This window comes from Castor canadensis, chromosome 4, assembly GCF_047511655.1.
Source record: "Castor canadensis chromosome 4, mCasCan1.hap1v2, whole genome shotgun sequence".
Taxonomy (NCBI): Eukaryota; Metazoa; Chordata; class Mammalia; order Rodentia; family Castoridae; genus Castor; species Castor canadensis.
Window position 1 is genome coordinate 156530798 of NC_133389.1, and position 144179 is coordinate 156674976.

General features: G+C 40.2%; 1 protein-coding gene across 5 annotated transcripts; it reads right to left on the reverse strand.

The window, feature by feature from the left end:
• Positions 1-27291: 27291 nt before the first annotated feature.
• On the reverse strand, positions 27292-112325 carry Klf7 (KLF transcription factor 7). Of its 5 annotated transcripts, none has more exons than XM_074071567.1 (5): positions 112187-112325; positions 110531-110770; positions 69441-70074; positions 36129-36252; positions 27292-29470 (listed from the first exon to the last, which is right to left on the reverse strand). In XM_074071567.1, exons 2-5 carry the CDS (start codon positions 110630-110632, stop codon positions 29419-29421), a joined length of 912 nt encoding a protein of 303 aa, XP_073927668.1. In that variant the 5' UTR covers positions 110633-110770; positions 112187-112325; the 3' UTR covers positions 27292-29418. The 5 variants fall into 5 exon arrangements, with proteins under 5 accessions (XP_073927668.1, XP_073927667.1, XP_020027822.1 ...); XM_074071566.1 differs by lacking the exon at positions 112187-112325 and adding an exon at positions 110976-111100; XM_020172233.2 differs by lacking the exon at positions 112187-112325 and having other exon boundaries at positions 69646-70074; positions 110531-111104.
• Positions 112326-144179: the final 31854 nt, after the last annotated feature.

Sequence of the window (144179 nt, forward strand, 5' to 3'; positions counted from 1 at the left end):
TTTCTTCAGACTTAAGGGTGGCAGTAGCTTCCTGCTGTTGTTTATTTCTCAGTTGCTTCACTACTTCCTGTGTGGCTTCTCAACTCTTCCTCCACCCACTTGGACAGTTCTTATATTAAATCCCCATTTTATGAAGGGCTTAGACTTCTGATTTCCAATTTGACCCTGTCACAGCCCAGCCTGTTCATTTCTGGGAACCTTTATTTGACACAGAAACAGATTAAATCTTTAATTAGATTTCAAGTCATCTTATCAATAATTAAAAATAATAATAAGAGCAATACAATTGTAACAGCATCTCTCACTACTGAGGCACAATGTGCAGCATCCTTACATGCAGCCAGCTCACATTCATGCATCGAATTCTCTCAAAATTTTCTCTGCTATGTCTTACTGTTATCATCTCCATTTTACAGATGAGGAGACTGAATCAAAGAACCTTTAAGTAACTTGTAATGGACATGACAGGTAATCAGTGTCAACACATTGCTTTGAAAGTATGTTCATTTCAAACTTTTAACTCCATGTCACACTGGCTCTGAAGTTTATGATGATATCCCACAACTATGTTGGGAAGGCACAGAAAGTGAAGAGAGGAATCATTAAGGATTCCAAAGAGTATGTTTTTGAATAACACCATCTACTCTTTACCCTAACCTTCTGAGGTTATTCCCCCCAGCTTAGAGGCATTAAAATGGATATTTTCTATGTCTCAAGGATATAGGGAAAGAGCAAATACTAAAAGCTGAGGACTACTATTAATCTCCCTCCGGATGCGAGAAAACTGCCTTCTGTCCAGGGAGGGTACCCTGGGCACCTGTGGAAGCCGGCTGGTCTCTGGGTGCCTAAGCTTGCTGCAGGCTTAGGCTACAGAGCAGAGGCAGCCTCTAGAGCAAGTGGAGGCTTTTTCCTTACCTAAGACTGAGATTAAACCGTAGGAAATTAATAAGAGTGAAGGATGGAACGGCCGCAAGAGGAATAGGGGAGTTTTCTGCAAACAAAGGGAGAATGTCCCAACACAAGGTATATTCCTTCTGCTGGTTCCCACTCCCTTTCTCTCTCCATTTTTTCCCTTGCTTTGTTCACAGACTGATTTGCCTAAACATTCCTTTCTTAGCCTTTCTCCTTCCATGTCTATATATGGGGGGGTCGGGAATAAAAACCAAATGAGCCAAGCATTTTACCTTTGGGACTGCAAGATAAAAATAACAGCCCAGTCTCAGCTCTGTGGATCATTTCACTAATGTTGGAAGCACGCAGTGCAGCGCCATAGGAGGGGGAGCTGGGAAGAGAGGGGTGAAGACTCTCACCCTGCGTTAGACTTGATTTATGGCCTGGATCAAGTTCATGTTCCTCTCAGGGTCTGGTTTTGAGTAAAAGAAATGACAATCTGCCAGGTTTGAAGTCCAAAATGGTCACACAATGTATTAACATGCCACCTTAGCCTCCCAGAAATAAGTGGAAGTGTGAACCTACCTGCAAGCTTCAAGCTTGCTTGGAAGGGTACAAAATGTCTTTGGTCCTTCAGTCCTAGGGTGTGCCAGAAAGAAAGAAGAATGGTTGAGGGTTTTGAAAAATTTTTTATTATCCAGAGGTTGCTTATCCAGTTTGTGATTGAGAAAAATGCTCTGAATTTCTTGTGTTATTTCTTTTTTTTTCCCGTTTGTTATTTGCCTTCAGTGTCTTCCAAAGATGTGGGCAATGGGAAAGAATTCAGAATGTAGCAGACTGACCAGCTACTGGTGTTGCTTGCTTAGCTGCCATTTTATTTTAAATGCACAAAAAGTAATTTTTGACTATCCAAAAAATCAGATTTGGTGATCCTTCCAACTACATTTCAGTTTAGACCTGTGTGTAACAGATACTACATTGCAATTTGAAAGGGGAAAAAAGGAAGATCTTGTTTACCTTCCTGTAAAAACTGGTGAATGGTCTGTGTGCCGAGCAGCCACAGGCACACGCATCTTTTTACACCCAAAGCCAGCAAACACTGCAAGGATGTAACAGTGCCATCGTAAGAGCATGCAAGAATGCAGGTTCTGTGAAAAGAGGGCTTGTGCATCGATGGAAAGGAATGAGAAAAAGCAAAACATCCAAAGAAGCGTTCTATGAAAGATATGCCTGCTATTTTAATTATTACTAAAAAGAAAGATAGCAGATGGAGAAAACAGAAGGCACCTAAGTGTGGTCTGGAAGACAAAGGAAAGGGGAATAAATGATGTCTTAGCATCGAGAGCTTCACCTCAGCAGCAATTATCGCTGGCATATTCTGCCCTGACAAGAGAAGACATGGGTTGAATAAAAGGGCTTTTTTCATTTTTGCTTCTTAGAGTTTGTGACTAACTGGCTTCCCAGGTGACAATTACTGTGCTTCCTCCAAACACAATTCTCTTCTCCCTGCCCCTCGACCCTCACAGCACAAGCATTTAAGAAATAAGAACCCCACTGGGTCCTCTGGAGCTCTTCTTTCTCTGCCTTGCGAGTCTGGCCTTGGTGGTCTGAGTTTGGAAGTTCAAAATAGGAAAAGAGAGGTGGCAGATAAGAGAAAAATCTCCTCTTTGGAATTGGGCATCCCTCCAAACTCACCTGGAATTAAAATATAGTCCCTTGTCACCTCACTCTGTGAACTTGTCAATCAAAGACCCAGACAAAGAACCATGTGCTATCTTAAGCCACTTCAGACCTGCTGGAGTACATGACTGTCAGTCCGTGAGTGTCCTTGAGGTGAGAGGGAGCTACTGGCCCACAGAAATGAGGGGTGCTAACTTCTGTAGGGTGCCAGCATCTCTTTTCACTTAAAACTCTCTCCCCAAGGGAGCCAGAAATCCCATCAATAGTAGTTTGTCATATTGAGGCACAGCAATGGGCCATATTTGTTGAACAGCTCAAGGAGATATGATTTCATAAAGACTGGACTAAACCTTTCTCTTTCCCCAAAGAACTTTCTTCTCTTTTAAGATTCCAATAGCATACAGAAAGCTATCATAATCAGTGACAAAACCCTGCTATGAATTAGTGGGTTCAAATTATGCTTCTAGAAGCATATTTTTATGAAATAAGTTACATAGGTCACTTTTGTAGTTTCTAGAAATTGGAGGAAGGTTGGGGATGAAGGTAAAAGTTACAGAAAATAACACCCATGCCAAATGGATTATTTAAATATGATAGTCTTCAATGATTCAGAGCAGGAGTACATCATGGAAAGCCTCCAGCTGGAGGTAGAACTTGATTTAGAAAGGTAGATAAAATACCATTGGAGAAATGTAGTGATCATCCAACTGCTTGCAATGCTCACCATTTGGAGATTTTTCTTTGAGTGGTAATACTCACACATTTGAATACTTAATCTGGAATACACTGGATATGCTACCAGGATCTCTCTCTTATGTTCTCACATGCCACCTAGCACTCGATCATGTCCTCTTTGCATCTATTCTAGAAAGAGCAGCAAAAAGATCTAAAGTTCAACTTGGATCCTCGTGTGATTTCTCATCAGTTTTAGGAGAAACCAACCCTATATAGTTTACAGGTTCAGCTCCAACTTTCTCCTGCTTCTCCAATACTGAACTTCAATCATATTCTCCTCCTAGCTTAGAACAATAACTTGTTCCCCTCCAGATTTCCTTCCCCCCACCACAAATCTGGTCACATCCTCTGCATTTTTCCAGCCTCAACCTAAAGATTATTTGTTCCAGGAACCTAATCTGACCTACAGACTGGATTCTTCCTGTTCTGTTCTGGACCCTGCTGGTAAATGAGTCATGGTTCTCACCCTTGTGAAGCTCTTAGTGTGGTGGAGCCAGATACAAAATCAGCAAACACATACATATATGTGATCATTTCAGAGGTGTGAGGGACTGTGATGAAAATAAAGCCAGAGAACACAGGAGGCAGTGAGGAAGCCAATGAGAAGGGCAGGGGTGTACCCAGCTTAAGTAGACTCATCAGGGAGTTTGAGGCCCTTTCCACATATTTATCTTGTACCCCACACTTCTCCATCATAAATAATCAATGTGATAAGAGTCACTTATGCATCTGTATTCCCCATGATGTTATAAATGCAGAGCCAAGGTCTATCCATTTTCTCATTTCTCTCTATTTGCTACCATGATGCTTGGAATACAGTGCTTGATAAATATTTGTTGAATAAATGAGAGAGTAGAAGGGGGAAAGGCTTGAGTTAGAAGTCCTTAATAGTCATCTACTTAGAGTTGATGAGGGCCTGAGCTAAGATAATGGTGCTAGGGATGAAAAAGAGAGGCTGGCTATGGTGAGTGGTATTGCAAAGGAGATTATCAGCAAGAGTTGATGACTGACTGGGAAAGGGAAGGAGATCAGAAATAAGGAATATCTCCTGCAAGGTCTTGAATACAGATTATAGGAAGAATAGGAGACCACTACCACTAAAATCCTCCTTGGCACACATCTCTTGCAATTAGACCACCTGACCAAATCCTAGCCAATGAAATGTGAAGAAAATGATGTGTACGACTTCCTAGCCTGGCCTGTATATATCTCTACTCAAGAATTTTTTTTTAAATACATGTATGTTTTATTTTATTTATTTATTTATTATATTCATATGTGCATACAATGTTTAGGTCATTTCTCCCCCCTTTCCCCCACATCCTTCCTTACTCCCCCCTTCCCCCCCAACCCCCCAACCCCTTGCTACCAGGCAGAAACTATTTTGCCCTTATCTCTAATTTTGTTGAAGAGAGAGTATAAGCAGTAATAGGAAGGACCAAGGGTTTTTGCTGGTTGAGATAAGGATCCACTCAAGACTTTTAGTCCTCTTTCTCCTCTTGCCGTCTGGATGTCGACTCCTGAGACTTCTTTGGAAGCCATGTATGGAAGATGGTAGAATCTCCATCCATTGGCCCCTGAGTGGCTCAGAGCAGAACCTACCCTTAGTCATTCCTGCCCATCTGAAAGTACCTTGAGCTGTTTCTAGATCAAGAAATATTTCTAGATCCAGAAGAGATTGGGACTAGGGACATTAAGGGAAAAAGATAGATTGTGTTTGGGTATAGGAAACAATGATCAATTTCACTTTAGAAAGGAGAGGGTGAAGCGTCAAAGAAGAATTCAATTGAATACATCAGAAGGAGTTGGAAAAACTAGCCCAGAGTGGAGATGCAATGGGTAAGTAAATGGGTGGGAAAAGGGATAGGAGTGGATATGATTCACAAGAGGGAGAGGATAAAGAGAACAAGTAAGAAGAACCTTTAAAATTCACTACATTTAGGGATATGAAGAAGAATGGACTCCGAAAGGAACCATGGACTGGTCAGAGAAGCAAGTGGCAATCACTGAGGGACCAGACACTGAGTGTCCCAAATCCTGTGGGAAAGCCAAGAGAACTTTTTGCACTGGAGCTGAAACCCAGGACTCTCATGGTGAGAATACTTGGGGTTAAGGGGTGGGAAGAGGACACAAGACCACCATTGGGCTTAGTTTTTCCATTAATGAAGAGAGTTAGATTTATACTTTAATCATTTCAGCAAATGAGGTGGTATTTTCAGTCTCAAGATAACTGACAAGACTCAAAGAAGCCATTTATCATACAACCTTAAACTCGTGTTCCATTTTTGGATCATACTGCCTATGGTTTTTAAGAATTATTATTTTTCATAAATCTTTTAATTATCTTGTAAGATGAAATCACATTGCAATCTTACATTAAGTATTATTAGGTTAAATGTAGGCAGCAGTTACAGGATTCAAAATATGCTTACCTATTTGAGTGATTTTTAAGACTCATTTGGACGTTTCATTTTTTAATTATGTAAAGCCCCTCTACATCAGAAATGATGCTCTTGGCCCACTTTTGACTGATGAGAGTTCCAGGCCAGAGATTAACTGGCATAGTGATTCTTAGCCACAAGAGCATATCTGAATCATCAGTGGAATTTCTTGGAAAACAATGCCCAGCCCAGCTAATTCAGGAAGCCTGGGCTGGAGCTAGGACCTGTGTCTGTTCTGAAATGCCATGGGGTATTCTAGTGCCCAGTTCTGATTAAGATCCTCTGATGTGACCAAGTTGTCTGCCCTGTACTCCATCTGGGGCTCCACCTCCAGATTTACAGCATGCATGTCATTTACAAACATGTGCCCTGACTTGAAAGGCCAGGGGCAGGTGCATTTGTACTCTTTCAATATCAGCAAGTGAGTCATTTGTTTCTTGCCATCTTTATTAAACCTGAGCCCTGAAGCAGGACCACAATGTGGTACCTCCTAAAAGCCATGTGCTCTTAGCTTCAGAAACTATCTTTTTTTTTTTTTTTCAAGAGCGTCCCCCCCTCTCAGTGCGAATCCCCAAACTTGAATTGTTGATTAGTGGATCTCCCCATAGCCTGGGTTGTGTGCTCCTTGTCTCCTAGAACTGTATGCCTCGCCCTCAGGGCACTCCTCTTGAAAAGGATCTGGAGTCAAGTGGTCTGCTCTCCCCTGCAGGACACACAGGACACTGGTACAGCTGTGCCGCTGATATTCCAGGAAAAGACTGAGCATTTGTTGATGTACACTCCTGAAGGATGTTTCAGGGCACAAATGCTCCCCATAAAGGAACTGACCATGTGTCATCTTTATGCTTCCAGAGGGTCACGGCACATTAACGATGGTCTTGGTGCCTCTCAAAGGGACAGGCTATTCTGTCTCCAGATTACATTCAAAATCTGGACTTAAAGTCTGCATATTTGACACTAAATCACCTCCTGCATCATGAAATCGATTATCTTGTCTTTCTGTTGGTCTATAACTTTATATATGAGTGCATTTTATCTCCCCCATTGGATTGTAGATTCTTTGGGCAGAATTGTCCGTTTTCCCATCTTTGTGTCTCCACAGCCTAGTATCTAGGGTGAGTTCAGTGACTTCAGATCGAGTGAACAAAAGAATTCAGGAATATACCCCAAGCCTAGTTACTGGCATCATATCGTCAAATCCAAAGGCTCACAATATTCAGGCCTTGTCCTTAATTGTCAGAAAGGAAAGGATGATAAAGTTGACGATTGAATACATTTCTATTATTAAAGGTAGTTCTCTGCAAATGACTAGATCTTGACTTTATGCATTATCAGGGAATCACTATTTCAAATTCCTGAAGTTTTTTGGATATTGGAAATGCCAAGACAAAAGACAAAAATCATAGCGAATAGTATTATGAGGCCTTTGAGTTTTTCTTATCTGAGGTTCAGATTAGGCTATGATAGATAATATATCAGTTTCTGAGAGTCCAAGGAGCTATGCATGCTAAACACAACTGGTGAAAGTATAAACAGGATTAACCTATTTAATCCATCCATCCTTTAAATAATTAATACATTTTTAAAATCAGCAAAAATTGTCTATATTTATCATGTGCAGCCTGTTGTTTTGAAATATGTATGCATTGTGGAATGGCCAAATCATGCTAATTAACATATGGAATCCATCAATTCTATGTCTAAGAATTTAGCCCAAGGAAGTAATATGACAGTGTGCAAAGATATGTTAAGAAATTCATGAAAATATTGGGACCAACACAAGTGTCCGCTGATGGGAGAAACTATTTTATCATTTGGAAGATGCTTTTTTAGTAATATAAGTTCTCTGAAAAATGACTGCTAGTATCTTATAGTCAAAGGAGTTTGCCAGTTATAATCATCAGCAATTTTTCCTCTTTACAGGCAAGTAATCTTAAAATTATGTACAACTTTGATTCAATGAAGTATGGCATTTTAGTGTAGAACTAGAGCTACCAAACATTAGGTTAAAAAAAGGATCCTACAGAACAGTCTGTAGATAAGATACCACTTACATTAATATGTCTGTTAATTTATGAACACAGATGTATCAAATTCAGGATTGTGACTGCCTCTGGGTAGGATTCTAAGGGCTTTAACTTTCTCCATATTTAAAAAAAAGTTACAACACTCATGCATCATCAGAAAAAAATAAAGATATCTTCAAATAAATCAGGCGTTTTGTGTTTTCTTTTCCCTCACTACAAGGCTATTACTCAGAGTGAGAATTTTGGGTCTGCCCATGAAGAAAGGAGGTAGATGAGCAAAATGCTTCCTTTCTCACCTCCAGCCTCAGGTGACAACATGACCATGGCCATAAGTCCATGGCTCTTTTCTCTCATTTCTGCAATCCAGACAGCTCTCTTTGAAGTGCAATTGCATGACTGAGCTCCTGTGTGACCCTTGGTAGGATTATGGTGAGGAAGAGGAGGTCTTGTCAGGGAAGCTGCTTGGTGGGGGGGATCAAAGGGCAAGGACAAAATGGATATCCAAGGAGAGAAGCTAGCTGATCTGATCATGGAAGAATAAGGGATGAAGGAAAAATTCAAAGAACATGTCAAAGCTAAGTTTGCCATTTGTCTTCGTCTGACCCAACAATTGCACCTTTTAGTACAGGTGTGACCATGGGGGGCATCCTCCACCCATGACTGTGGAATTGATTGCCATACATTTAAAAAGGAGAATTCAGCACACAAGAGTGCTCGCTTAAAAGTATCAGGGCTTTTTTTGCATTTAATTATATTACATTATTTAAACAACCATAATTGGATGATAACTGGAGTCATTTAAGTTTATTTAATGTGTGATTTTTAAATTCATAAGCATTGTGTTAAGTATAATGTTATTATCAATTAAATTAGCATTCTTACTGTTTTGCTCTCAGTAACTTAGCAGCTCATCAGTAAAGGCTCACTACAGCTGCCTGTCTGTTCCATTAATAATTTCTTAATTAAATGAGGTGATTGCTGTCCCTCCTTGTTCACACTACCTTGTCACTATCTTTCTTTCCAAAGTAATTCTGTTCTTGTCTTTCTCGTTTTTGCTCCTTAGTCTTCCCTCCCCGCCACCCCCCAACAGATAAGCTTAGCTCCGGGTGTCTTTCACAAATGGATCTGGAATTTCTTCTCTGGTGCTCACCCCGCCCACCCCAATCTGTTCTCTGTCTTCTTGGTTTCAGCTCTATATTCATGTTCCCCTTCAAAGGCTGTTCTCACATTTTACCATTTCTGCCTCTTGTCCTTTCAACTGTGTTGAGTTCTCTTTGCAGAGCTCTCATCATCCCCCATTCAATCATGTTACCTTCACTTTCTGTCAGTTTCTCTATAAATTTTGCCTTCTAGTCTTAACATCCAGCCATAGGAACAAAACTCTCATACAAAGAGACAAAAGTTAGCACCAGCTTCATCATGGAAGTCCTTGTGATGTCAAGACCGTCAGCATCATAAAGCAGTCCCCACTGTAGGCATTCCTTTATTATTCAGCAACAAGTATTTCCTCCCTAGCTAGTTTTCTTAATGAGAAGGGGAGAATGCTAACTTTGGAACAAGTGGACTACTCCATACCCAAATATAACTCCCAGAAGAATGTATTTCTTAAATAGTTTATCTTCCAGGGCTGCTTTTTGCTTGAGACTGTTATTGTTGTTTTGAAGTCTTTCCTTTTGTTGATACATAAACCAAGTATGAACTTAAAAAAAAAAAAAGCATGTCTAGAATTACATTTGACTCAAGAATTTTTTAAGAAGCGGCTCAGCATCCAGCCCTTCTTGTATCTGAACTGGCTTACCTGTGCTTGAGTTATCTAAGAAGTTCTAATATTACATATTAGAACTGTAAAGACCTTCATGTTTCCATGCTTCATCAAGGAGTGCCCTGAAAAAGTAAGCTTTTGGACTTGTGCTGATTATTCAGTGGTTACTGTATACAGTAGGTGTGTATGATGATTTGTATTTAAACTAATTAAAAGTAAAAAAATAGTATGTTGGGGGTGGGGGGGAGGGGGGAGAAAGGAACCAAACATTGTATGTACATATGAGTAAAAGAAATAAAAAAAAATTTTAAAGTTTGCATTAAAAAAATAGTATGTAGTGTTTCTTAGTCACATTAACCACATTTCAAGTGCACAATAGCTACAGTGGCTAGTGGCTACCATATTGTATAGTTCAAATATATAACATTTCCAGTTCAGCAGAAATATCTATTGGACTGTACTGGTTTGAACCCTTCCAGGCTGAGGTTCAAGAATCTGGGACTCCTGCAAGCTAAAGATCTCAGTGCATTATAAAAAATTTTATTTTGCAATGTCCTCTTATAGTATAGGAACCTGAAAGGTCATATACAGAGGAAACTGAATTAAATAAAATTTCATATATCTAATTGCTCATGAAAAAAATGCTTTTCTGCTTATAAAGTATTTTCATATCCATCAACACATTTGGAGCCCACACAGTATGAAGTATTCAGCACCTTCATACACAAGGGAGCAACTTCATTCCTGTGTATGAAGGAATCCAGAATCCATGACTCAAAAAGTTAGGGTTTGTCCAAAGTCACAAGTGTTTTAAACGAGGATATAAACTCAAGTCTCCTACTCCAAATCCTTTGATCTTTTTATCACATTGAAATGTACCAGGGGGATGGAAATTATTTAAAACAAATAAGACATGTGTATTAAGAACATCTGAGAAGCCAAGTGTGCTGAGAGTTTTATGTGTTATTTTGTGCAACCCTCAGCCTGAGTTTTTTTTTTTAAATGTTAACCACCAATTGAACTCTTCCTTGAAAATTTCGTAAGATGTAAGGTAGCCTTTCAACAGCCTAGACAAAAAATGGCAGCTTCAGTGAAAGTAGAGAGAAATTAAGATGATTGGGGGTATATTTTAGAGAACAAGTTCCCTGGATTTGTTGACTAGATGGGAGAAGGAAACTGAGGAACTAGGAAGGACTCAGGTTTTCCACATAAGGAACTGGATGCATGACGATGCTCTTACCAAGCAGAGTGCTTATTTTCTAATGGAAATCAGATAAGGTATTCTCTGCTTAAATCCCCCAGTGGCTCCCCATCGTTCTTAGAGCAACCCTTTACCTTGCCCTACAAAGCACTCATGACCTGGCTACTCTCCAGCCTCTCTTCTACCAAGAAAGTACCCTTTTGCTCCCCCTGGGCCACAGGTACCTCCTCCCTGTTCCCTAGTTCTGTACTCTTGTCTCCTCCCTGGAGGATGCTGGAAGAAAGCTCTTCTTTCACTCTTCCTGTGGATCCTCATTCTCTTCTTGTATTGGTTTGCTTTTGATTGTTAACTAAATGGGATTCAGGAGTGCCTAGGAGATTGGTGAAGCATGCCGCCGAATGTGTCTGTGAGGGTGTGTCCAGAGAGGATCACTGAGGGCAAGACGTGTCCCGAATGCGGGTGGCACCATCCCATAGGTAGGCAAGCTGGATGGAATAAAAGGGGAAAAGGAGAACACCCGTCCCCTCAGTACCAGCATTCCTCTTTCCTCTGCTTCCTGGCCACCATGAAGTGAACAGTTCTCTGTCACAAGCTCCCACTGCTATGATGTTCCTCTGAAACCATGAACCAAAATAAATCCTTCCTCCTTTTAAGTTGTTTATGGCAGGCATTCTATTGTTGAGATAAGAAAGTAACTAATACTTCTCCTCAAGTCTTAGTTCAAATGTCATCTCCATAGAGAGGCCTTTTCTGACATTCTAAAGTACATTTCAAGTGCACTACCCTGTTTCTTTTGTAGCACTGCATCAGAATTTTAATTAACTTATTCATTTATTGTTTTCCTCTTTTATTGTCTAGGGACCCTGTCACCTTTGCTTTCTGACATATTCCTGCAATCTTGAACAATGCTGAGCATATAAGCATAGTAGATTCTATGTGAGGAGTTTCCAGCATCCCAGGTCCTCATTTGCTTCTCAGAGGATGGGGAAGGTGAGTAGGTCATAGGTACAGAGGAATACAGACTGTTATTCCCTTTCTCAACCATTCCTTTTTACTCCTCTGTGATGTGTTTCCAGACCTCTGAGCCACCAGTCACACTGTTCCATCTGCCTGAAATGTCTTTTCTTCACTGATAATTTTATTTTCAGATTTCAAGACTCACTTTGAACCGAACTTTCTCTACACAACCTCCCTAAGCAGAGAAGTTTCTGCTTGTAAATCTGTGCACTTTGAGCAATGCAATAGTCTGTAAAGGAGTTCAAGTTAAAATTACAGTGTTGTGATCTGTTTAGAGATCGCTAGATTGAATGCTTCATGGCTGTATAGACTGCCCAACATTCTTTGGGTTGTCTTCCTCTTGCCCCTTTCCAGTAACAGCTCCTTTACGCCAACATTCACAACTACCGTAGTAGTCTTTGTAATCCCATTCTTGCCCCTGCTGACTGGTTGAGGATGGGCATCTGACTGAAGCTGAGAATACCAAATCAGCAAGAGTCAGTTGATACAGAGTGAGCTCCTGATACAAACACAGCCAATCAGTGGGAACCAAGAAAAGAAACTAATTCTCTTTAGAGCTACTGGCAACCATGCTTTTTGACCTGGGGGCAAAATCAGTGGAAGTTTGTAGAAGAGAACAATGAACTAAATCAACTGAGGGGACAGAACTGAGATGGAAGGTCCCGAGCACTCAAGTCTCCAGTTCCAATGGTCCTAGATATTGTGCTCCACTCCTGAGGCTTCTACAAAGATCTTCCACAAGATTAGATCCTTATAATGAATTAATTCCCCTTTGTGAGTGAGTATACCACTTCAAGTTGAGTTTGTGTCACCACCAAAAATAAATGAGTAAATACAAATGTGCAGTTCTAGCTAATATAAATTGCCTTGTGTACCTTTGAATCCCTGATGTTTAACAGTGTTTAACTCATTGCATACTTACTCATTAGCTAAATTAGTGCATTAATTAATTCTGTCCCAATTCCTATTTCATACAATACCAACCAAAAATGTCTCATCTTGTAAAAGACCAATTACAACAGTGTAATTCTGTTTTAATTTTTAGCATTGGACTACTGGCTTTAATATAAATTCAGTATCACTCACCTTTTGTGCAAACTTCCAGACTATTATAACTCAAGTATAGACACAAGCATGCATTAAGGAAACCATATCTTTGGATATCCCATCACAGTAGGGTAAAGTTTGCTTAATGACGTGCTGGCCAGCACACAGATGAGAAAGAATAATAGAGGAGTGATGTTTTCACCTTAGGCCTTTGTAACTAAACCTTTCTGTACTTCAGCGTCCTTATTAAAAAAACAAAGTGGGGTGGGAGCTGGACTTAGGTGACATCTCTTTTCCTACCTCACAGGTTTGTTGTGAATATTAAATGAGATAATAAAAGACCCTGGCGAGCTGTTACAACAATAATTAAAAGATATAACTTTCACTACTATCTTGTTACATCACTAGTGAATACTTGAACAGTTTTCCTTTTATGCCTATGAGAACTGTTATTTAAAATCCAGATAATCAAATCAAATTAATAAAAATCTGCTTTACTAGCATAGTAATACAAGTACTGCCACCTGTGATTGGTTTGTGACAACCAATACAAAGTTCCTCTTAGCACTTCTAAGAAGGGCAAAAGATGGCTAAGGAGGGGCAAAGAATGGCCCAGAATGTTCTGAAATTCTCTTGATACCTTTGCCTTTTCTTGGCTTCTCTCTCTTTTCGTCACCTCGTATTGAATGCCACTTGGTCAGGCAGAAGTCTCTTATGATAACAGTACATTAGACTTGCCTGGCATTTTATTTTGAAGGAAATCTAAATCATTGAGCAAACAAGCATTGTCTGTACCAGCCAGGGAACCTGCCCTAGTAAGACGATGCTTGCAGAAAGCCACACTGCAGGTATATGACAGAAGCAAAGGGAAGTTGCTGAATCGTCTGCTCAAATCGTCTAAAACGCACTGTCCTTGCCACCCAGAAAGAGGCCCACGCGGGGCCTGGCAAAGCTGTACTGCCCTGGGGGGGGGAAGGGAAGAAGCAGAAGTGAGCGGATGCTTAATCACGGCCCCCTCCGGGGCCGGTTTCCTCAGCCTCTTCCTCCCAGTGCTCTCCAAGAATTGCAGGAAATCAGACATCCAATATGGAAAAAGCAACACTTAGCAAAAAAAATGACAAACATCCCCAGTGGGATTTTGTTCTCTGAGAACACGTTGATTAGTTTTGGGGGAAGGGAGTCATGGGAGAAAAGACAGGAAGGAACCTGAGAAAAGCATGATTCAGGTGTGAAGAATCCCACCACTAACGGATGTCTTGGCTTAGCCAGAAGTGAGGAGCCACTGTAATTGGGGTCCCCAGGACAGCAGGAAAAAGAGAGGGACCCTGTGCCACTACGGGAGCTTCCCAGTCTTTCCAGTACAGAGCAGAGGTCACCAGACCAAGACTGGAGGTAAGGGAGAGCAGTGTGTCTTATTTCCCAAGGATTATGATTAGATTCAGGTCCAAGAAGTCCTCCCCAAATGATTAAAATTTCTGTTTGTACCGGTAGTGACGGGCAGCACTTACCCAGCATGTAACATGACTCCCACCGTTTCCCTTGTATGAACTCGGTAATTCTCAACCATTTTTGAGTAGCTAATAGAGAGTGATTGTAAACATGGCTGGTAATTCATAATTAGTGTCTGACTGAGTTTCCGCAATGTTTTAAATATTTCTAGTGGAATATATTTGGAATTTATTCCAAACTGAAAGAGGAAGTCCTTTTTAAAAGACCTAATATAGAAAGAGAGGGAGAAGTGACCCAATGTCTCTCTCTAGCCATGTCCTACTTTCTCTAAAGCAGTAGAAGCGCAGTTGAAAGAACAAGGCCCAGAAAGGCTATGCAATCTGCCTCAGGCCACACAGTTCACCAGAAGAAGACTAGAGCCAGGAAAAGACTCCTGACTGATTACTGACCATCCTTTCTGTCTATATACCATGTTGCCTCACATACAAACAAACGCATCGTATCTTTGCCCTTACTATAATGGAACTGTGTGTTTTTCCCCATTGTACAGCTTTTCTCTTGGTTCTCATGGGGCTATCTTGAAAGTGCTTTTGTATTTTTTCTCCTAAATCTTTTGCCAAGGGTTGTAGCAGAAGTGTGGATAAGGAGGAAATTGGTGGATCTGCTGAGGTGAGTAAGTGAATGCAAATGCTAGAATAAACTATAGACCATTCATATAAACAGTGCAGCTATTTGTAGGAAGGCTCTATGGAATATTCTGAGCTAGCTGACCCAAAGACGAAGGAGAACCGACCCCCCCACCCCGCCCTGCCCCACTGAGCTGCATTTCCTTTGGCCCTTTTTTATGGCTCACCCTGGCTCTGGAAGGATGAACACATGTGCCTTACTTCTACTCTGGGGTAACAGCTGACTCAGCCAGGGATGAGCCATAGACCCAAACCTGGCCAATCAAATTCTTCCTCATGGGAAATTGGAATAGCAATCCAGGGGCTGTGTCAGTTTCTGTGGGGGTTCCAGGTGGCACATCTTGCCAGGAGTGGAACTGAGGGACTTATTTGGAGTAACTGTGGTGGAAGCTACACTGTACCCACCATATGCAATGGATGACAAAGAAAGTAAAGACAGAACAAATATACAACAAAAACAGACATGAAACAGAGAGAGAGAGAAAGAAAAAAAAGAGAGAGACCCTGATTACTCTCAAATTCCCACAGGGACTATTTTTCCCACAGTAGGGTTTCCTGAAATCCCTCTGCATCTTTTTCTTAATCCTTTTATCTTGATATAATTAGAGTACACCTTTGTTCTTTGTAAGGAGATGTTGACTTCTGATTTAAGGCAAACCAATAGAACAGAGGATAGATTTTGCTTTGAAGGGTCAGGTAAGCTGGTGCTAGAAAAGGAATGTCCCTTTGAGAATATAGAAACAAGAGAGCCTGCAGAAGCAGGAAAGGGCAGCACAGACTATGAGGCGTTGGGAATATTACCCGAGCCAGCCTGGTGAGGCTGAGGGGTGGGGGAAGATGGCTGCCTTCCAGACACCCATTGACTCCTTGCCCAGCCAGTTGCATTTTCCATCCCCCAGAGCCAATCAGCTGCTCATCACTGCTGCACAGGGAGAGCATCAAAGGGATTTAATAATGGTTGGCAAATGTCAAATTACATTGAATCTAAACCAAATTCCAGACATTTAGGGCTGCGCAGTCATTAACAATCAATTAGTGCGCTCACTTTCAGTCAAAGCGTTTTTATGCCCTCTCCTCTCCATCACAAGGAACCACATGCTTTCCCTCTTTCGCCCTCAGCAGCACGAGGCAGTGCGTCACTCTAACTTAGTTGGTGGAGGAACAATTGAGTCCCTGTTCTCACTGTGGTTTCGTTTCCTTGTTTGTGCTCTTGGCAGCATTTTCAGGAGTAGAAGGAAACGCTGGATGCCGTTTGTACATCCCATCCTGCAAACATGGGCTAAGGAAAGAGAAATCAGTCCTTTTTCTCTTTCTTGGGAATCACAGAGAAATAAGAGGTAAAGGCGATGTCATCTAAAACCTTTTCTTCAGTTGCAAATGAGGGAGTTTGGACATAGGTACATTATGGAGCTCTGCATACCAACCATACAAGGAGGACATTTTGTGAACTCATGTCACCTCTAATGGCCTGGTTCAGGCGCAGCAGGATCACATTCCAGCAACAGAGCCAATAAACATTTACCACAAAACAAGACATCATCTATTGATTGCTGCGTATCTGCTTCATCCTTCCCTTTCCAAATTAGCTCAGATTTATGGCAATTCCCTTCCTGTTCCCTGTGTCAACCACATCATCTCTGGGGTCCTTCAGGTCAGAGGAAGGAGATAAGCAGGACTCTGTAACTGAACGTTTTCAGGAAGAGCTCTCATAATCATTTTGAAAATTCCTCTCTGCTCATGCTTTTCCCTGCTAGGTCTTCCAGAGAGGTTATTTTTAGAATAACTTTCTCACAATATAGAAAGCCCACATTCTCCAACTGTGACATGTTTTCCTTCCTCTAGAGTAGTTGATAAAATCTGGGCATAAAACTAGGCTTAGCTCAAAATGCTTTGTTGACAGACACACACATAGGTCCTCCAGCTCTTTCTGTCTCATATGGGTCTTCCAAGCTCTCAGTCCTAGGAGGTCATTTTTGCGGGAAAGATGAACTTCAATGTCACCAAGGTGGCAGTGAGGAGAGAGGCAAAGGTTTAAAAAGAACAAATAGGACTTGATATAGAGTCAATGGCTCCTCAGAAGCCTGGGGTGGGGCCCACGTTGTGGTCTTATACCCCAAAGATGGATAGTCCTTTGGTTTTAGTTATAGAGTGGTGTTTCTGTACCCAGGTTAGGGCTCTACCAGAGAGCATCGTGGTGTAGTGCACCAGCCATTAAGTTCAAAGATGAGAATTGAATCAAAACCAACAAAAATGAAACTCATATCCAAAGAGTTATCACCATAGAGGTCTGTGCTCAGGAAAAACCCAGGGAAGGAGCATTTCAGCCTACTCTCCAAAACAAGTGCTGCCCAGCTACATCCTTGGAAGTCACTTGAGGGTAGGTGGGGGTAAGATTGGTCCTCACTGTGACAGGCCCTAAACAAACTCAGCTGGGGACAGAGGCACCAAACTTGGGCAAATCACCACTTCAGATGTTTGTAAATCCATATTTTCATAGACTAAAACTAGGAAATACTTGTTTTATACAAATATTGCTTTGCTTTATAAAACAATCCCCTCTACATGAGTGTTTCTTAGACTCCAAGGTGCTCTGGAATGACTCTGAAAGAGCCAATTAAAATACTTTTGTCCAATCCACCATCCCTCTTCCCTCCACTCTAGAGCATCTGATTCAAGTCTGGGGTGAAACTCGGAAAATTGCATTTTAAAAAAGAATGCTGATGGTTCTTTGTTCTGATTGAGGTGATTATTGGCCCATTCCAATAGAGACTCTGTACACAGTAGGCTCATGCATTTATTTAAACAGAGGTTGATTTTGACTTGAGGGGTAATTATGTTGTATAAATCAAAGACTACCAACACAATAATGGAAAAGACTATAAACTAAGGGAAGAGGTTTAAAATTATGTTACAATTCTGACTCTCTAAGACTCATAAGATAGCTATTTTATTGTTATTGATATGTTTATTTTTTGTGATGTTAACAAACATTGAAATCATGTGGCTGGTACATCTTATATAACACACACCCCAAATGTCTGTCTCACCACTTGGCCGATCACAGTGTTTAACATATGAAGAGGTGTTGGGATCCTTCCTGTCATCCTTCATTTCTCTCTCTGACTGTACCTCAGGAAACCAGGAGAGCAACCAAACTCATGCTCTTAGTTATCACCATTCTAAATTGTGCTGGACAATGGGTGCCCTCCAACTGGGAGATAGTGAGTGGTCCAGAGGAGGAAGAGGGGAGGAAAAAACAACCCCTGTGGAAGATGGGTTCAGTGGTGTTGAGAAGGAAGTCTAGTGTGGGTTTTGGAGCCACTTTCTTATGATGACTTTTCAGGTATGAAGAGGAGGGAAAAGGAAAGCCAGGAAAAGACAATAAATGGGAATAAAAATAAAAATAAAATAAAAACCAAGACTGGGAAGAGAAAGGTGTTAAAAGTTCTCAGAACCAAAGACAAGATTTAAGTTTTGGTCATTCTTTAATATTGTCATCAGAGACCATGTACTTTACAGTATAGTGAGAGATTTCCAAGAAAACATGGAAAACAATTTTTTTTTTTTTATAAATTTGACGTTGAGTCAATTCATTTAAGGTTCTGAGTGGCAAATCTATTGGCCTATGTTTCCTGCTATGAGTTCACCAGAGCATGTAAATAATATCCAGGCATTTTATTTCTTGTAGTGGGGTTCTTCAAACAGAAATTCTATAATCCTAGCTCATGTTCTTCTCAGAATGGTCTGCAGACCTAATCCCAAGAACCCAGTATATGGTTGAGCTACAGAAAATACATCATCATTGCTTTAGTTCTGATGTTATTTAGAGTCCACAGATGATGATCCTTTAAATATACTGCAAGTGGCTCAAATAAATTTCTTCTTTATAAGGGGACTATTGACTTTCTGCTCACAAGACCAAGATGCTGGAAGTTGCTGCTTCAAAGAACATAATCAAGCCCAGTAACTAGGGATACATAATTACAATTATTATTCAACTACAGGTGATCCATTTGCTGATAGCTGTTTCCTATAAGTTCTGCAGACCTGGGTTCTTGTAGACTCTTCATTTTGGCCATATGGAAGACATACTGGCAACAAAATACTGCTTTAGTTCCTTTATCAAGTCACTTAATTGTCCCATGGCTCCAGCAAACGACCTGCCTCACTGCTTAACAACCCCACTCCCCACCAAAGTTGGCCACTTACTTCTGTAAATTTTTTTGTGTCTATAATTTCCTTATCTTTCATCCTCTTTGCTCCTGAAACCTTTCTTTTCATGCTTATTCCATGTGGAAGGAATGGAATAAACTCAATCACATTAAGGTGTATAGATGGATAAGGGATAGAGTTACCTCTTCTTGGTTAGTTGTAGTTTAAAAATAGGGAACACTTTGGGCAAATTATAAATGGTTAATGGTTGAATATCAAGTATCTTGAAGTTTGCTGGAAAAATATTTGGGGGACTGGGTTGTGTATTTGTGTAGTGGTGGCCTAAATGCCCAAGAACCACCATGAAGGTGAGCACATTTTGAAAGTGGGCCTTGCAATATGCTTTAGTTTCCAGGCATTGACTGTTGAATGGGGGGCATGAGCAAAAGTTACATGTTCTTTGGTACAGTCAATACCTTGTGGTCAGGGGCATTATCCCAGAATAATGACATCACCTAGGCATGAGATAACCTACTGAGAGTGCCTTTCCCTAAGCGAAGACGGGTTCCAAGAAGGAGAAAGTGAGGCAGAGAATTCACATTCATTTCACTCTTAAGCCACTGAGGCTGAAAGACTTCTGTGTCCTTAAGTAACTTCCTAGTCATCAAATCAGTCTTTATTAAATTTTCACATGCACTTACTTTTAGATTCAATTTGAAATGTGCTCCAAGGAGCATCATATGGACTAAATAATTAGCTAAAGAGAAATGGTATGGCATAGATTTTAGAGAATGGCACAGAACAGTGTCTCTCAAGTACCACCAGTAGTAATTGAGCATTTTAATGTAATATAAACATGAGTTATTTTCATTTATATTTAAAGGGAGATGAGTTTACCAAGGCAGTAGTTAAGGGAATAATTTTGCTTAGAATAAAGCTAAAATCTGTATTTAGGGCTTAATAAAGTATATCAACTATATCAACCTAAAGAGAAATACCAAGGAAATAATTAATGATACAAGGATATCACAAGGCTCTTGGAAATCACACTCTGGAGGCCTAAGTTTAAGAAACACTGCCAACCAAGACCAGTTGAGCATTAATGCCTGTCAACACCCCTGAGCTAACCCCTGTTCTGCAAAGCACATGCTGGATGACCTTGGGCAAGCTGTAATTCTCTGACTTCAGTTGACTCAAATAGTACAGTGACAATGAAGGACACAGCCCAAGATCCATTTTAACTCTAGCATATGACAATTCTATCTCTATTACAGGTTACCTTCCGTGGCAAGTGGGGAGGGAGCAAGATTAAGTCAGTGCTACCAGATGTGATTTGAGGCTGGAGACATGTAAGTGCTAAGTAAGCAACTCATGTCCCTGAAGCAGGGAAGGATAGAGGAAATTCTGTTGGATTGGGAGACAGGTGATCTAGAGGCCAGCTCTGCCACTTGCCATATGACCTTGATCAAGTTATGTACTCTCTTTTAACCCCAGTTCTTCTATGTATTTTTTAATTAATTATTTTAACTGACAAATAAAAGTTACATAACTATTGTTACGTTTTGTAGAATAGCTCAGTCAAGCTAATTGATGTATGCATTACCCAATAGACTTATTTTTCAAGGTGAGAACACTTCAATTATATTCTGTTAAAAATTTTAAGAATACAACATATTGTTATTAACTATAGTTATCCAATACAGCTCTTAAAATTATTGATCCTGTCTAACTGAAATGCCGAGTCCTTTGGCCAACATCTTCCCAACCTATCCCCCACCTAGGCCCTGGTGTTCACCATTCTGCTCTTTGCTTCTATAAGTTCAACATTTTAAAATCCTATATATAAAATGACATTGTACAGTATTTGTCTATGCTCCCAGTTTCTCTATTTAAGAGGGAAAATTGTGAATAATACATATTCAATCTATTTAGCATTGAAGGACAACTCAGTGTATGTGAAATGAAATATTCTATACAACCATAAATATTGTCCTCTCATTCCTTATAGCTTTCTTTGTCATCATTATTTCATTATAGTGTGCTTGTATATATAGGTATATTATAATCAGGTGGAATTTTAAAAAATAGATTAAATTCAAGCCAGTTAATATTAATAGTTTTAAAAGTTCTGATAAAATATTTAATGTTGGAGAAGAAAACATGAATTGGCTGATCATGGATTAAACCAGAAAACCATCACCTACAGGCAACCTCAAAATCTCATTTCATTTGAAAGTTTTAACCATCTCTTAACTTATCAGCAGAAGCTAAGCTAGAAATGCTAAATTATTTTTCAGATCTGCTGAACTCTGCTTTTTATGAGGCTCCTTTCCATTAGCCCAACATTCCCAACTTGATACACAACTTCAGATTATAGCTGTCACAAGGTTCACACTCTTTACTCTCTGGGGACACCCAGGTTACATTTTTAGACTACTGTCTGTTGAATTCCAATTACACTTTTTCACTTAAGAAGTTCCCAATCTTGCATATTTGATCTGCTAGTTGACAAGGTGATAAATACTGCTGGAAGTTGACACACAAAAAACCTTCAACTTCAAAATAGGGCAAATACCACAAAGAAAGTAGAAGCACCCAATATAAAGCATAGAGTCAATTAGTGCCAGGCAAGCAACCCCAGTCTGGAGTCATCTCTGAATTTACATTACATTGCAAAAAATGGATGTTTCAAAAGGTTGTAGTGGGTAATGTATATGTCAACCTACTTTAAGCAAAAATTATGTCTCTAAATAAGGAAACTTCAGTCTTCTAGAATATTCACTTATGTAAACCACTCATGTCCTTATCCCACATAGATGAACTGCTCTCTTCTCTTAATGTTTCAGCACAGTGAAGGTTGTCAGTCACCTAAAATGTACCATCTGATATCCTTTCCTAAGTCTGGAAAGCAAGCAGCATCATAAGTCTTGTTCTAGGTCACACTACAAACCTACCTTATCCCTCCTTGATGGAGGAAGTTTCTAGGCAAATGATTTTGGTGATGAGAATTAAGTCACTCATCTGATCCTAGAACCACTGAAAGGGAGGTACTGTGGGGCAGGTACTCAGACTCTCAGTGCTATGCTTTTCCCACTGAATAACATGGTTTCTTGTCCGTCAGCCTTGATATGCTATATGTCCAGCTTGCTTTCCTGCTCAGATATGGCAGCTGGTATTCACAGTTTTCAAAACCATTTTTTTTCTGGCCCCTGAAGCAGCTGTTTTCTTTACTGTTTTATTAGGCTGAAGACATGATCACTTCACCCTCTTCCTCCTCTCCCCAGGCCCCTACTCATTCCTTACACTCATTGCTCAGGTAGCTATGTCTGTAGCAAGTTCAATCCTGGTAGCCACAGTTTCTAATGTAGATCGTTAACGGCAAAGTTTCTTGTCAGATTCATGTGATCAAGGACACAGGTTTTCACTATCATTTCCATTTCTGTAAGTCCAAAGAATGAAAAGAAAGCTGTGTAGTACCATGCCCCTGGGGACTGATGTGTGTATTATTGTTTTCAGTTAACAATACCACTTCCCCTAGAGGAATGGCTGGGCAAGGAATGCTGGGACCACCCCACCAATAGGTTCTCCACCTTCCTCCCTACTTTGATGTTCCTTCCTGGAAGCCATGTGCAGAAGAGAAGACTTCAACAATAGTCTTTTTAGTTCTGAGACTTTTCCCCAGGCCTTTCATCACCTTCTTGTGTTGGTCTCTGGGGCTGCTTTATTTGCATCTGCCTTTTTGTACTCTGACTTTCTCTGTGCCTGGTAAGTCCTTTCCCTCCCATGTTGTTACCAACCATCTCCTTCTAAAGGTACATCCCCCATTCCCACCTTAATTCTTCCCTCTTCCACAAACTGCTTCAAATGATCCTTTCCAAATATGCTCTTATTTACCATTGTCCCAAAAGCAAACTGCCCCTTAAACTGCATTCAATAAGCCTTTCCCAACCCACTAAACAAATAACAGTCCATAATCTACCTCTTTCTAAAATATTGCTTTTCATAACCTTCAACCACTTGCTATTTCTCCTCTCAAAGAAATAAACTGCCTTCAGTGTCTCTTCTTATTTGGGCACTGAACTACCTCACTGAAACCACAAATTACACACATGCACACACACACACACACACACACACACAGAACCAACAACCGCCCAAAGAAAAATGACCTAATACATTTTGTCTTCTCTTTCTCTGAAAAAGGAAACTTTTGTGAGGTATATAAGGACCCATTTGTGTCTCTTCGAGGATTTTCTTTTTCCAGTGAAATAAGCTAAGGAGAAATACAGTAAGGCATTCCAAGGCCAAACACATTCTACTGTTTATTACACATTACATTCTTAAATAAAAATGCGTCACATAACATTTTTTGCATAGATATCTTACAATATACCAATTTAAAAAAGAATTATGAAACAGACCAGTAACAAAAATAAATTTTTTCTTCATTAATAATTTTGTAACATTAACATACCACCATCATATAATACAAATAATAGTTTTAAATCTTAAGACTTTTGTACAGCAAAAAAACTTGACAAAGTAATATATTTATATATATATATATATAAAAAGCTTAAAAAAAATAAAATGTCAAAAAAAGGCATAACCGAGGGCTATAAGACTGGGTACTTCTGTGATATAGTATAAATACCAGAGAAGGCCTGAGAGAATGTGACCGGGGAGGCGGGGGAGGGGGGGCTGGGAGCAGGTCTTTCCAAACACACTTGTTAGACACATCTGGCAAAAGGAAAATGTATAGTGCAAAAATAAATTTCCTCAAGAAACTGTTAAGAGGATAATAGAGATTTGAGGGAAAAGTTGTGGTGGCTGGGAAGTCTGGGGAGAATAGGAAGGGGGAAGAGGGAGTGTGGGGGGATGGTCGTGGAAGGGAAGGGGAGGCTTCAAAAACATTAAACATTTATTTTTGCCTCTGTGTTAGCAAGGAGATCTTGGTCATAACAGGTGTATTTTTCCTCCCTGGAATGAAGCAGAAGTGAAAAATAGGAAAGGAAACTAAGTCTGGGTTTGGACAGGAAAAAAAGCATGCTGGGATGCTAAAACATAAAGGTTGAGAACCAGCCAATGAGCCCCAAAGCCTGCAGGAGCTGGATTTGCAGAAATCACTCTGCCTCCAGTCCAAAGGCCTAGGATTAAAATGTACCCTATCCCCACCCGCAGCCCCTCCCCTCTATGTGGAACTAACTCCCAGTGTAGTTTTGATATACTGGCAATTGTAAGCATTCGTCCCCCGCAAAAGATATTAGGCACTGGTGGCTACTCCTCTTAAACGTCAGTAGCCTGTTTTCCTTCTGCGAAGGTACAATCGGTACATACGCACACGTCTAGGAGTGTGCATACACACCACCCTCATTTTTCTGACGTGGGGTCCTTTTTATGGCAGTAGACAGAAGCTGGAGTCAAAACAATTTACGATTCCAAAGCTCACAGTTGAAAAAAAATTGTATAAACAGTCCCCAACCAAGAACGGATCAACCTTCCCTCATGACCACGGAGAGAGAGCCCTGTTTGAAAAGAGTATATTGTTCGGGGTATTTGTGAAGTGATGGCCTAGGATTTCTCTCTCATTTTGGATACCTGTTTCCAGAGGACTTAGACGTAAATCCAGAACACCTGAAGGATACAGTACTATATTGGAAGGATGCGCATAAGAAAGTTAATTGCAGCTTTTTCCCCTTTCTGGGATCTATTATATGAGCTAAGAGATTTAAGAGTGTTAAAAGGAAGAGAAAACCCTGAAGCCTCAGGCAGTTGGTCATGAGATATCACATTATTTACAAGCAGTCTTTGCTTTCTTTGACACACTTCTGTTATCCCATCTCAAGTATTTCCAAAGATCCTCAAAAGAGGAAAGCAGGCCATCAGAAAGGCATTGATGTGCATTCAGGCCAGGCCCTCCAGTTTCAAACTGAGCTATCACCATGTTTACCGAAATTTAATCCAGACACCCAGAATTTGAGTCCTCCCTTCCCACCCCCACTCCTTTCACTTCCAGAAAATGCAGAGGAAAGCTTCCATGAAAAAATTTCAACTAGGTTCTGCTTAATGAATTTTGACTTTGGCAATAGTCTTGAGTGCAAAATTGCAGCTCAAAAATGCTTCTGTGATTTTCTGTTAAGGAAGAAAGAGTCTGATTTTTGTTGTCAAATGGGTTGCATTTCTGACTGCCCCTACTTTCTTCCTTCTAAAAACAGCTCAAGCAAATGAGAAGACAAAAGCACTTGCCACTATATTTTACATCATAAGAGGTAACTTTCAGAGAGGAAATCATTAAGAATCATCAAAATGAATCATTGGGTTTTGTTCTTGCAATTTCTTTCTTTTGGCTTTCCCAAAGAATGCAGGAGTGGTGGCTATAGGCAGAATGTTCTGCACACACTGGACGAGCCATTTGAATACCCCGTTTATATCCCTTTTGATGCAAATAGACATGGATAATCTGGAAGCTTATCCCAAACTAAACTCCTTAAAAAAAATCTTCTCTGGCTTCAAAGATTTTTTAAAACTAGGAATTCGTTCCGCTCATCGTGCATGAGGTTGGCTGTCTTTTTACCCTGTTATAATCAGGCAATCAAAGATGTAAAAGGGCACAGGAGGTGCAGGTGGGGAGGAGATGGCATTGAGAGAAAGGGGCATTTGAAGGGCTTCTAGAAGGAATGGTCAGCATGGAGGTCATTTGGGGGTCTCCAATATTTTTACAAAATGCAGCTTTGTCATGGAATCCAAACGTCTCTTTTTCTGGACACAAGACTCATTACCACCAGGCATTAAGCTGGGCCAGTGAACCAACAGTCAGGAGGCCAGTAGCTAGGAGCAGCGCTACCAATTCAGGTTTCCACGTCTCTGATTTATAGCCATGTGGTAGGAGAAAGAAGCATACCTTGAAATAAAGAAAATTATCAGTGGCTTAGAAACACTTCTTCTACCCATCAAACTCTGAACCCTGGGTAAAATGTGCTGGAGAGGACTATCACAAGGAATACCGTGCCAGGTTTTTCCTTTCAAATTTGGGTTGCCCTGGAATGTTAGGAGGTAACGATTTGAATGAGAAAAGGGTTTACTAGGTTTCCAATGTTCATCACAGCACTGGTTGAGATAACTAGTCTTGGAGCAAAATGCACATCCAGGTCATTTCTGGAAAAATCTGTTCACTCTATCAGTAATTGGCAACCATCTCTGCCATTTTGGAGATGGACAATTTATGACAAATCCATTTCAAAAATGATCAGAGCTATGCTCACCCCATGGTTAGGACTGGTTATCATTCTCAGGTGTCAATCTAGGTAGAAGAACAGTTTCCAAGCCATGCACTTAGCACCCACCGAATTCTCAGGCCAATTCTCACAGTCAACAAATGACTCTGAAGCAAACAAGCACCATCGTGGCATCTCACTGCACCCTGCTCTGAGAAAGATCAGGAGCAGATTACAAAGGACCTCACTGATACAAAAGAGAGAGAAATTACCAAACATTTCAGACACTGAGGACCAAAGGGCCTTTGTTCTGCCACATTCAAATGAGACCACAGATGACAACAGGGAGCAAACATCAATGATTAGTCTTTTGCGTTTTTTTTAATCTAAAAAAACTTTCTTTTTAATAGAGCCTTGCATTGGTCAGTTCAAAAATTAAATTAAGTATTATAAACCCTTAATAATAGCATTTTGAGAGGCAAAGCAGCTCCAGCTGGGAGAGAACATTTGTAAATAGTGGTAGCCATGGCTCAATGCCATCACTGGTGTGTGCGTGCATTCACGCTGGAGGCTGCTACAGAAAGGGAAAAGAAAATGACCAACAAAAGTTAGGGTGTCTAAAGTTTCATCTAGTGCACTGACTGGAGGTGCTACAGTTTAATACAGCTGAGGTTCAAGGTTCCTCACACATCCTTCATCCAGAAAGGATGCACCACACATTCAAATATAATCCCATGGTATGCCCTGATGGACTGGCCACAAAATGCACTCAAATGCAGTCGAGAACGAGATTGTCAGCAAGCAGTGCTCCAGAAATTGTTTCTAAGTCATGTCTAGTTTTAAATCTTTGGAATAAAACTGATTTTTTTTCCTTTAATACCCTCCAACTAACATATACATAATTGCCTCCGGCAAATGGACAGATTTTGTATGTGTGTGTGTGCACATGCATGTGTGTGTGTGTGTGTCTGTGTGTGTGCATGTGTGTATGTTTAGGGTTTTTTCTTTTTTTTTTTTGTTTTGTTTTTTTCTTTTTGGTCTAAATTGAAAAAAAAAAAAATGGAGAAAGAAAACTCTAAGGGGCAGATCTCGAAATGCCCCAAGTGTCCAGATGGCAGCGACAGCATTTGTGATAAAGAGGTTCCTTTACCCTCAGACGAGTAGTTTCAACATTTCAGTGAAAACAAAGGTTGTAGAAAGCTGAGAACCCAAATGCCAAGGATCTTGAAAGTTGCTGTCATATATGTGTTTGTGTCTTTTATATTGTAATTTCCTTTTAAAGACTTCGGTTTTGCATCCCAAATACGGATGGGGTGGCATTTTAACAGTCAAATGAGTCAAACAGTCAAAGGAGGACAGGAGGGGCGCCAGCTGGTATGAAGGAGCAGCAACCATGTGTGGACCAAATGCCACTTTTGTATTTTAGACGTGTCTTGAAGGGATGGTCCCAGAATATACAAAATATACAATCTGTCCTAATAACCACCCCACTTGCTTGCATAGGCCATTTAATGGTCCTAAAGGCAGTCTTTGGAGTTGAGGCCAGTGCCAGCTAGCTAACAATGTGGGTAGAGAGACCAGTATCGGATGTGTGTGGGGGATGACAAGTGAGGAGTGTAACCCCCCCTGGAGACAGCCTGCAGAGTAAATGTGAGGCCTCTGTTGATCCTGGGTGCTCTAGCCAACAAAACCTACAAACACTGCAAGAGAAACACCTCTGCCCTTTCCTTAACGGTCAACCCTTCATTCCCACAATGGCATTTTGAACTGTGTATTTTAACAAGTGGGTAACTGAGCTCAGTGGGCATGAGAAGAGGACAGGCTGATATTTGTGAAGCCACTAGACTTGGGAGGCATCCTCAGTTTCCCCACTCCTGGAAAGAGTGCTATTTTTGGCTTTTTGTCAGGTCATAACCCAGAGTTAGATTAAATACGCAGCTGCCCTTTGAGACCTAGCGACATCTATGCTGCAAATGGTTATAGGGTAGCAATGACTCACAGCACAGTGGCTGATCACTACGAGCTGAGGTCACCATGCCTTAAGGAGGATGAGAGAACTGTGGTGTCCCATCTGATTGGCTGCTTCGAGAGCTGGACATCCAGGTGCCGGGAGAGTCCTGGAGAGGTTTAGTCCATGGAGAAAAGATAAAACATTTAAGCTTCCAAATAAGCTTTTCAAGTTTTCATTAGCAAAAACAGAGAGATTAAAAAGAAAAAATCTAGCACTGGCAATAAGGTGAGGCTCAAGGGATATACTGTGATTTATCATCAAGGACTTTATTCTCTTGGCCACTTTGCAGTCAGGCTAGAAGTTTCCAGAATCCCTAGTGCATATGGTGTGCAAGAGTCAAAAAAGTAAGAAAAGAAAACTCCTCCCTTGAGAGTGAAGTCTAGAGAAATGCAGGCCAGAAAGGTGTAAGGTGTGATTCCAGAGTCTGCCGCCGCTAAGGCCGTTGGTACCGACTGGAAAGATCTCAATGGTACTAAGAAGAACCAAACCCAATCAACAGTTCTGTGAGGAAGTCTGACGCACGGGATAGTAGGACTTTTCACACACAAAAGACAAATAAACCAAGAGTTAATTTTGGCTACCAAACTGCAATTTGGTTTTCTAGGTCATTTTCCCCCAACTATTGAAAAAGAAACATTAGTGCTACACATATGCAACTGTAAGACGATGTATTCTCGTATCAAGTTGCACCAAGAAGCGAGTTAAGTAAAGCCCCTCGTACTGCCGTCCACCCGCGGAGACGTCACATCCATTTGCTTTGATTTCCATTGGCAACAGCAGAAAGTAATTCCAATAGTGCTGAAGTAAGCTGAGTGCTGAGTTCACCTGGGTTCCTTCTTCGTCTTCTACCATCTGGCTAGGGCAAGGCATAAGGAATAGACGTATATATTTTAAATATAGTTGAGTGCATGACAGTGGGTCTGTGTGTGTGTCTGTGTGTGAGAGGGCGTGTGGATGTGTGTGTGCAAGTGTGTACACAGAGGTTTATAAGTGAGAACTTTCTTCTGCGAGGCAGTGGGTCCCCGCCTGAAGTCCAGCCCTCTGCCTCACGGCATTTCCTTCGGACATCAGCCGACGCCATGGCAACTCTGGCCTTTATGTTTTTTTAGATATGTCTCTTCATATGGAGGGCAAGATGGTCAGACCTGGAAAAACACCTAGAATATATAAACAACAAGGATATCAGAGTGGTCCAAGGAAACAATGTTACTTCCATCACCCCCTCAGGAAATGATCAGGCTTACTTTGAAGAGACAGTTCATGTGAACTGAGAAACAGGAAAGTCTGCTGGGTTTGAATCTTAGTTCTTCAATGGCTGTGGCACTGAGCTCATTAACCACCCTGTGCCTTAATTTCTCATTAGTCAGATGGGGGTTACCATAGCACTATTCTCATAGGTTGGTTGTGAGGATTAACTAAGATGATCTATGTAAAGTACTTAGAACACTGCTCTGCACGTTGTAAGCTATCCACACACGTCAACTCTTGTAACTGCAATTGTACATCTTGAAGAAGAAACAAATGTGTAAGTACTTTGAAAACGTATCACAGTCATATACTGCAAATACAGTGAAGAAGAGTAATTGGCCTGTGTCATCGGATAGTGGAACACTGATAGTTTATCACTCAGATTTCAGACCCGAGCTTTATAATGAAAGTCCAAGAACGCCTCCTGTGATGCCTAAAGGCTTGAGCAGGCACTCTATATTTAAGTCAAAGAAAATAAAGGAAAATATGTAGGCACTGTGCTGGGGAGTGGGGGCGTCTCCCCTGTTCCCCAGTAACAGCAGCAGCCCCTCATGGTGCATGTGTGTTCTCCATGTGTGTGTGTGTGCATGTGTGTGGTAAGAAGCTGAGCTGAGGTCATATAGATGGGTAATGGCAGACTTGGGGTTGCTCTAAGCCTACTCTTTTGGACTGTGACTTGGTCCCTCAGGTCCATAACTAAGTGCCCTCCTCAGCATCAGAGCAGACACAGTGGTTGTCTTCCTTCCTCTTTCATCTGACACCAGACACTTGATTCTCTCTTAGACAGCAATCCTTCTGTTTTCAGTGGTATGGGGCTGACTGTCCTTTTAAGGGTGAAGCTGTGATCACAGTGATCTGCTAAATGACAGTCACATGACCCACAGAGGCAGACCCTACAGCTGCTAGAATTATTGGAAGAGAGAGGCTCCTTCTCCACTGGGGCTGCTAAACTGCTAAGTATAAGCCTGGGGCTGCTGGTGTCCATACTACCATTGTGGGAAAGAGCCTGCTGGAGAACAAAGTCAACAGAGAAATAGGGGACTGGGGATGGAAAAAATGAGTCCCAGAGACAGTATCTGAGAACATGGATCTGCACAAACCTAAAGACAAACTGAATTCTGTTCTTGATAGTCACCTGAGCTAATAAACACCCTTTGGCACTAACACTAGTCTGAATTTTACAACTAATAGTGTGGGCATTTCCATGCCCAATAGCCTATGAATGCAGTATTCTGGCCTGAATCCTAGCAGAGTGAGCATGTAAGACAACAGTTACTCTTGGCTCTGGCTTGTGCTCTCCCTCTCCATCCCTCTCCTGAAACTGTCCACTTCCTGACCTTAAGAACATTCCCAGGCTCCCCTGAACATGGGACACTCCACCATCTAAAACTCTTGTTAGAATGTTAGCAAGAGCCCTGCTCAGGTTAGCGGGGTTTCCTGTTCAGAGCAGGATTTCCCTGTGTTTGTTCATTCTCAAAACAAACAAACTAAAAATCCACCCTATCCTTTGACCCCAACACTGTCCACACCCTCTGTTTGTGTCTATTCCTTAAATAAGTACACGTGCAGGATAGAACCTGAAGGAAATGAAGCAAAACAGGACAGGGGTACAATGAAAAACACCTAAGAATGTGAAAATTGCAGTAGAAAATAACATAACCCAACAACACACTGAATAATAACAACACTGCCATTTGCACCCACTTATGTTGGGCCCCAATTTGGTATGAGCAAACTATTTGGAAAATCTCTTAGAAATAGCTCCAAAAGAGATTTGATGTTAAGTTTCCTTGGTATACAGAAAAGGCTATATAGGCTGCAGAAAAACTGGCATTTAATTTGCACAACTCTGTCCTGTTGTGGGGCATAGGTCACATGGCTCACTGCCTGTAGAAGGAGGCCTCCTTCCTCCCTTCATTTCTTCTTTTTTCTTTCTCCTTTTTTTTTTCCTAGTCCCAACAAACTAGGAAAAGAAGATATAAATTGGGAAGTTCTCTTTATAGGTATTTCTTTTTAAAAGTTAACATGCTCACAAAAACCTTGAAAGAAGATACCATATTTATCCCAAGTACATTCTTCAAAGCATGGCAAAGTCAGGATTTGAACACAGGTAGTCTGACTCCAGAGCCCTTGCTCTTAGCCACATCTGCCTTTTAACCTGAGACACAGAGAGGTAAACTTTCAATGTAAGGAGTCTGTGGTGGGGCAGAATAATGTACCCATTGCCCAAATATCTACACAGGTAAATGGCAAAGGGGAACAGAGGTTGGGGATGGAATTAATTTACCAATCAGCTGAAGGGAGAGTATCCTGGATTATCTAGGTGGGCTCAGTGCTACCAGAAGGGTCCTTAAAAATGGAAGAGGGAATTGAACAAAAGCCTGAAACACATGAGAAGGACTGAGTAGCCTTGATGATGGAGAAATGGGTCATAAGTAGAGAATGTGGGCAGCCTCCAGAAGCTAGAAAACCTAAGAAAAAGGCTCTTCTCTAGAGCCTCCAGAAAAGAACATAGCCCTGCCAATACCTTGATTTTAGCCCAGTGAGACCCATGCTGGACTTTAAGTCTACAGAATGGTAAGATAATAAATTTGTAAAGTAAATAAGCTTAATACTAAGTTTGATGCTATTGGTTACAGCAGCAACTAGATCATTAATCTAGAGTTTCAGTGGCCAGCCCACAGCAATAAGGACCTGTAATAAAGCAGCAGAGCAGGCACAGGAATCCTGCTGGTCCAAAGGGAATGTGGACATTTGAGTTGTGAGAAGACAAGAGAGGCCCTGGCAGTGGGTCAAACCCCTTTGCTTTCCTTTCTGTGTCCTGATAACTTCTAGGAAAGTAATACTCCTTCTATTAAACTTCATTTGAAAGAACCATTCAGTACATGTTCAACTTTTATAGTGCCTTTATCAATTGCTTGGTATCTGGCAATGTATATTCAAACATCAGCTTTTACTCTTCAATCTTCTAAAGAAAAAAAGTGGGAAAAAACCAAATCTTTAACATGGTATGAAATGTAATTGTACCTGTATGAAATAAAATTAGCACTGTTATTTTAAATTCTGGAAAGTACACAAAGCTTACAATTAGACCTCACTATTGAGATTTTTATTTAAATTCAATATACAAGATACTTAATCATGATTAATTTAGATTTATTAATTTCTTCTTCCTGATAGAAATAGTGAAAGGCAATAGATAAACTTGGCATCTAGAAATGCAGAGTCAAATAATTTTAGGGGTAATATACCCCCTAGAGGGTATTTATAACTACATAGCAGCCAGATGACTTTAAATAAAATCCTTAACAACTGAAATTTGTACAGTACAGAGGACGAGTCAAAGCCCGTAGTTATTTCTTTTGCTCATGAAAAAGGCACACTGAAGTCACATGGGTATGAAGCTAACAGCAATCCTCTAGGGTACTATAGGACTAAGATACTTGTTGGCATTTCTTACCCCACATAAGTACACTTCCATAAAAGTCAAAATGCCCCCTATAAACTGCCCGAGGGCTTGGATGTACTACCCAAGCAGCAGTCCCCCTAGATTTTAACTGCTGAGTTGGGAGAATGACATTTTGCATTTTCCATCAGAAGACTCATGCTCCAAGAGCTGTGAAAGGACTCATCCTTCTAGCAACTGATTAGTCAGTAGGTTTCCTGGTTCAGTCTGATGGTAAGAAAATGGCACACGCACCCCACTGGTTCTCCCCCAAACCCAAACCTGAAGCTAAGGGTCACAAACCTCAGCGCCTCCAGGGTCCAGGCAGATAAAACACATAGCACTCTGAACTATCTCTTTCCACTGCTGATAAAGCATGCATATGAAGAAATACTGCTCTTTGCAGAAGAGGAATAAGGATAATACTTGGCAACCAATGGTTTACTTTCATGTTGGGAAGGCAATAGGGAGTGGTCGGGAGACTGGAAAAAATACTCATCACTTGGCCATCACAAATGGATAGTGATGGCTATTCAGCTTCAGCCAATGATGGTCATGTGGTAATGTAAGTCCATTATGGATAGATCTGATTTTTCCACGCAAAGCCAGAAATATGGAATTTGTGTGTATGTGCATGCACAAGTGTGACATTTAACAACATGAGACACTGGCAAAGAAAATAAATAAAGACACCTTATGTATTTTTAAAACTACCCTACAGACCAAATGAAAGAATAAGTTAGACTTGGTTACATGCTTAAGGAAAGGAAGATCATATCCTGTTTAGTTTCTAAATAGGACAGACTGAATGCTCAGATTCTAAGAGGAGGCAGTAGTGCTCTCACACATGCTGTGGTGCTATCTGGGTGCAGTGTCCTGCTAAGGACTACAGATAACCTCTGTTTCCTAAGGTAAAAGTCTCCTAAGGAATACCAGCCTGGATCACTCCAGGCATTCTTTAATTCTTCTCTGGAGCCACTCCAATTCCTCACACCAAGTCCCAGACCTGTCTATTCTTAGCACACTCATTGCAGTTGAAATGCAAGATGCTGCCTGTCACGAGACACTAGTAAGAGTCCAACCCTTCTTTCTGACATTGTTGAAAATGCATTACTGGCCTATGCCACAGGACCCTGGTGCATCCCCTCCCTCAAACCATGCCACAGAATTTGCACCATCGGTATAGCAAATTCCAGCTCCAGAGCATTTTCATGAAGAAAATAAAGCAAAAGACTAACCAAATTACTCATCACAGAAACCTCCTTCACCGCAATATCCAATAGGCTTGGAATATTTCTCCACATAAATCACCTAAGTGGGCAGTTTGAATGCTAATGTATAAACTGCTGGGAAGTTGGAAATTCCTCAGTCAGCTGATTTAAAGAGAGGATTCCTAACTTTATCCTTACAAATACATGCTGTTTACTTCCAAGGACTACAACAACTCATAATGCTCAGAATTTGCAAGTAACAGCCTGAACACTCTTCAGAGATGGGCAGCTTGAGTGTGTACCTACTGCCATCATGCTGTGACAACTCACAAAGAAGTCATCTTCATCTCAGTGGATACAATGGAATGCTCTCTCTCAAAGGCCTGCAACCAGAGTCACCACCTGCAGGCTTCTTATTTAGCCAGGAAGAGAGAGGAAAGAGCCAGGGACACTTGAGATAGGAGTTGAGGAGAACATCAAAGAAGGGGACACTTCACTGGGACATATTCTGAAGAAGAACAGCTGCTGATTCCTATATACTCAAGAGGCCTGTTAGGGTGTGGGATCGAAATTAAACAATGGTTGTATTCCTGGGTAGCAGAACAGAGTTTCAAGGCAGTGGGAGACAATAGTTACATGGAGTGTACTTCCTTAGCCCTGGGTGGGAGGTTATCTCTAGGTTCCAGGAGGCATGGGGTCCTTATTTAGTTCTTAGAGGATGAAGATAAGAGGAAAATAGCCTCCTCAGGAAGAAGGAAAAAAAGGAGGAAAAATATAATTGCTCATTTATAAGCATCTGAAAGCAGCACTAAGCTAACTTGGCCAACATGAGACTTGGCCATCCCTGGCTTGCTGTCCAAACAAGCAAACTACAGAGGAAGGCCTGGACAGCGGGAGGTGCAAGGCAAAAGGACTGGGGGAGGCAGGATGCACAGTGATCCTATTTCCTCCCAAGGACTGCCAGGCCTCTGAGGACATCCTGTTCACTCACTCCTCCTGCCATCCTGCAAGCTGCTGCCCATGCTGGGGAACCCTGAGGCTTTCAGGGGCTTTTATCATATTAGAAGCATTTTTCTCATCATAACCGAGACCTTTAGTATTGCATTAAAAAGATGGTTAATTTTCTTAAGCTTCCTTTTAAACACAGAAATAGGATTAGAAGGATAACACACTCAGATGCAAGCCCATTATTTGATTATGTCTAAACCTAATCCTGCCTTCACCTTGGCCTGCAGAATCTCCATTTTGGGGTTTATTGGTTGATAATGCCAGGGCTGTCAGATAATATTACTTGGGTAGTATCTGTTGCTGCGTGATCCTTCTTCCACTCTCAAATGCTGAAGGTTTGAAATTGAATTACAGGGTGAGTTCTCAAAGCTTTTGGACCCTTGTGCCTATCTTTATGGAGAAAAGAATGGTCCAGGCCTCCAAAGAATGAGAACTTTCCTAAGTAAATTCATTTCTGATAACACTTCAGAGAAAAACTTTATAAACTAACTTTCCTTCCATTAAGCAAACTTTCCATTTTTTCTTATTACCAGGGATGAGGGAAAGCAATATTGATACTAATAAAAAGATCAGAAGAGAGCAGCTACAGGTGAGCATCTTCTACCCTATTACTTTTCCTATTAAGGTATCTGCTGCATCATCTCCCTGAGGGTAGGAAGTATGTCTTATTGATACCCAGTGACTAACACTGGGAAACAGCTATTATTCAGTAAATGCTTGTGTAACTGAACCACAAATTCATACCACCTCTTGCATACTTTCACACTGGTTTTCCTAGTGGAGAAGTAAAAGGCATTCCCAGGCCCAAGTATCTGTAAGACAGGCTTGTGACAAATCCAAGAGCACATCCAACCCATGTCACCATTTCCCCTCCCTAGCCCAGCAGCTTCTAAATCCCCTTACCTGTCGCAGTGGTTGCATTTAAAGGGCTTTGCACCTGTGTGTTTCCTGTAGTGCCTTGTGAGCTCATCACTCCGTGCAAAACGCCACTCACATCCTTCCCATGAGCACTTATAAGGCTTCTCACCTGCAGGAGACATGAAAGAACCAAGGTCAACAACAAAATATCTCACATCTGATCAAGTTCTGCTGCCTGGTGGTTGGTCTCAGAAAAGGGCTGCTTAAATCATTCTTAAGACCAGATTTCCTAACACAGTATGACACTTTTAAAAGACTTCTAGTGTTTTGTTTTGTTTTTTTTAACCTTCAAATATGGCTTCACAAGATCCTCAACTCTGGAGCTGTCATTTTAGTTTCCAGAGTCAGAGCATTTCCCTGTTAAGGGATCAATTTTTATTTATTTTCTATTCCCCAGAGTACTTTGACCCCCACAGTCCAAGCAGAAAGGAAATGTGCTATTTTCATCTGAACCACAAATGCTTCTAATTCTATTTTTCTCAAGAACCTACAGTAATTTACCATTTCAGGCTTTTTAGTCTCCTCCCTCCCTGACCCCCTTCTACCACAAACCTTAGGCAAGTAGCTGACTGACAAGAGAAATAGCTCAGGTCTCTCTCCTGAAGGAGAAGGAACCACTGTTCCTTCCAGTAAATGTGAGTGGATGGACAGTCAAGGAGAAGGGCTACAACTTGAAGTAAAATGAAAATTATTTGCCAATTCCTGGCACTTAGGGAAAAACTCGTAGAAGTCCTAATTAGGAAGGCCATAACTTAATGACTAGAACATTCATGTTAGCAACATACATTATTCCAAAATATATTAGAAGTCAATTTGAAGAGCAAGTTTTAGCCACAGGGAAACTGCTTAGAAGCATTAAATTCGAGCGCTGTGCTCAAGTGACCTTTTCATAGAGTAAATTCAGATGGAGGAATATATAAGAGAAACTTCATGACTTTGTCTTATACCTTTTTTTTTCCTTTTAACTCATCACATCTGTCACCAAACATAACAAATATTTACCTTTTCAATTGTATGGTGGGCTGGTCTTAATTAAGAAGAAAAATAATCTGTAAAACCTCACAAAGTCAGGAAATTTAGCTCTAGTCACTGAAAGGAAGGTTAGCACAGTGGTCAAGAGCTCTGAAGCCAACCTTTCTGGGCTCAGCTTCTACTTCCATCCCAAATGTCTAACTGTGAGCAAGGTTGGATGACCTTGGCCAAGTGTCTAACCCTGGGCAAGTTAACAAACCTCTCTGTGCCTCTATTTTCTCAGAGACAGCAATACTATGTTGAAACATTTAGACAAATCAATATACATACAAATTACATATTAACAGTGGCTGGTACATATGACAGTCATGTAACTGGCAAATGTTATGAAGTATCTAACTTTAGGATACAGACATGCAATGGATGTACCATTATTTCTCCATTTTCAATGGCTAAATCTTCACTATGCAGCCCTTAAGAAAATATTACCCAGTTACTGTACATGACCTACTTTTTCTTTTTGCCTTTCCCTTCCCTTTAAACTTGACTACAAAGCATTCACAATTCTCTATTTGTATCACCGAGAATCAAGCCAAACATGCGTGAAATTTTTTTATTTCATTAAATCAGTGCCCTAGTGAGCTACTGCTCTGTAAGACCTATAAGAGAAGGGAATGAGACACACAGGAATTTCTTTTTTTAAGGAAACCAAGAGACCATGAAGGAGGGTTGGAAGCCCAGGAGGAAACCCATTCATTTTTGGAAGTCAGAGAATAGAATGAAACACTGGACAGTGTTAAAAGTTCACCTTCTGGCTAATTAAAGCCAAAAGTACAGAAAAGATGCACCCGCTACAGAGAAGGCAGCTGAGTGGAGGTGTCCCATAAACTTGGGAATCAGCACACTTGGAACTTTGCTGAATTCATTATAGATGCTAGACCTCATTGGCTTTATCTGTGAAATGGGGGTGAGCTTATTAATAAACATATTTATTATGATTTTGAAATGAGTTGTCATTCATAAGTCCTATTTCTTGATCCTGGCACCCAGAAGATATTCAATGAATTACAATTACCTTTCCTCCACGTGTTTGCAGGGGCTGCTATGGTGAAAGGTCTAATTAGCTGTCAAATAAAAACTTTCAGAGTTCATAGCTCTACACATCCAAGTCTGGAGCCACTCTGGTCAGCTTAAACATTGGGAAACAGGGAGCCATTTTAAGTTTTTAATATTTTCTCAGTATATGGGAGAATAATAGACCTGAAAAATGAAGTGTTCTTTAGGTCTATTCTGAAAGAGAAGCAAGAGACTCCAAAGCCCTCTTTAAGAGATACATCTGACATCATTTGCTCAATGCCACTGATCATTACAAGGCATTGTAATGATCACTGTTCTTTCAAGTGAGATCTAGCACATCAAATGAATTAATAAGTGAATGAATGAATGCATAAATAAATAAGGAAAATGGGGTGCCTATGTTTTCAGAAATTCAAAATGTCCTCCACACCCAAAAGGACCTTCAAAGAAAGTAAAAGTAGAGTTTTCTGGCACCCAGGGATCAAACATACACAAAATGCAACAAGGCACGTAGAAAATCCCATGAAATTCAACAGCCACAAGTCAAGATATTCAGTCCCCCAAATCAATCCCACAATCAAACTGACCCATCCATCAAAGGTAGCCACATTCTGAAGGGCAAGGGAAGGACAGAAGCATAAAGAAGACGGAACTGGATGTCTCTGAGCATTTTTTCCCTCATTCCATGCTATCTGTCTTCCCTTTTGCTAAATTCTTTTAACTAGTTTTTCTTTCACAAATAGCATCAAGGTTTTAGTTACTTCCCAGAAAATTGTGCAGATGCTCACCATTAGCTGGCACAGCACACCTCAACTATCCTACCCAGAAACAATTTCAGTGTCCTCCTAGTGGCTGTGTCCCTGCGACCACTGTGTAGAGAAACTGCAGGTAGCCAGATGTGGTTCGGAATGTTATATACCAGCACTGCTTTCTGCTGTGGTCAGGTGCTATATAGAATAATGTAAAGGACAGGTCCCTCTGTGCCCTGATACTTAAGTTATATTACAGTGATTTATCAAGCTCTTTTTTCAATATCTAATCAGTTTATCTTCAGGTTACCATTTCTGCAAATACCCACTAATTAAGAAATTTAAATAGTCAAACAAGAACTCAGCCAAATGAAGGAGCAGTGCCTGAAACAGAGTTCAGAGATCAGAGAACAGAAAAAGCCACAGAGTTGTGAGTATGCTGACATATTTAGGGTTCTGGATGCGGGGCCACAGTTCCAGGTCTGTATTCAATTTCATTACTACTTTCTACTGGTGAGGCAGATATGTGAAATTCTTTCAGCATGGCCAAGATAGCCTCTCCCAAGACCCCAATGCCGCCAGGCTTGATTTGAGGACTGGACTCACCTCTAGCCACAAGGCACTGGTTTCATCTTAATAGCCTACCTGAAGGCTGTTTTGCTCATTTCATAAGAAGTTTGAGTTTCTTCCTTTATAAAAGAATTTCTTTAGTTAGAGAAGAAAAGGAAGAAATACTTTCTGTATGGTGGTCAGGGGAATGGTGGCAGTTCTGCTGTAACTGAAGTAGGTTTCCTGCAAAATCAACTCTTCTTCTTCACCCTCCCTTTCTTCCTCCTTCACTCCAGACACTCTTTCTGGGTATAAAACAGAAAATGTCACACCCCTGCATAGCACTATGCTGTGTGTTGCACCTGGAGTGTCCATACCACTAGGCTCACTGCCCCTCAAGAGTGAAGGAAAATGTCCAGGAGAGTTTTGTCTGAGACAGGCAGGTAAGAGACACTTAAAACATTAGGACCCTAGTCTGGAATGGATGCATGCATTAGACGAAGGTGAGCACATCACAGAGGGCAGTAAGGCCCAAGGTGGCACACTCAGCTCACAGTGCTAAAAAGGGCTTTCTTCAGAATCCCCAGGATTTTAGGGTGAATATCAAGAGCCACTTTTCCCACCTGGCAACAACCTCAGGAAACTTATTCCTTGAGGAGTACATGCCACCTCAGAGGTGACAGTAAGTCTAATCAGGTGTAAATAGATTTACAGCCAGATGAGGGCTCTTAAGAAGAGGTAAGGGTGCTTGAGAAACACAGCTGACATTAGTGAGGCTGAATCATGGCAAGAATTCAGCACCCCCATAAAATGGTCCTGAAATGGAGTGTGGTCTAAACCAATGTGACATTTTTGCAGTTTTTTTACAGGGACACTCTCTAAGTTGTGATCATCAGATTCAATGGATCAAACAACACCACCATAAATACTTTCTGAGCAAGCACCTCCAATATATGTAGATTTATTCATGAATTATATAAATGTACTAAAGTCCTAACATATTAGGATATTGTAAAACATGCATTCAACAGAGCAATGGAAAAGAATGAGAGCAAATTAAATATGAATAGAAGTTATACATCGTCTTGCATTCACAGAGATCACAAATTGAACGTAAATAGAAGTTATACACTTTTCTTCTTGTACTCAAAAAGACTGTTGCACAAGCCTGCCTCTAAGGCCAGTGCCTCACAGGATAAATAGAAACAGCTTTGCTCCCAGCCCCAGCTCACTGAGCTGGGCACTTCCATTCTTGGTGCCCACCGTCTACTCTCCCCAGAACAATCAGAGAAGACTTTGAAAATGGAAATCACAGCATGTGTGTCCCTTTCAGGGGACCTTCATATATTATATATCCATACAGTTGGTTTCTTTGACATTCCGTAGATTTTATTTTATGCATTTGAAACATTACTCTGTAAAAGGTTCCAGAAGGTCCCACCAGACTGCCAAAAAATTCACAACCCAAAAAGATTAAGATGAAAAAAAAAGTGTAAGTGGTTTCCTTTCGCTCTCCACAGCATGGTCTGCATGGCCTGGCTTCTGGCTACCTTTCCAATCTCATCTACTTCCCCTCCCCTCCCGGAGTCATCACACTGCTGTGCCCTACATCACATGCTGCCACCTCAGGGCCTTGATACTTACTCCTCCTCTGTCTGGACCACTCTTGCTGCTTCATATCATTCTGTGTCTCGGTCTCTACCTAAACGTCTCCTCCTTAGAGAATCCTACCCTCACTATCACTTATAAAAGCAGATTCTGCCTGGGTGTGCTGATACACACCTGCAATCCCAGCATTTGGAAAGCTGAGGCTGGGGAATCTTGAGTTCAAGGCCCCACATGGGCTACATAGACAGACCCTGTCTGAAAAAACAAAACAAAACAAAAATCAGATGGTGTCACTTTGTCACTTTGAGGTTAGCCTGCATTGTTGAGTGTATTGTTGTCAGCTTCCTCCAGACCATCAGCTTCAGGCAGGCATCCATTTTGTTCACAGTGATACCAACAGCTCCAAAGCAGTGGCTGTATTAGTCCTGTTGATTACATGGAATTAATTTAAAAACCCATCCTGATTTTCAAGAAAAACTAGAGTCCACACAGAGGGACAGGATGGCCTGTGTGATTCTGACTCTCTTTCTGTCAATTGATCGAACTGGCTTAAAGAGTAGAAATATTTGCTTGGTTATTTAAATCTGACATTCCTCTTCTATAGGAACTAAAATGTGGTCTTCTATAAGGAAATATTTCTTCACTATCAAAGATAGCTTCCAGTTTTCCCTATCTCTCAGTGTCTAAAAAAGGGAGATCTTGAAAGCCTTTCTCGTGGACCTCACCCCTAGGACCTCAGCCTCCTAAGTAAAATTCCCTCTGGAAGTAAAGTGCGTCATTTTATGAAACTCATTTGTAAAGGTTCTCTCCGAAGCTGCACTGGAGAACACCAGTGATAAGTCAAATGTACTGTGCTATAAAATTACCTTTAAGATACAGTCTGTGGCATAAAATATGGGCACATGGCAGAATCTTGCATTAGAGGTTTAAAGGTCCTTGGAAACAAATGTTGTAAATGCAAATTCTCTACATGCATTTCCCAAGCTGCAAAATTTCAAAATAATTCAAGTCCTAAAAAGACTAGGACTCTGACATGCCTAGATTTCTGTTAAAACTAATTTTACCTTTTTTTTTTTTTAACTATAGTTAGTAGATATCTGGGATGTCCATATTCTAGTCTCTTCAGGACTTGTTTTAAGGTCTGGGAAATTTCTCAGCTCAGAAAATAGAAATGCAAACTGGAAAGAAGGAGGAAGAAGGAGAAGAAGGAGGAAGGAACCTCTTACTTCATAAGAGGTTCATATGGCCCCCACTACATCCAGAGAAAATCAGCAATGACCCACCAATTGCTTTCACATCACAGCAGCACTAGAGAATTTAAGCCACCTGGGGGAATAAGCCATTGTAAAGAGAAAATGTCACTAAGCTTTCTTAACACTGGAAACAGAGTAACCAGTACGCATCACTTGTAGCCTGGTAATTGTAGGTGCTACAACTAAAAAATCCCAATACCAAGTTATTAACTGGCTCTGTTCAGGAAAATTGCCTGAGTTTCTCTTGGATTCCACCTGAATCTTAAAAATTTTCTTTTTTCTTAAGTTTTTGACTTAGCTGACTGATGGAAAATCAGACAAAGGTTTTACTTTCCAGAACTGCAAAACCATTTGTGGTAGCTACTACATAAAATAAAATGTGTAAGCATTAACTTATGTCCATGTTGATTTTTCATTCATCCATTACTTGCTCACTCAAGGCTTCCTAGAGCTACTGCATTTACACAGAGCATCAGTCATTTTTCAGGGCAGACAAACACCCCATTTTTAACAGTATTCTTAAAACAACTATAAAGCAATGGCTGGCCCAGGTTAGCTTAATACCAGACAGCTGGCTCATGACCTTAGAATGGTTCTTCAAAAATCTATAATCCAAAATTTAAACCATATCCTCAATGAGGTGCAGTTTCTACTCCAGAATATGGAGAAGTGAGAGAAGATTTGAGTAAATCCATGGCTACCGATAACTGTGCTGTCCAATTCAGTAGGCACAAGGCCTATGTGGCTATGAGCTCTTGAAATGTTGCTATGAGAACTGCAGAATTGAACTTTTAATTAAAATTTAAAAAACTGAAGCAGTGTAAACATAATCTGTACTCTTGGTAGGATTGCTTTTAACTTTCACCACTGAAAATTTAGCATGTTGAAATGACCATATTTTGCATATGTTGGTTTAGGTAAATATTAAAAGTAAAAAAATTAAAATTACATGTGTGGCTAGCATATATTTCTGTTCTGGACAGCATCAGGTTAAAATGCATTTCTTTGCAAAAGTTGTGAGTCAAGTTCGACTTATCTTCCCCATGGTTTCACCCATGACCAGTATCTAGTATTCCCATGTCCACATTCCCACCCATGGGAAAAGCAGTCTCCCATACTCAGAATCTCAGAGCAATTCTTCACAGTGAGAGGCTAGGGGAGAAAACACTGAGTAACCAAATCCATTAGCTCCACCTTTGCAGGCTCTCTACTCTCCACCCCTTCCCTTTTGTTGTCAGCACTCTAGCCTGACTATCTGCAGGGCCCCGGCTGTTCCACTGAACATCAGCCCATCACAGTTATGAGGACTTCTCTCCTTGTTGCTGCATCCAGATGACCTGAGGCACCTGCTAAAGTGCAGATTCTTGGCTCCCATCTCTTCCAGATGTCAAAATCCATCTGTACACTCTCTGTGCATGAGATCAGGAACCTGTGGAAGTGGTGCTCATGCTGAGTTAGGAAGGAGAAGGTAGCAACTAGGTGCAGAGAGAAGAAAACTTTGCAAGTTTAAAGAGTAGCATGTGCAAACACCCTGAAAGCAGAAGAGCTTGGACATTTAGGAAGTGGTCATTAAGCTAAAAAGCTCAAAGAGGACTCTGATCTCCGCATCCCACCCCCAGAGATGGTTGGAAACTCTCTCCCTTGTAATAGTATAAATTTCATGAGGTAAGAAGCCACCTTTGACCTGTTCTCCATTTTATCCACAGAGAATACTACATTTCTACATAGTATGCTCCTATAGTACTCTAAGTTATACCTACATATACATATATACACATATATACACATATATCTTCATATATATACATATATATGCATACATATGAAAACCAAAGTAATTTCTCTATATAAATAGTTTGTATTTCCTATAGCCACCTTTCTTGCCATATGCAGTCTCCTAGGATGGTGGTTCTCACACTGCAGCTTGCCTTAAAACCTCTGAAAGGTTTAGAACAAACGGGACTCACCCTGCATAACTATTCACTAGCTCTGCTTCACTGCATTTCTAGCAAATCCCCACATGATGCTGATGCTGCTGGCCCAGAGACCACACTTCAAGAACCATTGCTCCAGTGGAGGAAAAAATGGACTAGTCATTGAAACAGAATATTCTAGCTCTGGCTTTCCCACATAATAGCAATGTAGCCTCGTAGAGTCAGCTGCCTTCTTTAAGACTTATGGTTCTTAATTGTGTGGAGAAAAATTTTAAAAAAAGATCTGTCCTGCTTCCCTTGTGGTCATGAAGATTGGAAGGAGCCCAGTATGTGAGAGTGACAGTCAGTTATGTGTCAAGTGCTAGCATAATGATAGGCGCTGATATGATGGCAGCAATATCAAAAGGTCAGAGAGTGTGGTGTGTGCAGACTCCTTGTCATCTGTTCGTGCAGGGCAAGGGCACAAGGGCTTCTCCATGTGACTTAAACTAGAACCTGAGCAGTACACCAAGTCACATCTTAGGTCCACCCTGCCTGGCACAGTGTAGCCAGGGAAATACACAGAATGAAATAAATCCTTTGGGGCCACGTTCCATTTTTAACAGCTGAATTTTTTCTAAATGTCTGGGGACAAAGTATTAGAGTCTTGGTGAATATACTTGAAATGCTGGAGGAAAACTGGGTTGGTCATGAAAATTAGTAACCAACCCATATGTGGAAATAAGTTCAGTTGCTGAAAAATAAAAAGCCTTTGCAATGTATACAACCTGTGGTTCTGATACATGTGCTTTTAGAAACCATACCATGCTTCCATAAGCCAAAGATTGCCATAGATTTCTCAGTCAAATTTCTTCTTTGTTTAGTTAAAATGTATGCAGGTATTTTAATATTTTCCAGTGTGGCTGAGCAAAGCCCAACCAATTAATACAATACCCTCCAGCAAAACAAAACAAAACCTTACACTTCTTTACATATTACTGTTATTCTGACAATACTGTAAACTCATGAATTTTGACTTTTGACAACACTCACACCTGAAGCTATAGGTTTTCAACTTTTTAAATAGGTAAGCACAACATTTGAGGATAGTTACATTTCTTTTTAGCATTAGGCTATTTTTAAAGTGTTTTTCTTGTTTTGTTTTTATTCTCTTTATTGTGGATTCAAGTTCACTTAAAAAAATTTAAATTATTTTTATCATTTTTTTTGGCAATTAACCCAATGAAAGTTTAATGTTGCTTGGAAATTAAATTGGTGATCATCAGTTACAGTAAAATTACAAGCCAGGTACATGTAAAATTTGAAGCAAAAGTCATTAAGACATTCATCTATTTTCTTTTGAATTGACAACTTTACCATGAAAACTTATTTGAAATTAATTTTCAGGTTGTTCCTAAAGCCACTTAGTACTCAAAGTTAATATTCTATAAGTCAAGTTCCCACAATTCAATTTGATAGATTTAGGTAGGAATTTGATTGGTAAAAATATGAATTTTAAACTCACCTTTGATCAATCTTTGGTTTTGCTTTCAAATGTAAAAATATCCTTAATGCAAAGGACTGTAGCACAGGTTTTTACTACAACAAAGGCCAAACTATTAATTTTTAAGTCATTTAAAAATACCATTCTCAAAGCATGGTTACATGAAAGGCATCACCAAGCCTGCCTGGAAATGACCAAATCACTATGGTACGCACGCTTTAGAAGTAAACCAACACAGAAAAAGAACTTTTCCCTAATAAGCCAATCAAGTTCATAGGCTGGCAACTTAGATGTGTAAATTCAATGAGTATAGCAAGGGTTTATTTGTCTTATATGAAGGTTGGTAGTAATAAAAAGAATAATGGAGCACACAGCTTTGAGGCAGGGTAGGCTTATGGGATACCCTCCTGGAGAGGTCTTTGGGTCTTTGAGAAGACTGGGTACCTGGAAATCATGCAAAATGGAAGGATGAGGAGGACAAGTACAGGGAGAGGGGAGGGGGGAGTAAAACAAGTCTCATCAGATCAAGGACCCATGGTTGTCATGAACTAGCACGTTTAGCTGATAATGGCACCTTGTCTAATTTATTGTCATGGATATACTGAATGTTTTCTAACTAAAAGTTAAATAATGGAAGTCTGAACCATTGACTATTAAGATGAAAAGTGAGCTTTCTGTTGCATATGTGATATGTATGAAAAGAGACTGAGGATATAAAAAAACCCTCAGGGGAGGATAAACCAAAACCCACCTAAGATCTGCTTTTGGAAGCTGTAAAATGACTGCCTTCAGCACCTGAGTTTGTTTTCATTGAGCTCATGAAAACATAAATTGTTGTTCCCCGATTCTACAAATGCATATGGTGGGGAAGAAGCCTAAGCATATCAGTGGTTCATAAGACAATGTGTCCTAAAATAAAAAAAATCAAAAACGGTGATTCTATCAGTTTGAAGAGGCCCCAATTGGACAATCTATATCCAGATAATGGAGGGCAGATTCCTTCTGTGGATGAGCTGCTACCCAAGTTGAATAGGTGTGGATCCAGGTCCCTAGTCATTTTTAGAGGCAAATATAAAATTAGTGAAGGTTTAAAACATCAATAGTCTGCAAAATTCTCTTCTAAGAAAATCGAACATTTTTCTTCCCAGAGATTGAATTTCCCCATTGACTAAAGCAACCCAAATGTGTACCTTATCCAAGTATAAAGTCTGAGAAAAGTAACCCAAAAAGAAATCTTAATTTCTTAATTTTTTTTTGAAACAGGGTTTTGCTACGTACCTAGGCTGACCTCAAACTCATGATCATCTGCCTCAGCCTCTCAAGGGCCTGGATTATAGACATGCACTACCAGACTCAGTGAAAATCTTAAATTTCTTACTTTGACAAATGATAATGTAGAACAGATATTCTCTACATACCAGTGCCTGTGTACTGAGGAAAAGATGTCCATGAAGCCATGTCACTAAATTCTCTACGCTGTCACCCACTGCACCTTATGCAAGCCCTCTACTCTCCACCATCCCTAAACATCTCTCACCAACCTTTCCCATGTACCCGGCTATCATCTACTCATAGGGTGACTGTCTTCCACGTCACCCCCTCCCAAATATTTTTATCTTCTCAGAAAACCATAGCTTTATCTACCTTTCACTCTTTGGTTACATATGTACTACTTCTTATAGATATTTATCTTTTGGTGCCTTGATTTCCTGCTCTGATTTCCCCCATCCACAGATAGAAAGTGCATTGATAACGGGACACTTATACCTACAACTCAATAAATACTAAGTAAGCACCTGATGTGTGTCTAGGCACTGGGCTACATGTTTCTTTATCTGCCTCTGTAACCACACAGAGTCTAGCATAGGCCCAGCACACTCTATGTACTCAGTGTGACATCTGCAAATAGATCAGTGATCAATCAAAATCCAATAGTACAGAAAGCTTTGTTATCGTCTTGACTCCAGATTCATAAACCCTAGCAGTCATCATCTCCAGAAAAGTTCTCTCTGTCCATGCAGAGCATGCCAAGTCCAACACATGGACTTCTAGTCTCATTCAGTGACAGGGAAAGTAGTCTCTTCAGTGTGACACAACCTGTCTACCAGCATTACCTGTCGGCTCTACTATGTACCAACCAGTGGCACTGCTAAAGATAAAACAAAAAGCAAAGGGCCACTGCATTAAAGACACTCCAGGTGGGAAAGCACCGGGCTTGCACATAATCCACACAGGGTCCAATGTGTAATAAATGTGTGCATGCACACATGAGGGAAAGAATCCCTAAACTTAGTGGAACCATCAGGGCAGGTGTCCCAGGGAAGCTCAGACTCTCCCTGATTCTTGAAGGATGTCCAGGACAAGGGCAGTGTATGTTTCAGGGAGAAGGACCAGCATGTGAAAAGGCCAAGGGAGGGGCTAGGCATGGTGGCTCACCTGTATAATCCCAGCTACATGCAATGCAAAGATAGGAGGATCGTGGTTGAAGGCCTGCCCGGGCAAAAGGTTAGTGAGACCTGCATCTCAACAAATAAGCTAGACTTGGTGGTACACACAATGATCTTAGCTATGCTCAAGGCATAAGTAGAAGGATCGCAGTCCAAACCAGCCCAGGCAAAAAGTGAGAGACCCTACCTGAAAAATAATTAAAGCCAAAAAAGGCTGGGGCATGGCTCAAATGGTAGAGTACCTTGCCTAGCAAGCACAAGGCCTTAAATTCAATCCCCAGTACTGCAAAAAAAAAAAAAAAATGAAAGGAAGGGAGGGAGAGAAGGAGGGAGGAAGGAAGGAAGGAAAGAGGGAAATTTTAAAAAAGAAAATAGTAAGGACCCAGGGACGAGAGGCAGTGGTTTACTGTCATGGAGTTGAAGGGTGAATCTAAGAATGGATAGAGGAGTGGTAACGGCCAGACCAAGGGGCCTCTATGACAAACTCTCCCCTTGAGAGACTCACTGCCTTGGAGCCAGAGACCAGGTCTGCCTACATCTGTGTATCTGGGTCCTAGTGCTTCCTGAAGTGACTGCCTTCTGCTCGGGTGACTTGGTCTGCAGCAGACTTATTCAGAGGAATTGTTTACATGCGACAGTGGAACCAAACCAAACCAACACTGCAAGGGCAAAAGGGTGGGCTTTACTCACTTCATGTTCCCAAGACTTAGAAGGCTGGAGAACTCCCAAAGGCCCTCTACTAACCTCGCTGAAGGAACATGCATGCAGACTGGGCTTCTTGTGCCCTTTCTTCAAGCACTGTCCCCTAAATCTGTACACGTCTCTAATTGCTGCTTTCTACAGGAGTCATCAGGAAGGAAGCAGGATGATCAGAGCCACCCCCCGGCATCTACATTAATATACATGGACTTCCTCTTCTCTGAAAATCTGCAAACAACTCAGAACAAAAAGAGTGACACCCACATATGTAGAAAGACCCTCAGTCTGCCAGACCATGTAGCCCTAAACTCAACCAGCCTGAATTTTGTCTGTGCTAAACCCACAATGATGCAAATGCAAAACTTGTATTAGGTTTCTATTCAGAACTTCTGCCATTCCACAGGAACCTTGCTTTCATGCACTTATTAATTCTGCAATGCACCACAACCTAGAATGTACTAGAATGTTCCCCTCGCCATGTCAACCAAAGCATTTTACATTAAGAAGTCTGCGTATCAGGGTACAAAGGAATGATTATGAAGACCAAAAGCCTACTGCCAACTGCCAGTTGTTGCCTGTGCTGTTTTCTGCAGGAAGAGTGCCCCTACATTTAGTTGCGCTCATGATAACCCAGACTAAAGACTGAATTTCTCAGCTCCTTTGCAGTTGCTTGACATATGACTAAGTTGTGGCTGATGAGATATGAGTGGAAGTGACAAGTGCAATTTCAAGCTGTACTTTTTAAAGGTTGGGGCATCCCCTCCCCTTCCCACTTTCAAATCAGCTGCATGAAAAGTAGGTTCCTAGAAAGCAGGACTGGTGGAAGCCATCTTGAAATGTACAGACACGGACGGGCCATTTCTAGGGATGGAAACCCTAGGGATAGAGAACAACAGGAGAAAGAGGAGACTGAGCTTCTGACAGCTCATCGGAGCAGAGCTATCTAAGGGCCTAGACTTCATATAAAAGAGAAAAGAATATCTTACATCTTTAGGCTTCTGTTAGTTTGGGTTTCTCACACAAACGCTGCAATTATGATTTAATGAATTCAAAGGTCAGTCTAATGTCCCAATGATCATACTTGCAACATAAAAATTATTTCACATCTCAACCCCTTATTTTCTTTAGAAAGGTTACCAGGGCTCCCATAAATGATATCTTGTATGCAAGTCAAGTTTAGTGGAACACACACATACACCTTCATCAGGAGGCTTGGGTTCTAGCACAGCTTTGACAATTACTACATGCTTTTAGGAGAGTTGCACACTCTGAATCTCAGTCCATTTTTCTTCCTCATCAAAATAGAGCTAATCCCTTCCTTGGCATCAGCCCTGCAAACCTATTGTGAAGTGTGAAAAGAGATAATTTCTGTGTAAGTGCTTAATATATTACAAAGTACTATAAAGGCAAGATGATCATTAAAATTCTCCACATGAGAACCCTTCTTTATGCAGCATGGCTAACATCAGCACTCAGTACCCAGGACACCTTCCTGGGGAATGAAAGACCTACAATCATGTGCTTCAGGTTAAGATGGCTAGAGACCAGCAGGAAGGTGGTGTTTCATTTAACAATCAGAGGTTAAACTCATGCCTCAACTCCAAAATTTTCCATGTATTACTGATTAAAAAGCCAAAGGATTTGAACCAAATAGTTCAACCTCCACAGGCATGTACAAAAATAACCCAAAATACCACTAAAATATGGTGTGTGTGTCTCTCCACAGCATGTATCTCATCCACTGAAATGGGACTGGCTTTTACTTTATTTTTTCCTTCCTTCCTTTCTTCCACCCTCCATTCCTCCCTCCCTCCCTCCCTTCCTCCTGTTCTTTTGAGACAGAGTCTTAGTATGTAGCCCAAGCTGGCCTTAAACTCACTATATAGCCCAGGCTGGCCTCAAACTTGAGATCCTCCGGCTTCTGGGATTAGAGGTATGTACCACCATGCCCTACTGCACTTACCTTTTTCTATAGCATGCATGGGTGGCAGAATTGAACTCTGATGAGATGTCTATATTTTTTCCTCCTCACATAGATATACATACAATAAGAAACTACGTGTGGGAGAGAGGTACAAAATGTTATACATAAAAAAGCTTGATAACAAATGTATTTCTGCAAACAAAACAACTTGAATGATCACCCAGACCTAAAACTCATGCCCAATCCCAAGCCTTTCCAATGGATGGAATTGGAAAATGGAAGGTAGGGTGATCTTTATTAGCACTTACTACATGCAGGACACTATAGACATTAGATATACTCTGTCCTTTCATCCTCTCAATAGCCCCACGAGACACAGGCTGTCCCCGTCCCTCTGTCTTCTAGATGAGAAAACTGGGGGTCAGAGAAATTAAACCACTCACATTTTTTTAAACCAAGGCAATCTCACCTTTAGAGTCCTCATGCTTAACTCAAAATACCACTAAAATATGGTGTGTGTACCTCACAGCCTCTTTCTCAAGTGCCAAAAATTAATATAGAATACATGCTTACATTTCCTTTGGAAATATGTTCTGATAAAACAAATGTTACAGTGGAACTATTTAGATTTACCATATAATAGCTGCTGTAATTTTTAAAACATGAATAAGTGAAGAGATGTAACCTCCAGAGACTAGGAGCCCCACCTCCAGGGTCTGAGATCCATCTTTAGCTTAAGGAACAGTACTGCTTGCTATAGGACAGTAGTGTGGGTAGGCAGCCCATTTTTCTCAGATAAGACTTAATCAGTGTTTCCCATTTCTGCCTTCTCAAAAAATGTCTGTGTCACCTGACACAGTTCCAGATAAACCAAAAATGGAACCCCCCCCCCCAAGGCCACTGGCAAAGCAGGGCCTCATTCTTCACCCACACCTGGGATGCCTGGACGCCCTGCAGAAGGCAGAGTGACAATGGCTCTGCACTGGGATATTTACTCCAACTCTTCAGCAGGTATGAGATCTGGCTCCCATCCTCTCCCAGCTCTGGCCCAGAAGCTGGGCAAAAAGCAAGCTCAGACTGTGTGCCCTGCAGGGAGACAAAGACATAATGCAACTGGAGAATAGGCAGGGGCCAGTCTGTGCCAGACAAACAGACCTGCACCATCCAGTCTGAGAGCCACTAGCACAGGTGGCTCCTGAGCAATTGAAATATGAGCCATCTGAATTGAGATGTGTTCTCAGCGTATTAACATCCAGGATTTCAAAGTCTGCAAAATGGAAAGAAAAGAGAGCAAAGGGGAAAGAACATTAAATAGCTCATTAATAATTGTTCATTTCACTACACAATGAAATGATATTTTGGATATATTGGGTTAAATAAAATATAGTATTAGAATTAATTAATAAGTGCAATTAATTGCTTTTTAATTGTGACTGGTAGGAAATTTAAAATTTTCTATCAGAAAGCACTCTTACAGGTCATGCTTAAAATTTTGAACTTCACTGGCTGGGTGTGGTGGCAAACACCTATAATTCCAGCTACCTGGGAGATGGGAAGTAGAGTAGTCAGAGACAAGTGGATTGTAGTTTGAGGTCAACCTGGGCAAAAGTTGGAAAGACTGTCTCTTAACAATAAGCCAGTTGTGGTAGTACATGCCAGTAATCCCAGCTACTTGGGAAGTGCAGATAGGAGAATCATGGTCTAAAGCCATCCAGGGCAAAAGGCATGAGACCCTATTTGAAAAAAAAGCAAAAAAACTAAAACCTGGGGGGCAGGACTCAAATTGTAGAGTGTTTGCCTAAACCCTGGGAAGCAGGAGGAGATTTTAAGCAGAGGCATAACATGATCAGAATTGAGCTTTGAAAACATCACCAGATGCAGAATGGACAAGGAGCAGAAGATGGCAAGGAGTAGATGTACCACAGACTTGAGCGCTCATAGCAGCAGAGGTGGAGGGAAGTGGATAGACATAAAACTTGTAGAAAGCAGTACCCAGCATCTATGGCAATCGATTGGAATGCTGTGCATCAGGGCTGCCTCCCAGCTTCTGCTACATGCAGGGGCATGGGGCATTCAGCATCTGACTCCAGTATTTATGGTTCATCAAGTATCCTGGGGTCGCAGTAGTCTGTTTGCATGAAGTTGCCCTGCAAGGGGCATGAATCATAGATGCCCTAGGGACAATGGAATTAGTGCATGTTGTTCCTAAGTGCTTTCCTTCTGAAAGCTCCCAGAGCAAGTACCTCAAGATTCTGCCAAGTCAAGAAACACTCTGGAATGCTGCCGGAAATGATGATGGTAACTGATGCTAAAACCAGGAAATAGGTTGAAAGCACAGCAAATGGGGCCCATGGGGGGAGAAGGGGAGGAGTCTCTGCTCTAGTGCTACTTTTTTTCTTGGTTTCCTCCCTAAGAAATTCTAGCCCAATATTCTAGAACAGACTTTGGGGTCACATCTACACTTGGGAGTCAGCTCCACATGACCAATTTACTGGGTGGGTATCCCCATACACTTCTAGACTCCATTTTCCCATAATCCCTGCCTACCTTGTACAGATTTGGTGAAATGACTCAAGTCGGACCATGGGGCTGCCTAAGAATTCTTCTGTAAACAACATTCCAGAAATGGAGGCTGTAATTGGCCATTTTTCCTCCCTTTCAGTCCAGTCAATATGGGTTCCCCAGAGAGGGCAGTGGGTGTAAATGAAACTCCAGCTCTTCTCACCTCTCACAGGTGAAAGCATGACAGACCTCACGCAGAGCAAGGCAAGCTGTCTTAGTGCTGACCACACAGAGAACCAAACATCACCTGATGGCTGCTATGAAGTTGGAGGCCTGTGCCTTCCATTCCAGGGCGAGCATTATCATGAATAATTAAAGTGAAGCTCTGCTTATCACAGTAAATGAACAAAGGAAGCCTCTGACATACCCGTCCCCGCCCCCACCTTCCTTGAGTTGCTTTAGGAGACCATGCTCCCCAGTTCTGGCTCCTTCAAATCTGAGCATCTTCAGAGGCCTCCCTATCAATCTGGGTAAATTAGCAAGCTTCTCCTCCATATGGACTGCAGCCATAAATCACAAATATGAGTGTGTGTAAAATTATATAGCATGGGCCCAGTGTAATAATAAACACATTTATATTTTATAACTGCTGTCCTCTCCACATCCAAGCTGCCTCGTTGCCTGGCCCCCAGAGGGTCCCAAGTGTTCCCAATGGCCCCTGCATGCAGCAGCCTCGCTTCATTTGTCACACACTGCTATCTACCAAACACCAGCCAGCTCTTCTTTGTGCTGTGGCATTGGGCAGAGAAACACACAGCTCCTGGCCCTCTGCAGCAGAGCGTAGACACAGATGAGCAGGTGACCTTTCAAACCCAGTCAAAACGGGCCCTTGACCCAGAGACCTCAAAACTTCAGTGGCTTCCCTGTGTAAATCAGCCATCTGAAAAGATCTATGTTGGTACAATGTGATTGAGTTTACACAAAGATTTAACGCCTCAATAGAGCAAAAGCTGTTCCATTAATTTTAATTATTGCTTTATTCTTCTCACAACAGATTTTTTAAAAATGGTGAACAGTGAGTTTGTGGTAACTGATCCCATAAGCTTTGTGCCTATGGTCCTTCTAGTTCATGTGATGACACTCGTGGGAAAGACTCATACAAAGTTCTCCTTGGCCAAAAAGGATTCTTTCCTGTCCCTGGCTTTGCTCATTGAACATTCTTTTTGTAAAAGAAGAGCACCAAAAAAAGCCACAGAAAAACTTCAAGATCTGACAGCAGGAATGGGGAAGAAAAGATATACAAGTGAGTTAGAAAGATTTAATCTAAAGGCTTAGCAGCAAATTCAAAGCAGACAAAAGATTAATATCAAATGAGATAGGCCCTAACAATTGTAATGACTTATTATGGTTGTTTCCTTGGCCAGTAAAATAAAAAAGGGGCAGTATGTTCAGAACTACAAAGATGCCCAGGAATACAGAACCACGCAAAGAAAAATCCCCCTAAGGGCTGAGCCCTGGGGTGATGTGTGCTATCCTTCCACCTTTGAGGAATTTGCCTTCTGGTATTAATGCTTTTCCTTTCTTCAGATCTCAAGAAGACAATGCAAGTATGCCCATCCTTCTGAGGTTCTTGCTAAGTACTTCTGGCAAAAGACTGGAAAGCAGCTATTCTTCAATGTATGCATTTCTGAATACAGAGGAGAGCCCACCATACATGGCAGAGTCACACCTTAAGTTGGAGTTTCTGTCCATTACTGGACTTAGAGTTCCTGTATCTACAAAGGGTTCTTCTTAAGACATTCAACTCATCCATAACTATCCTCAAAAAAAAAAAAGTGGGTAGAGAGGATAAACTAGAACAAAGAGAATCATCTCTAACTCCATGTTTAGCAACAGAAATAAAGGCATGGAAATAATGTGTTTGAATTCACCTAGCACAGATGTGACGCAAGGGAGAATGGAACATACAACTTATATGCCAAGATCCATCCGTCCACAAAGTCCTTCAACTTCTTTTGAATTTTCCAGCTTTGTAATAAAAGAGGACAGTAAGGCACATTCTTTTAGGGGGTCAGGGAAAAGTTTCTATTTACGATTTCTTGCCGCAAATTCTCTACAATATGCAAATACAATAACTCAGATATCATTTCAATAATCAATACCTTCCATTCGTCTGCATCTTTCACACCAGCTTTCTTTTTTAAAAGAGGGAAACACCAACTAAGGCCAAGGATTCCTAAGTTCAACCAAAACAGACAGAATATATAAGACATTCATTTAGTTTTCTTAGCTATTCTGAAGTTGTAGTCATATTAGACAAATAAGGTAATACCTCATGTGTTAGCATATGTGTGAGTTAAGTAGGATGATAAATATTAAGCCATTTATTTTCCTGAACCATAAATACAACCAAACTAACTCACAGTCTGTGTTGTCAGTCCCCCCCCCAAATAACTAATCTTTAAAGGAAAAACAGAGAGGAATAAGTTCTGCTATAGTTCATCAGTGATCACTCTGAACACCCTTTGAGCCTCAGCTCCCTCATCTGTAAAACAGATATAATGAGAATATTTATCCCATAGGCAAATGAGGGTTAAATGAAATGCTATATGTGAAAGCCCTTAGTAAGCCATAAAAGTTGATATAAGTGATATTATTGCTTACTTGGGTAACACAATAAAGTGGAGACAGCCATTCTCAGGCTTGGGATCAAAGCCAGTTGAGTAGCAATGTCTCAGTCTACCCTTTCCTTAGCACATCTGCTCTGGGGAACTAGCTAAATAACCATTGTATCTTCAGGTCATCAAGATAAATATTACTAATTCCCTACAGGCTCTAAAACTAAGGTCCGATAACAACTGTGATCCAAAACATGGCACTTACCATGACCCCAGAGGCCAGCTCACTAATGGCAAGTGGCAAGGGATAAGCTGATCTGTGTGAAAGCCACAGATGTCACGTCCTCCCTACAGCCACATTCACATGGATGAGAGGAATAATGTCAGCAGTATTATCTCCGAACAGCAAGGACAATGCCATACAATTATAATAGCATGTTGTCCATCGTATCTGGGGGAGGCACGGCTGACAATGTTATTTCTATGCATGTGAGTGCAGCTAAAGGGGCCAATGCATAATTCACATCTTTTGACAAAATGAGGGCATAAAAGATGTGTCCGTTAGATAATGCCACTTAAATCCTTTTACCTGAAATAGCACCTTTCTCCCTAAGAACTCAAAATGCTTCCAGTACTTCCCTCATGGTGTTGGTGCGAACCAGAACAGTGACTAACAGAAAATGACTGAGGTAGCAAACACCAGTATGATATACATTTTTTCTAACAGAAGTTCTATTTTCTCACTGAAAACACATCCCTCTTATTTCTGCCCTAAGAACTAATCTTCATTTTGATTAACAAGAAAACAAGTGCTATAAATCAGTGTGGCTGCTGTACATGAGAGGACAGGTAGAGAATGATGATACCACATGGTGAAGCAGATCCTTAGGGCCTGGTCAGCTAGGCCTATTTCCTGGCAAAACGCCTCCCTCCCACATACCAGCCTAGTGGCTCATCTGATTCAAATCCCTGTTTCAGCAAAATCTCAAATTATTACAGGTCAGGAACCTTTAGCGAAAGGGGAGGGAGGGTACTTGAGAAAGTTAAATCTAGAAAGCTAAGCATCTGGGAGACGTGGGGTGATTTCCTTCACATCCTACAAGAAAGACTGCACATCTTCTAAGTCGTGACAGAAATAAATTATACAATATTCCTATTTGCCGATATTGCTGAAGAACATAAAACACAAGGCAAAACCCAGCTGGTAGTCTTAAACAAATAAGGGAATATTTTACAAGTTGTCCAGAGTAACTCAGAGAGAAGACGAGGCCAGATGAGGTTGTGTCAGGCCAGGGTCACTGCACCTTGGCACTGTCAACACTTGAGGCCATGATTCTTTGTTGTGGCGCTGGCTGCCATGTGCACTGTGGGATACTTAGCAACATCTTGCACTCCATTCACCAGATGCTGGTGACACTCCTGCCCCCAGATATGACAGTGAATTAGGCCTCCAGACTTGGCCAAATGTCCCCTAGGAGCCAAAATCTCCCCTGGTTGAGAACCACTGTATTAAATAACTAATGACCTCACATTTTGAGGGAATGACTACATTACAAGGTTTGACCCACATGTAATAGCCTTTTTTTTTTTTTTTAGTCATGGAAAGGAGACCCTAGTACTGCAGCTACCCCCCTAACCATTGTGTGACATTCAACTCAGCTCTTTAGGGTTAGGGAAGGTGTGTGCATGACTTGATCACTGCCCTAGTGGGCAGGCAGTCGTGTGAGTGTGAACACAGAGTACAGCTAAAGGGCCAACATGGGAAGAATCCAGCTCTGTTTCTAAGCACAGGGCTGCATCGGCCCCATGCCAGGGGCACTTTTTCTGATTCCCACAGAGCCATACTATGCTAGCAGCAGATTCTTCTTTTCAGATTTGTCAACTGAGTCACCTGAGTTGACAATAGGTAATAGCTTTGTGTGTCGTGACATTTTGCAAGTCTGGTTTGGGGAATGAGGAGAAGGCATAGTTGAAGCAGCCACAGCGAATATCTCCTTTCCTTGTCCTCCAAAACATGCTTGTTTGGATGTCTGTATTCTCGTTATGGCTTTAAACATGGAGACTTCCAAAGGAAAAAAAAAATCTGTTCTCCAAGAGGGTATGAAGAGAGGGAGCTCAGAAGCATGTGCTGATGTTTAATTGTCACTGGTATTAATTGTGACCACGCCAGCCTTCAAAGACTCCCACCTTAAGTTTCCTGGATCTTGCCAGAGTCATAATGAGGATACATAACCACATCCAACCAACAGGTAAAGGAAGAGTGAAGCTGGGCCAGACAAATACCCAGGACTAATTTGAACTTTTCAATCCACATCCTGCTTAAATCAAATAGGGAAAATTTATGACTCACCCAAAATTTTGTTATTCTGGCCATTTCCTGTCAACAAAGACTAAACCTTCTAACAATAAAAACCACAACCCCAAGTCAGATTATAAAACTTGTCAAGTGATAAAGGAACATTCTAATTTCTGGTGATTCCCCATAATGAAGTGACTAGGTCTGTTAGTAGACAAATACTTATGAGTGATTAACCACTGGTTCTTTTACAGAAAGACAGCTGAACTATCACTATATCTATTCTGTACTTACCCTCTCATCATAGCATTTTTCTCTCGCTCTTTGAATGCTACTAATGGCTAGTTGATTTCCTTAAAAATCTATGGAACACTGCAATCTTTTCTCCATCAACCTTGCACCAATTTTAAAGATATATTAAACAGAAGTGATTCCACAGAGCCTGGTCTTATCTTACAGTGGAAAGGCTTGTAGCTCAGAATAGGGCTCTTCCTGCTTCACTTTCAAAGGGGAATGGTAGATCTCATTAGTATGGGAAACCAGCACCAGCCATTAGTGTCAAATAAGAGTTGCCTTTGCTAACTATTTCTGTGCACAGTCACACAACATGCTCTGAGTTTTCTCAATAAAACAGCTCCTTCCCAGGGGAATGGAGTTGTCTGTTCAAGAGGCCCCAATCTACATTCACTTTCTCAAACCATTTAAAGTGAAATCTCCTTGGAGCATGACTTCACTTCTGAAGAATCTTCCTCCTCACACTTCCAGTGAGAATTTCAATGATGATGAAATGGAAACTTCTCCTTAAAACAGAAAATAACAACTATTTGGAAAGTAACTGCTTTTTTGAACTGTTTTTTTTAATTACAAAATTAATTTCACATTTATTTTGCCCAACATTTGGTCATTTGCTGTAGAAAGCCAAGGTGTGCAAAACATGCATTAATTCCATGTAAATGCACCGGATTATCTGAAAGCATGGGTACATATGCTATGCACATTGGGCAAATAAAGCCCACAATGGAAAGTCGGAATGATCTAGAAGCTTCCTTTGACTCTTTCATTGTGAATAAAACAGTAGGAAAATCCCATGATGTTTTTAGTACATTTTATTTTGTACTATGTATATGAAGAAGAAGCACTATAAAAGAATTTGATCCATGTAAGAGATAAAGTAGTACTATTCTTAAGACATTAAAACTGCTTTTTTGTTATTAAATTAGTAATTTTAGGGTTTGTGCAAATTCTACTACTGCCCAAATCAAATACAGGTGTTTAATGCTCTGCCAGTTTTTTCTTATGAAGACCAAATCTATCCTTTATGTGATAAATCTTCAAATGGCTTATTTCTTTTAAACTACATTCATAAGGCAAGCAGAGAAAAGAAAGACTTCAAGAGTCTAATGTGTTTTCATAGCAAAAGGATTTAGTTGAGAAAGCAGGACAAGGGGACGCAGGTGCCAGACATTGTGTAGAATTTGCACTTATGCTCCATTAATTGCCAGCATATCTTCCTCTCCCTCTTCCTCCCCTCCCCCCATTAAATCCCTCAGGAAAACAGCAGAGCAGCAGGCCCAGACTGGTACCCAGCAGCAACACCAGGAGCAGAAGTAGCCAATTACCCTCCAGAATACAAAGCGGGAGGGGGAATGATGCAGTTACCTAGCAACCAGAAAGAGCAGAAACAGCTGTGTAGCAGGCCCAGGCTGGTACCCAGGCAGAAACAGGATAGCCAATTAGCACACTGTATTTAATGCTGATGTGGTTTCTTAGTAACAAGCTGAACAAGTCTGTCTGTTGCATTTTCTCCCCCCTCCTCACATTTTCCTCAATCATGCACAGTATTACTATTTGCCCTAATTACTGTTTCTCCACTGCTTCAAGCAACCATTATTTTGTCCCCAGAGAAATTGGAAGAACTCAGAAAAAAATCTTCTGTAATGACAGTATTTAGTTTCAAATTCAGTTTAGTTGTAAGCCTCGAGATACTAAACAACAACAAAGAATGTAAAAACAAAAAAGCCAGCAATCACCATCTGCCTAAATGTATCAGAAACCTAGGATACCTTTTCTATATACACCTATATTTATATGTGAGTGAAACAAAGAATATTTAATAATACATACTATCATTTTGCCATCTGCTACATTTTCAAATGGGTTGAATCCTCTGTGTACTTGAATTTATTCATATTGATTTTCTGATACCCTCTCCTGAACACCAGGATCATAAAATGTCTTATTATCTACATCAGAGAAGGGAGATGTATCTTTTGTTGCTCTTTCTAAAATACCAATACTAGTTTCAACAGGCTTATGATCAATTGAGAATTCAATGTGAAGAATCATTATTTCTTTCTACAAGTTGAGCACAAGTGAAGAATGTTGAGGTATTAAAGGGATTCAAAACATCGTGTTATAGGTTCACCATCAAGCAATGAATTCCACTGAGGTGACATTAAACTACCAGAATACACAAAATGAAGATAGAAAACTTAAAGATGATGACTATGGTTATTCTAAAATCTATTCCCTATCACATTTTGTTGTTTATATACAGTAGAATATGTACCAGAGCCAACCTTTTTCTTGTTCTATTCATTAGCAAACACAGTATATAATTCTACACTTCTTAAAGCATCCAACAGACTCCTAGGATCTCCCTCATTTAACACTGGCTTCAATGCTGGAACAATCTACAGTGTTTCTTTCAGCCATCTGTGATATGAATACAGCAAGGGCTCCAAAGGAAGATGTCAGATACACTAACACACCTAATTGGGCAATTCTCTACATAGAGGTAGGACATTCTCAACTGAGAATGGTTTCTACCTCCCTACCTGCAAACAAAAGGATTACATGTTTTTATTATCTTTAGCTCATCCAGGAAAACAGGTAAAACTATTCCATCCCAATACACTTGGGTATTTTACAAACTTTTATATTGTTTGCCTGAGAACATTATTGCACCATTTTACTGAATTCCATAGGTTCAATGTTAATTATGGTAATGACAAGAGGATACATTCCAAAGATAGAAACAACAAAAGAAGCCTAAGTGTATGTTTTATGATACAAGATGCATGGTTTATAACATAAAAGAGTTTTAAGTTACAAATATATTTATTTTGTAAGCAAGAATAAAAGAGATCTTACCTGAATGGAAGAAAAGATACAAGAGTCAAAAAAGAAGGGGATCTGCCAAGGAGGCTTGACATAATACAAAGTGGGACCCAGCCTTTGTAAGAAGATGACAATGGGGCACACCCTACCCATCCATTCCCTGAAAGGTTATAGAGTCCAATCCTGGGTCAATCCCTGATTTAACCTACCTCCATAAGCATAAATGGTGAAGGAAAAATTAAGGGAAAGAGAAATATGGGACACACCATGATAAGCTTATTGTCACTGCAGTCATTCCTAAATTACTTAAGCTAGTAAGGTCCTTTACTGGTGCCTGAGTATGAGACCACAGGAATGGGGAATAACTCCAGCCTTGATTGGCCAAATAACCAGCACATTAAAATGTGACCACCTTTTGATTACTTTGAATGGTCTTCTCTATATCGACATTTAGCTTGGTAACTGTCATGTCAATATATTACTTGAACAAATTGTTGGAAAGAAGTTACTCAAAAAACCCAGTAGGGAGAGAAGGGGAACAGGCTGGGGATGGGGAGCTTCTAATGCTCCCATCATGGCTCCCATTTGAAGACTCTTGAAATTCTAGTCTCTCAGAGAATTAAGAAAATAATAAAAAGAAACTAACGTGTTTCTTTGGTTAACAGATATGTAATCTACCAATCAACAGTGTGTTGCTACCAGATCCAGATGTAAAGGAGAGTAAAGAAAGGCCACAACGACAGGAACAGAGGAATATGGGAGGGTATCATGTTAAGTGCTTATGTGGAGAAGGCAGAAGAAATGAACTGATCTTTTAGGAACTAGCTTTCCCATGGTCACCCAGTTTGCCTCCATTAGGGTAGGGACAAATAGAATTTGCCTGATTGGGGAGGATTAAGCTGTTCCCATTTGGTACCCACATAGCATAGCAGAGCCCATGATAGGCTGGATCCCAAACAGTCCCATTGGCTTATCTGAAGGAACTTCCTTATGTGAAAAGTTTGTTTCCCTATGATCCATTACCAAGGTTTCAACTGTAATTGCAACTAAATTCAAACAGAATAATTTTCAAAGAAAGACATATAATTTTATAAATATCTTTTATTTTAACATTTTTTTAAAAAAGGAGGTTCATTCCCAAGCTTAACAATAAAAGGGTTTTGTAAATTACATGTCTTTCTTCAGCTCTACTTTTTTCCTAATTCAAACAGCATCACTCCATTATTGTTTCAACTTCAAGAGACATATGAAAATTATTGCCTACTACCTGTAAGTTCTTATAACATCTTCTTAGCCTTCTTTTCTTACAAAGCTCTATTTAACTTCACTCAAACCTCCCAATATAATTTGCTCAGAACAGCCATCATCACTGTGTTATCATCAACACTTTCACTATAACAAAGACAACTTCTCACCCTCATCATTCTATCTTCTCTCTAGAGAGCACATTCCAAATACAAAGACTTCATGAAACTATCAAAAAGTCTAAAAGATGGGAGAGGGAATAGTGTCTAGTATAGTTAGTGTTAAAAACTATTAATTGTTTATATTGAAGCCCTCATTAATTTCATGGTTTTTCTTCTTTCTTGATTATTATCCTAACATACTTATTTACTGTATGACTACTAATCATCCATTAAAAGGACATCTGGAATTGGCGTCCCATAAAGCCTATATTTATTACCATAGTAAAATGATAAAATTAATGTGTTTATTGTGTATATTCTGGGTTTAAGCCATTGTACTAAATATGTATTTACATAAATTTATCTTCAGAAATGTCAAGAGCTATCATATTACTAAATTATCTTGTGGTGAAGTTCTAAGAATTTCCTAAATCATAAAATCCAACCATCGGTTATTTTCCATGACCTCATTTCACAGCCCTTCTTTTCAAACTCCTGTTAAGTTCCTGAATATGCTAAATTCAAACTATCAGACTGGCCCATTAAACTCTCTCCACCTTGTGAACTGAGCATTTAACCCTTATTCTAGTTTCCATCCCATAATAGAGGTTTAATGAGTTTCTGCCTCAATACATGGATAAACTTCATTAGCAGCTATGTGTCTCAGCATCTTAAAGGCCCTTTAATGTCTTAAAATTGCCCCATTTCAGTTGCTATTGTATAAATTCAAAGAATTCTTATCTATGGGGAGGAGGACCATTGGCCCCCTGCAGTGTGACACTGGGGTATTTAATTTTATCCTGCTGATATGCCTGACCTTGGACTAGGTCTTCTATTCATATAAATTACTGTATTATCTCATTGGCATCATATAAAAGATGAACAGCCTCCATAAGCACCCTGTCCAGGAAGAGAAAAGTGACTTTTTACTCCTGAGTCTTTCATGCTGCCTCCTACTACTGATATAAGCCTTTGCTCTCATTCTATGCCCAGCCTCCCTTCAGACTCCTCAGAACAGCCTGCCTTATTCTCCTTTGACAGCTACTCTATGGCACAGTGTCCCACACCTATGGTCACTTTATACCTGTTTGTGGAATGAATGAAGAACAAATACAGAAAATAAGAAGCAAGATGACCTATTAAATAGGATACACACCTAAGGGACAGGAAACATGGGCCAAGTTTCAATTCTGCAAATGGGAGTGTGCCTAGCATTTTTACATTTCTAGTCCTCAGTTTCTTCTCTATGTGCCTTTGTATTTCACAGGGATAGAGATTAATGCTTGTCACTTTAATGAGTGAACAGGGACTTTTACAAAAAAAGGTCTCTCCTTAATCTTATGGCTAAAAGAATGGTAATAGTGATGACCATAATTATGGTAGCTACAACAGCCACCACAATGGATAGACCTGGAAATGGACAACCACAGCTTTGTAATTTCCTTGTTCCTGTTCTAGTCACCTGGTGAGACAATGCACTTGAGAACTCTCTTAACTCTTATCTATTTATTTAAGTTAGTTTTCATTGTCTATTTGTATTTAAGCTATATTTTTTCATTTCCTCTTAGGAATGGAATATGAAAAAAATCCATTTTACTTTCCCTCCATCATTAGCATGAAAATTAAGAGATCAGATGTGAGCAATACTGTTTGGTTCAAAGCCGTGTCTAACCACCTATGAGCTGTGTGACTGAACAAATCAGTTGACCTCTCTGGGTCATTTCATCTTCCTCATCTGTAAAACAAGGTAAGATAAGACTTATATTATTTAAGATGAGAATTGAAAGGATTAACATTTATAAAAGAAGTAAAACAATGCCTGGCATAAAGCAAGTGCTTTAATAGTATTGGGTGACCAAGTAAAATAAAAGATATTTCAAATTTTAAATAATTTTGTTATGTATATAATATAAACACTTCAGTTTGCCTCCTAAACACTGCACTTGTCCTTTTGTTTGAAATATTTTAGCCCCTTATATCAATCCAGATTAAACTGAGAGATTATGCCACCTCTTGATTCAATTACACTTGCTCTAAAGCAGATGTAAAATGCTAAGCAAACTACACAATTATATTAACATTACCTGAAAAGCATCCTGTTTATGCCCTCCAAAGCAAAATCTATCATCAGTGCACATTAGGTTCCAGCAACTCTGGCCTAAAGAAAGAATGTGCCAGTAGCAGCCAAGAGAGCCTGGTGTCTTTACCTCTCCCTCCCCAGTGACCAAGACCCCAAAATTTAGTTGCTGGCCTTTGTCCTGACTTTAACCAACCTGACTCACTCTTCGTAATATAAATGTGGCCAGGCTTTTATGTGAATTTCCAAGTTAGACAAGTCTTCTCAGCACAAAGCACCATTTCCTTTCAGGTTTTCCCTTCTTCTGAGAAGTAATCAAGAAGAAACATGGAAAACAGTTCTTTCTCTTTTTGTAAAGAAACTACTGATGCTTTAACAAATTATGTTTTGCTGAAAATTAGCAAAATAAAGAGATTTTTTTTTAAATATTGGAGGTGAAGTTTCCTCATGCATCAAAACACAAGAATTGGTTAGCCTGACTCCAAAAAGATGGGATCATAATGGTTGAATTATTAAAATATACATTTTTTTTTCAAAGAGCAGAAAACAGAGTGGGAGACAAAGGTGTGCAAGCCTTGGCTGCAAAGAGACATTTTTACGCTCATGCCAGCACTAAGTGCTCTTCTGAATGGATAAACCATATGTCCATTTTCCTATGCTTCCTTCCATTCAGAGCCTGTTACTTGCCAATATTCCCTTTGTTCCCTTCCCAGCTTCATTTTCTTCCACCTCCGCCCTCAGTCTCCATCCCTAACTTCACCTCCTTGGGCAACCAGTATTTATGTCCCAGCTACCAACTTGAACATCTGCTACCTTTATAAAAAAAAAAAATCACCTCATTGCCTAATATCCTCCAGGGCAAAAACTTTGAAGGATTCAGCATCTTCATAAAAAAGCTATAGAAGGAAAAAAAATGCACATCTTTTCCAACTCAGTAAATTCTATCTATATAAAAATTAAATGAATAACATTTTTAAAAACTTTCTCAATGCAAGCAAATCCATGTCACCAACAATGTACTGTTTCTCTTTATGAACAGAAGAGAAAGACTCACTTTTTATTTCATTTCATTTCATTTTTGCAGCTGTGTCTCCTTTGCAACATATTACCATACAAAGGAGATATGACATATATATATATATGATGATGATGAACAAAGTGCCAGTATTTTCCCACTCTCTCTGCAATGGTTTTCTTATCTCCTTTTTTTCTGTTCCAAAATACCTCTCTAACTGAAAGATAAGAAGTATTTCCAATGAATTAAAGTTGAATCCTATGCTGAAACAGCTTGCCTGAATCCATCCACAGCCTGTTTTCAAAAACTTCATTTCAACATTTAGTCTGCAGCTCTCCCTGCTCCACTCCTTATATCAGTAGGCTCTTTCCCACCCCAATTCTCATCCACACACCTTTGCCCTCGAGCTTTTACCAGCCCATTTCCTTTATATGTTTGCACTTAATTTGATTCCATCCTTCCTGCTTGTTTCATTATTCTTAGTTCATCCACACCACATAAATTATCACCTTTGTTTTCAGTTCCCCATGTGCCCCATTCACACCAATTCCAAATAAATACTTCTGATTCTCATCCATTTAATCCAAATTAATTCATATTCCCTCTCCTACCCTCCATCCCTATCCCTACCTCCCCTCTCATCCATCTGCCTTTCTTACAACACTTACTCTTCCTTCTACGCTCATCCGTGAAGGAAGGGTTCATAGGCAGAATGCTTGTGTAAGATACACGCCATTGCTTCCTGTGTAGTCTCAGTAAAGTCAAGCTCTACTTTACTGCCAACCTTCATGGGCTAATGCAGGACTGTTTCACCCTCCAAAACTGGTGTCCATAAACACCATCACCTCACACCCCACTGATCAGCCATTGGGAGTGAAGAAAGGAAAGCTTAATTGTTGGTGGAACAGGTTGAGTTTCTCTTATCTGAAACGCTTGGAACCAGCAATGTCTCAAGCATTGTATTTTTCTGATTCTGAAATACTTGGACACATACAATCAGCTATCTTGGGAAGGGGACCCAAGTCTACACACAAAATTCATTTATGTTTCATATACAGTTTATACACCTAGCCTGAAGTTAATTTTATACAATATTTTTAGTGTGCCTACATTTTGACTGTGACTTGTCCCATGAGGTAAGCTACAGGACTTTCTACTTGTAGTGTTCTGTGGATTCTCAAGCTTTCGATTCTGGAGCATTTTTGATTTTCAGATTAGGGATACTTAACTTGTATATAACTCTGGCTAACTGGCTCATTTCTAGTTTACATAAAGCTGTTTTATACTCAGTTATCACTAATCAATGTCAGTAACAATAGTAATAACTACAACAATTCTATTACAATTACTAAAGAGTTCTTACCATCTACCAAATAATTTGCTTATTCAATCTTCAAAAACAATATATGAGGTAGATGTAATTGTCCTGATTTTACAGATGAGGAAACTGAGACTCAGAGCAGATTAAGTAATTTATACAGGCCATAAATCTAGACGTGGTAGAGGCAGAACATAAGCCCAAGTCTACCTGACTACAGAACTCTGCTGTTAACTACTCCACAATGCTACCTTTCTAGTAATGCATGGTGACTCCTTCAGTAAATTCCCTATGGGGAGGAGCCTACCCCTTCAGTCCATAAGGCAAGTGGCCATAGGTGCTAAGTACCATAATAAGCTCCACCTTGGTGACTGCTCTGACTGGAGAAACAAAAGCAGCAAATAAAGCATCAATTTGATCAGTTACTGTTTTGAATCTCTGTTGGGGAGAAGAGAGAGAAGAAAATGCTTTGGATTCCCAAAAGAATTTCTGCTTCCCCAGAACTATCCAGCTTCCATACAAGGTAGGATGTAGCTTGCCTTCAGAAAGGTATCCATACAAATTCTACAGCCCCAACAAATCTCACCATTCTTGCCTCATCTTTCCCTGACTTCTGGGTTGGAGATAGGGACAGGATATAAATCATGTCTTATTCTTGACTCAGTGACTTTAGAAAGAAATGAATCTATATAAAAATTACTTTTAGAACAACACAGAGAGAGAAAAGACTGATAATAGCGGAAAACACTAGTGTGGTAAACGTGGAGTAGAAGAACTTGAACCAGGATTCTGATGGGAAACCAGGAATGCAGCTCTACACCTGAGCCACAGGGTTCAAAAATTCTGTTAGGAGACTATCCCATACGTCAAGTAGAGCTGTATGGGAAACTAAGCTCAGTCACAGAAGTACAGTCTAAGTTGGTATGGAAGGAAGCAGTACCAGTTCTCAACAGCCCCTGGGAGTCATGTTGACTATTTCTAGACAAACACTATGCATCCTACTTTAGGAAAGTTCTTCAGTACCACCCAGAGATATTTCATGGACCATGAGAGCATCAGAGCTGATTGCCTTAAGAGCCAAACTATCTGACCAGTATAGAAAACGAGGCCCAGGGAAATAAAGGACACACTCATGGTCACAGAGTAGAACTCAAAGCCAAGTTGCTCTGGTTTTCTAGCCAGTGATTTTTCTGGTGCACACTTCCATGGAGGCACAGTCCGCAAACCCCCACAGAGCACCAGATACTTCTCCTACCACAAATGTTATCACCCACTTTTCTCTTAAAATGCTCTTATTCTGCCATTTATACCTTTGGGGATTTTCCTTAAGCAGTATGCAAAAGCCATACAAGTAACACACTGTTAGTAACCCACTTAAAAACCACTGATCACAGTAATTGCTGCTAGTGGTACTCTCGCAGACCAAGGAGAGACAACTGCCCCCCAAGCTCCAACCTCAAAGCTGAAAACAGAGAGTCTTAAGGAAAATGTCAATCTCTCCCTTTTCTGTGTGAACCTCACTCTTCCAAATGATTTCACTGTTCCAAAAATCAATTTGATTCCTTGGAATCACACAGAAGTACTGAGTAAAATACATAGTCCCCATCCCTCCCCCACCCATCCATACCACACACATTGCAATGTAATCACTTTAGCAACTTCTCAGTAACAAGCTCATTAAAAAGCAATTCTGCCATCTCTCCATAAAGCACGCGCCAGAGAACAATGCAAAAGAGGAGATGCCAATTAATTATAGAATGATCACATCTAATGAACTCTGAAACCCTCCTGCTGTTGGTGACTTTGATGAAAAATCAGGGATGCTGGCAAAAGAGTGAATAGGGATACCCTGGCCACCTTGTTTGACTGTAAATGCTTTCAAATGTACCTCCTTAGATTCCAGTGTTGATCAAACCTGCAGAGCAACACTCACAAAACAATGACAAGTGCCAGTGAAGGGACAAGAAACTGTATCACATACATCTATGAGTCACATTACCAGAGCCCCCTTCCATCAGCCTGAAAGCAGCTCTCAGTCGCCAGTGACAAACCCCTGTCCTGTGCTGGGGACACCCTGCGATCTTAAGAGTAAGGAGTGAGTCACTCTGCTTCCCCACCCTGGCCCTCCTGCCTCTCTATCACTTTCTGGGGAGCTTGGCAGCTGCTTCTTAGACCAAAGAGGAGCCTATCCCACCACACAGCTAACGCAGGGAAAAGAGGAAGAAACCACGTGCGGCCAACTTGTACCACTACCTGTGTGAGTCCTCTGGTGGGCCTTTAAGTGGGAGCTTTTTGTATAAACTTTCCGGCACCCGTTAAACTGACAGCGATGAACCCTCTTCTTGTTTTCAGGGCATGCCTCAGCCCCTACCCCTCCTTGTTCACTGTCGCTCTGTCCACTCTTAACTGTCCCAGCTGGTGCCACAGCTGCTGCTGCTGCCGCCACCCCTCCCACCTTGACTGAGCTGAGTGCGGCCTTCTTAGCCACCAGTTTCAACGTCACCGTGCCATCCACGGCTGAGAGAGTCTGTGAGGTTTTGACCAGATGGCGGCTGAGCTCTGGGGACGATGGGGGCGTTAATGAGGTCACTGCGTTGAGCTGGGCCTGGTTGACGGCTGTATAACTGTCTAGAGAAGAGCTGGTTGGCTGGAGGCTGAGGCAAGTCTCAGAAAGCAACTTGTCCCGAGAGAGCAAAATGTCCACTGCAGAGCTCTTCTCGCAGATGGTGGCTTCCACTGGGAGCAGCAAGGGGTCTAGGCGCCGGAAGCTTTCCTCAATGCATGGAGGAGGGGAGGCATGGAGGAAGCAGTCTAAGTCCTCACCAAAGGTCTCTGAGATCCGCCTAGGCTCCGTCTGTAGGTAGCGTTCCAATTCAAGGCATGTCTGCAGAGAGGAAGGAGGGAGGGAGAAAATAACCATCAGAGGCAAAGAACACCAGGAGGCCACATGTTGACTGGCAGAGGGGTGGAAGATCAGGGGATGGTTTCATAGCTGGGATCTGAAATGCTCTGGCTGAAAGGTCTGACCTTGTCATTTATTTCTGAATACTTCAGAAGGGTCACATCAGATGACTTCACCTACTGTAGCTGAAGGAGAACTAGAGCCCCGAAATGACTACCTTACACCTTCAAAATCCCAGAGAACACCGAATTATAAAATCATGATCTCCTACCCCCTCAATCTGATTCAGCAGGGAAGATGTACAACATCCCTAGGAATTTCAATGGAATTCCAATGGAATCTCCAAAGAGAAACAGACACAACTTTTCATGTCCCATTTCAATGTTCAAAAGAGACATGAACAAGTCTCAAAGAGAGTCAAATCTCCAATTTGCTCTAAAGATCAAACCATGGTCACTCAAACTAAGAGGTGACCTCGGCAGCAATGAGCTGAGAGCAAGTCCTGCTTTGGGCATGGATTCCTGGGCCAGAAGGAATGGATATTATTGTAAAGAATGCCTACTATTAAGCCTTTGAGGCACAAGACAAACCCCTATTGTTCACAGTAAATTATTACAAATACCATTACTACATGTGGCAAGGGACATGGACTCCTTTACAATGGTTTGCATCTGTGATTGCACAGTAAAAGTAAGTGTAAATACAGCTACCAAGACCTATACAGATAGGACCTTATATAGCTCAACATAAAATTGTCACCTGATAAACAGTAGAACCAAAAAGTTTAGTTTCATCATCCACAATGTTTATAAGTCCTCATAAAATGACAGAAGCACTTTTGTGGCGAAAGTAGATACTTATGGAGTTTGTATGCTAAAGCTCTTCTCTCTTGAAAATTCCGCTACTCTAGATTCTTGTATAAAATGATGTTGCTAACCTGCACCATCAGCTCAATTTGCTCTGTCTCTGGGCTTCAACAAAGAAACACTAATGGCAAATTTAAAATGTAACTAGCTCCAAATTTACTGACGCCATAAAGCTTCTATGTTTTCAACCAATGTTCAGATACTAGGCTTTTATTCTGTTAAGAATTTATTTTAATGATATACCTATTCATGTTGTATCTGTCAAGGATTTTATTTTGGTGACATTTCAAAAGATTGTTTTTTAATCAGACTTCTGGTTAAACTCTGTGTTACTGAATAAGAAAACCAGATTCTTAACCATGAATCAACTTTGAACTTCATGATTGATTTCTAATGGTCTGAACTAATGAATGGTTCCAATTTTCATTCAACATATCACAAGCATTCATTCAACTACCATGCTTTATATGTATTAGAAGGAAAAGACATGATCCATGGTATGTAGATGCAGAATAAACAAATCACAAGCGAAGTGACATATTCACAAAGCAATGTGATACCAAATGAGTAACACACTATAAAGTGAGTGGCAAATTGTTAAAGGATGAGTGGGTAATGAACTCTGTCCTCTAATATAGAGGTATATTCATCAAGGAAAACTTATTGGAAAAGTATGTTTTGATTCTGTTTTACTGATTGATTAAATAATAGCTCTGGCTCAGCTTCCAAGCACGTATATTAGAAACCAATACTCCAATCCTACCACCTTCTCAGGTAGTAGGATAATTTACATTATCCTCAAATGCCCCTTTCCATATCTCAAAATTCTTTTTTCCATCTCATTGCTAAAAATGTCATTTACTTCTCTCTAACACTGGATCCTCACTATCAGCTCCAGTCTATTCACTTCTGGACAACAAAATCCTATTCCGGAAACATCTCTTAAGCTTTTCCTTTCCCTTTTAAACCAGTGCCTGGCACATGATGTTTGCCACACATACAATTAACTGTATACTTTGGTCATTCTACCTCCTTCACTCTTTAGAAGCCATCTTCTGATCTCCTGCCTTGGTACCTAGTTAAATTTCCAAATATTGGCAACATATTCATAGAGTTCTATTCTCCTCCTCTGAATGTCTATTTGTCACTAAAATCTACCTACTTCTGTTGACCCTCCAGTTCTTTCAGGTACATGCTTTTTTTCAGGTATGCTCATTATTTTATACTTGTTTTCAGTAGGAGAACCCATCATTACTGGAATGAAGTAAGAACTGTGTTATTTAATTTCCACATATTTTGGGATGTTCTAAATATTGATTTTTAGTTTGATGTCTTTGTGATCAGATAACATTCTTTTTAGGATCTCAATCCTTTTAAATTTATTGAGGTTTACATTATGGCCCAGAATATGGTCTATCTTGCTGAGGCTGGCAATCTTAGAAATGACCACTAATACATGTCTTTGGAACACAATTATAATGCTTCTTGAGATTTGCCCAAAAAGAAGAACCAGAATTTTGAGACGCAGTTAAGTTCCAGGCAAAAACCAGCTGAATCATGGGTTATAGGATGCCCCTGAGGTCATTCCCTGCCTCCCACACTAAGGATGAATTCACAAACCCAAGTGCCACTGTCAATAGATAGAGCTTAGTGTAGCTTATCAACTTTCCTGCTCAAAGGTCTGAAAGGCACTAACAAATTAATTGTTAGAAGGCTCAGATCTATTCATATTCAGAGTTCTGAGGAGCCGAAATATTCTAAACACATTTACACACTCTTGTGGAATGATTAAAAAATAATCTTCCTAGAATGCCCTGGTTTGCATCCCAGGAGCACACAACTCAAACTTATGATCTAAACATAGAGCGACCTCACTCTCATTCTTAGTCCCCCTCTGACTTAGAGAAGCATCAGCACCCATCCAGAAGGGACAGAGAACCCTGTGAAGTCACTGGGGAATGATTTTTGATTAGAGAAATCCACTTTTTTAATCATTTCTGCTGGTGATGAAGCCTAGATGGAGAAGATCTTATCAACCAGAACCTAGGTGAGAAGTTTAAGGATTTTCTCATCAAGAGTATGGAGATTAGAATGTGAAGGATGAAGAGAACTTTCAGATGAGATTACTCTGAGTCAAAGAGAATGTTTATTTCCAAAGTCATTTGTAAACAATCATGAGAACTTTCTTAATCAATGCCCACGTTTAACTGGAATTTAAAGTATCAGTATTTACTCACATTTTAATACACACATATACAGCATATTTAGAAATACATGTGTATATTTATTACATTCATACACGTATTTCCTAACTCCATCCACTCAAAGAGCCAAGCAAAGACACCCCCATAGCAATGATCACAGAGATCGTGGTTTTTAACTGTCAATATCCAGTAAAGGGAGGCCAGGCTCCTTGGAGAAATGTTGTTTCAAGGACTGGGGCAGGCCAGGCACAGTGATGGACGTCAGAAGATGGAGACAGAAGGTTGGTGGCCCAAGGCCAGCCCAAGCAAAAAAGTTACTGAGAGCTGATCTCAGAAAACAAGATGAGCATGGTAGAACACCTCTATAGTCCCAGCTGTGGGGAAGGCATAGCTGGTCTGAGGCTAGCCCAGGCAAAAAATAGTAGACCCTCTATGAAAAATAAACTAAAGCAAAAAGGGCTGGAGAAGTGGTTCAAGTGATAGAGTGCTTGCTAAATAAGCTTGAGGCCCTGAGTTCAACGCCCCAGCACCATCAGAAAAAAAAAGGAGTGGGGCAAAATCTAGATAATCTTAGAATGGCTTATTATACCAGAAGATTAAAGGATCTCTTCATAGCCAAATCTAGACCATATTGAGAAACAAAAAGGGATAATAAAAATGGATTAATAAAACCCCATACTGATATAAATAAAGAATAAAGAAGCAGAGGGAAAGGCTCAATTCTCTGATATCAAGTAAAGACCATCAATGAACCCTGAAATTAGGAGATGAAAGTATAAGAAACAAGATATCTTCTGTCTACTCTCAAGCTATCCCTCCAATGAGATATTTGTTCATTATAAAGACAAAAATAACTTTGCAGTGGAGAAATCTGGCAGATTCCACCTGGCCCACTTGATCAAAACTAACAGCACCAGTAATAAGTCATGTTGATAACATGCACCCCAATATGATATTCCCAAAAGGGTACAACATTACTCTGTGATATTTCTGCCAAATATGCATAAACTCAATCTAATCATGAGAAAAGATCACACAGATTCAAACTGAAGACCAATCTACAAAACAACTGGCCATTTTTCTCTACAAGTGTCAAGGTCCTAAAGGCTGAGAAGCTGTCACAGATTAGAGGAGGCAGCGGGATATGACCGCTTAACACAATGGATCTGGCCTGGTTCCTGAACCAATAAAAGCACATGGGTTGGGAAATACTGTAATTCAAATGAAGTGTACAGACTACTTAATGGTACAATATCAATGATAATTTTCCTGGTAATGCTAATTGTACTGTGGTCAGTTAGATGGGAGGGGCAAACATCAGTAAACTAGGAGCATCTCTAGATGGTAAATTTGGATACAGAGTTCAAATGTTTGTTTATCCACCAGAACCAGAGATCCACTGATCCAATGACACTCGAGCAAGCATCCTCCCAATCTGAGCCAGTAGACATGAGTTTAATGACATAGATGGTGCTTGTCTGATATCTCACCCTGGAGACAGAAGGCTTCCGTCAGCCTGACCTAACAACCTAACACACAACTTAAGGTTTGAGTCATGGGATCAATCTCCCACCTTGTGAAAACTCCACTGGTCAGCAATGAGAAGGAAATGTTCCCAAGTGAAAAATGATTTTTTTAATGGTACCGGGAATTGAACTCAGGGCCTCATGCTCCACTTGAGCTATGCCCCCTGGCCCTATTTTCTTTAATTTGTTTCTTGACAGACTCTCTTGCTAACTTTGTGTGGGCTACCCTGGGACTGCAATCCTCTTACCTTTGTCTTCCAAGTAGCTGGGATTACAGTTGGATACTACCACACCTGGTTGCAAAGTGATTTTCTTATCTGTCTATGAGTCACCAAATGAGCTTTGTGAAGACTCTGAGATCTCAATGCTGAAACGCACAGCTTCTTCTCCTAGTTTCCTAACATTGCCTGAAACTGGTTTTGATTTGATCGCCTTAAAAGCTCTTTTAATATGCTTTTCATAGCCTTTCTATTTGTTCACACATGCTTATGAAAAGTAATAATCCAAGACCAAGTTAAAAAAGAAAATATGTCAATGCTATTACTACCATATCTACTCTATGATAGGTTTCAGAGGCAGACATTGAAAAAGGACAGGCTAATTCAAGCCTTCCAGTACACACCAGGTTTGTAAAAATCTCCCTGCTATAAACAAACAGTTACTTTCATGAGCTCAAGAAAAATGTTCATGTATGGGCACGATGCCAAAGTTACCAAACAGCTTTTGTTTAACCTGTCCTTATGTCATCAGGATGGCAAACATCTCCTGCCACCGTTACCATCTCCCCTACAACACTGCCCCAAAGGTTTCCACCACCTAGCTTTCCTCTCTTTGCTTTCTCTCCTGCCCATATGCTTGAAATCTCTCCTTCCCTCCCACTAATCATTACTTCACTCAAAGTTTAACATGAAGTCTATTTCCAACAGGAAACTGGTCTAGAAAAAAAGAGAGTAAAGAAAATGTGTCAATTGCGAAATGTTGAAAGACACCCACCTCAAGCCAGGACGATGAAATGCATCTCCAAAATGAATCTAAGACTTGACAGATTAAAAGGATGTCTGATTTTTAAATGAGGATCTTAAAAACAATGAGGGGAGACTTTAGTATAAGTTCCTCAATGCCACTCCTTTTCTTTTCTTATTGTCCTTTTTACTGGTTTTTGTTGTTGCTTGAGATGGGGTCTTGCTATGTAGCTCAAGTTGGAATGGAACTCACTAGTAGTCTAGGTTGACCTTGAACTCTGGGATTACAGGCATGAACCACCATGTCCAACTCTCATGCCACAGCTTTTCAAGGTGTTTATAACACAAAAAAAATTCTGATTTTTATTTCTGTATCTTTTAATTTGAACAAAGACAAAGTCATAGGTGCAATATTTTTGCCACCACTTGATATCTATGCTATAATGAATAATTATTTGGAGCCTTTGGATCCCTGCACACTCAAATTGGTAAATTTTAAAAAATGAAAATAAAACAAATTGAATTTTGTTGATGATTTTTTTCTAGAATATTAACAGAGTCAAAGACATAAACGGCCACTATTCCTACCTATGTTGCCAGTCAATTATCAGTCATTTGTGGTCCATTTTGGCAGCTGCCCTTAATCTGAATCATTCCATCCATTTCATTGAAAAGGGCCAAGAGTTAAATGTACAAAGGAATAAAACAAATCTGTGAAAGAATATAGATGCAAAAATATGGAAAAGTGCAGTTTTCCACTTTTTGAACCTTGCAAAGTCATGCTTCCTCTGAGATCAGACATTGACTTGATGAAAGCTGATGACAATGACAATGACAACAACGATGTTCTGGAGAGGAAGGGGTGAATTCTAGTTCCAAAAAAGAATCTCCACCCAGATAATTACACACACTTGTACTGCACTTGGCAGCCCATGGGAGCCTCTTTCTGCCAATTATTATGTGTGGTTTTGTCACGTGCTATTAACCATGGTGCCACAGTCCCCAAAGAGTCTAAAGTACAGAAAAAGGGAATGAATCCTTTGCATTCTCCTGGGAGGGTCCAAAAGCTCAATTACTTTTTGTGCTTTCAAATCTCCTTACACATCCCAGAATGGAAATCCAGAATGACCCAAAACAAGCTACTAATGGGAGGGAAATTTGAGTTTCTGTTTTCAAGTCATCTTCGAAAATGCTCATTCATTTCTAATATTGTAGGTATGCTTTACATGTCACACTTTTTAGCAAAAAACGATGGATTCCTCTAACTCCTGAAATCAATTTAAGCATTGCAAAGATTGATATTGATGGGAACTTTGTGGTGTTCCCCATTCAAAGAGTGATATGGTATAATGATTCTGACGTGTTTCTATCCTTTTAAAATTAGCTCACAGTTGAAAGATGAGAAAGGAAGTGGGAAAAATAGCCAGAGAGATCTGGTACCATTTTTCTCAGGGGGTGGGAGAGAGGAAAAAAGCGCCACAATTGATGAACTCAGTAAGCCTGTAAGACAGCTTCAGTTGCAAAGCACTTGAACTCTGTTGCCTCCCTCACTGGGCTTCAACATTTTAAAGAGAGTTTGAGGAGGAGGATGGTCACATTGAACCTGCTTAGAAAAGGCCTATGAATCAGTGACAGAAGACTTAGACAGTGAATCCTAAAACAATTTTAAGCAAATGTTCACTTTTTGTTGATTTTTGTCACCAGACATTGTGTACAATGTTAGGGTAGAAGTTTAGGAAAGAATGAATTTTGTCTAGAAAATGCAGGTAAGCAAGCGTACAGTATAAGTGAAAAATCTCTTCTTACTGCATTTTTTAGCTATTAAGTTAAAAAAAAAAAACCCACATCAATAGCACAGCCCAGAGGTACAATAGTATTACACATTACTGTCAGAATTGCTGAACTCCACAAAATAACCATGGTACTACATTCAACGTTAGATTGTGTTCCTCTCTACTGTTTCTCACATCAACTGGTTGCTGGAGCTGAAACTAAATTAAACATCTCCCTCTAGTAATTTGAAAATTCTGGGAGACAATGCTGTGAAAATTAATTTAATTCTAAACAAAGATGAAAGTTGGGAAACTTTTATCAAAACCGCTTCAGTGTTTCTCCTCCCCAAATTATTTCCAACATACAAAAAAAATATGTTTGTATATTTTTCCTTGGGGAGACTGGGGAGGAAGGAGACAAGATTAAAGGCCTAGGGAGAGGATGATGTCTTTGAAATTACTTTCCCTGGGTACATGATGCAAAGCCACCTCAAATACTCCTTTCATCTTCCTAGGATTCCTTAGTTGCAATGCATAAAAGAAATCACCAAAACAACTCAAATCAAAATTAAATGTTAAAGTAAGCTGTAAAGAACTTAAAGTCAGTCAACCTGGGCAGAGATGGGAGCTGCAGCCCAGGTCTTAACGCTCCTTGAAGGTAGACACTGGCGTTCATAATGTCTGGGGTCCTCAAATGAAAAGTGTTCATTAGGGAGAAGATGGCCCAAGAACAGACCTTCCTCATGTGGTTCCATGTTGTTTTTCTGCATGTTTCTCTCAGAACACACCGACTTGAAGTCTATCGATTTGGCCTCAACTTTGCAGTGAGGCCCTTCAAAGAGTCCCTTGGCAACTGGAATGGAATTAAGCTCCATCTCCAGAGTGGTCATGAGACAGCAAGGCTCATGTATGCACAGCCGGGTCATAGAAAACGCCTGCATCTGCTATCCCAATGAAATCATTTGCTAATTCATAGCTTAAAAGAGGTTTCAGTAGATGTCCCTGGTGTAGTTATCACATTTCCAAGGGCAAAATGAAACTCATACCTTAAGAGTCAATGGGAAATAATCCTATGCATACTACTATCAAGAGCAAAGAGCGAGATCTGGACTGAAAGTAAACTTAAACAAGAAAAAATACAGAAGAGATAAGTCCTAAAGGAAAACTCCACCATGGCTTATGACCGTGCCAACTGGTGCTGCCTGGGAAGGAGGGCTCTGTCCCAGCTCCTCACAAGAGCCCACAGATCTGGGGGGAAGGCCTCCCTCTGTGGAGTGCTGGCTTCCCAAGAACAACAATGGGCCTGACGGGTTTGCAGCTTCACCATTAATTTTCCATAAAGAGCATTTTTCTTGACGAGTGCTTGTGTCAGGCAGGGCCTGATGCTTCAGAAACCTGTAATTATTCTTGGCTCCCCACCCCCCACAGCCTCTGCACCTGTGTCAGTTCAAGGCACCAGCTGGCCATGTCTTGCCTCCTGCCTCGTAACGGGGGGAGGGGGGAGTCATCATTGAAAACCCAAACTCACATTACTCGCCTCTCCTTCCAAAATACAAAAACAAAACAAAAAATTTCAACTCACCAATCTTATCCCTTCCCCCAACAGGTCTTGCCAAAAGAAACAAATAAACATTAATTGGCTAGAGGGCCCTCATTCAAACCCAAATTACTGCAAAACACAGTAACAGGGAAAGGTCTGACAAGGGGTTATTAATCCTGTTTTATAGCCCACTCTTACATGACCCCCCTACACACACTCATTCCTATTAACTTTGCACACACACTTACACACCCTCCTCAAACTCCCTGGGCCCCTTTACTCTCACTGGCCAAGATGGGAACATACCCAAACAATGACATCATCTCCCCTTCCTCTCCCAAGTCACTTGCCCAGGCTGACTCAGGCTACTGGGATTTCTTTTCTATTTTTTCTTTCTTTCTTTTTTTTTTTTTTTTTTTTTAAGGCAAACTCATTTCATTGACTTCTCTCCTGGAACATTGTTATTCCCTTCTAAGTTGGGTTAATTAAATACACCCTTCTCCTACCTTCCATTAAAAACACACAGATTTTATACAATTACTTCTTTGACTCATGGCACAGTTGCATACGTGTAGTGTTCTCCCTCCCTCCCTCTCCTACTCACAGCTTGAATTCCTCAAGAACAACAGGTTCACAGCCCACTGGGGCCCTCAGTGGTAGATGCAATTTAGTGGCTGGTGATCACAGAGAATACTTTCAAAACTGAGAGCTTTCAGGAACCTCCAGTGTGGAAATGTTAAAGACAATGTGGAGACACCAAAAAGAATGTTCTACAACTCAGACCATGCCAAATGGCTGCCAAAAACAGTAAAACACAAGCTCCATGCCATTTTGTCTTTCATGGATGGTTGTACTTTTACTTAAGACACTTGAAAGTGATTTACCAAAATATTTAAGGTAGCTATATGATTGAGTGACCTTAACCTCTCTGGATTGAGTTTTCTCATCTGCCAAGAGAGCAGGCTGAACTTCTAAAGGACCTAATCATCTGGAATTCTACAATGCCCTGAAATAGTAACAAAAGTGTAAAAACTGACACCTGCTCATTCAAAACAGGGTCAGAGGGGCAGACTTGTGGCTCTGCTGTCAATCAAGTGGTGATGAGAAGGAGTTGTGGACAATCTGAAAGAAGGTGGGCCTTGAACTCTCCTCTGAACAGAAATCTCAGACTCTCGGTTATAAAGTCTAAGACACTCCATAATCCAAGTTTACAGAATGAGATGAAACTTTCATTTCCTGCCTCCCCATGGATATCAGCCTTGCCAGCATCTAAAATGTAAATTGCACTAGCATGTGGGCTCCTTAGATACCTGGACCCGTTCCTTACTAGTGGCCTGCCCCAAACACTTGCTAAAAAATGAATGAATGAATGAATGAAGCAATGCTCCATCCAATTAGGAAGTCAACAGTGATCACAATCCTGGGTAGGCAGGGTCCAACCAAAAATTCGTCACAATTTCTTATGTGATACATTGACATTTTGAGCTTTAGTTGTGTTACTTGATTGTTTTTTCAATGTTTTTCACTTGAGAAAAAATGTAAGTGTTTACAGTTTGGGACAGATGTAGTATTCTAAATTGAGAGGCAAGTTCAAGATCACAGAGCAGCCCTGAGAGTATGTACCTGTGTGGAAAAGTAAGAGCTACTTCCATACTCCAGAGAAAGTCCCCCTCTCTCTGCCACCTCCTTTTTCCTCCTGGGGATTCCAGAAAGCATCAGGAAGAGAAGCAATGAAGACAAGTGAACACAATGCTGCTTTCAACTCTCATTTTTATTGGTGAAAGAACCCTGGAATCAGGTTCAATACCTCCCTCTCCACACAGCCCCTCCCCTTTCCACACAGCCCCTCCTCTTTCCAGTAAGCTACTGATCCTGAGCAGGAATTCACTTGCTTCTCTGTAAAATGAAAGAACCACATTCTCAAAGACTCCTTCCAGTTCAAGTTCCTTGCTGGTACTTTGTGGATGGACTGCCACCACTGTTAATTCCTTTCCATGGCCACAAGCCCCTGCACAGCCTGCCTCACTTTCATGTCCCCCACCCCCACTCCTCCCTTGCACCCCACTCAGACCTTTCTCCAAGTCCTACTGCCTGCCTTTCTGCATCCCAGAATTGAGCACCCAGGACACCACACAGCTATATACTTTTAATCTGTCATTGTTTCCTACTCAGAAAGCCCTGCTTTGACCTGACTAGCTAAAGTGGCCCAAACATCCTACCTGATCTCCACCACACTACCTTGTTTTATTAGCTTTTTAGTGTTTACTAGGTCCTGGAAAGATCTGTTATGTGTTTTCATGTTTATCATCTACCTTTTCCTACTAGAATGGAAGTTCCAGGAGAATAGGGACTTGGTCTTATTTGCCAATGACTCCCCAGCACCCAGCAAAGTGCCTGGAAAAGCATCCAAAATATAAAGCTGCTGAAAAAACAGGGGAGTGGGAGGTAAAGGAGTAAGGGAGAATAATGAAAGGTATTGAATGGAACAAAATAAAGTATACCCACAACAGGGATATGTAGAGAAACCCCTTTGAACATCAACTTAAATATTAATACTAAAAGATGAGATTGTAAAATAGGTACAGTGTGTGTAGGGGATACTAGCATGGGGGGAGGGTGAATGAAGGAGATTAAGGTGAGGGTATATGGTTGATGGACTTCATATACTTACATGAAAGAGAACAAAGAAACCTCTTGCAATTGCTTAAGTGGGGTGGGTAGGGGTTAAGGCCAGAGAGAGGATCGGATGATCTAACCAATGTATAATATAAGCCTAACTGGAACTGTCACTGTGAGTTCCCCTCCCCATATAATAAATATACCCTAAAAAAATTATAATTAAAAAAACCCCAAATATATTAGTTGAGTGAATAAGCTATTACTGAATCTGGGAATTCCAGGGAACACTTGAGCTGATTTTCCAGGAAAAATGCCACCTTATTAGGTCAAAGGCTCTATCTTCATTTCTCCTGAGTTCAAGTTTTAGCTCTGAGGAGACACTGATTCACACTCATCAGAAAGGAGCGAAACGGAGCCTCTTCTCAAGACAAATAGTCTGCCCTGGCTGCTCACACCTGCCCATGTTCAACAGATGCAAACACCTGCCTGCTTCTTCTCAGCAGTCTGTACTGCATCAAGTGCTCTGAGTACTACTAAGATGAACAAAACCCGCCCTTCTTCACACTTCCATGACAGGTGCTTATTAACTGGTGTCCTGAGGGAACAGAATAAAGATAGAGACTCAACCAACTTTCTATCATTTATTCCCACTTTTATCACCTAAAAGGATCTCCCTGAGAAAGGCAATCCTGGCCACTGGTCTCCAGAGCACTTGAGGCTCATGGCAGTTTGGTCCCCCGCAGTAGTAGTCCACATCAGTCCTTAAATAAAAGTTCTTAAATAGTAGTCTACTCTGTAATGTTCAAGAACTTGTGTTTTCTGTCATCCTAAATAGCCCACACTCCACTACCACAGGTGAGGTCCTTAGAAATTCTTGTTTGGCCCATCCTAGTGTCTTTCCCATAAATTCCCAAACATAGAACCATTTCCTTACCCTCTATTCACTTTAAGAATTTTACATAAAAAGATATCTCTACTGAGAGGTGCTATTTATTTCAGGGTCATTATTTCACAGATACAGAACTCTCAAACACTGGAAGCAAGCCAAAATCCAATTAAGAGGGTATGGCGTTTGAACCAGACAAGAACTGAAGGTAAAAATATTGAATAGAAGCAACACAGGTTTCCTAAATTCCTCTGTGTGTGTGTGTGTGTGTTTGCAAGTGTGTCGCTGACAATAAGTGTATTCTTTTTAATGAATTTCCAATGCTTTTTTCTAAACCTGTCATTGTTCTCAGAGTCACAAAGCTGTTCTCTTTCTGATTCATTATGTTAGGCATGAGGAATCTTTCGAAGGCTAACTGGAAAAGATGAAGGAGAAGAGAAAAATCAAATTGTGCTTGGCCCAATTCTAAACCATGTGCCAATGTTGCAGATTTCAAATTAACAATTCAACCTGACTTGACAGGGAAGACTCAAGTGCTGAGACCCTGAAGTTTGGATTCTAGTCACTCTGGCACCTCACTTAACCTTAGGTGGCTTGACTGATATCAGATGACATGCACTTTCAAACACACCAGACTCTCATTGAAGAAGAAACACTAATTTGAATCATCACTGCCATCCCCTCTCCCCTTTGTTCCTGTCTGAACCAATTTCCATACAGTTTCAAAGAAATCATCAGCCCATGCAAAGGGGAAATCCCAATGGAACAGGAAGTACATTAGCAGCATAAGGGGGAAAATCTAATTTCCAATCCAGTTGCTTTGTTGTTTCAACCTCCAAGGAAGGTTGCTACTTATGCACAACACAAATTAAGTTTTAAAACATCACCACGATAAAAAAAATTAATAAAAAAAAAAAACCTCTCATGGGGAAAAGGTGGTTCTTGATTAAAAAAAAATCTCCCTATACGATGAAGGTCAATACCCCTAGAACTTGTGGGTGGTCTGGGTCTTTGAGGTCTTAATCATCTCAGCATACATTCACTGAAACTATGCATGGGATACTTATAGTTTATAGTGGGTTAATTCATAATTTTTGTTTAAGGCTGAATCCACATTAAGAATTCTTCAATTACCTTGTTGATAGACCTCATGGAAATGTATTCTAATGGTCCAAATAAAGCATTCCTTTTTGGCATCACGAGATATGCCAGTGTGATTTCCTAGTACCCTCCTTACTGGAATAAAATTCAGGGCAAGACATCAGTGTGAGTACATCATTAATTAACCTGAACCACATACCGGAACATTGCTGCTAATAAAACCCCTATAAAAAAAACATGTTTTCTCTACTGAGAATCCTGGAATGTGGGCCCCAGTAGAGTCATTGCCTTAATTAAAGAGATATTTTGATGTTTGTGTCTATGTCTGCGATTGCCACAAGTTTGGTCCATATTTGTCTTAATCTTCAATAACTTGAGTTCTTCCTTACATGTGCTTTTTGGGAAAAAAGAACATAAAAGTGACATCCATGCTATCAGGATTTGCTAATGACTGTGAATGAAAGGATCACTTTTACTAAGGTCTTAAAAGCATACTCTGTGCTTTCAACCCATGATTTACTGAATCAGACATCTATAGAAACCTTCCATTTTCTCTAGAAAACAGGCTGACAGAAACAGAACAAAGATGTAACAACACTCAGGTGACACCGGGACTTCTTCCAATCTATCCCATATGAAACGACATCGGCTTAAAAAAAATTCTTTTGTGAAAAGCATCTAAACATGTTTATTAATATTTATCTCATAACATCATAACTGGGAACCCTCCCCCATACCTGAGACCATACAGGCAGCAAGAATTAAAGATCTTATTTATGGGAGAAACCAAGTAAGCGAAGAAAATTGGGGTTTCTAAAGTTATGTGGCCAAATTATCACTAAGACCAGAACAGACCCAAATTTCTTGGCAACTAACAATTAGTATTTCTCTGGTCCATTTCTAAACCTTCAACCAAAGAGCTCAAAACATTCTAAAGATCAACAAGTCACCATTCCTCAGTAATCTTGAAGAATGTGGAATCCTGATGAAGGTTTGTGATCTTACAAATTAGAAATAACACCAGATCCCAAACCTCACCTCATAAGCTTTTTGACTATATTTCTTTGTTATTTCTCCTGGTGAGACTGGGACACACAGTCTTGGTTTTGACAACACCTTTTTAAATGAGATTTCTGAGTCTTCTGTGGTTAATTAATCCATACTTTGGTGAAATTGTTAAAAGCAAATGGGGAGCCAGGAATGGTAGTACGTTTGTAATCTTGGCACTGGGAAAGTGGAGGCAGGAGGATTGTGAGTTTGAAGCAACCAGGTTTACAATGTGAGTTCAAAGCCAGTCTGGGCTACAAAATGAGACCCCTTTTCAAAAAAAAGAAACAAAGAAAGCAAATGGGATTTCAGTTATTCCAATCTTTAAACATCAAGTACAATGATTGAAATGAGAAGAAATGGAACTAGTATCATTCTAAAGATGTGAACTGAGAAAACTGAATCTCATTTTATTTGGGCAATGCTGAATATATAGAAACTAAAACTTATATACTTTTTAAGTATTTAAACCTGCAATCCAACATTTTAAAATTTTTCCTAATTTTAATAAATACAATAATACAAATCTGACTAAATGTAATGCAACATTTTTTCCTCACAGTGTCCTTAAGAATTGTGGTTCTTGGCTCATTTTCAATACCAGTATTATCAATCATCCATCTCTTTTGTTCAAGAATCAAATAGAAATGCAGCTAGCAAAATTACATGCAAGAAACAGAAGCATCAGGAGGAGGAGGAGAGACAGGAGCAGTAGAGAACAGATGAGCAGCAAACATTCATTCCTGTGTAAAACCCCCAGCTGGCCATGGCTACCTTCATCTAACCAAGAAGACCCACCAAACTTTGGGAAGCAGATCAACTTAAGTGCAAAATCTATACTTGGCTCTGCTTCTTACCTGGAATTTAACTTACTCATTTTTGCAATGCTGGGGATTGAACCCAGGGCCTGCCCATGCTAGGCAAGAACTCTGACACTTGAGCTACACCTCCAAGCCTTTTGATTTTAAGATAGGGTCTTGCCATTACCTTTGTTTGGGCTGGCCTAGAACTTGAAATCCTCCTGCCTTTGCCTCCCAAGTAGCTGGGATTACAGGAGTACCACCACTCCTGGCTTTAACATTAATTTTAAAACCACTTGATTTTATTAAGTGGTTTGTCTATAGTTACCTGGCAGAATAAAAGGAACGAGGGCTGTGGAAGAAGTTTATCATGACTCAAAATACATGGTTATGAAACATCATCTTTTAAATAACTAGATAACTTAGCAATTTTTTTTGGAAGGAATGCCTAAGCAGCCTTGAATATCAAAATTTTTTAACTTTGGGACTTTTCACAATGCAAAAAAAAAAAAAAAAAGGCAATGTGGGGTCACGTAGAGAACAAAGACCAAAGTCAGGAGGACTTTTACCAGCTCCTTTTACATCATTAACTATGGGCCTTCCATAAGTCACCTGCTCTTTGCTTCTTAGTTTCTTCACCAAAAAACCAAAGGTGTTAATAAAATGGGCTAGATATATACAATCCTTTCCGATACTATGGAAATCATAACTATGAATGTCATAAATTTCTCATGACAAAATCTTGCTTGTTGAAGGAAAACAAGGAATGAAGAAGATGGTATTTACTTCTCTGAGTTGTCTACATATGCCATGTGAAGGTATCTCAATTACAGACTCTGGACTGCAGTTTCTGCACAGTCTCCTAGACAAAGTCCAATGGTACAAAGTCATTTGGTTGTACTTGAAGTACTGGACAGACAGGTGTTATTTTTAAGGATGGTTTCCTTTGGAAATTAACACCTTTCCTAATAAATCAACAAACTCAAATATATGGAGGGGTCAAGAAAACGACATACATCAGTAAAACAGTCAAGGAATATGAAAGTAAAGAGAGATGGGGACTCTGGTCACCTGGAGAGTTTATGCCACTGTAAAAAGGAAAGTTGCTACATAGTTTCAGTTCATTGGTATCAGGGGAAATGGAGGACCAATGCTGGCAATTTTTTAAAGGAGCCCCAAATCCAGAGGGTTATGTGAAATCTCTTGAATTTTTAAAAGGCTGATAACTAATACTAACAAGAGTGTATGAAGTTGGGTGTGTTGGTTCACACCTACAATCCCAGCAAATCCCAGCACTCAGGAGATGGAGGCAGTAAGATTTAGAAGTTGAGGCCAGCCTGGGCAACCTAGTGAGAGCCTGTCTCAAAAATTAAGACAAAACAACTCAAAGCTAGACTATGTGAGATAAACCAAGGGCCCACAGGTGCTAATCTGAGGCTTCTATTTCAAATAAAAGAAGAAAGATAATACAGAGGCAGACTTGGGCAGTTCTCTCTTCCCTGTGGACCCAAATGATAGCCTGAGACAGATGTAAAACTTTGACTCTTAGGGTAGAGTTGCTAACAGCTGGGAAAACTGGAGCCACTTCCACCCAATTTCTATGAAATACCTCATCTGAGGAGAAACCTGGCTGGAGGAAGTAATGCAATGAGCAGCCATTTCAATAACCACTAGGCTTGAGTCCCTGCTCTCAAGAAGAAATCTTGACACGGAATAAGAAATCTGCAGAGATGACACCACGAAACGTTAAGCATCTACGCTCCACCCCCGCCCCGCCCCCCGCCAAAAAAAGATTTTAAAAAATCCACAGAAGCCTTGAAGTCTTAGACTTCTTTTGGGCTAAGCACAGTGTTTGGCATGATCAGTAACTACTTAATAAAAACCTCTTAGATGAATTTTTAAAAATCTATTTTAAATCTACTTAAAATTTTAAAAAATCCTTTATTTCTCACGGTATGCGTTTCTGTAAGGTGACTGGATCAGGCCCAGTTTGGTAGATTTCTTAGTAGGGTAACGACTGGGGAGAAGGATTGCTCTGCTAGGAAAACCAGGCTGCACCTGTTGGAAACTCCTGGCCTTTCAGGGGCAGTGACTGCATTGAAATTAATTCAACGATTACTCACTGACAGTCCAATTTCTATCAGACACTTCACTAGAGACTTCAGGGGATCCTAGGGCTCGATATCTGCGTATAAGGTGCTCATGGTGTAAGAGGACTGGAAGGGCAGACATACAGACAATTAAAGACAGCATGGCATATAAGTGAGTCCTAAATAGGGTAACTAGAATGCTGTGGCGACAAAGACAAGGAACCAATTTTACTCTTTCTGGAGAGGTCATTGAAGGTTGTGTGAAGAAGTCACATTTGAGCTAGACCTTGACAAAGGAGTGAGCTTTTGCCAAGTGGAGAACAGGACAATTGACATTCTTGAAAGACAGACCAAATGAACAAGGGTACAGAGGCATAAAAGCCCCACTCTGTGTTTGGAAAAGGGTGAGCAGTCTGGTGGTTCTGATGTATAGGACACAGGTTCTGGACCAGCAAGAAATGCACCCCCAGGCCCTGCAAAATGCAAAGTGTTTTTGACTACTGATTGCATTGCTGGTTTGCTCTGGGCTTAGCACTACCACTGCACTTACTGCATTTCTCTAGATCAGGGAAAGATTTAAATACTAGAGAGATACTAGTGAGGCCCAGGAGTCATATTAATGTTGTCAAGTAATATTCCTGAGACTAAATGTTTTGAAAAGTTGTCTGAGTCATTTCTTTTTCAGATTCCTCCTCCCAATGCAATGCACACATATCATAAACCACAAGATGAAAACAAAACCAAAAAGATAGTAAGAAGTATAAATATCACAAAAAAATATTGGCTAAAAAGCTACTACTTAATCAAGCACAGAACTAAATTCAGCCCTGAGTTGCCTGGTAGCTGAGGCAAAAAAGATAATCAAGAGTTAAGCGGGGTGCCGATGGCTCTTGCCTGGAATCCTAGCTACTTAGGAAGCAGAGATCAAGATGATCTCGGTTTGAAGCCAACTGAGGCATATAGTTGGCGAGACTCTGTCTTGAAAAAACTCATCACAAAGAAAGGGCTGGTGAAGTGGCTCAAGGTGTAGGCCCTGAGTTCAAACCCCAGTACCACAAGAAAAGGAAAAGAGAAAGTTAAGAAATTCTCATCAAATAAATGTCACTTCCTCAGAGACCAGATGATCTATGAACATAAGGTTTAAAATAAAAGGAGGAGAAAACATGGAAGAGAAGAAGAAAAAGAGGGAATCAAATGATGAAAAAGCATCTCTCCCCCTACCAAAAAAATAGATAAATTTTTAAAGGTGAAGCCCCCTCATTTAAAACTCTCACAGGTTTTGTTGGAGAGGGGACCAAAGGTTTAAGGCCTGAGTATGTTTTCTCCTTCATAGCCTCTCTCTGGATGTTTTTCTGGCTTTCTAAGCAGAGAGGAAGCCTCACCCATTCCTGTAGTCAGGGATTTACGACCCCAATGTGCTGGCCAATGGCACTAGGGACTCTTGGGGGCCCTGCTCCAGCTCCAGGGTGGCATCAAGCCAGTGGTTATGGAGTTCGTCCTGCTGTGGCTACTGCTCAGGTTCAATGCCAGCCAGCTAGAGAGGACTCAGGGGTGAGGCTCGCTCATTAAGGATGAAATGTGCAGGCACATTTGACCTTTGGAAATCCAGCCCCAGTCTGAAGCTTCCAGATTGAAAACAAAAGCTCCACTGCTGGACAGGGAGCTGGAGGAAGCCACTCGGCGCTGGGGCCCATCCCCTCCGCCCCTCCACCAAGGCTCACGAAATCAATAGAAGCAGCATTATGAACTCTGCAATATCATGAGGACTTCGGCGGAGCAGGCGAGGAAGGGACAGCCTTCATTAAAGGCTCAACTCTGGCTGCAACTGGGCGACATGGGAGCCCAGTGTTGATACACTTCTGTAAAGATAAAAAAATTTGCTCCAGGTGCAAGAATTGGTCACGATCAGAAAAAGTACAACCAGACCAAGCAAAATCTGGATGGTATAGAGCTGCTGTCTGGTAGAAATCCTACATGTCAGGGAGGGGAAGTCACGCCAGCGGACTGACCTAAGGCCAAAAGTTTTAAATGCATCCCAGAAGCACAACCCTTTTGCATCTGCAGTCACAAAATGTTAAAGCATCCCATGGCCACTAATTTTCCACCTTATTCTCTAGAGTCACCTACAAGTACCAAAATGAACACTTCGAAATTTTTTCACCAAAACAAAAGCCAGAGTTATGGCTAAACCTGCAGGAGATGAAACCAGTACCCCTCTCCTTTGTCCTTTCTTGTCTGCCTACAACTCCCACCCAGAGGAGGGTCACTGTTCCCTTTCTTAGGTCGTAAGACCCAATCCAAATGCCTTCACCAGCAGGTCAGTGTCACCAACAAATCTAATGAATACCCAATGAATGGGACTCACTTAATTTTTGCCCTCCTATGAAGATATGTGCTGGTCTCTTGCCACCATCCCTCAGAAGTGCTGGTAAGTGTCACTGCAACCTACAAATGTGCTGACATTAAAGGTAAACAATATAAGTTTTCAGAGACATCTTAATCCCCAAATCCTTTCTCCATTCATGCAGATGGAGCAAATGCTTTATCTCTGTGAAGTCATGGCTGTCTTCAGGGCTTCTTGGATAGATTCATTCTGGCTTCGGATTCCAGATAGAAGGTTAAGCATTCCCCCCCCACTTCCAATCCTCCCTCCTGTGTCCCTGCAAATCAGACTCTTACCAGTTCAATCCTTTTACTGTTAAGGACATATCACTCTTCCCAGAAAGGTGGTTTTTTTTCCATTCTTTTTTTAGCCATGTACAAGCCAGACTCAGACAAATGCAGCCTACTCTATTCATTGATGTTATTCACATCTGTCAACAGGGGACAATGGCAACCTACTAATCAGTCCTAGGGCAAAACTTAAGGAACTGAAAGCTTGTCATATCTTATTCACATCTATATTATATCTAAATAAATAAATAAATTGCCACCATTGATAATCCAAAACCACCTACTGCTTTTACATTTATGGACTTTGTTAGAAAGTGCTGTTCAATAACATATCATTAAGGCCTATCATCTTCCCACATGACACAATTTAATATGTAACAAAGAAAGACCCATTAACTTATCCTTTTCTTTATGTCCTTCATTTTTTCCCCCAGTGGAAGAAATACAAACTTGCTAGGAAAGAAGTTGAATTTATTTTTTCAAAAAACCAAACTAAAATAATCACACATTTATTCAATGCTAATGATGTATAGTTATCCCTATGTACCTCTGTGGGAGATTGGTTTAGGAACTCCCCCCACACATACATGCACACCTCAGATGCTAAAATCTGCTTTATATATAATGGTGTAATATTTGCATATAATCTACATATATTCTCCTGTATACTTTAAATCATCTCTAGATTATTTATAACTCCTGGTACAATGCAATTGCTACATAAATAGTTGTTATGCTGTATTGTTTAGGGAATAATGATAAGGAAAAATATCTGTACATGCTCAGTCCTGACATAATTTTTTTTCTGAATGTTTTTGATCCACAGTTGGTAGAGTCTAGAGATATGAAGGGTCAACCATACAAAGAATACAGAAAGTGGCGACTCCTTTGCTCAGTAAGATGCAAACTCTGGCTAGATACCTAGAAAGGAAGTTATAAAACCTTCAAGTATTACAAGTATTCTCAAATGTCTGTTCCATTTTAGATTCTTTCTGAGTAGTGCCTGTAAACTTCCGGGGAAAAGTTTTAGAGGAACATTTTTGGGAAGATGAGTGGGGAGAATCCTAGAATATGTCAGATGTGATTGTGAAGGTCATTCCTTCTGACAGCCTATTCTGTTCCTTCCATCCCAATAATTTACTCTTCCATATTTATTTACCTATCTTCTTGGTCCACCTCCAGATTCTAAGGTTAGTGAGAGCAGAGACAATCTCTGCTTTGTAATGGCATCCTCAGCACCTGGCACAGTACTTAGTCCTCAAGAAATAAAGAATGGAAGGAGGAAAGCAAAGAGGAATTCCGTGAATGATTTAAAGAAAAACAAGAAAGCACAGAAGAAAAATGAATTAGAGCTACAGTTTAAGTATTTTCTACTTTCTTCTCAAGCACCCAATGGCTTGCTATGAGTGTCATCATTCTCACGTCTCCATAGCTTGCTACATCCTGAACTCTCCTCTAGCAAGTTGACTTCAGGACTAGGAATAACTGCTCTGATATAAAGTGACAAAGAATAGGCAAGTGGCAGACAGACAAGTAAAAGGCAAGGTGTTTTAGAGACACAGGATTCTTTTGTTCTCATCTCTCTATCTGTACTACCCTTCCAGATTACATTTTCTCCATTTTTACTTTCAAGTGATGTTGGGAGAATTCAAGACACACTCCCTAAATCATACCTTTTCCCTGACTATGCTCAGCCATTTTATGGCTCATGTTTCTCAAATGCCAAGGGGCAATATTCTCTTGACCTTGTCCCCTGGGTTAGGCCAATGTTAGTTGCCACTTCTGCTTCCTTTCTGTGCCCTCCCTCTCCTTGCTTCACAGGACACTTCCGTCCTCTGGGAAGTTCTCCCTTCTCTAGGTCTCTATTTGCTTTAGGAAAAACCTCTCCCTAGTCCTGTGATTCCACTGCCACAACCACAAGCAAATATCTTCCAATGTATCCTGGAAGTAAAGCTTCCAAACTTCCTCCTACTCCCTTCACCTGCTGCTGACCAAGAGAGAAAATAAGAAAATAGAGCGAACAGTGCATTGCTCACTCATCTCTCATTTCCTGACCTCTCCCTGGAGGGCTTTCCTCTGCCCATTTCTAAGAAAGAATCATCATGGGACCAGGACACAGTGGCTCTACTAAAGCCCAGGTAGGATGACGGGCTATTTTATGTACCATACACCTGCCCACTGGTGGATCAGCTCAAAGGAAAGAAAAGATTGGACAGCACCACTGAGACTGCACTTGCCAACTGGGTTTAAATCCAGGTTTATTAATGCAAAGCTGGTATTTGTGTCTACCTGTCTGGTTTCTGTATCTATCTTCTCAAGTAGGCTATGATAAGGGGTAGAGGGGCTCGTTTATTGCCCCCACTGAAACAGCAGCACTTATAACTATAGGCCCTTGTTAATGATCCAAATTATTGATCCTCTTCAGCACCTTGATAGTTTTTAAGCTAATATATGACTTTAGGGAAACAAAAGTGGACCATTATCCCATTACCTGGATTATTCTCTAAAGAATTAAAAGTAAGATCACACAGGAAGGTAAAAAGCATTTAAACAAAACAGAAAAGGCTTTAAAAGGGCCAAAAATATTCCTTTTTTTGCCCCCCAGCACCATTCCTCCTTCTCCCCTACTGTGAATAAATGCTTATATAAGCTTTTACTTGAAATGTTATGCATATCAGCACATATAATAGGCATTTTATTCTTTTTTATTCATTTATATAGAAGGTGGTTGATTTTTCATTTTATCGGCTGAAAAATCCCAGGTGCAGGGATGCTGGGGCAGGGAAAACCTGGATGCTTCTCTCTCCTCCCTCCTTCCATAGCTCCCCCTGCCCCATAAGGGCTACACCCCCTTTAGCTAGACATTCCTCCTACCAAATGCACCCCACTCCCACAGAAGTGCCTGAAAATAAACTAAGTCTTAGGATGGCTATATAAGATGTTGCCATTGGGGAAGCCAGGTGAGAAGAACACGGGCCACTTTGTACTAGTTTTGCAACTTCCTGTGAGTCTATAATTATTTCGAAATAAAGAGTTCTTTAAAAATGAAATAAGTCAGTGCTTACTGGGGGGAGACACAGTGGAGGAACACTACTATGAGAGGAGGGGAAGCAATCCCTTAGCGATGTCAAAGCTCTTTGATAATACAGAGTGCTGAATAGGAACATCACTGGTCCCTGGCCTGGATGCTTTCACAGTCCCTGAAGTGGTAACGCCAGCCAGTTCTTGAAATGTTTTAGGACATGTCTGAGTTTCTTTAAAGAACAAAACAATGTTTTCCAATAAAGCTAACTGTTGTGAATTTGGAATGTTACCACTTTAGTTGAAGCATTTTATGTTCTTTTTAACTGAGTGAGTTTTTTGTCCTCTTTTTAAAAATCAAAAACTAAACCTTAAAAGTATATAAATATTTAATTTTGTAGAGAAAGGTATGGCTCTCCAATTGAGGAGTCTGTCCAACTCATGATCTCAAGTATTTTATGGCTATAATGCCTTGCAAATCACATTGGTGGCAAAACCCCAGCTGTCTACTCAAGTGACCTGTCACATTCTTGATCCCAGAACCAGTTGCTTATGTGGGAAGATAAGCCAAAAGTATGTCCCAACAAATCCCTACAGAAGTGGTTGGGAGGCTAATACTGTCCCTATTTACCTCCTTTTCCTCATGGAAGTCTACAGCCAGGGACCCCACCCAATTCACCTACAGTACCTAGGCAGACAGAGCAAGAGAAGCTCCTGCCAAGCCCCTGGACAGTACTGCTTCCCAGGGCCACCTTGGATGCAAACTTTCACTCTGGCTGTATAAACACAGAGCTACTCAACCCAAAAAGACATATAGCTAAACACCTTTGGCCCAATGTCTAGCTCTAGTTCATGATGATTTCTTTTGACACATTCAATATTTTTATTCCGCTTGTGTTTTTTTTAAATCAGGAGACTTGAGAAAAAAATTCAGATTTTTAGCTTCTCTTGAAAAAACAGACCTGTCAACAGATTTTCCATCCCTTTAGAATAATTTCCAGCTATAGCTAAATGATAGCTGCACCTTTAAGCCGAGTTTATACTTACTACATTGCCACAGTCCCTACCACTCTCTATTGCCTCATATTCTGGTCACCTCATTTCTTGACACTACTAGCCTGGCTCCCAGTAGTGATCTGTATGACCCCAGCTCTTTGACTTTTTCCTTTGCTTAGTGGGTAGGAATCTCCTATCATCTCTCTATCCCCATTCCATTCTCCATTTTCTAAATTCTTGGTGCCCTTAAAATATGTTGTACCCAATCTTTACCTGTGCCCTCCAATGTCCTTCCTCTTGATCAAGACCACAAGAACAAAGAAACGTCTCCTAATACTCAATTTTATGTTCTGCCTCCAGTTTCCATCAGCTCTTAGGGACTGATAACATCTGTCTTTTCCCAAGTACCACCCAAGCGTGTTGATTTCTGAGTCAAAAATATGAAATTGGTGTGGTTTCCTTCCCATGATGGGTGTTCAATAATTTTCTGGGTCAAACACTTAAAGCTATGTTAAAGGCCATACCCCCAACTCAGAACTGTCACTCTCTTCAGGAGGCTCTGCCTCTTTCTTCTGGACTAGCTGGACATTTTCTAGCACTGTCACTGCTGAGGCTTGGTAGGGATGCCAGACTCGCATCAAGAAGGGGCCTCCTGGGCCCACACTCCAGGCTTGCCCACATCTGCTCTGCTGGAAACCCTGTTGAGTCATCCAAGAAATTGTCAACAATCCATTCTGACATCCAGAGAGCCTCTCAGAGACAGAGATCCAGATGTGCCCTCGTTTCCTCTAGTGACACAGAATGAGAATGTACTTTGTAACTGACACCTGAGCTCCCAAATCCTTGTCAGTATGGCACCTGTCTTACGTAGCAGGTAAACCTGAGCATTACCAACGAAGAGTTTGTGGGGCTTAGGCAACCTAGCAAATGGAGCCCTTGTGTCCAAGAGTTCAACCTCCTTTCCTCCCTGCAGACAATTCTACCAAGGTTGTCTCTAGCTGAGGTAAGAGTCCACATCCCAGACAGCAACAAGCTGCTGTGACTCCACTCCCAGTGTGGCATAAACTGGCAGATTTCCTGGGGAAATCAGGCTCAGAGGTCCTGGTAAATCCAGGACTTCCTATTCAGGTATGTCCCCATCTTCTCCCTTAACAACATGTGACCGTGCATTGTTAATAAGTCATTTAGTCACACAGACTTCCACTTTCAGAAGCAAAGTCTCCCCAGGGCTCTCACTTCCACCCCCAAACCCACACTTTCTTACTTTATTCATCTCTTGGTAGCAGCACCAGCACACACACACACACACACACACACACACACACACACACACAGAATTGTTTTAATTTTAAGTGATTTAAAATGAATTTTAAAGATTTAAAATGAATTTTAAAGAATAAGACAAAGTATTATCTTTATCCAGAAATTCTGACATACTATATACTATAGACTATTTCCTCCCTTAAAATTTATTTAAAAGCTAACACACATATAAGAAATTGGTAAATTTTACAAATTTACAATCAGAACAAAATTTCTCGAAGTGCCATGATTAAGGCACAAGTAACAATCCCATTAAAAAAAAAGTAACTACTACTATGTTCCTGCTCAGAAAACAACAGAAATCAAATCAAAGAGGAAGAAAGTCAACAGGAAGTATTAAGGCTTGAAATAAAAGCCTCCCCTACCACAGAATAGAAAACAGTAACGTGTAGCATGTGACAATTTACAGAGCACCTCCACATCCATCCATCATTTGATTATGACAATCCTATTATTATAATCCCTGCATTGCAGATGGGAAAATTCAGCTTAGTAATTTGTCCTGGTTTATACTTACAAAGTCAAGACTCTACTCTGTGTTTTCTGATGCCAAATCCCTCACATATTCTACAACACTAGTATTTTTCAAACTTCAATTTCATTCCACCTTCACACATTTTTACCAAATCAGCATTCCATCTGTACAATCATTTTCCTATTTTCATTTTTTAGTTCCCTAGTTTCATAGTTTAGCATATGTTTTACATTTTTTGTGCTATAAATGCCCATTAATAGGATAATCGTAAAATTAAAAACAACAAAATCAAAACCATATTATGAGTTTTTAACTGACTGTTTGCCTGCCAGAACCTTTGAGTCTGAAACCTGTTCTCTTTATTTAAAAAAATAATAGTGATAAAATAAAGGGACAGAGGGAAGAAAGAGATTACCAAGCCTGGAGAGATGTTGAAGAAATGCCACCCCCCTAAAATTGTCTCTTGTTCCTTGAAAACAGAGTAAAACTGCCTCCTAAGGTGATTCTGTGTTATTTAACACTGTGCTCATGAAGCCCACCCTCTTGAGAAGCACCACCCTACACATGTTGCTGCACCATACACTGTGTTAACACACAAAGGCATCTAAAATATTCAAAGGGGGCTCACGATTCTTGGGAGTTCAATACTGGCTTGGATTTAATGATTCTGAAAGCTCAGGCCGGTTACTTACAAATTGAGGGGGAGAAGGAAGAAACAGAATGAAATTAGCAGAATGAAATATTAGAACTTCAGGAGTGCTCCTGAAGTTCTAATATTTGTACAATCTCATGGATGCAAAAACTGGAGGAAAAAGTAGGTAGGCACATCATGGGTAGGAGGACAAATGGTTTGCATTCTGCTTCTGTTCTGCAGAACAACTGCTCGAGAACATTCTACATCCACATAATGTCTATCTTTATCCCTTTCATTTTTCCTTCTTTCCTTTTTTCTTTCTTCTTCTCTAGAAATATTTTTTCAGACATATTTTAACAGTAGCTAAGTCACAAAGAAGGGTAAACAATCCTGGGTTTTGAAAAATTATACAAACATATACAGAGAGAAAGAGAGAGAGACAAATGCTAACAACCTTAGGAATTCACTTAGAAAAGAAAAAAATAATCAGAAATTGGAGAAAAGAAGGAGGAACACCTCACATCAAGTAATTCAAAAGAATGTCTTTAAAAAATGAAAAAAGAAAAAAAAAAAAACAGGAAAAAAATGACCCTGAAAATTCCCATCTGGTCAACCTAAGTGATATCCTTAGGAATACAAGGAAGCCAATATAAAAGAATAATTCCCTTAAACATTCCTAATGTAGAATAGCATCCTGAAAGAATTAGAAAATGAAAGCCAAGTGCCATGCTGGCAGTTTTTGAATGCCAAGGGTAGGAAGAAAGCAAGTACTTGAGACTCAGGAAAGTACTTGATTATAACACTCTTCACACAAAGAGCATCACTTCCTTGGTGAAACAAATCATAAAAAAACCCACTTCCACAAAAAATCTGAAGCAGTTAAGGTAATTCTATACAACACGCTTCAAATGTCAGATTAAGGAAATTCCTGAATGGGTTTTACGTTTTTCCTCCACGAAAAAGTGTTTTCCCTCCACTTATTGGGTGAATCTCTGTGAGTGGCGAAAGAAACCATGACAATGGCAATCTTTTTTGTTAATGAGGGATGTCTGATGAGAAAGAAAATTTTTTTTTGGTTTGGTATTGTTCCATTTTACACCCACTTAGACCAAGAAGAGGCTGCATGCTCAGGAAACTCAGAGCAAGTTTCCAAGTTGGAAAATGTTGCAAATGCCAATAAAGAACGAGCACGCTCAGCAGCAACTGCTCAGCCTAGGCAGGGGGAGGGGCGAGCCAGATGGTCTTTTCCATCCCAGATTTCCATGATCTACAACAGAACCTGGATGACTAGGAAAAAGTGAGATGCAATTTGGAAACTGATTTATAAAATAGAATCCCAAACAAAGACATTCAACAAGATGGGGAAACTGAAAAAGAAATTAAAATGGATTCTGGGTGAAAGCACAAACCAAGCCAGCTTGAAACAGTGATGGAGAAGTAAAGGTTGCAATAGTTTCTTAGAGGGGAAGATGCCTCAGAATGTTGCTAGTTGGAGGAAAGGGGGTGTCACTGGGCCACAGATGAGAAATAAAGAGAGGTGGAAACAGTGAAGACAAGGTTAATTGAAGAGCGCATGATTACTTCTAAAAGCATTTAAGATAAAAAGAAAATTGAAACATGCATGCTGGCCAAATAATATACATCTTCAAGTCATCACAGCCTAAAAGCTTCCTGTTTCTATCTCTGATAATCTGGCGGTTCCTAACTCTATCCCCACAGTACACATCAGGAGATTGAGGAGAGAAAAGTCAAATCACTGGATGAAAAGCACAATGGTGATCATATGCAGCAAAGCCCAAATGCTAGGATTGTGCTCCATGTTGATACAAAGTAAACAGAAAAAAATTAAATAACAGTGAGACAAAAATCCTCTGTATGTCTTTTGGTTCAAGTATATTATGTTCATATAGTTTACTCTTTCAAGAACAAATTAAATTATCACCTAGTAAATAAAATGCTACTGAGAATGAAGGGAAGACACAGGTGGAAGTTTTTTTTAAAAAAACAGAAAAAGAAAACAACTCAGTGGTCAGACTAAAACTTAAACAAAACAACAATAAATAGCCTTTTAAATCTATAAAATTGCTGCAACAGCCCTGAGTAAGATACGGCAAGTAAAACCCGTGCTTTCCATTGTACAGATAGGAAAAGTGAGATACTTCCAAAGTTACTTCAAAATTTGATTTTTATAAATTGCATTTTTTAATGCTATGGGCCCATGGTTCCTTCTAGGTACTTGTCAGTGTTAGGGAAGAAAAATCTTTCCCATTCCTGGTTTTGGTTAGTGTACATTAAGAAAATGAATAAGCTTTAGGATATTTTAAAGTGTAATTCCAGGGAAATGATATCCTTTGAGATACATAAAGTGATATGAAGTCTTCTCAGGAAAGCCCAAGAAGCAGAGGGAAGGATGGAGCATCTTCCTGCAGGCAGCTGGAAACAGACAAGACAAGGAACTGGAGAAATTCCTTCAGGGAGCCCACCTTCTCCTAGTTCCCAGGACTTGCCTGGTTTTTATGTCTCTAAGAAAAACAAGAAATGCACAATCCACAGAAGGAGGGAAGGCAGTCTTCACACCAAGCTGGCATCTCTAAAATAAATCTCTCCATAGGTGCTGAGCTAAACCTTAAACATGAAGAAATAATCTTTGAGTTTTATAGCAGCATATGCATGGTTCTGCCCCCTCCCTCATAAACTCCCAACATGAACAACCACATCAAACGATTGCCTTTCAGAAGCCAATTCACAAATACCCTACTTTATCACAGAAAGAATATTCCTTGAGTATGTGAATGCTGCCATTATGTCTTATTTGAAGGAGGAAAATGAAATAAAATTCCTATCCGAGATATTTATAGATCTCATAAAACCTGATTCACTCTCATAAGCTGCTATAAGCTCAGCCATCAGGTAAGGCAGAAATGGCAGGTATAGTAACCAGCACTATATTATGCTATGTGTGCCTAATTTTGGCTTCTATTTAAAAAAAAAAAACTGCATGCTGGAAAACTTAGAAGTAGTAAGTCAGGAACAGGTTGGACATTTGCAAGAGTAAGCCAAGCAAATTCCAAGGATGTCAACCCCTAAGCCCAATTTATGAGAATAACATAGATCCTTCCCCAGTTCTAAGTATGAGTTATTTGATAAAGGAACATCATATCCAATGTCCAGCGCTCTGCCTTCTCCTTTTTACCCCCATTTATCCTCTCTTAGATGCTCCAGGGTCACTGGAATCTTCAAGACACCAGTGATACTATTTGAAAAAGAGCATTTTGCCAGTTTGTGCTATTATTGAAGGGGTAAAAGGGAGAAGAAGGATCATCTGTTGAGTGGCTGTGCCAGATGCTGGGTCAGTGTCAATTATGAAGAAATTAACAATTCCATTCCACAGACGGCAAGTAAGACTCAGTGACTTCCTCAAGATTCCAGTTTGGCCTCCATGTAATTTATATATTCTGTAATACTGTGACCTTCAGGAGCATCTAGCACAATCTAGTCCTTTTACAGATGAGAAAACCAAGGTCCAGAAAGCAAACAGACCAGTGAGCTGTTCAAATTCTTACAGGTCCAATGCTTGCTAGGCCACAACTTTGGCTTCTGCCCTGATGTCTCCTAACTAACCAGGAGTTAGTATAAATATAAAAATTATATTTTTATAATTTTTATTTTTTTAATAATTTTATTGTTAGGCAGTGTTTGGGGATTCTGGCCCAACTACTTGCACGGTATGTGATTTTAGGCAAGCCATTGAATACCATAAACCTTAATGTTTCCATCTGTAAAACGAAATGATGCATATAAGGTACTCAAGAGAAACAATCTTCAGGAAGTATCTGATGGATATTAGACATTATTGTGATGCTTATGTGGCAACAGGAGGAATAGCCAAGTGGAAAGAGGAAAGTGTATTCCACTGCTTGTTTTGCAGCTTCTTCACTTTGCAATCACAGTAAGACAACTTGCTCAATCATCATCTAGCCCAATTTTCTCACCTCTGAGTGGGAAATTCTGTAATATTTACCTGTTCCCGAGTTACAGAAAGGATGTGTCAATGACAAAAGATCACAAACAAAACACCCTGAGCCCACCAGAGCTCAATAAAGATGTTTGTAAGCAAACATGAAAACCACCATCACAGAGCAAATCATCTCTCAGTTCATATTAAAGAAGGTAAGAACTTTGAGGCAGAGACGAAGACACATAGGGCTGGACAATCTGGGAATACAGAAGTAAAGTCAGTGACTCAGGTCTGATACTGAGCAGGATCTCTAGTAGCTCCCAGGAGAATCAGTTGTACATATGGCCTCCTCACAGATGTCTTCAACACCTCAGGAGAAGCTGTGCTCCATAAGCAGGGCCTATAGTGGCCACATGCACAAACACTAAAAACTCAAAAGGTAGGGTCAGGGGTAGGGAGACTCTATTTCCACTCTTTTGTACGCTGAGAAAATTTGCTGCCTCTCCAAAAATAAGAACCAACACTATGACCACTCCATTGAATTCCTGCTCACTGGGCTCTAGAAGGTGAAAATGAGACTGGGATCAAGAGCAGGTGGGCACTCCCTTGCAGGGTGGTTGCTCCACAGCTAATTGCCATTTTCACAGCTGGGTTGAGCTTTGCAAAAAGCATTCTTCAACCCTGAGTTCTGAGCTCCTATCCTGATGGTCTTTTTTGCCAACCAAACCCCCATCAAAGACAGTCTATAGATGAAAGGATGCAGCTACAGGGCATACAATTTTGCAAACATCCTAGTTTGAAAAAGAGGTATTTCTAAGGCTTCTTTGTAAAGATCACCACATGCCCACTGTCATTACCACAGGACCCAAGCCTTCCACAGATTTGGAAGCTGCCTCCTTACCTGAATGTCCTCAACAGCAATTGTTCCACAGCTTATTTTTGTTCCTCTTACTAGAAAGTTGGCTCCTTTGAAAGTCTTTATAAACAGAGTCTACTTCCAAACAGTGTGGTCAGTAAGAAAAATGGAGAGCTGGTACCTAACACCTATCTGGCATCATCTGACAGATGTACATGCACATATTCATCCCTTTAAAACCATGGAGTGGGCTGAGTAAGTGGAAAATCATGGCTGAGAGCCTACCAAGAATGAATCATTTGAAGTACTGCATGGCTGGAGCTTAATACCCAACACCACAAGGTTTCCAGAAATGGAATTTGACCAGGTTAAACAAACTTGGAGTGGGTCATAGGAAATGTGAGCCAAACAGGACTGACTTAAGACAATTTAAGATGAGGGAAGGCAAAATAAGAAGGGCAGAACAGCACTTGGGTAGCTGCTATTAACCAATGAGCTGCATGAACACCCACCAGCTCTGTTCTGCTTTGCTGTAAATCCTTGGTATTAACTTACCAAGTTGCACAAGAAACTAAATACTCCAATATAAGACATGGGCACCTGCAACTCTGATACACCATTAACCCTCTATCGTTCAAGAGCTTAAAGCCTTGGCAGCATACCGTGATCACTTGGAAGCTACGCCTGCTGACGCCTGCGTGGATCCCTCCCACAGGGCTACTGGTTTGCCTGGTCTACACTGCAGCCATGATTGGGAACCACAGCCAAAAACCTAGTCAAATCTCAAGTCATAGTCATAACATTGAGTAACTATTGAATGCCTTCTATGTACATTGCTCTCTAAGAAGATTATATGTTAAAAGGTGATTATCAAAGTCATAATCGAAGCACCAACTCTGCTTTAAATAATACAACCTGGAAAAATATGACAATAGGGGACAGAGAGAGAGACTGAGATAGAGACAGGCAGGCTATACTACAAGACAAAACTGAAAAACATTATAAGGAAGTAAAAATTTCTACCGGGAGTGTAGAAATAGTAATTACTGTTGGCTGAGGGCAAGGGGGATATTTCCTGGAAGATGTGGCAAATATCCGAAGGCTTAAAAAGGGGTAGAATTTGGACAAAGAGAATTGAGAAAGGGAGAGGAAGAGGGAAGAAGAAGAAAAAGGCTACAGAAAATAACATAAATAAAATCAGAAGCAGGTAAAGCAGTTACCTCATTTGAATGACATTTACTATATACATGAAAGTGGAGAGAACTTAAAATATTATCTATGCCCAGTCTTGGAACACCTGGACTCAGATGTTCTGGACTCATCTATGTAAATAGGGAGCCATTGGCAGTTTGAAAGCAGGCAGGCCAGGTGACAGAGATAAAAATTCCAGGCATGTGACAGGGGCTGCCCAGGGCAATGGTAGAGAGATCAAAAAGTTGAAGACTGATGCCAATGTACAATAGAAGCAAGTCAATGGGATATTTAACAGTAATTTTACATTTCATTTAAGAGAATGTTTCAACCTAGAATTTTTTTATTAGGTTCAGGGAAAGAGAGGAGTCAAAGATGGCGCTGAGTCAAACCTAGATCATGAGAAGGATGGGCATATTAAAAAAAGAAAAGCAAAGCCAGGAAAATGAAGAGGTTATGGCAGAAGTTGAAGATTAGGCGCATGGGGCATCCGCATCTGTGATGACGGTGGAGCAACCCAAAAAGCTTTTATTGTCAGTAGCGTATATTGAATCCAAAAATGTGGACTGAAATGTAAGAAAATATCTGCAATTGGGGATGTAGATTATAGCTCTGAGGAAATAAAGAAGTCTCCAACTGTTTGGGAAGGAAATTTCAAGTTCTAAGATCTTAGATTTGAAAGAAAAGTGAGATGAGTTCCAAGAGAGAATTCCCCTCCACTCCCCAGAACAGAGAGGAGACTATGAAGGGGTAGGAAAGGACAAAAAGGACCAGGGCAAAGGAGGGATCATTCAAGATAGCTGTGCAAATTAGGCCTGCTTCATCCTCCAGAGCCTTTGGTAAGGTTGAGTTTCTTCCTACTAGTAGAATATGTACCACTTTTTACTTAAATTTATAAAGCATTACAACCCCACTGCCCAACCAACCCTCTGAAGAATTTTAACACACTTCAGAAAAGATTTTCATGAACTGACAATGGGTTGCAGTTTCACACAGTCCCTTTGTTAGCGGAATGTCAAAAACAAAGCCATTCCACAATTCCATATTGCTGGGTTCTCAAAAAGCCAGATCTATCTTCCTATCCTACCACATAGGCCTCCAGGCACCTCCTTACTCCCACTCCATTTGCTACTATTTAAGTGATGGTACTTTTTCTAAGAATAATGTTGTAATTGGGAATTGTTTTTTCTAAGAATAATGTTGTAATTGGGAATTGTTTCCTAGTATAGTGAATGTATATTTCCCAATTTACCACACATTATTAAAAGTGGGAAAAGAATTAAACAAATAAGTCTTCTGTAAACTATTCGATAGCTTAGTCTACAGCCCAGCCAACTCCAAAATTTCATGTACTGCACTCTTCAAAGTAAAAAAGAGATTTACTTACCTTCCTTTGGGGGAAGGGAGGGGATATGAGAATTATATTTACCAGCATAGGTGGAAAGCAAGCAAACTTACTTAGGCATCTGAAAAAGTCCTGGGCCTTGGAGCCATCAATGTTAGCATCAAGCTGTGTGGCCTTGAAGAACTAAATGCCTGATCTCACTTCAACAAACACTTGGTTCAACCCCAGTATTTTAGGGTTGAGAAAACCAAGACCCTTTCAAGAGGTGAAAGTTTAAGAGTCTATGTTGCTATCTTTGGTATAAGGCTGGAGGCCTGACTTTCAATATGACCCTCAGGAAATGTCAATGAATCCATATTCAAAAATAGATGTTGCATATGGCTCTACTTTAATTGTTTTGATTGCCTTGAATCATTTCCGAATGACACAGACACGGACGCTGTTTCCTGGCCATTATGGACATGTGGACTCACACTTGCTCATCTGCCCTAAAAGTATCTAGCCCCCAACATACCCCCAGCTAAAAGCATGCCCATAATAAAACTTAATAAATTTCAAACAGGTCTTATACACAAGGTTGAAACAATGCAGGTAAATTCAAATAGGGATAGGGCAGTCAGTGTTCCAAAATTTAATTGTTCTTTTTTAAAAAAAAAAAAAGTTGTGTTTCATTTTGTTATTTAATTTTGAACATACTTTCTCTCCCCTCCTAGAGTGAAGTCCTTAGAGAGCAAAATCTACATCCAATTCAACTTTGCATCACAATACTTTGAACAAACAAGAGTTTAAGGAATGAAGCATTTACTGTGAATTATTTTCTCTCTTTTCATATACACAAAGAAAATTCCACATGGAGTCACTGAGTCTATCTACCAGCTCAAGCAGGAATGATACCCCCCACCCCGAACTCAGAAGTCACATCTCAAGCAAGCCAACTACACCCAAAGGCTACTGCTGACACTCATCTGTAACATGTACCTATCAAGGATGTGGTAGATAAAGCTCCCCTAATTGAGAGTGGAAGAGACATATTACATTTAACATAATTACATTCTTAGGGTCACACCAAATACCAAGTAAAGAAAACACAAAAGACTCAAGAAAGTAAAAATAATTCTGCAAATTAATGGCAAGAAATAAGAGCCAGGTGGAAGAGAAGTAAAATCATAACCAATCTCAGGTGAAAGCATATCCTAATAGTGGTAATACCTTGTTTTATTTGGAAACTCTGAGATTAGATTTAAGAAGGATGGTTTCTCATGTGGCTGTTCTAAAAGGTACATACAATGTAAGGGGAGAAGGAGTGCTTTTTAATTTGTCAAGGTTATACATGCAACATTAATGATTAGATATCATTATCAGCTGTAGAGTTTTTGAATCACTGTACTTGGCAAGAGCTGGCAATGTGGGGTTAAAACATTTCTGTTTATGCTAAGCAAGCACTCAGCTGATTTGGGAGAACAAAAGGATTTACAGAAGACTAAATCTAGGCTCCTCACCCTCCTGGCACTGCTCAAGTTGGGGAGCTGTCCTAAACTTTCAGCAAATCCCAATTTCAACAGGCGTGCTAGCTGATTTAGTGAGTGAACCACAATTAGCGACGCAGTCTCTGCATTCGCTGGTCATGGGGTCCAGGAAAGGGGATTTAAAAACCCTAGCACACTACCATAAACTACAAAGATGGGGGCAGCTGCCAAGGGGACAGGTATCACAGCAGCTATGCTACCATCATGAGCTAACTGGAGCTGGCCAGAGGCACCTGTGTGCTTTCCCTAACAGGCACAAAGAGTGATGAGGACCTAACATGCCTTACTCAAAAAGCTAAAATACGGGACTTCTCTGAAGGGAGAATTTGAAGATTCGTAAGAGAATGGCTATTAAAAGCCCCATTATGACCCTCTCTAAACTCTCTCCGTTTAAGTGGAGAGGCAAATTAGCCCCCACAGGCATTTATATTTAGAATGGGCTGGGAGAGAGGAAGAGCCCACATTTGAACAGTTAAGGTCTCTGACATTCCCATTCATAAATCATTCCAGGGCAAGGCTGTCACCCTGCATCTTCTGCTCTGCCTTTGAAATAGACGGGACCCCAACACCCCATTCACCTCAGGGTAAGGAGTGGGGGTGAAAAATACATGAACAAAGAATGCTGAGTTCCTTGTCTCCTTACTTAGGACAGATGTAATAAAAATATCTGCATTCAGATCTTCACTCACTGCAAAATACCAAACTGAAAACAGGTATACTGAACACTAACATTTTAGAGTCCTTTAATTTATACAAAGATGTATCTATTGAGAGAACATAGAAATGTATCTATTGAAGAAAGGCTAAGTGTGGGGCTGACTGAAGTCACATGTGCTTTCATTTTTAAACCTGTATTTATTTAGTGATTGCATCCTTACAAAGGAAAATCTGGATAATAGGGGCAGTTCTAATTGTTTTTCTTCAACCAAGACACAGTTTCAAATTTAAAAAAAAAAATGAGTTTACAGTAACTAAAGAACACACAAATCACATACCAAAAAAAATAAATAAATAAAAACAGCCAGCTATTTTATCCTTTCAGCGTGGTTACCAAGGCTCCTTTGTGTCTACAAAATTCTCAGGGTGGTGCTATTGCCAAGAAATTCTAATTCATGACAAGGTTTTCTGCAAACTGGGGATGGGGCAAACCTGCGGATGAGTAGATCCTACAGTTTGCTTTGTCTTTTTGGCTGAGACAGCAGCTGGAGGCTCAGGCCTAGAGAAGACAATGCAAAGGCAAGACCCTACAGAAGGAAAAGTAATGCGGCTCACGGTCCAAATCCCATCTCCGCTACCATGAGGCTGTTCTTGGAAGGCAACCATTTCTGTAGGTTTTCCCCTAGAGATGCCTCACAGCAAAGGCCCTCATAAAAAGTGTCCCAGGGTGCCTGAAACCAAGATGAAATGGCAGTGTTATAAGGACGCTTTAATCCTTACAGTAGCCAAGTATGCCATTAGTTTAAAACAATGGAGGAGGAGGGAGGAATATTCTATGATTTATTTATTTGTTTCCAGTAGCAGTGGAAAATTTTCTCCAAGCAAAAGGGAGGCCTGAAACCGACCCCATTTGCCAATTATGAATCAGCACTAACTATGAGCATAATTTCATAAGAGATTTCAAGTAAACATGCCATGCTTCTCAATAACATGAGGCAAAGTTAAGTCTCACTAAGACTTAGAGCATTGTGATCTGATCTGTACTCATGAACTAGCAGGCTAGGAATAATGAACATATAAAAATTTGAAAAGTCTTTGTATAGTCTGAAAAGAAATAACTGAGAGTATTGTATCAAATCCTTTTTATTTTCCAAGTCAGCAGTAGGTCTAAAGAGTCATAACATCTCATGGTAACAAAAGTCATGAATGGGTCTCTCTTTATCTATCATCAAATAATAATCCGCTCTAGGCTTCTGTCCTTCCTTTGACTTTTTTCCTACTTTTGCTCAGACAGCTTTTGGAAAGATTCCTGCAAGTTTCCAAAGAGCTTAAGACTGGTAGCCTTAAGAGTTGTGTCAGCTGAATTCCATAAAATAATAGACCACATAAGCACAGTGTAATTTACAGTTATATGACAGGCAGAGACAATATTACTTGGGCCAAGTGCTTAAGTGTATGCAGTCAGAGCCCAGGAATGGACAGCCGTTAATGTGGATGTCCATTTGGGTTTTAAAATTACACCAGCAGTGATCTTTGGCATTGAAGCTAAGGTATCATTGCCTGAAAATCCAATGTCAAACCATCAGTGACTGTCACAAGCTCACTGACACAAGAGTCATCCCATAAGTTTGAAATAAAATCTACAAATAGTTCATTCTCAATTTTCAAACACACAGATCTTAAGTTTATCATCCAAGCCACTCTTCTGTACAAACCAAATCGTATTATCGGGATCTCGGGTTTTGCTCATTTTTTCCAAGGCCAGGTACATTGTTCACTTTAAGAACAACATTTAATAATTACTCCTCATTTGACCTCTAAAATCTGATTACCCCACAGCATCAGGAAACTTCCTCCTGCCTAAGGTTTTTTGTAGCAACTTTCGTGAGCTGTGTTGAGCAAAGTAGTCTCAAAATTTCACCATGTGATGGTTGATTTGGAACCAACAGTTGCATTATAACCACCATTACCCTTCAGACTCAGAAGCTGCAAGGGGGTTGGGGAGGAAAGGAAGGAAGAGATAAAGGCTAAAGGTTGTGTCATCAGTGTGAACTTGAGGTCTTAGTTACCTTTATATACACCAGTTGTGGCCACAGATTCCAGAGCAGAACGCTCCTTGGAGTGGTATCTTGTTTATAAGTGCTTGCTTACAAGTTATGCTTCTGTATATACTATGAGTATGCCTTCTGAAATAACTTGCTGAAGGGTTTTAAAGGTGAGAGTCGTTGACAGTTGGAGAGGGTAAAGGCAAGAAATAAGAAAGGGTTCAAAGGGTTAAGTATTCCTTTGCCTGCAAATAATAACTAGAGGTTCCTTGCAGAGGAAAGAGGGAGGAAAGGGAGAAGGAGGGAGGGAGGAGAAAGAAGAGCAAAGCTGGCTTCTGAGGAAACAATAGATCTAATATGTCCCCTAATTGTCAAGCCAATGATGTTTCTTTGCAGATGTAGAGATGATCTAGTCAGATCTAGAAAAGCAGGTTTCCTCTGGAGAAACTATCCTCCAAAGCAGGCTTTACTACAGTGAAAACTTGAACCAAAACAAAGTTGTGTGATTCATCAGGAGGGAACGTTGTAACAAATAAAGCCAACTTTCTTGCCTCCAACACTGCCTAACAGTCACAAACAAGGACTGCCTGGGGCAGGTTGACTAAATCAACAGATTCCCTTCCCTAACCTGTCTAGACAGTTGTTAATATGCAACGGATTGACACCGATAGGCTGATGGTGTGAAATGAAAGCTTATTAGAAAATGAAATTCTCAAAACATTTTGGTTTAATTAGCATACAGAATAAAAGGAGTCAAAAGATCCAGAGAGATCCTTCATGAGATAGTCTTGTTAAGGATGAGGGAAAGGATGTATTAAAGAAATGCTTTATGCTAAAAATATGTGAAGTCTCTGTGTGTTTAGAAACATGACTGAGTCAAGAGTATCAGCAGCATTTAGGGACAGGAATGCATGTGTGAACGCACAGACACCAGAGGCCAATACCTGGAGGAAAATTCGAAGCTTCTAGTCAAGAGAGAACTAGTAACAATGGGACAGTTTACCATTGGGCTTCTTATATGAAAAGCCAAACCCCTCTTCCTAAAGCAGCAACTGTTACATCCCAGCCTGAGGCTGGCAAATCCTGCTTTGGATCCTGACAGAAGAAATTCAGTCGTTCATTAGCCTTAACAAGCTGCTGTCACTGAGCAGACAAGTTACGTGAGCAGCCACACACAGCCTCGCATAGCCCTCCCCAAGGGCAAGTGGGTTTCTCCAGGACGGACTGTACAAGTTCACACTTCCGATGTGCAAATCCGGACTGTCTTCTTGGACTTTCCATGGTGCACATTATAGTTTTTAAATATCCGTGTACCCCCGCCCCCATCCACCACCATCTTTCCTGCAGAATGTCCCCTCAGCAGCTCCTAATCGCTGCTGGAAAAACCACTGTTTCCGCAGTGGACCGAGCACTTTCCACTGACCAGCACTTTCTTTATTCCACTTCACAAAGCCCAGTGAATTTCTCCCCAGCCTGGCTTCATCCTGGCTGGGACGCCTAGCCAACTTGGCAGCCATGCCCTTCAGCATCCTAAGGAGTTTTTAACTAGTCCTCCAAGACAAAGTCAGAGGCATGAAAGCACACACCACCCTTTGTCCAAGGTTGTGCTAACTGGAGAGGGACCCCAAACAAAAAGAGAAACAAGAACACACCTAGAGGGTGTTTTCCTTCTGGAGGCATTGCGCTGGAGAAACCTACGATGGATGCATTGTCAGTCTGAGACAGATACATCTTCGCGTCCTCCTTGTAGACATCCTTGAGTATCTCTTGTCACTGGGCTTCTCTCCTTTCTACCCACCTTCTAATCTCAAAATCAAGCTCCAGCTCTTTATTGACACTAGCTAATTACTGGACAAACACTTCGCTTTGCTTTCCCCAACCCTATCTGACCAGTTGAAATAGGTGAGCCTGATTTAAGGTACCACGGAGGGAGACAGAGCTCCTGCAGAAAGGGACATGGGATCCTGTCAACCATCGCTTGTCGAGCTCCAAAGCACCTTTCCACCCGACTCCTCCGAACCCCAGAAGTTCAGCAGGTCTCTGCCTGGGGGACAGTGAGCCCGACACCGTGTGCGCCAGGACGTGTGTTGGTGACTGAAACGCAGGCAGCTCGGACCGGCCGCTTCGGCTCGGCACACCAAGGGCTCAGGGGTGGGTGGAGAGGTACGCGCGTATGACTGCTTCAGAGAACATTTTAAACAACATACAGCCAAAAAGGAAAAAAAAAAATAAACAGAAAAAAAATCAACCCAAAGCCCACACCAACGCAGCCCCTGCGTCTCCGCCGCCACCACACGATTTACACAAGTAATTTAAATCATTCACCTGCTGCCAGGTCTCCTCCAGGGATGGCAAAGCTGAGAAGTAGCCGGTGTCGTGGACAAGTTGTAGCTCCTGGAATATACTATAACTAGCCAACACGTCCATGCTGCTGCTGCCGGGCAAAACTGGAGGAGAAACCCTCCCCCGAGCACAGTTGGGTCTGTTTGTTTGTCAGTCTGTCTGGTTCACCCCCCAAGAAGGCAGACATCCAGTGGCCCTTTTGTTTTGTTTTGTTTCAGTCAACTAAAAAGGAAAAAAAAAAAAAAATCAATGCAGGAGAGAGGGAGAGAGAAGGTGAGAGAGGAGAGAGTGGGGTGGATGGAGAGAGGCATCCAGCGTGTACAGTGCAGATGACTGCCAGGAAAAGGGGACTTCACGGGAGTAACAATTCCCTTCCAGGACTCTAATCGCTCCAGCTCGTGGATCAGGAAGGGGGATGCAAACTCACTGACACGAAGCTGCCATCTATTTCTGCAGCGCTGTTCGCTCCTAATGCAATCTTTGCTCTTTATTTTGGGAGGTTGCATTTTTTTTTCTCGCGATCGCTTCTCTCCCCCCACCCCTTCCCTTCCCTCCCCACCCCCCACCCCATCCTTGCTAGTTTGTAGTCCCCCCCCTTTCTCCTCCTCCTGCTCTTCCCCCTCCCCAAACTCCCTCCCTCCGCAGGCTCTCCGCGCAGCCGTGGGATCTCGGAGGAGGGCGTCCATTAGGCCGCGTGTGACCATGTAAGGTAAACAGGGGGCTCATGAAGTCACTGAGGACCAATGGGGAGCTCAGAGCGGGCCCCGGGGCGGGGCTTGGCCCTGACGGCGGGCGCGGATTGGCGCACTGTGCATCTCCCTGCTGCCTTACAAGGCGGTGCGAGGCGAGCTATTTTTAGAGGGCTATATAAGGGGGCTGAGGCGGCCGCCGGGCGGCCGGGGAGCACGAGCGCTGGGGAGGGCCGAGGCGACACTCGCGCTGGCTCCCGGGACGCCGAGGCGGCCGGGCTCTGGCTGAGCGCTGGCCTCCGACCCTCGCTTTGGTGCCTAGCCGAGCCGCTGGCGACTGCAGCCCGCGTCCCTACGAGGGGAGGGGGTCGCCTGTCGCCGTGGTGGCGTTGATGCGGCTGGTCAGGAGGTGAAGGTCCGGAGTGCTCCTCCTTGGAGGAGGAACCGGGAGGACAGCGACGGAGAAACCGTCAGGGGGAAAATGGACACTTTGCACCCTGCCTTCCACCGGGGCACGGGGGTGAGGGTCGTGCGTGAGAGGCAATGCAAAAGAGGGACTCACGTACTAAAAAAGTCAAACCCAAATGGCACCCTAAGCCCCTTCACGAATTATCCCATCCCCCCCACCCCCGCCGGCCCCCACCAGGCTGCCCGGGTACCGAGCTGAAGCGCTTTGGAGGAAGTGCTTCACAATGGCAGAGAACAAAGGGAACGGCGCGGAGAGCCAGTCTGCGCCCGCCCCCCGCGCTGCGCTGCGCGCTGGCCCCGCCCGCGCCCGCGCTGCGCGCCGCCGACACCGCACCGTGCACCCGCACGTTCCTCTGACCCCGAGCTGGACACCCTGCAGGGAGTCTGATGCCTGGCTAGTCATGATGGGAAGCGGACCCACCCTTGAGTGTGCGCCGAAGAGAATGGGGGGAGCCCGAAGAGAACTGGGGGTCAGGCTTACCATGTGGCTTCCTGCGAGAGTGCGCAGCGCTGCGATGGGAAGAGGAACCCGCTTGTTTCTGGAGCTGGGATGTTATCTCAAAGATGAAAACCTGCACAATGCACAAGTTGGCCAATTGTTCGCTTGACCTTAAATGGTTAGTGCGGTTGAAGCTTCTCCAAACTGCACTGCAAGCTGAACTTCTACTTTTGGAATGATTGCAGAATTCAGTACTTAAAGAGTCCACAGACTTCCTTGTACCTTTAATGGAAGAAACATGTTCACCTTAATCACCTTCCACACCTTTCCTTCTCTTTGACTATGTGGGACTCCTTATCACAATATTTGAAAAAGTCCATTTTATAAAACAAGCACAACTTCAAATTTGTTCTTCTTCAGCGTAAATTAAACAGAAATTACTGGGATTGGGGAAAGTCTGGTTTCTTTACCTGTTAGTGACTGGAATTCTGTTGGTCTAATTTACACCATTCGTTGTATAACTGGTGAGTTTAATGTAGAGGGCTGCGATGTGCCACTTACCAGCTGCAAGACTTTGAGCAAATTGCTCAAAGAAACAGAAACGCTGATATCTCCCTTAGTTGTCAGGAAGAGTCAAAATCCTGTCTCCAACTCACCTAGCATAGTGTCTGGTACTGGGCGAGTATTACGTGCTAGTTGTCATTGTCCCCTGACTTTAGCTAAGTAAACTAATATCTGAACTAATAGGCCCCATGGGAAACATGTCAGTCTTAAAGATGGAGGGAAGGTAGAACCCCCTTGTTAATTTGTTATAAGAGCTCACCTCGTCCCTTCCTGCATACTAACTGGTTGAGTGGGCTTGGGCAGAAAGCCATTAAGAGTTACTAGGGCAGAAGATGTGTTTGTGAGTAAGAGGGGAAGGAAATGAACTTGGATACAGGAGGCAAAAGGTAAGGCAAGACCAAAGCAGGTAATTTGGTGTTTGAGACTCAAGAGAACTTAATTTTTTATTTGTGTTATACTTGTGTGTACATAAACTTTATATGCACTATCTCATTTAATCCTGAGAACCCTCTCCCAAGATAGGAATTTCATTATTCCCAACTTCATGGATGCAGACAATATCTAGGCTTAGAAATATTAAGTAAGTTGGTCACTGACACACAACCAGGAAGTGGCCAGGCAGGAGTTCAAATCCAGCAGCTTCCAACTTCTAGGACTGCTCTACCCTAGGCTGTGAATGGTGAAATACTGAGTTTCTTGGTTTTAAGTCAGGATGTGTTTATAGAAATTACTTGGGCAGATTGGGGGGAGAGGCTGCCATTGAGGCTTTCTCCATCAGGCATCCAACTTACAAAAGAACTCAAATCAAAATTTTGCAAAGTAAATTCTTCAAATCCCATTATGAGCTTTTTTTTTTAAAGCATTATAGAATATTTAAGAATTCCTGCTCAGAGACTTATGCACAAGGTGTTCCAATGTTCAATTTTCAATATCAGTTATATTAAGCTATCATTTATAGCCTAGAATCCCTAGGTTCACATTGTAAAATACAAAGTATCCAAATATACAAAACATTTGATACATGAAGATCATGGGAACTTTGGCTGTCAAGCATATCAAAGATACACTGCACTGTTAAAACTACCACATACTGGAGGCCTTTTAAGTAGCTAACATTTTACACATACTCGCATCCAGCCTTCGCTACTATCAGGCAAAGGAGGTGTTCTTTGTTCGATTTTACAGGTAAAGATACTGAAGTTCAGAGAGGACATGAAATTTCCCATTGCTGTATATCTATCAAGTGGCAGAAACACATTGCAATAAACAGGTCTGCCCCAAGTTGGGTCCAAAGTCTGTCTCCCGTACAAGCATTGCATTTGGGAGACACTGATAGCAATATTTCTAATAATATCAGTCTTGGGAAGTAATCACATAGGAAACACCCATTAAATAATGTTACCTCGAAGAGATCAGAAGTAAAAATATTTAATACGTAAACAGACACAAGTCAGCAGGCTGTTAGCACCGTAAAGTCTGACTTGATTTGTATAGGAAGGCCTGATTTTCCTCCTAAAAGAAATCACTTAAAACAGTGACCAAATTTAAAGCAATTAGTGAGAAAAGGTTTGCTCGGAACTTTATTTGAAAATAAAACTCAATTTTATTAAAATATTCTATATTAAACAAAATTTGTTTTAAGCACAACTATATGCTAATTGCAGAATGAATAAATAATAAATCAAGACAATTATTGTGGTTTAATTTTGCCTACAAAACCTGAAGCACCTGTCAGGGCTCAAAATGGGATGTCTCCAACTATGGCACCTTGATGTGGTGAGTATTTTGAGTTAGTGAAGATTGGGAGAGTCACAGAAGCAAAAAGGTCTCTCTGACCTTCCCTGCCAGCGCTACCCCCCCTTCCTGTCCTGAAGTGGGTGGTAAAAACTAGAATTCCTCTCCAAGGTGAGCCATTAAAAACCAGGAAGATCACCCTCTAACCTCCTACCTTCTGCCCTAAAGACCTTCAGGTGACAGGAAACTTGCCCCATTACCAACAGGCCAAGAAGAATCTGAACAAACAGGCCTTGCTGTTTCCCCCAGTTCATTAGGTCATATCCCTTTCATCCAATCATACTTCTACACAACCATCCATTCTTTATCATACCTAAGCATTAAAATGCACAGTCTTCCCTGAATCTTTTTGTCTTCATTTCTGAAGTTTCTCCTGTCACATAAAACTGGTTAAATAGATCTGTTGTGCTTTTCTCTTGTAAACCTGCCTTTTATTATTATGACTAACAGCCATGAACCTTGCAATGAGTGAGGAAAATATACTTTTTCTTCCCTCCTTATAACATGCCTTATTTCATATTTGACTTTTATGGCATTATCAAAAAGAGTCATTTTGTAGAAATGTTAGAGGGTTTCATCAGTTTCCCCCAGCATCTCAATTCTTTGCTATTCAATGTATTCTTTTCTGCAGCAGCAATCTAGTCACCTTCCCTGTTGATGTTACCTTTGTTTTTAGTTTGACTCTACAGCCCTTATTTGCCCATGGCTTTACTAACTGTACTTACATTGACATGAAAACTTAAACCTTTTGCAAGATTTGCAATTTCACTTTGCCACAGAACTGAATGTATTTGTATTGAACTGTGTTTGTCCCTATGGAGGATGGGGAAAAACTGGAATTAAGGGACATTTGAATGGAAGTCTAACTTATAAGTGGTCTTATTAATAAATACTGTCCATGCATGAAAATGCCACAGTGAAACCCATTAATATGTACAGTTAATATGTATTAATAATTATACAATTTTTTAAACAAAATAAATGCTTTCATATGCTCATATCTTTTGCTTCCCTTACAATCTCACTACAATAGGAGAAAAGTCTGAATTTAGGGAGTATGCTTGTCATGGAAAACAAGAGTGTCAGAAAGGTGGAGATAGGTGAACAACACGACCTGAGAAGGCACAGCTTAAATTCTGGACGAATGTGTGGGTGGCCCTTGACAGTTGTTTCATGATTGAACTGAAAAAAACAAAAAAATTGGCAGCTTCTTCAGGCCTCTCACGTCCAGGATAAAATATTTCTAGAAAATAAATGTCTCTCTTTGTTTTCATTCTGTGCTCACTTTCTGCTCATAATTTGGCCTCCTGTTTTTTGTGCTTGCAGGGAAAGAATGCACTGGTTACAACCATATGAACCTGGTCACTGTGACAGTACTAACTGTTATTGTCAATTAATAAAAAGACATTTTAATTATATGTGTCTTCCTTTGGAGTTTAGATAGCATAGGTCTGATTCACAGATGAGTTCAGTTTTGAGAAACAGAGATGTTGAGGATTCAGGACCCAAAGGGCCTTAAAACATTGATCTTCATTGAATTCACCAAAAACTCTTGGCATGTAAACTGCTGATCTTTTCCAGGAAACATCACAATCTTGCCATTAACTTTTCAGAATTCTGTGGGTCAGCTTAAGAACATTTACTTTTAAATAAGATGGCAAACCCAGTCATAGATGTTGAATCTTGCACGTGGTTGGTCATACAAAATGGGTAAAAGGGAGACAGCATGTATTGTTTGTCATGGACATGTGACTGGGAGACAATTTGCTTTTTCCCTCTAACTCAGGTGCTGTATTTGCTTAACAAAAATTCATTTACCATAATGATAAAGGTAAGGAATTCAAGAATTCAGCAAAAGTCCACTGTCAAGAATGTCCCGCTCCAGATCTTATGATGTTGGACATTTAACACTGTTACGACCTTTGTTGCAAGATTCCTATAGAAATCAAAGTCCATTTTTCTAGCTTGAGGTACAGTAACAGCCCTCAGAAGTACTAATGAGTACAAAATTGTCATTGAAAGTCAATCAGGTGTTCAACGTATATTAAATGAAACAGTTGATTTTAACATATAACATGCAATGCACATAGGTTGAATCTGGTAAACACAGATACATTAGATAGTAACATTATGTCTTAGAAATTAGAGAAGGCATTAAAAATCTACCAGCCCTCATAACAGCCACTTCTGTCCTTTCCTCCAATAATGAGGCAACTCCAATGGGCACAGGGCTAAGCCTCTGTGACTGAGCCTGGTTGACTGATTTTCCCTATCTAAAGATAGTGTCACCAACTATTAAGGGGTTTCTGAACAAAAAATTTTGGAAAGATATGAGAAAAAGTTTTTTAAATAATAAAAGAGTTACTTTTGCTATACGATGATAGAAATGCCAAGACAGTTTGTAAAGCTAGTAAGAAATTAATTTGCTAGTGTTTTAGGGATTATTATCCTTTGTGCTATGTTAGGCACAAGTGGTAAGACTATGTTTCATCCTGAGCATTTTTTGTTGTGACATGTTGAATACAACACAGTGTTGCTATTAATACATTAAATATAACTGTCACTGTTTTATCAGAATACTATCATTTTTCTTTGAAATGTGCCATTTCCAAAGGGTTTGGTAGGCAGTTAATGAGACTTAACAGCAGAATGCATCTCAGATTTTGTAATGGAAATCAATGGAGAATAAGATTGATTTGATAGAAAGTCTCTGTAGTGCAAACTTTGCTGACAGTGACCATTCCTTTAAGTGAGGGATACCTACTCCACAAGTGCCCAATGATGAGTTTTTATATATATGATAGATCTGGGTAATTTGGAAGATTAATAATGGCAGCAGCAGATTTTTGCTGACTGGTCACTCATTTGAATTCCAATGAATTTTCTTTACCAGAAGGATGCTTATTTGAGTGGCCCAAAAAGCCAGCTGAGGCATAGTTTTTAATACTGGTTGTTGCTCCTCTTAGGAGTACGCAAGGCAAATGCTCTAACCCTCTACTCATGCTGTCTGATGGGGAACCCATCTCAGAGTTCACAATCCTCTCCTAACTCTCATTTTTTCCTACTACTTTGCACTGCTCAAAGATTGCTGTAAGCAAATGGGGTCATGTTTTACACAGGGCCAGTTCATTTTGGCTTCTCTCAAGCTGGGCATCATGGGTGACATGCTCTTTGCCTCCTTCACTTCCATGTTGGTCATTATTTGGGAAGCCAGAGCAATTCCAGGTGATGAAGGCCAAAAGGCAGTATAACTCAGAGAGACGCACTCTCAAAGTCCACCAAGTTCTCCCTATGCTAGAAGTTAACATATCCTTTGCTTTTCTGCCATACCAATTCTCAATCTCAGAAGGATGTTTGTGTTAAATCAGTTCTTATTGTTTCATTCTTTCTGTATGTTCATAGGCATCATTGCCCTTTTGAGATTATAAATTCCTGGGAAACAGTCTGATCACCCTATAGAAAATCTAGTATTGTATATGGAACACCAAACTATTATTTTTTAAAAATTCATTAAATGTTTTTACAAAATATTTTAATAAACATTTAAAATAATATTACTGTTCTTCCATTGTTGTTGTATTGTTTCCTCCTGCTTCTGCAAGTTGACCTAAACAGGAGGAAATGGTATTACCTCAAATGATGTCAAATGTGATTGAAAGAAAGTAAAGGTTGTAAGGCTTCTAGCAAAATCTCTGTACAGTTGGTTCTCAATATCCATGGGTTCTGCATCCGTGGATTCAACCAACTATGTAGCAGAAATATTCCCCTCCCTGGGGGAAAAAAATCACATCTTTCTTGAATATGTAAAATTTTTTATTTTGTCATTATTCTTTAAACAATACAACAATTACTTACATAGTATTTACATTGTCTTAGGTATTATAAGTAACCTAATGACAAAGTACACAGAAGGATATGAATAGGTTATATGCAAATACTATGTCATTCTATATTAGGGACATGAGCATCTGATGATTTTAGTATTCACAAGGAGTCCTAGAACCAATTCCCTAAAAATTCTGAGGTTCAACTGCAATTAAAATTACAGAAATCTACACAAAGTATATGAGATAAACATTATCAAATGACTGACTTTACACAGTAACTTAGAGATTACTCATTCTGTATATTGTTTCTTTGTTTGCTTTTGCTTTTTGAGACAGGATCTCATTATGTAGTTCAGACTGACTGGAACTTGCTTGGATTGGCCTAGAACTCATGATCCTCCTGCTTCCACCTCTCAAGTTGCTGAGATTACAGGCATGAACCACTATGCTTGACTCTATTTTTAAATAAAGTATTTCCCAGTTGTGCCAGCTTTCTGTCACTATGACAAAATACCTGAGAAAAAATCAACTTAAAATGAGGAATGGTTTATTTTGCCTCATGATTTCAGGAGTTAAGTTCATGGTTGCTTGGCTTCATTGATCTGGAGTAGCACAGTGCATCATGGTGAGAGCACAAGGTGGAGGAGGACTGTTCACCTCATGGCAGCTAGGAAGTAAAGAGAAAGAGACAGGAAAAGACTCAGATATCACTATCCCTTTCAAAGCCAAGCCCACAATGACCTAATGTCCTTTCACTAGGCCCTACCTCCTAAAGGTTCCACCACTTCCTAATAGCTCAAAGGTTGGAGACTAAGCCTTTAATCATGGGCCTTTAAGGGATATTCAAGATCTAAATCATAATGTCACTCTATCAGCAGACAGTCATGCTTACATTTGTTACATTTTAAGAAAGACTATATAATCTTGAATATTGTCACATTTCACAATGTGATGTAACAAGGGACCTTTCTGGGAGCTAATACAGCCATCAACAAAAGGAAAGACAGAAAGGAAGGATTTATAAACTACAAGTTTCTTCTGGACTATCTGGGGGTGAACCATGTCTGATACTAAATGACATTTAAAGATCACTTAGAGTAGAAAGAGATCTACTTTAGTAGCTTGAAGTGAGTATTTGGTAACCTTGAATTTCCCTTTCAGATTTGTCTTTACCATAGCAACCTTCTAGTCTGTGACTTTGTCTTCTGAGTACACTGATTTGTATGAAATTGCCCTTGGTAAATAAATGGCATCAATTTTCATACTTGTTTATTATTTCTTCTACTTCCAGAGAGGAAGTATGAATAAAAACAATAAAAACAGTATCTATAATACAAAAAACGATTCATATTAAATAAAAGACATAAGTCAAGCACAAAAGAATAAGGGAAAAAGAAATATAAAAGGTATTCATTATCATTCTAGCTGTGTCTTCCATTAAACACTGATCAAGCTATGTTGTTATTGATAAATTAGTTCCTTGTAAATTTGCTTTTTGCATTAATGTCCCTAGAGCACAAAATCTCACCTCTGTGAATTTAATCATTTGGTTTTTAAACTGGGCAAAACTGTCTACATGTTTTTCAGTTCTGCCAGGCCATATAATTTCATTTGCTCAGCAATTATTGACAACCTACTCTATCAGGCACTAGATTGAGGATTGGGCTGGTAAGGATGAATGATATGATTCTTGCCTTTCTAAAAGTGACATGCTAACTGAGAAAGAGATTTAAATGAAAAGTAATGAGAGTAATACAATGGAGTACACTATTGGGGCAGACTCTATCTCTGTAAAAACCACCAAAATACTAGGGGAAAATGAATATGGACATAAGCATTGATGTGCTGACAAGATAATAATGAATTATTGGACCAAAATCTGCATGCAAGTGAGATTCACCATGGCTTCTGACAGTGAGCACCGTTAGACACCATATCCCAGCACTGGCAATTAGAAAGAGCTTTAAAAACAGAGTTGGGTGAAATGGGCTTCCATCAAAGGTAGATCAGTTGATGTTAGTCTGAGAACAAGTAGAAAATCTAGACAAAATATGAAAATTCACGAGGAGGGTATTGTAAAAGCAACACTGCAGCATGACCTCGCTAAACCCAGGTCCTGAAGAGAAAGGAAGCCCAGTCATCAGTATGACTGTACCCTACTGAAGTAACTGTCTAAAGGAAGGCTGTTGAGGTGATGATAGGAGCTGAGCAGAACACATAGCTGAAAAGGTGAGCAGATGAGAAGAGGTTATAGCAACTTCAAAAGCCTAAGGTGGTAGGTGTGGTGGTTCATACCTATAATCCCAGCACTGGAAAGGTAAAGGCAGGAGGATCACGAGCTCAAGGCCAGACTGTGTTCCATAGCAAGGCCTTGTCTCAAAAAACCAAGGACTGGGGTATTGCTCACTGGTAGAACATATGACTAGCATGTGCCAGACCCTGGATTCCTAGCACTGGGAAAAAAGAAAAAGGGTGGGGGCCTGAAGACATAAATATTGGAGTTCAGAGCCTACCACATGGTTAGGGTAGAAGAGGAACTTATGACCTCTTACAAGGAAGGAAGCTTGAGATACCCCAGTCCCCAATCAGAGTAAGGTTCTTAGTCCACGTCTTTTTAAGGCCTAGATGATGTCTACCTGGCCTCTATCTTCTTCATTTTGGGCATGATTTTGTCTTCTGTAGTGCCCCCCCACACCAACTATATCTTTTTCTTTTTTCATGTATCAACTCTTAAAAAATGTAAAGGCCATTATCAAATCTTCCCCAGTTCTTCCAAATAATCCTTCTTAAAACATGTATTTAACTCCCATAATGGTTTGGTTTGTTTGGTTTTGCTTATTTTCAATGCTCACTGGGAAGAATGCTGCCTGGGATTCCCAGAGTGGTTCGTCTAGTTTAGGGACAGAATTGGATTATATTTTCCTTTGTTTCTAACACCGTATTTCTATTAAGGCAACCTAAATCTAATATAGTTAACTTGTATTAAACTTACAATCGTTAACAAACCTAAAAGTCATTTTTCACATATGCTATTTATAAAAACAACCTTTCTTATTATTTTACCCCAGGACACGACTTTAATGTGTCCTTATTAAACTTTTATCTTTTTATATTTGATTTAAGTTTCCTTTCTGTCATAAGCCCTTTTAGATTCTTGGTTTTATAGGCCAACACATTTGATATCCTTCTCAACTACATATCTCCTAGACCTGCAAAATGCACAGGCTTATAATTATAGCAAACATATATGAAGCTTGCTATATGCTCGACCCCATTCTAACTGCTCTACATATTATTTAATGCCCATGATAATCCACTCTGTTAACACCAATCATATGCCTGTCATACAAACATTTTCTAAAACCTGAGGCCCAGAAAGATTAAGTAACCAACTTGTGTGGCCCAGCTCCTGAAGGATAATGTCAGGTAAGCTGAATCCAAAGCCTTTATTCTTAGCCACTTCCGTGTGCTTTGCCACATCTCTGCGGACAATGTACATGGAAAACAGTAGAATGGTGAACCCTTTCCAAATTGAATTTTATCAAAGTTCCTTTTGGGGGAACTGTAAAGCCAATGGATTGGTCTATCATACATTCTACAGCTCATAATTTTGTCCACAAAGATACCATGAAAGGTTACATTGCTTAGATATACTGTGTTCACAGTCCCTCTGTGTCTGACTGGATCATCTCTCAAGCAGGGAAATGGTGCTGTTTGGCCTGACTATAACTTAAGGCAAAGATGCTGGTTCCTGGAGGTTGTGGCTTTCCTTTCTGAGCCATAGATACCATCATTCTAGTAATTAATTATAGAATTTTGTTACAAAATGATATCAAAAATCAAAATATAGTCTTGACGCAGCCCCCCATGGTAGTCTGGAAGACAGAATCTTGTCCTTAGGTCAAGCAATGTCAGGCACCTCTCACCTTTCTCCTTAACTTTGATAATTTTACAATAACATCACTCACTCTGTTGTAAGGTCTTCCAGATGAGTCTACACCATTTGTTTATAATTGTCCTCAGTTGAGTGTCTCTCCATCTGACTTTTCTACATTCTTTTAGAAGCTGAGTTTGTTGAAGGCATCTCCAAGAGTCTCAGGTCAGAATTGTTAGATTCCTCACATTTTTGTAGTCAGGAGCGTCATTCCCCATCATGTTGTCAGAATTTCAGTTTTGAAAACTTCCAGCTTCCTATGTGGGTCACACACCTGTAGCACTGATAGCAGCAGAGAGCTTGTGGGAAGCGCAGTGTGGCAGGCCCCACCCAGACCAACTGAGCTGCAGTATGATTTTTTTTTTTTTTAACAAAACCCCCAGGTGATTTGTTACACATTAAAGTTAGAGAAGCACTGTAATAGGCCAAGGGCTCCTTCTCCTGAATGTTCTGCAAATGGCCACACACACATGCCTGACTCCTGTTGTCCTCTGAGGGAAGGAAGGTGTTTTCTGTGGTGTCACTTCCACTTCTACAAATAGTGCCTTCTTATTGGTAAAAATCAGATTTAAAGAGACTGTTGTTCCCCTTCCCACTTATCTTAACTTCTGAAAGAAGTCTCATGACTTCCAACATTACTTCATTCTCTAGATATAGAAACTGAAATATCACGTTCTTAGAATCCTTTTTAGAGCTTTATAGACTATTATATTTTCAAAGCAATGTTCATATTTGTCACTTTACTTCCTCACAACAGTTCCATGATGTGCTAGCATTAAAATGCTAAGAGCATTAGTTATTGTTCCCATTCGTCTGATAAAAAAACTGAGGCTTAGAGGTTAAAGCAACATTTGCAAAAGTGTATAGCAGGTGTGGCAAAGTGAGTGCTAGCACCTACACCCTTGTATTTTTTCCTAAAGTCTTATTTCGAATCTCTGCTCAGTGTTGAAGGAAGCCCTAACCATGTTCTAATCAATTTTCAAGCAACAACATTGGAATATGTTCAGTTAAACTCGTGCTTGCCTGGCCACTTGTTAGAGGTGGCCAGGGACACAGCTCTAACCAGTAAGAAGAAAATGCAAATCTTCTGGGCTACACTAGCTCCACAGAGCTACCACTGAAAGTACAACAAATTGAGTGACTTAAGTATCAGAAAAGTATTGTCTCACAGCTCTGAAGTCTGGAAGACTGAAATCAAGATATTAAGACTGGTTCCTCCTGAGGGCTGAGGCTTTTGTAGATGGTCATTTCCATGCTCACAGGACATTCTCCCAGAATGCGTGTTTCTGTATCCACATTTTCCCTTTTTAAAAGGACACTAGTCATATTGGTTAGGGTGCACCTTGACCCCATTTTAACCTGACGATCTCTACCAAGATCCTATCTCCAAATGTGCTCACATTCTGAGGTACTGGTAGTGAGGACTCAAACCTATCTTTTATGGAGGTGGCACAATTCAAACGTAATGTTGGGAGCATGGGAGGTACAGATTTCTGGAGATGCTTTTGCTGTCCTTATAGAAGGGGATAGCCGTGGTGTGTGCCTGCCTTCCACTGCCCCTCCTCTGTCAGCCTCACTACTTGGAGCTGTCCAGCAATATTGTGATTATGAGGGAACAACCAAGTGAACAAGGATTTAAACCTATAAGAATCATTGACCCTATGTGTCTTGTTACATGAGAAAATTAAACCCAAAAGCTAAAAGTTAGTGTAGATGGGTTTTCTATTTCTTATAGTCAAACACATTCTAATTACATTACCATTCTCAAAACACTGCCTTTGTAGGATTTTATCAAATAATGCCAATTGACCCAAATTGAAAGCGTTAGTTAACATCAGGCTTCGTTTACAAATGACTTACACAGAGAGCAGGGATGAGTGAATCAAATACTGAAAATACCACACCTTCACAGACAGACAATGCCTAAGAGAAACATCTGTCCACCAACTGCTTTTTGGGAACAACTTTTTCTTTTCTTTTCTTTTTTTTTTTTTTTGTTTTACTGAGGCTTGAACTCAGGGTCCATACCTTGAGCTACTCCATAAGCCCTTTTTTGTAAAGAGTTTTTTCTAGCTAGAGTCTCACAATCTCTTTCCCCAGCCTGGCTTCAAACCTGGATCCTTCTGATCGCTGTCTCCCGTGTAGCTAGAATTGTAGGTGTGAGCACCTGGCACCCGCCTGGGGACTACTTCTTGAGGGTGACTGGTGCTTTCCAGTCCCCAGTGTGGTCCCTGACAAGCAAATAAAAAGATCCTACTTATTATTCTTAGCATCTTTCCTAAGACTGATGTGAGAGAGAATGAGGTCATGACTCTTTACCCTGAGCAGTGGAAATTTTAACAAGTCGCTCCATGTACTTTGGCGGCTGAACATGAGATCATTTCTGCAGTTAAACTTTATAGTCTTCCATGTACCCCTGTTCCCTTTCACATGCCGGGTCCTGTAATGACCTCCCGGAGTTCTTTGGGAAGTCAAAGCAGTCTGGTAACAGTGACTGTTGTATCTCTAGATACTGAGTGTGAAAGCAGGAGAGGACAAGGTATCTTCCCAGCTCTTGGCAATCCAGGCTTGTGTCCTCTGGACTGGCCAAGCACTAGTGTGGGGTAGGAGTGTCACCTAGGGCATAAACTTGATGGAGGCGCTCCGTTGTTACTGTGCCTGCACAGGCTTGCAGAACCCGAAGCTGAAGTCCTCCTACATGTACTCTTGACCCTCCCTTCTCTTGGTCCTGCCTCCAAGTGAGAATCTTCTCCAATGAACTTTGCATTCATGTCAGGGGCTACATGTCTGCTTCTTGGTCTTAACCTTGAAGTTTTAATTAACTTCAGTTGAATATCTATACTTTTCACTACACTCCTAATAAGAACACAGTCACAGAAAAAGAGAAGTCCTTTCTCTCTTACATAAGCATTTAATTTTTTACAGTGATAACTAAATAATTGTGTATCTAGGTTTGAGGTACTATACTCAAATTGGATAGGTATGTTACATATATGGAGTGCAAAACTCACTAAAAAGTTCTTCAACCAAGGAATTCATGGCTCACTTTATACATGAGACCAGGCCCCACAAGAGAAAAGGGCACTCTCTAACATAAGTCGATCTCGCTCCAGACCCACCCTCTAACATAAGTCCATCTTGTTCCAGGTCTGCCTTCCCTTCAAGGCTCAAAGTCCCTGTTTTCTATGCTTTTTTTGTATTAACTGCCTAAATCACCACAAATTCTACCTCTCTCTCTCCTGGTCAGATTTTTCTTATTTGACTAAAAGATTTTATTATTGTTTGTTTTTGTGGTTTCTCTTTTCCATTCCAAAAAAGAAAAAAATCATTGCATTTGAGAGTAGATCAGTATGTCAAGCTTTCTGAAAATATTCTTGAAAGCCATGTTCCAAGTGAAATGTCTAGAGGGCAGAGCTAAATGGGGCCACCAGGTAAGAAAGCAGGACAGCCCCCACACACTTAGGAGGCGTGAGAAGGGAGAAAATGGAAAGGAAAAATCTTATTAGGTTTTGTAGGTCAGGGAAATCCTTTCTAGCCTGGATTCTGAACCTTCTGAATTTTAATTGAAGATGTTTCCCTAGGTATTTACTTTAACATGACTGTGCACTCTCAAAAAAATAGTCCCTATTCATATTACAAAAATATTACAAATTCCAGGAAGATAGGATTGCATTCGAAGGAAGAATTTGATGATGTGCCCTTTCTGCATTGGACAATAACCATGAAATTGCTGGCGATCACAATGCTACCAGAGTTTTATCAAGCACCTCCACTGGGAAAACAGGGCACTGAAGGGTATGATACATCACTCCCCACTCCCACCTAGGAATCAGCACTCATTCTTCAAAAAGATGAGCGATCGTCCTTTCAAGATTTATGACCATCCACAGCAGAAAATGTCCCCAAATTAGACAGTAGAAGATCAGTTTTAACATATGTGGGACTATTTTTAGAAATGTATGAACATTAATGAATAAAACTTGCAGTCACCTTCATTTCCAATTTTAGCTTGAAATGCAAAATATTGCTTGTTCTTTGTACAGTACACACACACACTCCAAAAGATAGAAATTCTCAATTGTTTTCTTATAACAAATGCAAAATCAAGTGCTAAGTGTTAACATTCATCTTTTTTTAATTTGTGCATATATTTTTGTTCAAACTAGAAATTATTCTATTTTCTTCTTTTTGCAATAGACTTATTACTATAACCACATCTGTTATTATTAGCCATAATGAGGGTTATAATGATACACTGGCCCAATAAATATTTTTATATTGGATCTCATCTTCATTGTTTTCCTATAAAATATCTTACTTATCATTTTGACATGCAGATATAAAAATAAGGCCATTGAAAAGCAAAATGAAGTGAGGTCAAATTGTCATGAAAAATTTGTTCTTTAACCCATTCCCTATATTAGAATTAATTAGCTCTCTTGAAAGACAGAAAATGAAGTGTGACAATACATAAGAAGGAATTTCCAATTGCAAGATGATTCAGTGTTAGAATATGTTTCAGATTATGCCTCTTGTTCTCCAGGTGCCTTAAACATTGTACAGAAGACTGGTTACATTGGATGGTTTGAAATCTGACCTACCTGAGCCAGGACATTTATTGGACAACCATTTAAGGGCTCTGGGCAGAAATCTTATGATGCTCTGACTAAGTGGTCATGTGTAACTGCTTCCTCTACTCTTATTCACATTTTCCCAGCCCTTTTCTTAAGGAGAATTATTTTAGCCCCTGCTGGGAAGCATACTTTCCTACGCTACCTCAGAAGCTGCCTCAGCTCTGCTCCTGCTGTGGTGTTAGAGTGAGGTTCCCCCTCCCTGGGACTCCAAGCTAGAAGCTGTCTCAGCACTGAGGAAGGATGCAGACATACTCTTTGTGCAGCCATCCGGCTGCATCCACTGCCCAGAGTAGCAGTGTTCCTTCTCTCATAAGTTCCACTTCCCACTCATCTTCTGTTCCACCAGCCCAGGGGATCTTTGCAGGCACAGGAAGCTCACAGACAATAATATATGGACATGACCATTATCTCCTTTGTCAGTATTTAGAAAACAGAATGATTTGGCCCAGAGCAAACAAGAAGGTGGCTGAGGGTAGAGAGGGGAGGGAAACCATTCATTCTGTACTCTGTGGGACTCCCACCTTACCTGTGACAGAGGACAAGTGGCATGAATCAAATTAATACTCAGGCAATCTTAGTTCAAGTCTAGCTTAAGCACATTTTTGCCTCGATTTTTACATTTGAACCTATCAACTTTTTTCTTGGTAATGATTGTACCTCAGGGGCATATTCCCAGCTTTGATATATATTATTGGAGAATGATTGATTTTGGTTACCCAGCAGGTGGAATTGCCTGTGTTGGTAGCTCTACTTCAGTTTTCCTCTGAGAACTGTCTCCTCTAGTCACAGCCCATGGACTTGGGAAGGAGTTGGTTCCTCAGCTCCAGGTGTGAAGCATGTGAGCTCACCCTGACCCATCAACGGTTCATATTTCCCTGCATTCTGTGCTTGACTCAGGAGTGGGAAGTCACTCCGAGTGAATTTCAGGACTTTCCTGGAGGCTACCTGAAGAGACTTATTCCAGCAACACTGATCTGGGATTGGGTATTGTCGGGTTGGGAACCCAATGCTACTGAACCATACCATAGAAAGTGTAAGAATGAGGTAGCCTAGAGGAAGCAATGAAGCAGAGCCAAGAAATGGATCCGGGAGCCTTGTTGAGGACTGAATCACACTGATCTGAAGCTATGCTGTTGGTAATAAAGTCCTTTTTTAACTTGAACTAGTTTGAATTGGGTCCTCTGTTACAATTTCAATAAAAAATCTACTAATGACTATATTGTCTCATTTTTTCTCACTACTTATATTTGCATAAAAACTGACCCGATACACAGTATTGTTGTGATTTAGCAAATATGATGTATATGCAGTAATTTCCAATTTCAACAGAAATACGAAAAATTATTGGCATTATTCCATAAAGGAATAATTAAAGGATATTTAAAAGTCTGATTCCATGAAGAAATTGTGCAAACGGACAAGATTTAGCTCATTAATGCTTATTTGACTGCATTTTTTTCTTTCTTTCCTTTTGGACTTGAGCTCAAGAAAACCTGAAACCAAGTGACTATGCCTCTCATTCTAAACTACTGCCATTCCCTAACATCCCTCACCCTACCTCCTGTCTCCAAATTCCATCAAATACTTTTAAGAATGTCTCTTGGTCTATTTCTTGCTACTATCTTAACCAAAGTTCTCCTTAGTTCTTGCATGAACTGCTGAGCTTGGACTGTGGTGTAAGCCAATGAGGGAGGTAATGCAGAAGTTACAGATTTTGTTGGAGTATGGTTTGCTAATGACTAATTAACCCAAAATAGCAACAAACATATTCTCTCAATGCTTCTGTGATGTCAGTGTGAGAGTATCTTAGATAGATGAGGTCTCTCATGAGATTGTATTCAAGATGTCAGTCAGAAGGCTTGGTTAGAACTGTAGACCTGCTTCCAGTTTGCACCATTCAGATGCCTGCTGGTTTCTGTCAGGAAGCATCTTCCATGCCACATGATCCTCTCCACAGGGCTACTGTTTTCACCATATAGCTATAGGCTTCTTGTAGAGCAAATGATGTAAGAGAGCAAGGAAGAAGTCACAATGTCTTCTATGGCTCAACCTTAGAAGACATGCATCATCATTTTTACAGTGTTCTTGGAGTTACATATATCAGGCCTGTCTATGAGAAGGGGTACCCAAAGGCATAAGTACCAAGAGGCAGCAATCATGGTGGTTCTTGAAGACTGGCTACCACAATTGGAGACAATGAAAACTTCAGTTTGGGAACACAAACTAGTATCTAGCTAGAGACAGGCACAGAAGAGAGCCGGGGTTTATGGATTGTGATCCACAAGAAAAGTATGCATTGAGAATCATCTGCACAGGGATGTTAGCTGAAGCTATGAAAGTGAAGATTCCCATAAGAGTGAGAAGTTATGAAAGATTTAGTCATCAACATCTAAGAGTGGGCAGAGAAAGAAGAGGCTGCACACAGAGGACTAAGAAAAAACAATTAGATAGGTGGAAGGAAAACCAAAATAGAGCAATAATGTGGAACCCAAGGGAGTTTCAGGAATGAAAATCTCAGTTTCCCTTGAACTCTAATATCTATGATCCCAGCTATAATGATAGTGGTTTTGCTAAGGGACTAATATCATTGAAATAGAATAGGAAAAAGTCCTTGGAAGTTTTTATTTACTGAATTATTTAAATTTCTCATTGCCTTTGCAGACACAAAATGTCCAATTATTTTGTTCTGTTTTTGGTGACGGTAATGGATTTTGGTTTTTTCCTCTCCAATTTGAATTTTTTCCTCTATATGTTCTGTACATATAATTCAACTTTTTCCTGGTCGTTAAAAAATAGATTATCATCTGAAATATCAGACATGGTTATCAACCTAGCATATTCTCCTCCTAGTTTTTAGGCAGTAATCATTGCATTATGTCTTCTGTGACTTAGGTTGCTCCAGGATCTCAAACTACCTCTGGGATCTATGACATCATGGGATATCATAGTTTGTAGCAATTCCATCAGGTTCAAGGGCTTTGGTTGATTGGTTGATGCTTTGGTTACCTATAATTGAGAAAATAAAGCTTTAGGAAACATAGTCTCATGAATACATTTAATTTTCTTGTTTGTTTTTTGGCCTCTGAAAGCCTTTAGGGTGGGGGGGGCTCTTTGTGACTTAGAGATTTGTTTTGTTTAGTTTAGGACTATTTTATTCAATCTATGATCTATTTATTCTGCACCTGACCAAATATATTTGCTCTAACCCATTTCATAGACAGCTGTTTTCTGTTTACTTTCCAGGGAATAAAGTGCTTGGTCAGCCAAAGAAAATACTGCAAATGTTAGCAAAAGAATCTTGTGTGATAGCTTATTACACCAATTGTATTTTGACCCTCTTCTCTATATTCTGAAGAGTTCAAATTCACATCCCTTCAGGTGGGATTGAATCAGGAGGAAAAAAGTATGTTAATAGATAAATCAAATTCTTTCTATGCAAATGAAACCTTCAAATGGGATTAAAACTTGTACTCCTGAATATCTTATGACAGTAATTGAAAGTATTAATATCTTCAATTTTCTTCCCTCTCCTTCCTTCATTACAGAGTAGGCACAGGAAGCATTTCATTCCTTTCTGGAATATAGCCATCTCTGGTATGGGAAGCAACAAAGTCTTAACAACTACACAATAAAGCATTTCACAATAGTATATAAAGATAGTTCAGGTCAAAGAAAGCTACTCTCCAGTGTGGATTTAGCTGTAACTTAGCTGGAATGCTGTCGGGATAGCCAGGCAACCATTATCTTGGGGAATGCCACTGTTTATAAATTGGATTCTATGCCACCTCCACTCAGATGTTGAAGTCCTAACCCCCAACACCTTAGAATGTGACTGTATTTCTTTTGTGGTGATACTCACCAGGCAAGTGCTCTGCCACTTAAGCCACACCCCCAGCCCTTTTTGCTTTTAGGTTGTTTTTTTAGATAGAGTCTCTTCTTTTTTGCCCGTGGTTGTCTTAGACTGTCACTAACTTTTTGTCTCCACTGGTGTTGGACCATGGACCTCCCAATCTACTTCCTGAGTAGCTGGGATTACAGTCGGGGGCCACCAGAGCCAGCCTGGGGATAATATTTAAAGAAGTAATTAAATTAAAATGTGGCTATTAGGGTAGGCCTTAGTCCAATATGACTGGTGACCTTATCAGAAGAGAAGAGTAACACAGACAGATGCAGAGGGAAGACCAGGTAAAGACACAGGGAGAAGATGGTTACCTATAAGCCAAAGAGACAGGCCTGAGAAGAAGTGAACTTGGACTTCAGCCTCTAGAACTGTGAGAAAAACAATTTCTGTATTTAAGCCACCCAGTCTGTGGTATTTTGTTACGAAAGCCCTAGTTTAGAACCCAAATAGCTTCCTATATTTCTTAGGTAATTGGGTCTCTGAATCTAGAAACCCAACACATGTCAGGCAACTCTTTCCCCTTCTGCCCCTGTCGGCTAATCAGACTTCCAGTCTTAAGTCTTGTCTCAATCCACCCTTGGATTTAGTTAGTTTTAAATCCAAGTACAACATATTACAACCTAAACTGGTCGCACCAGTAAGTAGCTACACTTTTTTTTTTTTGGTATATGCACACACACATACATGCAAATGCACTTTCTGTATTGTTATAACTATCAAATATTTTAATAAGTGTCCTAATAGCCAAAAAGAGGCAAATTCTTAGCAAGCCAAGGAATTCTTATAAACAAACTTCAAAGGAGAAATTCACAGTTCATTTATGTTAGGCCCCTTCAGTCAAATATTAAGACATGAGGACTTAACGTGAATCTACCAGGTATGATGAAAAGCTCCTCCTGGGCTTTTTTGTTTTTTTTTACTTCTTACTTTAATTCAGCATATATATTTGGGAGAATTTCACAAACATGAGTTAAACATGGGAAGTGGTGATCATTAACGCAAGAAGTAACATAAGGACAGCAAAATGACTTTTTAATCTGAATTACATTACCCCAATTAATGCACAATGTTTGTGAGATTTTTGGTCTTTGGGATAAGGGTGTCCTCCCACTTCTCTGGCAGGGAGTCAGCAAAAAGAGAAGAGAGAGGAGCTTCTGTTTGCAAATGGAGAGATAAAGACACAGAGGAAGTCCCTGACTGGCATCCATCATTTAGCACAGAGCTCCACGTCTTGATTGAGCACTTTTCCCTCTAAGTGAATTTTAAGCATGCTCATTCAAATTACATCTTTTTATTCATTTCATTGCAAATGATATACTTGTACTACTGTACCAATACAGTGTGTACAATAGAAAGTGTTCACCAAAAATAGAGCTTTTGTAATGAATGACTTTAAAATTAATTTTCTTCTCTTGGATTATCTGTATTTTCCACATGTATTCTCTGCTTGGAAAAACACAGAATAACTGAGTAGGGCTTGAGAATGGGGGGCCAATGCTTGAGCTCCCTATGATGATCTATTTGCTCATCCTGCCTCTCTCTGGTTTTAACAAGTAAGCACACGCTATGCACTGCTTACACTCAGGGCCACAACACAAGCTCTTTAGAAACTCCCTGAGGATCACACATCATACACAAACAGGTGGGCTCTTTTCTTTTGGCTTGGCAGTCCCTATGCCCTTGGTACCACTGTTCTAAACACTCGACTTTAACTGGAATTGTACTCTAACGTATGGTCCCATAGGGCATTCTTCATACTAGGAGAAAATAATAGAGTGGTGAGGCTGAGTTCAGCATTAAGCTTTTTGGCCTCTGTTCCTCCTTATAAGTGACCATAAATATATGGGATAACCTAGGGCAACCCATGCGTTTCTTCCCCACGACACATATTTGAGAGTGAGCACTTGTTTTAAGCTCATCAATTCCTTTTGCTTCACTACAGTTTGGTTTTCTTTATATTCAATTTGAGTTAAATTAAAATCAATTCTTATTGTTTAAAAATAGTAAGTTTGATAGTACCCAGTATAATAAAAAACATTTCTATTTATCTAACCTCTTTTAAAATCGCTTTATCTGAGCAATGAATAATTAGGATCTAGGTTGTGGGATTTAGTGTACTTCTTATTTGCCTGTTTTGTTTTTGCTTTTTCCTTTTACACTTCTGAATTGCTTAAGATACCTTTGTCCCATATATATATAGATAGATACATGTATAAATATATATAAAAACCTATAAAGAAACTCTCCTTTAAAAGAAGTAAGTCAGATATTCAGACAGCCATATCTAAAAGGATGAATAACTAAAACTGAGAAATTGTTTGCTTTCAGTATTGAAAGAAAACTTTGCATATTGGAGCAAAGCAGTAGGCAATTGCTCTTTGGGGACTAACTGCATTTGCTGTCCCTGGGAGATGAAAGCTTGGCCAGCTTTGAAGGCCCCACCACAGTAGGGACAGGCTGGGTATCTCACACTCTCTTCATTGCCTATATCATGGCCAATGAACCCCTCTACAAGATAGCTAGCTAGACGTCAAGATATGCTCAACCCTTTAAAACCATGTTTTGTTTTGTTTTTCTTTGTATTTAGCTGAATAATTCATGGAAGCTCCAAAACACAGAGACCTGGATTTTAAAGCTGGATGAGAGCTCAGAAATCATTGAATGATTCAGACCCTGCTCTTTCTAGTTGAGAAAGTGACAGCCCAGAGAGATGAAGTGTCTTGCTCATGGTCACCCATGGCCAGGGACAGAACCATGTCCTTCAGATTTCAAGCTCAACAACAACTATGTTGATCCTAGGCTTGGCACATTTCTGGTTCTCATTTCCTCTGTGCTGGCTTTTACTACTATTTTTGGCTTTATTATTGTTTCAGTATTTTTAAGTAGTCTCAAACCACTATGTAAGAGATAGGGGATAGATTCTGATGTTGCAAAGGACAGGACAGCTCTCTTAACTCCCAGTCCAGTGCTCATGTCAGTGTCAGAAGGCCTGTGAGCTCACTGTTCCTTCATTGTTGGTGATGACCTCTGCTGTGTCAGTGGTACCATGAAGATGTGCAATATACATGGCCACATGGCACACTCACACACTCACAGACTTTTTTCTCCTTCTTCTCCTCCTCCTCTTTCTTCTTCTTCTTCTTCTTTGGCAGTACTGGGGTTTGAACTCTGGGCCTCATGCTAGTTAGGCAAATGCTTTGTCACTTGAGCCATGCCACCAGTCCTTTCGCTTTTAGTTTGCTTTTCAGACAGGGTCTTGAGCTTTTGTTCAGGCTTACTATCCTCCTATCTCTACTTCCTGAGTAACTAGCATTACAGGCATGAGCCACCATACCTGAAAATGCCTCAACAATGATTCTTCTTAAACGTTCTACAGTTAAAAGTAGAGAAAATTTATGCATCTAATCATAACTTCTTTAATATTCATGAATAAAATTACCAAAGATGAGACTAGAAACCCTTGTTAGAAACCATTATAATGTGTTTATGGCCATTCAGCCCTGAATACAACCAATCTCATCTGATCTTGGAAGTTAAGCAGGGTTGGGCCTGGTTAGTACTTGGAAAGGAGAAGCTATTATAAAGTAAACTTGGAAAAATGTAAAACAAATTTCTATTTGGGGAGGGAGAAATTTGCATAAAGCAGTTTTGTATTGACATAACAACTACAGATACAAGCTTTAAAAAAAAAAAGAAACATTTGTAAAGAAGGGTTTGAAGCTGCACACAGTGGCTCATATCTATAATCCTAGCTATTCAAGAGGCTGGGATTGGCAAGATCACAGTTCAAGGCCAGCCCAGAGATGGGGGCAGGGTGGAGGGTAGGGGAAGAAGTTGGCAAGACCCTGTCTCAACAGAACAAGCTGGGCAAAAAGCTGGCTTGCGCAGAAAGCGAGACCCTATCTCAAAAATCACCAGAGCAAAAAGGGGTTGGAGGTATGTCTTGAGTAGTAGAGTAACTGCCTAGCAAGTGTGAAGCCCTGAGTTTAAATTCCCATTTTCAAGGGGACCTTCTCTTTCCCCTGAAAAGAAGAATGATTTGAGACAACATCCACGGTAAATGTAGCAGTCAATTATGCTTAGGAGGTTAGATCTCTAACCTTTTGGGGGAGGAAACACATTTGATCTTTTTTTTATACTTTATTTTCCATGGAGATACATTGTGATATCAGAAATGCAACGATGTGAAAAAGCATAAGGCCTTCAACTGCAGAATCAATGACTAATATCCATTATTTTAAAAAAGTATCTACATAATACTTGAGTTGTGGAGGGAATACGGAAAGAATGCATTGAAGGTTTCAGACTCCTAAAACACAACTATTTAGCAATAACACCAAAAGGAACAATAAACTGAGCTTTAAGGAGTAACAGGACATTAAATTAACAAGGACTTCAGGAAAATCAGTTACGATTCACTAAACTACTGCATGGTCCATGGTCACTCATGATCTATCTCAATAATCTTTTAACTAAGTAAAATCCTACGGAGAAAAGAACCCACTACATTAATACTACATGCCTTTATACTGGTATGACCTCCCCATTTCACTCTTCGTCTGTAAAAGCAATAACTAAGATTGTAAATTTCATATCTTCTATAGAATACTCTCATCTTGATAGGAAATAGTGAACATTCTTAGCAAAATCTGCTTTTAACTTATCAGTCTTAAGTCAAAGCTGTCAATCATTGTTGGAACAAGACATGGTGGGTTTGATGTAGTGAACACACATCCATCAAATGCAAGTTCAGGGTTATGAACTCTCTGTTTGAGATAGGATTTAGACATAATACAAACACTTCCATGGTCAAACACAGATCCAGGACTCTTAATTATTCATTCTATTGAGGATGAGGTGAGTGGTTAGGTACCATGGGAATCAGATATGAGGAAATGCTAAAATCCTAAGCAGAAGTTTTTAGACAAAAGAATTATGTAAGGGAGTATCTTAGCACCAGATTTGTTTTCTAGATTAATACAGAGAAATATCATCTTGTTTGAAAAAATGAAAGCCAAATATGTAAATGTGTATTGATTGCACTCAATAACAAGATCAACATTAAAAATAATAATTAGACTGTTGTGATACAAAAATTAAAGGTTTTAAGTTCTGTTTGTGCTAATAATAATAATAGAGCCTCAAGGTATAGCAATGAAGAATTAGCTTATTTTAAAGCAATTATGTGGGTGGCAGTAATAGAATTACATTGACATTATATACACTTATCTTTCCACAAAAACCACAGCAATCAAATCAAATTAAATTTAAAAGAATGCACTAAAATACTTACTACCTGAAGGTGATCAACAGATCTTCCTTAAGCATTTAACTGTGATAATTAGGAGGGTACTGTTTGATTTGCCCATAAAACTCATTATTTCTTTTTCTATTTCTGGGATTCATTTATCTCACTTACCTGTGACCTGTTTAGTATGGATCTGGGTCACTTTTAAATTAAAGAGTGTGCATTTTGGGGTAATTAGAAAGTATATACACAACACACACTCACGAATGGGGATCTACAAAGAAAATACAGGCATTCCTTAAGTTACAAACACCTCACTTACGAGCACACATGCATATGAACAGAATTCTGGAAAATAGAAGGTGGAACCAGCCTTGCCAAGGCCTTCAGGATCAAGCAGATAGCACAGCAACCACTTCCAGTTCACTGAATTCTTGCCACTGAAGGAATAAACAGGAAATCCAGACTTTCAGATAAAATCTCAGTGTTGGAATGTTGGACGTGCCAATTCAAAAATTTTAAATTTTTTTTATGCACCAACCACATAAAGAACTGTGAGTCATCATTGGCCTAACTCAGTGTCAAATCCATCATACTCTTTATTCAAAGTTTGAAATCCAGTCTTCTTGCTCCTTAACATGTTTCCAGAATGTGAAGGAGCTCATCTATGATTGGGAAATGAGGGGCTTATACAAGTAGAATGTAAACAACACATTGGTTCGCATAGACGTTTCTGCCGGCCCATTTGTGTTTTGTGTCACATAGCAATAGCTGCTGGATGCAAAGTGCATTAGCAAAGCTCAATGCAGCAAACCACAAAGGAATACAGTATTGGCCTGCTCATCCCCTTCTGTCTTAGAAGTGATTATTTGCACAGTTTTCTTCAATCTTGTGCATTTTGGCTTTGTCTCCACAATCTGCAGACATAATCTGTTAATTCCTTTAATAACCTTTTTATCAAGCCACCCTCATTTTCTTAAGTCTTAGTTTACTATAGTATATTCAGTAAGAAATTAATACGACTTTGATTTCTAAAACTTCTAGAATTTAATTGAAATGGTTTTTATTGATGCTCTGCTTCTGTGTCACATGAGTGCTAATTGGCCTGTCTTAATCTTATTTTTTCCCCAAAGCTTTGTCATTTTTGGTGTAGGTTTTTGCAGATTGCAAGGCTTTTGGGTTTTGTTGTGTTTTATTTTTTCCTTGGAATATATATACATGAAATATTGCCAACTGTATGTAGTATTTCAAGCTATATTTGTCCACTAATTAATTATTATCCTTAAAGGAACCTTTCAATATATGTGATTCAATTTTGGCTAAGCCCTGTCATACATTATTTCATGTAAATTTCCCCACAATCTTATCCATTCAGTAGCTACACATACACTTGTTAGAAACCCAGTGCTAAGCAGCCCACTAGGCCCAGGGGAGATAGTGGTGAATAAGATAGACATGACCCTTACTTTCATGGCTAAGCTTCCTGACCAGGTACATGTAATAATGGATATTATGAATTATTACCTGTTCTGAACGTCCTTGAATAGGTCAAGGGCATGCTCTAGTCCCTCCAGGCCAAGGAAATATGAGGAGATTCCTGTCACTGGGTTCCCTGCCACTGCTTTTAGGAGGGAAGAGGTGGTTCTTTCATATCACATGCCTGCAGCCACCACCAAAGGAAGCCAGAAGCACCAGGGTGGTCTTTGTTATTAACTTACTTCAGCCACCCTCTCAATTCTCAGTTGTATGACCTTTGCCCTCTGAACTTGTTGGAGTTCAGTCTTTCTGGGACTGGGAGTGAAGCTCAGCTTTCCCTGAAGCTTTCTGAAGCTTTCTAGGTTACATTGTTCTTCTGCTCCTAGCTCCCAACTTTAGGCCTTGCCTGAGGCAGGTATCCTCTCTTCCTTCTCAGTCTTTCAGAGCCAAAGTCTGACTATTTGACCAGTCCTGACTCCCTACAAATGGGGAGCACTTGAGGACAATTGAATCTTCAGCTGGTTTTAGAATGGACTAGAGAGATGGAAGTTAGAACAACCAGCTAATAGGCTATTGCTTTCTCACATCTCTCTCTCTCTCTCTTTCCTCTCTCTCTCTCTACATACCTGACAAAGAGAACCCAAATGGCCAGAAACTGTGGGAAAAGGGAGGCATAAGTTGAAGGGTCATGGTAAAGGACTTTAGGAAGGAATGAGGAGGAATGTCATCTATCCTTCTTCAGAACTGAGATCTCAGGCTCATAAGCCTCATAGCACTGTGCAGAGAGAAGTCACAGGAAGGAAAGAATTGCAAGAATGAATGAGACCCTTGGGTTCTTCCTTTCAGTGTGCCACTGATTGCCATAATCCAGATGCCTTGAAGTCACTGGCTTCTCCTCCAGGAGTCCAGACATGAATGGGGGGGTCAGAGGAACACACACATCTGTATGTAACACTCACCTTCTCAGACCATCAAGGTGCCAAATGTTGACTATGTCAGAATGCGATCCAGAAAGGACTCACACACCAGTGCAAATCACATGAATCCTTAGCACCAGGTTGAACATCACCTACTCAGGAAAGAAATGGAGTCCTAATGCTGTTTTTTATTTCTGTTCTGAATAGAAAAAAATTCATCCAAAATTCAATTCATCTGGGAAACCTTTTATAGTTACCCCTAAACTTGATATTTTTTTCTGTCTCATAACCCAAAGTATATATAATAGTCACCTATTACCTATAGTTTGACTTTCCATGTCTTCATTTACCTATGGTCAATCATGAAAATATTAATATTTGCCTTGACTCTTGCAAGAGAGAGACCACATTCACAGAACATGTTCTAGTATAGTGTTATCTTATGTGTTGCTTTTATTTCTTACTGTGCCTAATTCATAGATTAAATGTTATGGTAGTTATATATACATATAGGAAAAGAACATTAATATATACAGAATTTGTCTAGGCATTTACCAGGGATCTTAGAATGAATCCTCAATGAACAAGGGAATACTAATACTACTTCAAAGGAAAGAATGATTCACAAAATTTATAACATTTAATATCAATACATTAGACTATAAAAGCGATCACTATTGACTCTATTTAGAGCATCTATAAATAGCTCATTTTTTCAGTGCTTTACAAGACTCAGCATTAACTCATCATTTGAAGATGCACTAAGTGACACACCTACTATAAGTTTGGCACTTCTTGTTATTTGTTTTATAATTATATGCCTTAACCATTTTGCAAGTGCATCTGTTTAACTATATCATAAATTCTCTGATAGTACAAATACAAATATAATGTTTTAAGTTGTTGGTATCATCCCATAATTCTCCCTACTATACCGAGGTACACAGTAGACATTCAATAAATGCCCTTTCCATCCGATCAAGTTGTTAAGTCAGAAGAGAAGTCAATGGCTTATAGTTAGGTCTAAATCTTTCATGACTGGAGAAGAAAAGAAATGGGCAGGTATTTCAGCCTTAAAATGGCATGGGAAATTTGTTTTTTTCTCTGTAACAATTCGAGTAGATGATATTGGATTTACCGTGTAGCAGGGATCATGGAAGTACAATACAAAACTCAGATGACAGTATGAAATGTATTTTGTGTGTATTCACAAAATTCCACAGAATCAATCACCACCCCTTTGACGGAGTTAATATGAACTCCAATGGCAGTAACCCACGGACCTCTAATAGAATTCACTGATGGGAAGTAGTAACAGTTCCCATGGAGGCATTACCTTCGCTGCCAACCGTGATCTATGGATGACAGCCTCCCAGAAAACACATCGACACAATAGGCTGTAATGGCTCAGATGGGGCCTTTATGTGATATTGGGCTAGTGATCCGCAGACAATGTCTCGCTGGGAGGTTTCTCAATTGCCTTCTCCAAAGCTTTCCCTCATGATCTCAGGGCCTGTCCAGGTACTTACCCAAGCTCAGGGATGTCTGCCTGTGCTCTAAAACTATAAAAACTTGCCTTGAGTCATCTCCATTACACTAATGAGCCATTGTAAAGCCAGTGAGAAAATGAAGGATAGCTACAGATGGAAGATTTTATCCAATCTGCAATGATAAAAGTGCAGGTGTGTTTGCTTAGGAAGTGTAATTAAGCTCCAACAGCCACATTTAGGCTTTATTTCTTATCAAACCATGTGGACCAGATTGAAAGCTGCTTTATCCACAACTAAAGAGGTCCTACATTCCCTAGGCCAGCTGGTCAGTCAATGAGTATTTGATAAGTGTACTCATAATTGTGCAAGGCACATTAGATGTAGGAGAGTTAATGACTTCAACCCTCAAGGAGCTTCTGATTGAGTTCAAAAAGGTGAAACTGGCCCATTTAGCCATTATGGACTAATTTGCTAAGCTGGTATATTCTGTGTTCAGAGCTGTTTGATGATTGTGCAAAAAGTGCCTAATAAAGCACTGGTACTTCTTACATCATCATTTTAATCCAATGAAACACTGGGCACATGACCTGGCACTGGGCAATAACAAAGATAGTCAGTGCTTGGCAGAAGAAAGACTAAAAAGACATTCTTAGGGCAAGTCAAGGGCATGTGGGAAGGAGCACTGAAGAAAGGGAGGAGATAGATTATTAATATTCACTAATATCTACCATGCTCCAGACACATGGCTGGCTGCCTCATTTTACCTTATCAACATCCTTAGGAGGTAGAAATTATCATCATTTTATACATGGAGAAATAGCAGAGCGATTACATGTCTTACCCAGGTCATACAACCAGGAAATGACAGAGCTGGGTTTTAAGCCCAGCTCTATCAACTCCGAAGCCCACAATTTCCCTCCATCTCCAAACTCCCTATCACATCTTCTATCATCCTAGCCAAAGCATATGGATAATAACTGTTTTTCCCACCCTGCAGAATGAACAGTCTCCTTCAATTAGGCCCCCGATTCAGGGTTGAATGGGAAAGAGAGAACAAGAAGACACAAGTAAAGAACAGATTCAAGAAACACTTCCTGTTAATTCACAAAGCTAATGCCAGAGCTGGTGTTCTGCCAGGATGCCTCAACATACCAGATAGCATCCATTCTTACTGGGTAGTGTGAAAGCCAAGATGTGATGTATATTTAAAATATCATCCAGTATGATGTACCTACTGGGTCTCTGAAATTTGAGGCCTCTGCAGTTTGACTATTGGATTTTGAGAGGAATAATGTCAAATCTGAGTGCAGGTCTAAATTCTAAGGGATGCATATGAATAACAGTGCTGGGAGAAAATTTACACTGAGAAAAAATTCAATTCTTACAGTCATACATACTTGTGGGAAAACAAGCACAAGGTTTTGTTTAGTTTTAAATACATACAATTGTCTTGATTTGGTTGAAACTTATGATGTAGAGGAGTTAAATTTTTATTTGTGTACATATGCTTAAAAATAAAGCTGTCCTAAGTACTTCATCATCTCCAACATCAAGCTCTTTGGAGTTAAGCATTTCAACAATTTAGTGTCTATCTAATTTTTTCTATTCATAAAGGTACATAAAATATATTTTATTTTTTGTTTATTTTACAAAAATCAAATCATGTGAGCTATGCTACAGCTTACTTTTTATGTATAATATATCAAGGAAATCATTTCTTGTCAATATATATAGATCCATTTTATTCCTAATAACTTCATGGTATTCTACATTACAGTAATACCAGAACTTCAAGTCGTATTGACACACTTAGAGTTTTTCAGTGTTTTGATATCTGAATGCTACTATAAACATTGGTGTGCATTTTTACATACCTGAGAATGCTTTTTTGGTTGAAAAGTATCCTTTTAAATACTGTGGTCTTATTTTAGCAAATTAATGTCAGGTATTCATCTGTGCTTATTTTATATAAATTCATATGCTTATTCATTATTCCATATAATTTACTGATATATTGTGGCTATATGCTATGTTAGTGGTAGAATTAGTGTAGTTCTTGAGTAGCTGTAACCTCTAAATATAACAGTGCATTGGTAACTATGCAATACACTCTCAGTCGCAGTTGATAGTCCCCATTGCAGTGAAAATTAAGCTCTATCCCAACAGGATTCAAAGCACTGTCAAAACTCAGAATAGTAACTCAAAAAGGACTGGAATAATCAGAGAATGTTTCCTGAAAGACTGGAAATTTCAACTATGCTTTGAAACATATGGAGAATTTGGATAGGCTGAAAGAAGAGGGAGCCAAGAATGTGCATCCAAGGAGTCAGGACCATGGACAGAGAAGAGATGGGCTGGATGAAAGTACACTTTGAGAGGAGTCCTGAGGAAAGAGGCAGGAAAGGCGAAATGACGTTTTATGATAACAATTTTGAAAAGCAGACCAGAAAGTGTAGATATGATATATAGAAAAGTCAGGACCAATGGACAGTTATGGAGAGTAGTAAGCAAAGCTTCAGCTATATGAAGTAGGATATGCTCACAAATAAAAAGGGATAATCAATTGAGACATCCCATAGAGAGAACCAATGTGGTACAGAGCTTCTGCTCACTGAACTGCTACTTAGCCTGTGCTAAGTACTTGAGTTATAGCATCTCATTTAATCCTCCACAGGACCACCTTTTGAGTCCACATGATAACTAATCTGGTGAGTGAGGTATACTGAGGCACAGAGAGATTACGTGACTTGCCTAAGGTCATATAGTTTATGTATTTCACAGTTGGAATTCCAACTTCCAAGCAAAGCTGAAGATTTATATTATAAATGTTTTGGAGATTCCATTTCATTCCATTCCATTCATGGAAACCTATAGAAAAATGGTTTCGCAAAACCATAACAAGTTCAAGTCATAGCTGGGATAGTTCCACCCAAGTTTACAAAGTCCTGAGAACTAAAATGAGCTAAATTCAATTACTGACTTTGTCAACTCACTCAGTTACCTTGTACAATGTCACCTAGCTTCTGGGGACCTCATTGTCCTCATTTACAATGAGGTAAAGTATATGATGTTCCATGTCCCTCTTTGTTCCTAAATTCCACAGCATTCTTATTCTTCATATTTTTGTTGTCTAACAGTGCTGATTAGCGGAAGACTGAGCCAACAAAATCTAAATCTTACTTGGCCCTGAGAACTAGATGATAACCTCTTACATTTCCCATATGCATTCATTAATCATTTACAGAGCAAATATCTCTAGGGTGCCTAAAAGACACCTACTTTTTCTTAGTGTGTCCTTTGTTTCTATGTATGGCTTAAGTCTTAAATCATTTAATCTTTACTCCCACCCTATGGAATATTTTTTTATAAGAATGAGGCACAATGAGATTAGGTAATTTACCCAAGATTGCCCAACTGTGTAGAACAATTAGGATTTAAGCCCAGATAATATCCAGAGCCCTAACTCAACCTTAGTGCTCTACTCATGATGATCACACCCTGGCTCCGATTGCTTATGACTAGTTAGTACTCATCCCAGCTGAAATGAAAGCCTTTAAGAGAAGCTATAGCATTCTGTGGTTTGTGCTTTTGAATTTCAATATTATGTTTGAATTTTAGTTTTTTCACATGCTAGGTGATCTCAGTTCTGTGAAACTTTTCTCACTTATAACTTAGGAATAAAATAATGTCTATCTCATAGAGTTGTCATAAACCATAAAGACAATGTTGAGTAATACAAAGTAAAAAGTACATAAATTAAGAAAATGCTCAAGTACTTTGGATATTGGAAGGTATTTTTAGATACAGAACCCATCTTGACTTCAGTCACCTGATCACCTACTTTGAAGAAGGCTCTAGAGTCTAGGATAAGCTAATTCAGAATTGTAGACATTTAAACATTAGAATGCATTTTCATGGAAGAGTAACTTCTTAGGGGTTACATATGTTCTCTGTAAATGATAACTAGGAAAAGAAGTGGACAATTACTGTGCAAACCCATGGGGTATTCAAGAAGATAAGCTACCTCTCTGACAGGGAGCATGCTGAATATTAAAGTGTCTTGAGTTTTGTGTGCCATTCATTGGTTGTGTAATGATCTTCAGTATCTCAGAACCATTGTGCTGGCCCCAGAAGAGCCCCACAAGGGAGATTAAAAGGACTATTTTGTACTTTAATTGATTTCTTGAAGCACACTTTTTAGATAAGACCATTATTTGCATTTTCTTGATGGTTATCACAAATGTAGACCT

What these genes read in the sequence shown, in the direction of transcription:
- Klf7 (XM_074071567.1), bottom strand. Translation starts at nt 110,632, where the DNA reads ATGGACGTGTTGGCTAGTTATAGTATATTCCAGGAGCTACAACTTGTC. An exon ending in CCAGAGGACTCACACAGGTA is followed by an intron (nt 36,253 to 69,440) that starts GTGGTACAAGTT and finishes TGTCTCCTGCAG; the next exon opens with GTGAGAAGCCTTATAAGTGC. An exon ending in AAATGCAACCACTGCGACAG is followed by an intron (nt 29,471 to 36,128) that starts GTAAGGGGATTT and finishes TATATATTCTAG; the next exon opens with GTGTTTTTCCAGGTCTGACC.